This window comes from Ammospiza nelsoni, chromosome 3 (genome assembly GCF_027579445.1).
Source record: "Ammospiza nelsoni isolate bAmmNel1 chromosome 3, bAmmNel1.pri, whole genome shotgun sequence".
NCBI lineage: Eukaryota > Metazoa > Chordata > Aves > Passeriformes > Passerellidae > Ammospiza > Ammospiza nelsoni.
Window position 1 is genome coordinate 59,361,262 of NC_080635.1, and position 144,179 is coordinate 59,505,440.

Here is a 144,179-nt window from a genome sequence, read left to right on the forward strand (position 1 = left end):
GCCACAAAATGGCTGGAGCGCCTTCTTTCTGAGGTCTGAGAGAGCTGAGTTTGTTCAGCCTGGAGAAGAGTTCAGGGAAACCTAATTGTGGCTTTCCTGTACTTGAAGTCCTCCAAGAGACCTGGAGAGAGACTTTTTACAAGGGTGTGTAGTGATAGGACAAGGGGGAATGGTTTTGAACTGCAAAGTGGGTAGGTTTAGATTAGATATAAGGAAGAAATTATTTACAATAAGGGTGGTGAAATGCTGGCATAGGTTGCCCAGAACGGTGGTGGATGACCTAGCCCTGGAAGCATTCAAGACCAGGATGAACTGGGCTCTAATTACTGAGTAACCTAGTCTAGTTGAAGATGTCACTGCACATCTCAGGAGGGCTGGACTAGTTTACTTTTAAAGGATCCTTCCAATCCAAACTATTCTATGATTCTGCATTTGCAAGAATATCCTAAGAAGAAATACTCAGTATAAATGTCTGCTCTTTAATAGTTATATCTCTGTATATGAACACAGCACTTCTTTGCTACTGCTGCTAAAATATATTTTTTTATTTAAGACAAAAATAACCTAGATTAAAATGCTTGTTAGCACAATAAAAATAATAATTTTGAAGCTTTTTCTTTTTATTGCTGTCACATCTCAAAATGTGTCTTGCATATTTTGAAAAACTGTAAAAGCGGAAAATTAAAAATAAACACAAAGAAAATTGGAAGTCACTAGCAGCCCATTTCACCCCTCCTTCCTCCTTCAAGATTCATCCTGGACTGAGTTGTAATTGTGTTTTTCCTTTATTTAATATTTATGCAGAAAATGTTTGGTCTTTGGCAGTACAGTTGGAAGTCTGAAGAGATAATAAGGGTGGGAAGGAGTAAGCACATTGCATAATCCAGGCAGTATAAATGATAATCTGCCTTCCCACCTTTACTCATAAAAGCTGCTGGAACTCACTGTAGCTGCCAAGTTTGACCTTAGAAGGAAGGACTCCAAGACCCACAGGGAATTCCTCAGCAACAGCTTCAGCTGTTCCCAAGTCCTGCAGGCTGGATGGACCTTTATCTAAAGGAGGTAAGCAGGGACAAGGAGAGGATCTTTTCCCCTCCACAGGAGAACATCAGCCAGCAAACTGGGGAGGGGGTAGATAAATACACTCCTTGCTATCTGCACCATGTTTGCTCCCTTCCCACCCACCTCCTCTCCCCCCTCCTCTCTCCCCTCTCATAGACACAGATGTTCTCAATGCAGAGGAAACTGGAACCCCAAAATCGGGTCCTTCATATCTTGTCTCCAAGAACTTCTCTGCCACAGTATTACTGAAATAGGGAGATGCCTCATTGCCTAATATGCTGTTCTCCAACAGCTTTTCTTCAACTAGAAATAGAATAACTATTGTCTTGGAGATTAGCCACTGTGTTGTCAGGGAGAACTAGGCTAAAGAAGTTTGGGGGATCAGAAATGCTTATTAAAAAGTAGATTTGTACTGTCTTTGTAAGATGAGAAAAACAAATTGAGGCTTTCTTATTGTGTATCAGCCATAGTTTTGATGTCTTCAGCAAATCATTATTTAAAATAATCTGAGAACTACAAATAGAAAAGCGAAGTAGACCATTTGTCTCTGATTTGCATTGTTTCTGTTAGTTTACAAAGTAGTCTGTAAATTCCCAAGCAGGGACTGCAAGGCTTGAAGCTCTAGGGTAGGGGAGATGTCTGCAGCAGTGAGCCACTACTGTTCATCTGCCCCACAGCGGCATTCCTGGAAAAAGGGCAATCGGGCACCTGAGTGGCCACACAACAGAACAGGGCATCATTAATTTCAATTATCTCAGGTCCAAGGAGAAGTAAACAAAGCTGGGGGAGAAGAATGTATCCACAAGGAAAGTCAATTCAGCAGCTGTCCTGAAAATCAGCTCTGTCTGTTTGGGGCAGGGGGAGGCCATAGCCCACAGACTCATTTGCTAAGGCCAGGTATACTCACTCTCCTGCTAGCTGAGGGGGAGGAGAGGTTTGGAGTGTTTGGGGAGTTTTGGCTCAGTTGTAAAGGAGGCAGCTCTCATGTCTTAGAAGGGGTCATAAATCATCAAAGACCCTCAGACTCATTCCTGAGGCCTTCCACCAGAGGTCTGTTAACTGCTGGGGAGGAGGTGTTTGGGCATTCCTGCATACACCTGAACATATAATAATCCACTGAACTCCATGTTTCCTGGAGCCCCCACTGGGAGCAGGGTGAAGAGTGGCAACAGAATGCCACTGGATCCATGGGGGTGGGGTCTCTCTTCCTACTTAATCTGTTTCTCACTCTCTCTTCTCCTCTATTTCTCTGTCTCTCTCCACCTGATATTTACTGTTAAATAAAATCCGTACTATTGACTTTGGCACATGGTCTCACCTGCACTTTGGTTTGGGCAGAGGAATCTCTCTAATAAGCATAATCATATCTTAACATTGTGTCAATTCACCCAAACAGGAAGTAATTTTTTAAAAATAACAACACTGCATGACTTTTCCTGATCTTGCCTTTTGTACTGGCAACTTTTCCTCTGCTCCCCTGGCAGCCTGTACAGGCAGAACCAACTCTGCTTTAAGGCAGTGCTCACCCCACTGTGACGACTCTCTGCAAATAAGGTCAGTTAGGTTGGCTACATGATTGCTGTAGAAGTCAGTAGTTCTAGGCTGGGAACAAACATTTTATTCACTCAGTGTCAAAGGCATTCAGTGATGAAGCAATTTGACATCATCAATTCAGAAACTTCCATGAACTTCTCAACCAGTTATAGCCTTGATCTTATCACTCTCCTCCCAGTAAAGATAAAAATTCAGATCGTTTATTCTAGCAGATACTGGAGTGAGATTTTTTTGTTATTTAATCCCTGCAGTCCTAATTTTATGATGGAGCTGCACCTGAAAAAAGGCAAGTGTCCAGTGAGCCAAGCATTTCCTTGCAATACAACCCTCCTGTCATCTCCTCTCCCCACCCACAGTCCCAAATTTACTTCTGAACATTGCCAGGACCATAGAAGTTTGACTTTAAGTTTCTTTCCCCTTGGACATAAGATATCCATAAACACTCTAGTTAAACTTCAACTCCTCTGCATTTTAGGTAGAAATTATTTCTCAAAAAAAAAAAAAAGAAAAAGAAAATTATGAGGTTTATGATTCATCCATTTGCAAACACAGCTCTACCAGAAAAAAGAAAAAAAGGCTAAAGGGATATTTTGTAAGTTGTGCACATAGACTAGAAGAGTTCTGAAAACCCAGAAACGTTACAAAAAGACCACAAGACTAAATGAAAGTAAGAAAAATATTTGAGAGGAGAGGACAGGATGAGGAGGGGAGACAGAAAAGGATCTTTCTATAGCTTGTGCTACAGAGAAGGGCAGAAACAAATGTAACAACTGTAGGTCTGAGAAACTGGAGGTGACTGTGTACTGAATAACACTATGCAACATTGTTCTGGGCAATAAATGGTGGCTGACTGTACAGATGTCTCAAATTTTGGAAATGACTCTTCTATGAATAGTCTTCTGAAGCTGGCCTTCTCTACAGCCAGAAAAACCATCTTTGCTGTTGTTGTTTTATGGCTTTGGGAGGGGAAAAACAGAAGCTGTTCTGCATGTTGTATTTCATTTGAATCCTGAGAATTCAGTAGTTTGGTGGAGACATTTTGGCTATGACTCTAGGGAAGTGGTCAATTCCTTGAACTTTTATTGACTTGCCAGTTGTTTTCTTGTTTTCTGGGAGGGCTGCATTTGGATGCAAAAAGGGCTGAAGCACTACAGGACACGTTAGGAAGGGTTGCAAAAGGATTAAGAAGACCAAAGTAGTGGCATTACAGTAATATAAAGAAATTGAGATATAGAGCCATAATTCAGTTTGGCTATGCATGAATTGTTATGAGACAAATGTATGTCAGTCTCAAAATCTTAGACACTTTACAAGTCAGATATTTTATTAAATCATATTTAAAATTTCAAGAAGGCATAAATATTTTTGCCTTGGTAACATCCTTGAGGTTGCAAAGTCAGAGGGTGTTGTATTTTAATTACTTTTTGTTCGTCATTACTTTTATGTCTCATCTCTTCTGCCAGGAAGGTGCTGTTGAAATATGATATGTTCTCTATGAAAGTTTGTTCATTTGTGCTTTTCAACATGATTCCTTTGCACCAAAATCATATCTCCAATACTCCTGTTCCATTCTGTTGGGATGTTTCTAACAAGAACTCTGCCCCAAGCTGTGTTCTCTGCTTGTATGCAACAATTCCAATCCCCAAAGGAATGCAGGGACATGACTCTTCAAGACTGATATAATTTGAAAGGTGTGTACAAAATACCATGGCTGGTATGGAAGAGGTAGTAAAATCTTATGCTAATCTAACTTGCTGCTCTTTGATGCTAAGGACACCTTGAATATTTTCATCAGGCAACTGAACACCCTTTTCTCTTTTCTTTTCTTTTCTTTTCTTTTCTTTTCTTTTCTTTTCTTTTCTTTTCTTTTCTTTTCTTTTCTTTTCTTTTCTTTTCTTTTCTTTTCTTTTCTTTTCTTTTCTTTTCTTTTCTTTTCTTTTCTTTTCTTTTTCTTGACACAAATTTGAGGTGGTCTTCTGAAATTGTTTTGAGAGGGAGAAGGGAGGAGGTTCCTCAGCTGCCTGCTGTATCTTTCCTCATTAAGTTTTGCCATGTAGGTACACAGAGGATCCTTTGATGAGGTCCTTAACAAAATCAGACCAAAAGCTTTTAAGGAAGGCAAAAAGTACAACATTATCAAATGCTTTACCAGGAAAACATTTGTCTGATAAAACTTCCTTTATCTGACTGATGAAGAAAAAAAGACTTATGGGGATTGTAAATCAAAATGAGAAAGGAGAATGCAAATTGTTTAAAAATTGTTTAACCCAGTTCTAACACAAGCTCCTTTTAGGAGTTGCTTGTTTTGTTTTTTCTACTTATGCAAAATTTTCCATGGATACTCATTACAGGACACTTCCCACTGTGCTGAGTGGTGCCTAATGACCATTAGTCATTATGGTGCTAATAGTACTGATTTGCTTTTAATGGGTGCCAAGGTAACTTGAGTGTTTATTCTGTGAAAGATGCAGGATGGCACAGGACTGGGGCTAGTCTGGGCTGCTGCATGGGAGTCATCTTGGATGAGAACACGTATGTGACAACTGCACCTCTGAACTGTGCTGCTTCTGAGGTAGTGATGGGGAAATCATTATTTTAAAAATCCAACAAGCCAACAAGGCAAATCAACAAACCCAGAGTGTCAGCCTGAAACTCACGCAACAGCCTAGCAGTAGAGTCTGAGATGCTGTGGCATTCCTACTTATGTTGTCTTCTCCCTCAAAGAAGATCATATCAATCTGGACAAGCTCCACACTAATCACTCTATTGACAGCTTTATTTTCCACCAGATGTAAGAGCAAGGTTTGGTGACACACAGTGCAGGATCTGCCCAAGACCAGCAGATGTAACCTGGAAAACCCTAAAGACTTTTGTTTTAAATTATTAGTCCAGATGCAGGTTTTCTGGAAGAATAAACAGGTGACTGTGGATATCCCTTGAGCTAGCAGCGACATACTTCACAGAGAAAACCCTGACAAGAGGCTGTGAGCAGTAAACTAGTAATTTGCAGGGAAGTCTGGGTTTGGACTGAAACCTCACATCCTACCCAGGGATAACAAGAGTATGGTGCTAAAATAACACAGATGCTCCTGAAAATGCTGAGGAGTCAGACTCTGGTCTATACTTAGCACTATGAAATTGCAGTACAGCACCCACAAACTAAAATCCATCACACGTGGACCTTCTATTTAATTGAAAACTGAGATTTTGGCTATTGCAATGTCAAGCTTGTAAGAATAGAGAGAGATTAATGAAGCTAAACAAAAAACTAAACAATTTTGATTTAAAGTCTGTGAAATGGCACTACATACTGAAAATGACACATTGTGTATCTAGGTTGGAAAGAGGTCAACAACAGCATTGGTATCAAATGAACCTTCTGAGGTTGTGACCACAGATGGATGTGTACTGTGACTGCCTTCTCCAGCTTCTAGAGGGTCTGGGAAAGATGCTGAATTCACTTTTTCCTTGAGGAGCTCTAAAGCACTAAAACTGCTTGAGGAGTTTCTAAAGCAGAACCACTGTGGGTCCAGATATGTGACCTCCAGAGTGTTATGCTGCCAGGAGAAAATGTTGATCTCACTAGGGTGATGTTTTTCTCCTGCTGATTGAAGAAAAAGGGAAAAAAAAAAAAAAAAAAGAAGAAAAAGAAAAAAGCTTATTTTCCTGATAGAGTAGTGTATAAAAACATCACTTGTCTTCAAAATGGTGTATCATAAAGAAATCATGGACTGGGGAAGAACTTTCTATTTACAAGGTGCTTATAAATCAAGCAAGGACCCCAAACTGGTATCACCTGAAGAATGTGTTGACTACAGCTCCTTCCAGAAGTCCCCACAAATAGTCTGTGGTTATTGAGTTCAGCTGGTACAGCCACATGTCCAAAGGTTGCTTATATAAGTCTGAGTTTCAGGCTACACTCTCATGGGTATAGTAACAAACCTGTCATCACCAAAAACCGAAATCACATGTATTCATTCATTGGATTCGTATTGTGTGCTCCAAGCAAAGATTTGTTTAGTTATGTTTGGAATACTCCAACTTTGGTGAAGTGAGCCCTAATTTGAAAAAGTTGGTGCCTAGGAATGTCAGGCAGCTGCAAATCTTTACTGCAGTGCTCATATGGGAGCATCAGACAACTGCTTTTCTCCTGATGTTTAGAAGAAAAATCTGCAGTAGTCTGGAGTTCAACTTTCTCAAAAATTCTAGAAATCTGTCCATCATATCAACTGTTTTTTTGCAGGACTTGCATAGTGTCTTTGAAAAAATGTCAGTGATTTGTAAAATAATATGTATTGGTAACACTGTATCCTCAACATAGCTTTTTTTATAAAAGCCTAAGAACACAAATGTATAAACAATTCTGTTAAAGTAACTCTCAAATAACCAGACTGAGCATCAACCTGCCTTTTCAATGTGTGGATCCTGGCAGAGGGGACACAGCACAGCAATGCTCGTCTTCTTCCCTGGTGGCCGAGCCAGTTCTACTTTGTCTCGTTGTTTCACACTGGAAGTTCCTGCTCAGTAGATTTTGTATCAAAACTTAATACCAAGGGTCAGTCTCTTTCAGCATCACAGCCTTCAGGCTACTTTTTCTATCATATACTTGTGCCTTCATTTTTTTAACACTTGATCTTCTGGTTCTGCATTTTTTTATTCCTTCTCAAGGAATATCCCTGGATGTTATTGAACCAATGTCAATAGGTGATATTTTAGGGATTTTAATTTAATTGCTTTTTGTCATATTCCTTTCACTTTCATAATAAGAGTGCTTGTCATTCTAGGTTGTAAACTTGACAAAAACATCCATGACCATGACAAGCAACTCAAAAAATTCAGGAGAAATGTCCAGACACTTTCATGATGGCCATTTCCATGGCCATTGGATGGAAAATTCCATTTCCATGGCAATTTCCAAGATTTCTCTTGGAAATCTTACTTTAGACTCACTATCAAATCAGCAGGCAGGAATCTCATCCCTCAGCCTATGTACACTTTATATGCACACATTCATTTATAAGCTCCACATTTCAACAGAATTTTCTTTGCTTTAATACAAGCCGTCTTATGTGTGTGTAAGTGCCTGGGGGCGGGGATGGGAGTGTTTTATATGCAGGAACAAAATGTACTGCATCAGTTCAAAGTAAAAAAAGCTCATCAAAATGCTTAAAAGTTTTAGAGATGGGTAATTTTTTTTCCACCAAAAAACATCCTCCTTCTCAAAAGAAAGGTTACTTCTCCTGTTTGCTTTAGAAACTTACCACTGACTTCAGTGAAAACAGGTTTGGGTTCTATATTTTGCTGCGTCGAAAAATTCTGGAGACATTTTCCTTAGATGGAGTAACTGCGAGCTAATCTTAATTTGTGGGAAAGACAGATGTTTCTGTGGCTGTCCAGAAGATGCAGAGATTTGGCACCCTCTTACTGATACATTTTTGGGTTTTGTGTGCATTTATAGGCTTGACTGGCTAAGGAGGCTGTTTGCACAGGGGGTAGAGCATGGGGATGCTCTCCCTTTCTGCAGAGCAACACATGCCCCCAAAGGCCCCAAGTTCCTCCTCCTGCTCGCCTTCTGTTTTGTGTTTGTTCTGCTAATTTTAACATTATAAACAAGAGGGGGAAACTAAACCCAAAGGCCAATTATGCTCTCTGAATCCATCTGTCCAATTGGGAAAAAAAATGTAGAGACTGTTCATCTAGATTTAGAATACTGGACCCCTATTGAGCTTTGTGAAGGCTGCACAGGATGGATGCTCTTCATTTTCTTGCAAAAATCACACAGGCTGAAAACCTGTATCCACCAGCTGCTTTCTGAACTAGATCAAGACAGAAAACAAGGCAGTGAGAGGTAGGGGCCAGGAAGTGCCTTCCTCCCCTCCAAAAGCAGCCGTGTTGGCTCCCACACAGTCAAATAAATACATAAGGTGCGGAACAGCAGACATGGGCCTAAACTGCTGCTTCCAAGATCAGCCTAACAAAGCCTTCTAACAGGAGGAATGATAATGGATCAGAGTTAATTCTACCCAAAGGGAGAAGGAGAAAGGTGAAGAGAAAAAAAGAATTGCACTGATAAACATCATAATTGGAAGGCTAGACAGACACCTCTCAGGTCTGACACAGGAAAAAGGTGATCCTGCCCATGAGTCAGGGTTTGGCTTAGGTGGTCTCAGAAAGTTACTTGCTACCTGGGAAGTGCATTACTCAGATAAAAATTTTTAATGAGTTCTGGAAATATGAAATGCACTTAGCTTCCTGGTTTTACCTTAGTGAGAGTGCTCCCAGATATTGGTAAAAGCTGAGGAGCAAACAGCAATGATCGCAGATCCATAGAATGGTTTGGTTGGAGGGGACCTTAAAGATCATCTAGTTTCAACACCTCTGTCATGGCCAGGGACGCCTGCCACTAGATCAGTTTGCTTAAAGCCCCATCTAAACTGGCCTTGAACACTTCCAGGGATGGGACATCCACCATGTCTCTGAACAACCCGTTCCAGTGCTTCAACACGCTCACAATAAAGAATTTTTTTCCTAATATGTAAATATTAGATCTCTGTATCTAATATCTAATGCTAAAAAGCATTTAAATTGTCTATGTCCTGTGTGGCAGATGGATAGACAACTAGAATTGTAAATAACAAAGATATATATGAAGCATAAGCAACCATTTTAAAATGGTACTTTATCCTTAAAAGTACATATGTTAAAAGCTATTCCACCTCATAGAACATCAGCATCAGAGCAGATACACTCAGTGAAAAGTAAAAAACCTGAAATTAGGTTTAATTCAAATGAAAGGGAATTAATTCTTCCCCACACCTGAGGAGACCTATATAGAAATGCCATTGCTGAGGTATCCACTTGTGGGAGCTGCTATGAATCAGTGCCCAGGATTACACTGCACCTAAGTGCCTCCTCTTGCAGAGGTGCTCGTAAAAGAGGGGAAAAGACAGCAACCACAACCAAGGGAAATGAGAAATTCTTTGCTATGAAGGCTTCTGGCTTTTCCAACTGGTCTAATAAAACTCTTGCCCTCCAGTTTTCTCTCCCAGGAGAAGTAAGAAGTTTTTTATGAACCTGAGTCAAGGTATTTGGAAATTTGGCAACGTCTGCAGAAACCAGCCTGCTGATGAGGAAAAGAAAGCTAAATCAGTCTGCTTTTGCCCCAAGCAGAGGGCTGGATAAATAGTATTTTTCTAACAATGATTTTATTTTTGTCTCCTCAGGCAATTAATTTAAAACATCAACAGACATGAGTCCAAACTCATCATAAGAATAGCTGAAAGCAAACTAGTCTTTATTTGTACTAGTTTGAGATTAACAGACATTTTAAAATGCAGATTGTAGGTAGCACAGCAAAGATCCAAAACTATCCTAACCTGAGCCAAAGTCAGGCTGAATCAAGAAAGAAAGGTAGAAATGGTTCACCTCTGTACTCACTGGTCTCAAACTTTGCTTCCAGCTCTGGTGATTAATGTATATCCCTTCATAAGAAGAATTTGCATCTCCTCAGTATGTGTAACTGAAAGCAAAGCCAACTGTGTCTTCTTCTCTAGTGCTCCCTGCAAAAGAAAAGAAAAATTCAAAACAAGGACATAAAATGCATAGAATGAGAACTAAAAATTTCTAAAAACCTTCATACAATTACTCTGTTTACAGTGATCACTTAAATTGTAGGCATTTTCCACTTTAAAATGTAAAAACAATTTTCAGGTATTTGGGAAATGGAGCAGCAGAAGGCTAAGGTTGGAATAAAGCTTAAAAAACCAATTCACAATTCCTGCTACATTTACATGGCTATATTGCTATTCTCCCCAGCACATCTTTAATCAACATTAATAAAATAAGCATGGTGCTTTGTCCTTTCACCTTAGTTTAAGAGGTTAAGACAACAAACAAAATTTGAAGGTTTTTTTCTTTAAGATATATACTTTAAAACATGTTTGAGAGCAGCCAGGTTATCATGTGTGCCTGAGGAAATGTATGATGCTGACAGAGGCATGGGTGGAATGTGTCCACCTTGCTCTTCGTGAAGCACTGGACTTGGATCAAGACAGAAAAGTTTTCTAACCCCTTCTACCTGTGCTGGCAGTAAAGTTCCCTAGGAACCCATCCTGCTGGCTCAGCATTCCAAAGACAACATCCAGTTCAACCCAAAACCTTTCCTGCTCCAAGTTCCCTGTCCACATTGAACACAAACTGGATTGCCAGTGAAGCTGGTTTTATTCTGCATAGGCATTACCTCAATGTAAAAAGCTTCCAGCTGGATCTGCAAGATGCTTCTCTAACCCTTTTGCATTGCATTGATGTCAAAATCTGGGTTAATGGAGATCAATCCAATGATAAAAATTATTACATTAAAAAAGGTAAGTAAAAGGTGATTAATTTACATTTCATAGGTGAGAGCAGAATTCTTGTTGCCCTCTATTAGAAAGATGATGTAGCTACTGGCTATCTATTTTACAAAAATTTTTATAAGACTTTACATTCATTATTAGTATCAAATCAATGTTCAATATTCATGAATTTCCTGCATGGAGGCTAAATTTTGTAAGAGAAAAGCCAGCAGGAACTAAGCATGCCACATAGTACAGGGTACCTTAGAAATAGGCTGAAAACAAACCTTTTTTTGCCTTTGAGAAATCCTGCTGCCTGCAAATGGGACAGGACACACAGCTCTTGCTGGACTGGTCTCTAGCAAGAACACCTCAGTGCCAGGATCCACCAGTAGGGATAAACCAGGTGATAGTAACTACCCATGATCAGGCCAAATCTTCATAATTAATTGACTCATTAAGGAACAGTAGAGAAGCACACACTTGAAAAACAGGATGTCATCCAGAGGGATCTGGGCAAGTTTAAGTGTGCTCAAGGGAATCTCATGTGGTTTAACAATTCCAGGCACAGGATGCTGTATCTGGCTCGAGGCAGCACCGGGTATCAACAGAGTTTGGGGGATTGGAACAGACTGATGGGCTGCCCTGTCCAGAAGGACTTGGGGATGCTGGTGGGTGAGAGGCTGGACATGACCCAGCAATGTGCACTTACAGCCCAGAAATCCAGTTGTATCCTGGGCTGCAGCCAAAGCAGCGTGGCCAGCAGGGCCAGGGAGGGGATTCCTTCCTTCTATCTGAGACCCCACCTGGAGAGCTGCATCCAGCTCTGGGGTCCTCAGCACAAAAAGGACATCAGTCTGTTTGGGCAAGTCCAGAGCAGGCCACCAAGCTGATCCAAGAGAGGGAGAACCTCTTCTATGAGAAAAAAGCTGAGAGAACTGGGATTGTTCAGCCTAGAGAAGAGGCATCTTAGAGATAACCTAATTTTGGCCTTCCAGTATCTCAAGGGAGCCTTCAAGGAAGAAGAGGAGAGACCTCTTACAAGGATATGAAGTGACAGGACAAGGGAGAATGGCTTCAATCTGAAGGAATAGGTTTAGATTAAGTATTGGGGGAAAATTCTTCCCTGTGAGGGTGGTGAGGCACTGGAACAGATTGCCCAGAGAAGCTGTTGGATGCACCATCTTTGGATGTGTTCAAGGCCAGGCTGGATGGGGCTTTGAGCAACCTGGCCTAGTGGAAGGTGCCCCTGCCCATGGCAGGGGAGTTGGAACTAGCCAGTCTTTAACACAGACCATTCTATGATTCTGTGACTTTTTAATCAGTACTTCAGTATGTGAACCATGCCATGCAATGGTTTGAGGGAGCAATGGACAAGCTGATATTTAGTAATGGTAGTAAGAGTTTTTTAAAAAGAAAAACATTTTCTGAATCTCTCTGGGCTTGGTTAGGTGACTGCCTTCCTCCAGAAGAGGAGGTTCAGTTCAGAGAAGGTGGTAACCTGATGTCTCCCTGTGCTCCTGCCAGCAGCATCACTTATAGGCCAAGATCAGATTTAGAATGATTTAGACTGTGTTTTCTTCATATGTTTGGTCTCCTAATGGTGCAAAAAATTTCTGGTGAAGTTGCCAAAGTCTCTTAACGTGAGTTTTGGGAATTTTGCAGCCCTACCCACAAAGTGCCTCTTGTACTAGGAAAGTTTTATTGCATGAGCATTGTTCTTGGGATTATAAATAGCAGCAAGTTGAAAAAGGTTGGTTTTGTCACAGTATTTGTAGATCAAGTGTGCATCTCCGTAAAACTGTTTTGATGATTTATTTTAATGGAAAAATATTTTCTGGAAATTGGAAAGGAAGTGGACTGCTATTCCTGCACTTGTACTGGTGTGAACGTTGCCATCACAATGGGGTGAGCTGAGTGTGTGTAATGCCGGAAGACAGGATAGCATCGCCACCAGGTTTGGGTAGAAAGCCACAAGGATTTGGGAGGTATAGACTTCAGAGCAGCAGAGAAGCAGCAGACTGACCCTTGAGCTCTGCACAGACAAAATCATTCAGTCCCATAGGAGATTTCAAGAATTCAAGCATTGTTTCCATTCCAACTCTCAGCCTCCAAAATGCCAATTTTCTCTGCATAGGCAAAGTAAAGCTCAGGAACAATCTGGTGCTAGCTCCAGAGCCATGGAACAGGAATGCCCTGGCCACTGGCTCTGCCAGCACAGGACTCCCATGCTGGGCTGGGTGGAACTGCCCACCCTCCATGGCCACTGCAGCTCACCAGAAATAGCACAGCTGTTTCCTGTGAGTGTCATCACTTCTACCCGACCCACTACAGCAAAACTCTGGCTTGTCGTGCCTGACATACTGAAATGTGTCCAAGGCCCTAGATGGTCCTGATGCTTTGGCTTTTGGCAGAATGACTGGGAAGATCCCAGCCAACCACAAGTTTGTGTGTGTTGGAGTTTTCTTTCTGTGCCTGTGTGCTGTGAGAGGAGCAGGGGGCAGGACATGCAGGGGGCAGGGTCGTATGGGGGGTGTGCAGCTGTTCCTCGGACAGCATCTGCAGTGCACACCCATCTCCAGCCCTGCTTCCCTCATGGCATCTGCATCCAGGCTAGCTGGGAAACCCTATTTCTGTCCATTGTGCTGTGCAGCCCAGCATGCTGTGTAGGATAGTCCATCACCCCTCCCTGTACTACAACATCCCATGTTGTGTACGGGCTCCTAAAATGTCATCAGCACCACCCTTACCAAACTGAGAAGTGCTGGAGTACTTCAAGTACATTTTGCACTCTTTTGTACAAATGCTTATACAATGCATGCTCTGGGAAGCACTAGCTGGACTTCAGTACCACCGCTGTGCTTTAAAGGCAGCAATTTTAAAGGCAGTACTAGATGTGTAATTCAATCATTCTTTTGAAGAGTGAGTTTGTCATCTCCATGTGATTGAAACTTTATCTAGGACTTTCTGTCATCTAAGAACATAATGCACAGTCTTATTTGAAAATTAAGAAAAAAGCTGTATTTAAGAAACATTCTTCATTCCTTCATTGTCCTTGCCCTCAGACAAGATAAAGATAAATGTGCACTTTTGGAACTGTGCTAAGGATCCCTCCCTCCTTTAGCACACAATTTTACAAAGGCTGAGTGCCCCCAGTTAGGTGCCAAGGTCACACCTTTGGCCTTGGCAGGGACTATCACACACCTGCAATTTCTCCTTAAATTAATCCATATCCACTTGCAGGTGTTAACAATTTCGTAGAGGAGAATCTAAACACTCAGCATCTCACAATTTTCTGTTTTGTCAGTAATATGAGTATTTGAAGTTACTGCTGTAATTGCAAGAACGGTCACACTAATCTATTCCCTCTAAAGATTGCTTTCATTTCACCAGTATTTAATTTTTTTCCCCCTCTAATTTCTTATGATGCCTTAGGTAAAAGTGATTTTTGGTGCTTATCCTTTTATAAGCATTTTCTTTTCTAAAAGTTGTTTTGTAGTTTGATATATCCCTCACATTACAATGGGTGGCTGTATTCTAGAAACTCTAGTGAGACTTGTGCTTTTAAGGGTCAATATGACTTCTTGTGATCCTTAACTTTCCCGTTTTGGGTGCCACGTTTTGGTTTTTTTTGTTTCCGTCCAGATCTGCAGAGGGCTGGGGAGCATTCCCCCAAGAGCATCTTTCTGCTCGTTGCTCTCGCCGCCGCCGCGTTGGTGATGCTGTGAGCAAGGGGAGGGAGGCAGCTGCTGCTGCTGCGGGAGCGCCGGGTCCGCATGGCCGGGCGGCCCGAGTGGCGGAGCCGCCGGGGCCGGCTGCGGGGGTGTCAAGGGACGCCAGCGCGCTTTTGAGATGTGCTTTTGTAGCCGTCTCAGTGCAAACCACTCGGGGGGTCCCCGTTTTCCACTTAAAATGCAAAAAGAACTCTCCCGACGGGGGATCTCCTGCTTAGCTCCGTCCGTCCGCCGCACCGTGCGCTCCTCGCACTGAGTGAGGAGGCGGCCGAGAGTGGGGAAGCGCTCCTTTGCCTCCGGGCTTCCTCCCGTGAATTCTTCCAGCGGTGTTAGGGTTGCCGGGAGGCCGGGGAGGTCTCCCGTCCACCGCCTTCCCTCCGCTCCCCTGGTCAGGGGGGGCGTTTTGGGTCGCTAACGCGAACTCCGAGCATCTCGGCGAGAAGCCCCCGCGGCCGTGCCCGGCAGGTGCTCCCGGCGCGGCGGGGTCCGGCACGGCCCCGATGGGGGCGCGGGCAGCGCCGGGCCGGGCGGGGGCGAACAAAGCGCGGCCGAGGGCGTGCTGCCCCGACGGGGCCGGCGCGGAGCCGCCCGCAGCGGGGGCGGGGTGACCGGGGCACCCGGCCCCCCTTCCCCACACACACACACACACACACACACACACGCACAGACACACAGACAGACACACAGCCCCCGCACACGCACACCGCGCCCGGACACACGCCGAGACGCACGGGCGGCCGCTGGTGCGCGGCGAGAGGATGCGGCCGCTGCGCCCCTGGGCGCTGGTGCTGGGCGGGCTCCTGTGTGCCTGGGCCGGGGCCGGGGCCGGGGCAGCGGCGCGGAGCTACCCGCACAGCGCGGTGCTGGACGGCGCGGGCGCCTACCGCCTGCTCTGGGGCCGCCGCGGCAGCGCCCTCGCCCTCCGCCTGGAGGTGCGCACCCGCGGCTACGTGGGCTTCGGGCTCTCGGCCAGCGGCGGCATGGCCTCGGCCGACATCGTGGTGGGGGGCGTGGAGAGGGGCCAGCCCTACCTGCAGGTAAGGCCCTGCTCCTTCCCCTCGGCCGCCGAGACGGGTCCTCCTTGTCCGCCCACTTTCCCCGCGCTGTCCCTCGCTCGGGACGCCCTTCTTTCCCTGCCCCACGTTTCTTCTGCAGCCTTCTCGTCCTGCATCCCTGCACCTCTTTACTTCTTCCTTCCACCCTTCGGGTAATCCCTATTCTGCCTTCCTTTGCCCTGGAGGAGACAGTTCTTTTCGATCCTCTCCTTGCCAACCTTCCCTCTAAACTTCTACATAGATTTCGTTGGAGGTGTCAGGTTTCTTTGCTCTTTACGCAGAAGATGTAACAGCCCTATCCTCTCTCCTTTGGGCACTCTCTCCTGCCTGCCCGCTGAGCCCAAACCCGCGGAGGGGAGGGATGGGAGGGCAGAGTCTCTCCCGGGGAGGTGCGGCACCTTTCCCTTCACCTTGCCAACAGCTGCTGGAGCTTGGCCCTGCTGGTGCCGCCTGAGCTTGCTCTCTCTAATCCCACCGGCATGAGGGCAGCATCCCACCAGCTTCCAAGCCTGCTGACGTCCCCTTCTGCAGGGGCACAGCCGGTGCTGCTCCTGTTCTTGGTGTTCCTCCTCTCCTCCCCTGGAAGTGTTTTGAGCCAGATGTTGGAAAGGACTTGCAGAGTAACCACTGGGAGGACTCCTGGTACATGTCCTTGGTCTGGCAAAGCAGCCTCAGAGGTGCCCAACTCTACTGGCATAATTTCCTTGGGATATTTTTGTAGTAGTCTGGATATTGTCAGGGCTACGTCTGGGAACAGGAGTGTGGAACAGAGGCCTTGCTGGTGCTTAGAGCAAGTCATCCCCTCCAAGAGGCACTGGTGGAGCAGGAGCTATGAGAGGGGAGGGGACCCACACCTTTTGTCCCATCTCATCAATCTGAGATCCAGCCAGCAGGAGTTGCTCTGGGGTCAGGGGAGAAGGGACAGCTTGTCCCACGGATGACTGAAAGGGCAAGCGGGCCAGGAATGACATGTGGTCACCCCCAGATGCTTGAATAAGTCAGAGCTGCAGTTTAAGAGCAGAGTGGTTGTTAGAGTATGGTCTAGAAGTCATCTGTCTTTCCTTCATTATGCTAGAGCTAGTTGACCTTTGAAGCTCCTGCTTAAATTTTAAATCCATAAGAATATGGATTTTCTATTCACAATTCACCATAAGAAAACAAAATGCATAATATGATCTCCCTACTGTTTGTCAAGGTTTTATAAAATCAAAACTTTTCCAGAAGAATTGAGCTTTCAGTACAAATATTTTCCTTTAAAATGTCTTTTTCTTTCCTCCATTCATTTGCTGTATGAAGTTTAGGCAAATATTTGTCTTCCTTAAGTACAGACCAGTGATTTTCAGAATATTGCTTTCTCCATATTTCAAAATGAAGATAATTTTTCTTGAAGTATAAATAAAAGACTAATAACAGTACAAAAACCCAGTCTAGGCTACTCATTGAGCAGTGAGCTCTTCACTCACAGAATGAAAGGCTTTCTGAAAGGCTTTGCAATTCTCAGAAGACACACCTATTAACCATTAAAAGAAACCTCAGCTTTTTTCCTGGTTAGTTCATAGATCCTGTTAGGGTAAAGCAAGTATTTTAGAGAGGCATCCAAACCTAGTGTAAAGACATCCAGTGGTGGAGGATCCATCACTTCCGTTGCTAGTTTGTGGCAATAACGAGTCTCTGCTGTTCCTGATTGCCAGGATTAGTTTGTCTTGGTTTAGCTTTCAGCTATGCATTTTCTCTACTATATTAAAAACTCTACTCCCCCTGCATACCGCCTTCATAAAGTTATTTATATACTGCAATCGAGACAATCAAGTCGCTGCTCCATTTTCTTTTTTGTTAAATAAATAAGCTGAGCTCTTTAGCGTCACAGGACATTTCCCCCAGCACTCACAGCACTTTTGTGGCTCTTTTCAGCACCCTTCACAGGTTTTCAGTATCTTTAAAAATGGCCCCATGCTAACTCCATTCTTCCAGCAGGTTTTATCCACCAGCATTCTGTTACAAATAGAAAAGGACTGTAGCCAATGCCCACCAATAGAAACCTACTGATATTTTTCCTGAAACACTAATTTAGCACATAAATTGTTATGCTAAGAGCTGTGAGTTATTTTGTTGCACATTTGAGCAGGTAAGAAGAAATACTTTCGTCATGCTTGCTTGCCACGTGAGGCTTGCTCCATCCCCGTTCCTTCTTCAGTTCTAGGGAGCATGGTTTCTTTCTAAACAGAACTGAGGTTTTTTTAAAGTTGCTTGGTTAAAATTTTTCCATACTTGCACCAACAAGGAACGGCCAGAAACAAAGATGATCAACAAAATTTGTCCAGAGGCTTTTTCTGGTCAGGCAGCAGGGATTGCCAGAAAATGAACAAATTGTTCTAGGATGTTGTTCCAATAATATCCAATTCTTCACTTTACTGGACAAACAAATACAGTTAATATTTTAAAAATACATTCTGTGTTAAGTGTAGACCATCATAATTTAGATTATCACTACTGAAAAAGATTTTTTCATAGATAGCGCCCTTGAAAGTATGTGGTTTTATGCCTAGCTGAACTCCATGAAATATGTACACCCTATAATGAATGAACTTACTTTTCTTTTTGGTTTTAGAAATATGTTTTTATTCCATGACCATCTGTTGGAAAATGTGCATCGTGGTCTAAACTCTTAGAGGGGTCATTTTTTGGTTTCTTTGAAAGTTTTGAGATGCTTGTTAGTGGCCTGACATTCAGATGTTCTGAAACACCTTTATAGCCTTTCAAGTGGGCATTGAAATTGCTAGTCCCTTGGGTCAGTTTTGCCTTTTTTCCCCCCCAAATTCTCTCACCTTCTTTAAAAATAGAAAGTGTTCTCAGAGGTAAGAGTTCTCTTCTGGGAATAAACATGTAAATATAGTTAGACTACAGCTGCCAGTTAGGGTAAAAGCACATAATCCTGTCTGTGGAAGATCCATGTATTGGGGTAGAGGAAAACTGCCAGCTAGTTTTCAGAGAAAAGAAAAATATTGTTTCCTCTGGCATTTAGTCTTTATCCTCTCAGTGCAAGTAAATGCTATTACCACCATCAGCAGGCAGTGTTTGCCTTGAAAAAACTCAAAGTCCTGGATATCCTGGGTTGGATTTTACTTTCTCAATTTTCAGTGTATCCTGAACTTGGGTGCAATGAGCTGTTGGTTTTGGTTTGCTTTTCCATGTTGGAGCTGCATTTAATCTGAAAGGGTGTCTGACATAAGGAAAGGCTAAAACAATTTGGAAGCCTATGGCTTAGTTTTGTCTAAATATATCAAGATGGAAAGTGTTATGATGTCATGAAAGAAGAAGAAAAAGTTTTTTGAAGAGCATTGGAATGATCAGGGAATTATACATTTACAGTCCTAACATTTAAGAAGTTTGATACTTGAAATGGGAACCTTAACATACTTTGGGAGGACATAGAATGGATATGTGTACACATACATGCATGACTTAGTGCTTTGTCATGAGGGAGGCATCTCCATCAAGCAGAAGGAGAAAAAGGAGATCAGGCTGTTCTCACACACTACTGAGAGCCTGTGGTGTCAGAGCAGCAGATTGTATGGTGTTTGGCTGAGCATGTTTGAGAACAAGAAGATGCCAATGGGGGTCGGTATTGGAAAGCTGGGAGCTGTCTTTGTCTCTGTAGGGAGGAGCTGGACTTAGGAGAGTTCATTCTTAGCAAAATGTTACCTTGAAATATTTCCATGGTCATTTGCAGCATGTGTTACTCTTCATACAAGATCTTGGGGCAGCCTTAGATTTTATGTCTAGTTTTCTTAATTCTTTTTTTCTTTTCTTCTTTTTTTCCTTTTTTCCTTTTTTTTTTTTTTTTTTTTTTTTTTTTCCTTAATGCATCTCTTTTGTGCTTATGAATTGACACAGCATGCATTTTCTTGCTAGACCCATGCCTTTTCCTTGGTCTCCACCCCTGTCTGGAATTGTGCATCCCCACCCACAGCACGTAGCTTCTGAGAGCCCCATTTTGGGGAGAGTAATCCTCCTTGATGAATGCCTATTTTGTGCAAGTTATACAAGAGGGTTGCATTGTTAGAATCTTCTGTTGAACTTGCACAAAAATAGTCCCTACTCAGGGTGAATAGGGACTGTATGTCACTAAAAAGTACTTTATTATTCATTAGAGCCCTGCTTGTTAACTGTCACCCAAACTAAAGAATATCTGTTATCAAATGTATCCCATAGAGTTAGCTTAATTGCTCACAGGGAGGTACTTGGAAGAGATTTTAAAGGACAGAAAACAGTGAGCATTTTCAGTACTTAACGATATGCCGCTTTTAAGTGCACTCATGCCAACAGCAACAAAAGAAGTGTTTAGAAAACAACTTGAAAGGCAGCAAGAGAGAGATGCGAAGCGAGTGCCACACTGACATATCTCAGTCGGTGTTTTGTTGGAGGTATTTCATGCCTTTGGGCATCGGGGCAGAATCTCCAGATGACTAATGTCTCCCTCTTGGCTTCCGTGTGGGGCATAAAGAGACACTCCAGTGTACATCTCCACTGGCTGGGTGCTTTGTAGTTCCCTTTGAGAGGTACAATAGTTAGGACAAGGAAGCAACAGTAGGTGAACAAAAGATGAGAAGAATTCTGAAGCTTGTAATTTGCAGGCCTTCAGGGGACTGTTTTCAAGTGTTTGGTTGGGATTTTTTTTTCTTTTTTCTTTTTTTTTTTCTTTGCCATATTTTTTGTTCTCCTTTGGATTTTGGAAACACCAAGAAAATGAAATTTTCTCACATCTCCCCAAAAATATGGAATTTTAGCCACTGTGAGTGATGCAAAGACTTAAAATACTGGGGGGATGATTTAATTCCCAATATAAACAAGTACCACAGAAATAGGAAAGGGAGGAAGGGAGATTTTCTAAGGCAGATCCAGAAATTTTGGGAACAAATATCCCTAATTGTTGTGCTTGAAAATCCCCTAAGTGTTTTTAATCTTCCTCATAATTGAAGTAATTAAAATAATTAAACCCAGAAAACTTGTACCGAATAAATGTGGCTCCTATGTAAGGAATGTTCCTTGTGATAAACTGCAGTTCTAAGATTGTATCATGCAGTATCTCCTCATTACTGATTTTCTTCCCCTTAAAACACTTTGCTACATGTTTTGTCTAGTCTCTTTCTGTTAGGACAGCCTTTAATCTAGCTTTATATTTTCTGATATAGCTGGAATATAAACTCTTAAATTGGCATTTATTCTTGATGTAAAGACTTGTATAGGGCCTTGGGACTCCACCACAATGTCAAATTATCCATGTCAATATGCAATGTCATTGTAATGGGGTGACTTTATGATGTGGAATTGTATCCCCATTTGTCTTTTCAGCCCAGAAATAAGTTTTTGCACCTTTCAGACTAGATCTGAGAGTGAAGGGGGGGAGAAGGAGAAGTGGTGGATTGTCTGAGGTGACTGTATTCAAAAACATAGAGATGAGAGCTTCAGCATTCCTGCTCACAGACTGTGTTGCCTGCAGCATGAACAGCAGGAGAGAGCTCTCCTTTGGTTTGGTTAGGGTGGTTTCTTTTGAGCTAGCTGAGGCAGAGAAGTACCTTGGACTGTGGCTTTTCTTTTTCTTGGAACTGACTGGCTATGCTCTGGATCAAAAAATCCAGAACACCGGGAGCTCACACCTGTGGCTCACTGGGGCCTGGGACATGGCATTTTCCAGCACAGGAGGGACTGATAAGAGACTGAGCAAACCAAGCTACAGCCCATCACAAGGACTCCCTGAATTTGCCATCTCTTCAGGACAGCAAGAGGTTTTATTGTTTGATATTATTCAATTTTTATGCTTGTGAATACTTTGTTTGCTAAATAAATGTTTTTCTTCCACTTTTCTCCCAGGAAATCTTTTCCTGAAGCAGTTGGGGGAGGGGCAGCTGGAATCTGCTTTCTAGAGGAACCCCTTTGGAAGTTTCCTCCCAAATTTGCCCTAAACCAGGACAGTCATATTTCAACCTCTAGCCACTAGTGCCTCTCATACCTTCTTGTGCTAAGATAGACAGGTCTCCACACTTCAGTGTTTTCATTTGTGTGCAGAGAAAGTGATGTGTTTTACTTCTCGTGAATTTCACAAAAACAAAGGGATTCCACTGCCAGCTGTAAGCCACCCTGGGCACCATTTAACTGGATATAAGAAATATACACAAGTGTATTCAAGTGAATATACGCTTCTATAAGAAGTATAAGAAATGTAAGAAGATATTCTTCTATTCTCTCGTATAAGAAATATACAGAAGTGTATTCAAGTCTGAATGAGAAAAGGCATATTTCTAAGTAAATAATTGTGTTTCATGTATAAAAAAATACAAGCCCTCTTTTGTGAAGAAAATATATGAACGTACACACATATACAGGCATTATCTGTTTCTGTAAATACACAAATGGAAATGTGTGTCTTTGTGTATATGTTTAGGTCTGCATTTAAAGTACAGACACACACGCACAATCATTTGTTAGAGATAAAAACTTTCTGTCCTTGTCAGAGTTAGTAGTGCACCTGAAGTAAATAACCCACAACCTAGTGTATGTCAGCCAGTTTAACCTGAGTTGTACCAAGAATTGTGTACAGCTTCTCAAAACTGCCCATGTGAGCGAGATCCAGGCTTCCTAGCAAGGACTGAATCCCTTCTGATAATCTGTTGTGTAGGTAAAAATGTAAAACAAAAGAACCCAAACCCACACCCCCAACCTCCCAAAAACCCACCCACCCAAACAACCAGAAGCAAACAAAAAACCTCCTGAACAAAAGCCAATGCAACATGCTCCCACCCCCCCTAAACTAATAAATCAATTATAAACAGACTGCCCATGGGACAGTGGCTGTGAACTTACTGATCCCAGTTACTTTAGGAACGTACTGCAACTACTTGATTGCTGTTGCTGTACCCTTTTGTATGGTTATTTTTTCATTTGCAACCAATCTCAAGATTGGTTCAGTCAACTGGAATGCTCTCAAGGTGTTCTTGTACAGAACAGTGATGCTTTCAGGCTCCTGCCTCATGTTTGGCTGCTGTGAGTGGGCTCTGCTTTTCCCCAGCATAAGAACATAGTAAGATCTTTGCCTGAAACTCAAGCTGAAATTTATTTGAGGTTGCAAAACAGTTTGGTTTGCTTATTTGTAAACTCATACTCTGTTTGGTTCTTGCCAAATACAGTGTAAAACCAGCTTCTTTTAGGTGGTAACATCTAGCGTGTACTGGAACCTTGAGCAGCAGGATTCCATTTAAATTGAATGCAACAATAAAAAAAAAAGAGAAATGTTAACCACAGTTATTTTTTTTGGAAACCCAGAAAGGCATAACTTGGTGCTTATTTCAAACAAATGTTTGGTTCCATTCTTTTCATTACTGTAGCAGTTTATCCAGCCTATTTATACTAAGATAAATCCTCTCCTACACCAACTTTCATCTTTGTTACAGCTTCATGATCCTTTTTGCCAAGCTTCTCTTTGGTCCTGGTCATTGGCATCAGCTTGGTAATTTGGGGATTGTTCTAGGGTGACTTTATCATGCTTGTATCCCCAATTGTCTGTTCTGTTCATGCTGGATGTTAAGTTCTGCACCTTTCAAAGTAGATCTGAGAGTAAAGTGGGGAGAAGGAGTGGAATGTCTGAGGTGACTGTATTCAAAAGCAGAGATAAGAGCTTCAGCGTTCCTGCTCACTGTGGTGTCTGCAGCATGGAGAGAGCAGGAGAGAGCTCTCCTTTGCTTTTTAGTTAGTTTTTAGCTAGCTGAGGCAGAGAAGTTCCCTGGACTGTTTTCTTGGAACTGATCAGCCTGCTTTGGATCAAAAAATGCAGAAAAACACCGGGAGCTCACACCTGTGGCTCACTGGGGCCCAGGACATGGCATTTTCCAGCGCAGGAGGGATGGATAAGAGATTGAGTGAGCTGAGCTACGCCCCACGAAAAGGACTTCCTGAATTTGCCATCTCTTCAGAACAGCAAGAAGTTTTATTGTTTGATATTATTCAATTTTTATGCTTGTGAATACTTTGTTTGCTAAATAAACAGTTTTCTTCCACTTTTCTCCCAGGAAATCTTTTCCTGAACCAGCTGGGGGAGAGGCCACTTGAATCTGCTTTCTAGAGGAACCCCTTTGGAATTTTCATCCCAAATTTGCCCTAAACCAGGACAGTGATGTTTCAAATTCCATGGATTGGCTGCAGAACATCAGTGAGGACAAGTAGAAAGATGGCTTATTTTCCTGTCATTTCTCGTTCCTGACTTGTCCCTTTTTCCACTTTTGAGTGTTAGACTGGTGCTGGAGCAGCAGTGATGGCCCAGTTAGAGAAAGGCAGTGCACATAAATGGGGTGGCTGAGTTTCTCACAAGCTGAGCTCATGAGGCAATTGCTGGATGGGGCCACAATCTGAGAATTATTTTATGCTCCTTGAGGTTGAAAGGTGATATATATAATTTAGGACGGGAAACTGATATCATAAACAAAACAATCTTGTGCATTGTAAAGGTCTGGGGGGAGAGTCCCATAAACACCTGTTTCAGTGTGTGATGACAGCTGGTGGGGCTTTTGGGGTCAGGCTTCCCTCTGCAGCTGTGCTTGCATTCTCAAAGGAGAAACCAGCATCTTTTCACATCCTTAAGAAATTACTCTCCCTGACTGTTTGTGGAACAGAAATCAGAAACCATATATACCTCAAAGTATTTTTTTTAAGAAGGAGAGTGGCTAATAGTATCTGAAAAACAGTATAACATGATCTGCCGCACATCTGGAAAAGAGCATAAAATATCTTGTAATGTCAGGAAGATTTTTCATTTTCCATATCTTATTTCAACTTTTAGGTAATGTGAGGAAGGAGATACTTAATTATTTGATGGATTGCACAACTTAGTTCAGAGTTCAATATGCCATTTTATGCAATATCATCAAAGGGTGTACAACAAATTTAAACGTTTCACATGTAAACAATTTACATACCTAAATCCTGAAACAGACATCTTTGTTATCATGTAGCATGACCAATAACATTTGTGAAGCTTTTTAAACACTTAGTCTTTAAAGAACCAATAGAAAAATATAGTTACTTTATTCTTTTCTTTAACTAATTCCTAAAGTTCTGTAAAGCTGATGTGTAATTTGAAAACTTTATTAAACATATGATATATAATTTTTGTGTGGAGAACCTGGATACAAGTACAGAATCAGTATATAAAACCATATTGTGGGTTTTTCCACATACATGAGAGTGTTTTAGAAATCCAGTTTGCAGGACTTGACAATTCCTGTAGATCTGTTGGAACTTCATGAAATTCAGGGGACTTGTATCAGTATAATCTACCCTACAAAAGACACAGGTTTTCTGCCTAACTGTCTGGGGTAGCAAAACCAGCTCTGTGTAAAAAAAGATTGTACCATGTTAGAGCCTTTTTCTGCTTGTTGGGAAGGATAAACTGTTCCAGTACGAAGTCCATTTTAGAACTATCTGTGATAGATATCAAAGCTCTGCAATACTGTGGATTAAATCATCCCACGGCTTTACAGAATTAAATAAGTGAAACTTGTGAATTTGGATAAGCTCTGTGTTATAGTAGTCGGGACCTGGGAGAGTTTCAAATTAAATTTATATTCCTTTAGTTTAACTGAAACCCAAATGCCCAGTTTACCCTCTCTGGGTTCTGGTAGATCCATCCTCTGTACTGCCACATTTCAAAGGCCTTCAGAGCTATACAGCTTTCTCCTTTGACTAGATAAAAGAGTGGAGTGTAGGCAGTCCAAATGTGATGGTTTTAATTGCATTTGCACCAGGACTTTTGGCAGCAGGACTTTATTTTTATTGTTCTACTCTGAAATGAACCATAGAATATATATAGCAGTACAGACATATATCTACATAGATATATGTAACATTTTTTTACTTTTCCAGATGGCAGGTTTTTCCAAATTGTGGCTGAAAAAGATGTGGCATCGCAGATTGTCACTGTGTTGTCATTTTTGAAAACCTTTTGTTCATTCTGTTTTGTACATAAATGCATCTTAAAGGCTTTTAAGCTTTGATGAGTAAATTGAGCAAAGTCTACATCGTTTGACTTAAAATCTTCTGTGTGAACAGAGAGAGATTCATATGGTTCCTGGACAATGTGGCATTATTTTGTTTTAAAACTGGAACACAAACCATTTTCATGTGAGAGGTTGAGCAATCAAATTTTGAGTTGTTCAGGCTTTTTGTTTTTGCTGTTTTATGTTGTTGTTCTTTGTTTTATTTTGGGGGATTTTGTTGGTGGCATTTTTTGTGTGACATAATTTGATTTTATTTTTATGATGAACGTCTGGATAATTTTCAACAAAGGAAGTAAAAATAGCATTAGCTACATCGAGCCACCAAATAATTTCAGGTGAAATCACTGAAATCAGCAAGGTTCTGTTCATTTTTGACAGCAGGGTTGGGCACCCAGTGCCTGAGCAGGCAGCAGTGTGAGTTCCCAGTGCAGTTCTCATCCCATGGGGAGCAGCCTGGTCCTCTCTGGGGGCCTGGGATTTGGGGCCACCTTCCCCAAAGCATTCACCAGCCATAAAATGGGCCCCTCTTGGTGAGCCAGAACTGTGACCTGTCTGTGACTGTCATCCAGCTGGGTGAGATAATTACACTGACAATCACGTTATCAAGGCATATCTGAGCTTACTCCTTAATTACAGAACTTCTTTGCATTATTGTTGCATTCTTGCCTCAGGCTCATGGAAATCAGGACTTTATCAAAGGGGTTTTTTTCTGGTTAGACCTGTGTCCTCTAGACTTGTCATGAAATTGTGAAGTTTACCACAAAACATTTGAGTGTGCACATCTTTTCTTCACATTTCTCAGCTTTCCTTCACACTGGTTTCAGGCAGAGACTTTGAGTCTGTTCACATGAGCAAAAGTTGCTCTTGAATTTGTATTCCTCAATATTTCAAAGTGTGGGGGCATTCACTAAGAATGTGTTCCTCCAATTTAAGGTAACATTTAAGAAAAGATATCGCACTTCAATAAAAACTGATGTTCACAGGGTTACAATTCTTGTCCAGGCAAACGCTTACTAAAAGATGGAAATGGAGATTCCACAGAAGAGTGTTTTCAGAGCAGGAATTGTACTAATGCATAGGCAATACACTGCCTCTTCCCAAGTTCTGATGCATGGTAAAAGTAGAGGGTTTTGATCCCATAAAGTATCTATCTTCAAAGAACCATTGCAAAACAATGTTATTATTTCTGTCTGGAAAACAGCAAATCCAAGTTATTTCTCTAAACCAATACAACTCATCAGTTCACTTTCTTTCAGGTCCCAGGCCTGTGTTTTGCTCTTTTTAGTGATTATTTTTCCATTTGCCTATTCTCTCATGTATGTACTTAATCATTTGTATTTGTAAGAAGTGGTGACAGGAAAAGAAGAACTTCCTGGTGTCTTGCCCACACACAGATTTCTAGGGTGGAATTAAGTTTAAGATTACAGCTCCTAAATGACCCTTTAGTGAATTAATGAAGTTTCAGTTATTTTTTTACTGCTATCAAAATACTTGGACATAACCTTTTACTGTTTTTCAGATTGGTTACCTCAACCTTAATGAAAGAGGAAAGTTAGAAATGTCCAAAAGTGAACAGAGGTCCAAGCAGATAGAGAAATAAATGCCTGACCAGACAGTGCTGCATTATTTTGCAAAGACACCACACAATTAATGGTGTCTGCCAGTAGCCTGTTTGGCATGAGAAATACATTGCTTACTTAAAAGACTCTTCCCTACCCCAAAGCAAGCAGAAACAGCCTAAAACCCCAAGGAGGGTGACCAGAGGAGGTGCTTCTGAGGCAGTGGCCAGCCCTTCCTAGGTGGCCAGGGTGGGAGGAGAGGGAGGGACGGGTCCCAGCTGCAGGAATCCGGGGTGAGGAGGTTAATGACCTGACATTGCTGCCATGCTACTCCTTTGTGCTGGGCCTCTGCAGAACCCTGGATGGGAAGCATCTTTCTTACAAACAGCTCCCTTGCCTCTTCCAAAACCTCAACCTAATCCCAGCAGCTTTTGTATGAAATGAGCACTTTTCGTGCTAGTTAAGCCGTAGGGTTTCTGGTTCCAGTCAATGTTCATTCAAGAGGTTTGTTTTTTGTGGGAAAGAAAAAAACATAGGAAAAGTTGTGAAAAAAAGGAGTGACACTATTGTTGATGCAAATATTAAGTGAATTTCATTCTCTCTTTAATTTCTCCCGGAGCTCATGACATCCCAGTTATGATAAATAAAGCTTCTTGGTTGCTGGATCCAACCTTTATTTCTGCAGTTGCATACAGGCAGCATGTTGCTAAAATTACCTAAAGCATTCTTGAAGCTGTTTATCAGGAGGGTTGCTTTCTTGGAGATTTTGTATAAAAAATAGTTTAGTGCCACCTCAAATTTAATGTTTAATTCAAAACTGACACTGCAGAAATTTACATGATTTGAAAAAGGCTTCAGTACTGTACATCGAGTTTCCTTTTTAATATTATATTCTAATAATGGGCCACCTTTCTTTCATAACAGGATTATTTTACAGATGAAAATAGAGTACTAAAGAAGGACCCTCAACAGGATTACCATCTGGAATATGCCATGGAAAACAGTACACATACAATACTGGCTTTTAGCAGAGAGCTGCACACTTGTGACACAAATGACAAGAGCATAACGGTAAGAGTCTCTGACTCTATGTAGAGAGATGAAATAATTAACACAGGATAAATGTGTGTATGGTTATTAAGCTGGTAATTGAAATATCTTTTTAGTAAAAGGACAGAATTAGAGAAATTCACTTTCCTGTTTGCTCAGGTAAAATACTCGCGCTACTTTTTTTAAACTATTATGTTTAAATTTCAGCTTTCTTTGTTTTTGTACTTTAATACATTATGTTCTGTAATTTCTAACAAGTGTACACAAGATAGAAATAGATACTTCTGCGCCATCAAGTCCTATATGCCATTGTTACAACCATTCAAGGGAGGCCAAATTGGGAAATACTTTTAAGATTCTGCACTAACTTTTAATTGATCTAAAAAACAATTTTTTTAAAAAATTGGAGAATATATATTTAAAGGGTCTGTTTGCTTTATTTCTTTATTCAAAATTAAGAGTGAAAAAAACTATGGTAAAACTTCCCATGGTAAAATAATTGTCATGGTAAATTCTTCTGTTGCCCTAGGGATTGCTGCGCTATTTCCTAAACATAATCTTAAATTACATGAAGGTGATGACTTTGGTATTGGAAATGACAGAAAGGTTAGAGAGATTTGCAAGGCGGCTTTCTCTGCTTTGGCTTGTTTACTTCTTCTTTTAGAGGCATTACTATAGGAGTAAAACACTATATTAATTATCTGTGTTTTTACAATATATGCAATTATAGCAACATGAGAGGCTGAAAATGCAGGAAGCAAATGCCACCTGTATAAACCACCAGTTTCCCAGGCAGTCAGTGGGTCTCTGGTTTGCACACCTGCTCCAAATTCTCAGTATAATTTAGCATTTTGAGACACTTCAGGATTTATTATAGCACTTAGTCTCAAGGGTCATTCTTGTAATCTGAGAATCGTTTACAGAGAACTGATCTGTATAGTGGCTGTAGATTGATTTTTAATATGTAAATCTGTTCTGTAATTGAATGTTAATTTTCCATAACATCTAAGGACAACAATTCACTGAAGGTGTTCACATCTTCACAGACTTGAGCCTGGAAAATGTCTGGCGGGGAAACATTCTGGTTGCTGATCAAATAAGTAACATCTCTAGAGAAATGTTTGTAATGCATTTAGCTTGTTACTTCTTTATGAGTCTTTTCTGCCATTTGAAGATATGATTTCAGTTCACTACATTAGGGAAGGAGTCTTTCAGAGAACAATTTAATTTCTGTGTATTTCCAGTTAACCCACTGAGTATAAAACATTATTTATTTCAAAGGCCAAATTCTGTAGGTAGATGACTGCTCCTCTAGGATACATTGTCATTGCTTAAATACACCTGTGTCACAGCTATTGCAGGAATTATAGGAACTGTGTAAGGAAGATGTTGCTCCTATCCCTTGTGGACATTCTGCTTTGATTTTTCAGGAGAGCACAGTGCGGGTAATATGGGCCTACCACCACAAAGATATGGGAGAAGCAGGGCAAAATTACCACGGATCGAATCGTGGTACAAAGAGTCTGCGCCTGCTGAACCCGGAGAGAGAGGAAGTCTCGTCCGCCTCTTTGCCGTACTTTGACTTGACAAACAAAGACGTAAGTTACTCCTACATGATGTAGAAACCTCCATGCTGTGGGTTTCTGTGGAGAAGGGAATAAGGCAGTAGCCAAAGCCTTGACTCACACAACGAGTAGTGTGACTTTTATATGTAGATTAAACATAAGGAAGAAATTCTTCACTGTGAGGTTGATGAGGCTTTGGAACACCCTGCCCAGAGAAGCTGTGGATCCCTGGAAGTTTTCAAGGGATGGGGCTTTGAGCAGTCTGGTCTAGTGGAAGGTGTCCCTGCCTAAAGCAAGGGGATTGGAACTGGATCTGGACCGCTAAGGTCCCTTCCAACCCAAACCACTCTGTGATTCTATGATAATACTGTGTTTGTGCCCTTTTTATTAAGACAGGTGCCTGTGCCAGACAAGGACACAACATATTGGTGCCAAATGTTTAAGATTCCTGTACAACATGAAAAGCATCATGTGACAAAGGTGAGTGATTCAGACTCAGAAAATTTAGAGGAATTTAGAGTATAGTTACACTTCAAATCAGTTCTTGCACTTTTGAAGTTTTTTTCACTGCTTACTGGAGGGAAACAAGACCTCTTCCTGTATTCACAAATATGGATCAAGTGTTTGTGTATGTGAGCCCAGAAACTTGCTCAAGTGTGCCCTTCAAACTGCCTTGAACAGTGACAGAGCCTCTTTCTTGCTGTTCTTTTCTCCTTCATCCTCTCTCCCACAAGAAAATGAGGTTGAAAATTATTTGTGTCTGTAAATATTTCTGACAAGGACTAAGTAAAATTGTCTAAAAGCATGTTACATCAAGTTTTTACTTTTATATAGGAATTTAATGAATTTTTTTGAACAGATAGTAATTTTAAATTTAAAAAATAATTAAATGGTGGTGTTTGTTTAAATAAAGGGCCAGGTTCTTATTTGATTCCAGTCGTCTTTCTTGTGATGACCAGTGTGGAGCCAGGGTACATCACATAAGAACACACACCAGTGTTTTCAGCAGTTTAAAACCTAAATATTATTTCAAAAAGAGATGAACATTGCTGTTTATTTAAAAAATAATGAAAATGTGTAAATAAACATTCACACAAAGCTCACCAGGATCCTAGGTGACTTGAAAACTCATATGCATAAACATGTTTTCCTATAACACATTCTGTAACTTTTCTTTCTATTTTAAATTGAAAGCTTGAGTGCTGAGGGAAAGATGATTCTCACATTTCTCCCCAAAAGCAATATACTGAAGACCTAATGAAACAACAAATTCTTATTTTTCTAATATGCTGAGGATAGCTCAGTGAGATAGTTCTGGCCCTTATTTTATCTTTCTTTGAACCCACAGATCCATTGTGTAGAATTCTACTTCTTCTGTTTTGTTACAATTGTCATATTTCTTCAGTGCATTCAGTAAGACTGAAATTTTTAATTAATTCAGAGAACTTTAACATGTGATATCAATGTCTGTATGATAAATACTTTTAATTACTCTGAAATATTGCATGTTTCTACACTTTATCAGAATGAACAATTGCAAGGCCCAAATTTCTGCCTTCAGATACTTGAGCTTTAATCACATTTGTGACAGCTACTTTCACTGTATGAAATAGAGAATTTGTTGTGTTATAATATGTATGTCAAGATCCCTAGTTTTTCTGCTTTAAAGTAAGAGACCTTTAAGATGGTAGTATAGAAATCAAGCTTCTCATGTTAAATTTGGTGGAAGTTGTAGGTATTTGCTGCTTTGCTAAAAAAGTTCCCCGGAAGTATTAATTATTTATAATTTCTGATTTTATTTTCTAAATGCTTTGCATGACTGCACATACAGTTGCTCAGTCCTTAAAAAATAGTGTTTGGTTGAAGCTAAAACAAGATTTTAGCTCAGAAATACACTGGTTGATTTTTCAGGATAATTTTATATTCTTTGTTTTTACAATAATGGTTAAAAAATATTGAAGTTTTAGAAGTCATATTTTCAAATGAGCATCTATTTTATAAGGTTAAAAATTAGAGTAAAACCCTCAGTGATTTTTCCATCTTCACAAAAGCAAGAAAATTCGATTTTGTGGCTTAAAAATTTTTAGAGAGGGAAAAATGAATACAGAAAGAGAGTAGATTTAAGTAGGAACACTTCCATAGCCTTTCTTCTCTGGGGCACAACTTATATTTTCCTTTAAGTGGCACTTTCAGATGCCACATAGAGGGTTGTTGTGGAATTGTATCTATGTGCTCTTGCAAACTGATAAAACATTTCCTAAAGCCTGCTGATACACAAAGGATGGGGCTTATGGCTACTGGGGGAGATATTAGCTGTGCAAACAGAGCTTGAGTTCCACAAAGGGGAGGGCGGATGAGCTCTCTGCCCTGATCAAACTGTCCGGGTTAGTTAAATACTTACATGGATGTTGATGCTGGATTCCCTCTGTAGCACAGTTTTCACACAAACCTACGCATCTCATTTTTGCAGACAGAAAAAAAGAGGTGTAGACATGGTGCAAATTTGTCTGTGGCATAACTTAGCCTGCTTCAGCAGTGTACATGTGAGCTGGCTTTGGCCATTTCTGTGCTCCTGTATGGTTCTGTGGAGTGTTGGACTGCTCAGTTTGGCTCTTGCTGGACAATGTGTGCCATCAACAGTATGTACACTGGTGTGTAAATCTGGTGGTGACCTGGGATCTCAAGGAGGTGCATCAGCCACAATTGGAATTTTTTTTCCTATGTTCCACCATTCTCTTTCTTCTTGAAAATTGCTCTGAGCACTTTATAACCAAGTACTTCTTAAATATCAGTTTCATCTGGAAAGCATGATGTTTTACTGAAGGACACTGAAAAAAAATTAGACCTGTCATTAAAGGTAGAGGTCAAGACTTTTAATTGTCTCTGGTTAACAAATACCAGATTCTGAATTCAGATTCTGAATTTAAAGCGTTTTTAATGTCTATTAAAGATGCATTATTTAAAAAAATATTGTCTTTAAACCAGAATATATTTAAGGTATTTACAAATACGTTTTGTAAATACAATCTAATGGTGCCAAAGCTGGCTACCTGATAACACATGGGTCTTAGGGTTCACCTGCAGTAATGTTTTAGTTTCTTCTGTTTGCACAAGATGAAGAAATAACTAGTGCAAGAGATCTCAGAACTAATCAAAGATAAATTATGTAAGACCTTAGGTCTTTTCTTTCTCTTTAGATAATATTCATGTTACTTTCCAGGAATCACAGGTAATGGGAAACAGCATATTTTCATTGATCAAGCTGCTCTACGTGATATGTAAATTGTGCAACAGATAAGATTGTAATCTTCTGTTCATTTCAGAGGTAGAATAAGGACATGGACAAGTAATTTCTCCTTATTCTGCATTTACTAATGGAGAACAGATCTTCACTGGAATAAAGGGACAGACATTCAGGTTTAGAACTTCTCTGTTAAATCTTCTTTTGTGTCACATTTCTTGCAACATTCTCTTCAGGGAAGAGATTGTGTCTTCCTCCTACATGTCCCTACAATGCCTTCTGTTTCTAATGCCTCCAGGAACTTCTGGAGAGACAGCTCATAATGACATGACTGCTAAGAAATGAAACAGAATAGGACAGCTTCTCAATAACTGGGCATAATAGTCAGTTATGCTATAAATGACAATAGTGATACAGGAAACAACCAAAACCTGGCACTGAGCTGGTTTTGTGGCTCTAACGGTTTGCATCACTCCTCAGCTTTAAACTGCCTACCTGGCTGAATTGTTGCTCCTTAAAAATTTATTAAACTTCTATAGGATTTTCCCCCAGAGCATTTTCTATTAACAGAACTAATTGTAAGGGTAATAGGTAAATTTTGAAAATAATATATGCAGAACAGATGAAAGGGCTTGCTTGGAGGTAATAGCAGGAATTCAAATCAGATATTTGCAGGATGGCCCTGCAGTGGTCCCAGAGTGGTGGACTTTGGCTGCTCTTCACATGGAGAGCACTCGGCTGCCTGTCTGCAAACTCCTCCTGCAGCTCTATTCTAACATTATAACTGTGCATTGACCTGTTCTGCTGCTCTGAGCTTCAGGCAGTGCTGTGTGCCTCAGGCTCTCTACCCAGGGGATTTTCACTTTTCTAACATGCAGAAGTTAGCTAGGAGCTTTCTCAGAAGTAGGTTTCTTAGAAAAATGCATTCCACTTATTAGCCCAGACTTTCTGGCGATGGGTTTAAGACTATGTCTTGCTGGGATTATTTGCAGTTCTCTGTAAATGTCATTATTCCGACTGGTCTTGAATGTGCCCTTTAATCACATTCCTAAAGAAAATTCTCTGGTTTCGCCAACTGCACCTCAGGAAGAAACTCCACTCCAGCAGGACCTCTTAGAAGGAGGGAGAGCGGGATCCACTGGTAGAGCAGACATCCAGGCAGGTCCACACACCTACCTTTGCATGAAAATGTATTTCTGTCTCTCTGCTAAAGCCATGCTGAGGGCAGGTTCCTGGGTGTGAAGAGCCCACACAGGCAGAGACGCCACTGCACCAGGCTGGGAGCAGGGCTGACAGAGACAGAGGTGATCATCCCAGGGAGCACACCCTGAAAATGGGTCTCTGCAGTATCCTCCCCCTTGTAAATTACCTGGATTGTCGCTTTCTTTTTGCTCATTCAGTTGGGAAAAAAAAAGTTATTCAGTGACAGTCAACTGGATTTTCTGAAGTCTTGTCATTTTTGTACTGTTGAGATGTCCGATTTTCATGATTGTCACTGTGTATGGATATGTGTGTGCTGACACACATCTCTCTATTTTGACAAGTTTTAAGACTATTTGCTGATAGGTTTTTTCAGCCTATTTGCTGAATTTATTTTTTCCTTGCTGTGAGCAGGCATCATGAATGTATTTACCAGCAGCAAGAAAGTGAAAATTTGTTTCACATTCATGAGAAATACTTCCCAGTGTTTCAATGAACACAGCTCTTGCTTTGTATTCAAAGCTTGTTCTACAGATGCAGCTCTTTTTTATTACTATCTTTAGTTTAGGTTTCAATACTCCATGTCTTCTGTCACTTCAATTTAACTGTATTGCTTATTCAAATAACTGCATCTGCTAAGGATTCATGACTCTGTCTTTGCATTTACATTAAGTCTTCCATGTGCTTGATTGTTTTTTCTGCTGCAATTAAAAAACCTTAAGATACAATGTTTCTTCTACTGTCTACATTTTTTGTGAATCCTGTAGACCTGTGGTCTCCCTCTCCACCTGACAAAGTGTTTAATGCTGTGTGTAAACTGGAAATTTAGAGTATATACTGGTGAAAGACTGGTATGGATATCCTGCATGCCAGACATGCCAAAATCTATTTGTGTGAGACTTTTCAGCATAGCATGCCTGTGCTAGTTCCAACACTGTAAATTTCCCCGCTATGTTTTCTTAATTTCTTTCAAAAACACTGTGTTTTCCTCAGGAAAAGTAGTTCCTCAGGCTTCATTAGTAATAATCCCCTAGTCAAAACCATGTCAAATATTAAATTTTCCTCCAAGAGTAGGAAAAGAATTTTATGTAAAATAAACCCCAAAATTGGGTAGTACAGTCACTTGTATCTGCATGTCTTTTCTCTAAGAATAACTCATTTTTCCTTAGTTCTAAACTTTATAGGTTGTTTCAGAACTAGTATAGTCAGAGAAATACCAGCAGAAATGCTGTGATGTGGCTGTGTCCGAGAGCATAAAATATTTCTGATTCTGGAAGAGAACTTTTTACATGGGACATCTAGTAGAGGGCATTTGGCATTGGAAAGGAGGATAGTAGTTGCATTTTGTAAGCTCTTAGAATCTTTGGTTCTTATAAAAAGCAGTCCTTCCACATGCATTATTTGAACCTGCTTATGAGAATGGTGTGAGCAGGTTTAGCTCTGCTGAAATGGGGAAGAATCCCCACACTTGGAATTAAGCTGTTGGTCAAAATCCAATATTTCTTCAGTACAACGTATGGATACTCAAGCAACATATTAGAGACAGTAAATTTTCAGCCACAGAGAGGGGCTTCCTCTCATCTAACCTGACTTATCTATGGGCCTGAGCCAGCTGCTTAATTGACCTTACAGTGGCAAAACTCGCTGTTGGTATCATCCTAGAGGAGTTGTCAGAAATGTATGAGCTCAAGCATCCTGTGTATGGTTCAATCTCTCTCTCCACTGATGGATGAGGGAACCCAGACCACCAGCCTTTGTTAGATAAGTAACACCCAGATGAATGAATCAGGGGAGATATATCTGAACCAAAAAGGTCAGGGGAGAGAAGAGACTGTAATAAAAGCAAAAATTGCAAAATAATACTTTTTAAAAAAAAATTGCCTGTGGGAAAAATGATCTTCTCTCAACCACAGCCCTGTGTAATTTTTTTGGCACTAAGCCTATGATGTGACTAGTGAAACAGGCTAATCATAAAAGCAGGAAAAAACCTTAATTATTTAGCATTAGCTGAGAAGTGTTGCATTAGGCATATTTTTATATAGCACCAAAGTTTTCCATTGCTGATGTCCTTAGAAGAGGGAGCCTCTTTTCTATTAAAGAAAGGCCTGTATTAGAAATACCAGCAGCTGCCAGTTAATCTTCATGTTCTGTTTTGGGGCAAACTGATAAGGAAGTAAAAACTCTAAAAAACGTGTTGCCATGGGTAACTGTGCTTTTTGACAGTGGAATGCTTTAGTAATACCAAAGACCTCAGTGTGAAAATACAAAGGGACTCCAGTTTAAGAGACTGATTGATTGGAAGCCAGAAGGGCAGCTTGTAGCCTGCAGTACCTAAATGAGGGCACTGATTTTTAACTTGAGTGATAGCAGACAGTAACTGCTTGTTACTCTCTGGCCTGAACTTTTACATTTTGCTAAATGTGAAAACTCTAGCAAATTGCATCATGCAGCCTGACATAAACAAATGTTCTATATTTTCCCATGCATTCCCCAACAAAGCAATTTCAGCCCAAGTAAATTAGATTGGCAACCAGACAATCATCTTACGCTGCAGAGCTTGTAAGCTATCTGCCCTTTGATCTGCAGGGCTGGCTCTTTGGTGCAAGCCTGAATTGGCCCATTAGGCTTTCCAGTGCTAAGATTCATGTAACTGAACAGGCTGAAAATTAAAAGTTTCCCAAGCACTGTTGGAGGAAATAACAAAAATGCATTATTTTCTCATATTCTGCTAAATTATTTAATATGCAAAATTGCTTGAGGTATTATTCCATTCTGTGACCACAGATTAAATTATATATGACCACAGATTTTGCTGTCCTACCAAACTTTCTATTTCTTACATAAATTATTTTATGGTAGTCTTCTTTCATTTCACTTGTGTATCTTAACTAAAAGAATTATTAAATTATGCAGTTATTACTGCATTATTTATTCCATACTTGACATGCAAAAATAACCTACTTCTGTCATCAGCAAAGTTGAATGTCTAGTTAATTTAATCCATTTTCTTCGATTTTTGTTTTCTAAATAAAAGCAACATTGTCCATTATGGCAACGTATTGACCATGCCAGCAGGTGATAGGAAAATATGTGTGCTGTGTGACTTTTTGATTAAATAAAAGTCAGATGACAGCAGTCTTACTTTAAAATGTGACCAAAAGTAAGCATGAAAAGGAGGAAGTAAAAGTTTTTTGAAGACCTCTGAGTTTTACCTCCCAATTCTGAGAGAATTTGTGGGGTGATCTTCAGGAGACCATTGATATTGGTTAACCCTATTTTGTCTTGTGCCATGTCTTTATTTTTTTTTCCTTATTCTTAGCTTTATTTATGATTTTAAAGTAAACCTATGTCTAGGTGAGGCACTGAAAAGATAAGAAAATAGTCTGCAGCCAAACATCTAGCACTTCTTATCATAGCAGGCAACAAAACACCTCAGAGCAGCATTTGTCCTTAGATCAGCAGTTCCAAAGCATCTTTTGTGCAAATACCAGAATAGCAGGCTCATAGGTAGTAAAATCTCTCTTGATGGGACTTGTGTAGATGGATCACAAAACAAACCTAGCTTGGTTCTGCTTAGCATCTTGGCATTGTTTCTGAAGATCAGCCTTCTAATTCAGACAAATCACATTGTAGCAGCATCTTAAACAGATTTTCAATACAGCAAATTAAATTGCTCCAATGGTATTTAAATGGAGCAGAACTATCTATTCCCATCTAACTGAAGTATTTCTCTTCAGTACCAATCTTTTAATCTGCAACCCCAGCTACTGGTGGTAGTTTCAGAAAATGATATTATGACTCTCTCCCTCTTTGCTTTCACTTGCAGTGCGCAGTAGTCACAGCTATGAACAAAGCATAGATTCATAAACTCCACATTAATAACAGTGGAAAAATAGACAGACAGTGGTCAGAAAATGCCTCTCCACCATGTCCACATAGCAGACTGTATTGGGTTTGCATGGCTAATGTTCTGGTGGCAGGAGGGCTACAGGGGTGGCTTCTGTGAGGAGCCGCCAGAAGCTTGCCTGATGTGCAGCAGAGCCAGTCTCAGGTGGCTCCAGGATGGATGTTCCAGTGGCCAAGGCTGGGCCCATCAGAAATGGTGGGAATGCCTCTGCTGTAACAGATCTAAGAAGAAAAAAAAGAAGAATTATTGTGCAGATGTAATTGTGGCTAGTGAATAGCAGAGTGAGAAGAGGAACAGCTATTCTGACCCCAAGGTCACTGAGGAAAGAGGAGCTGCTGCAGGTACTGGAGCTGAGATTCTGCTGCAGCCCCTGGTGCAGACCATGGAGCTGTGCATCTGCAGCTGTGCTCCTGCAGCCCGTGGAGGATCACAGGGATGCAGATATCCACTTGCAGCCTGTGGAGGAGCCCATGCTGGAACAGGTTTCTTGGTGGGACCTGTCACCCTGTGGAGGACCTCTGTTGGAGCAGGATGTGCCTGATGGACTGCATCCTGTGGAATAGTGACCCACTTAGAGCAGTTTGCGGAGAGCTGTTGCCCATGAGATGGACTCACATTGGAGAAGCTCGTGGAGATCACGCATGATAGGGATCCCACACTCGAGCAGGAGGAAGACTCCTCTCCCTGAGAAGTGGGAGAAACAAGGTGTGTGGTGAACTGACCATAACCCCCTTTCTCCTTCTTCCTGTGCTGCTGTGACCTTTCTATTACTGTGTCTTAAGTTGCTGGGACTGAAACTGTATCTTTCTGTTTTATGAAGTGCCAATCACAGTTTTGGTTTCTAAAGAATTGCCATGGTATAATTTTATTGCAGACTTCTAAAAAGAATCATGTAATCTGAAAATAACCCTTGTTGTGTAACTTCTTGCATGTGTTGATGGGTGATGAAGTCCTGCAAAAGGGTATACCAGGATTTGACTGGGTGAGAAAATGTGGAAATAGTATTAAGGTGATCGTTACTTAACTACTTATTTGTAAGCTCTCTTATGTTTGTATATTAACCCTGAAGATACAAATTTTTAGAGGGTTATGAGCAATAGTTCCTGAGTGTTGCTCTGGAGGCTGTCCTGTCAAAATTGGGAGCCTTGTGCTTACTTTATCCCCTGCTTTCCCTTCAAACTGAAGGTGCCAGGATGTGCAAGTTGGTGGCTCCTCTGGGAGCTCAGTATCCGAGCACACAAGGTTTTTCTCACATATGGTCCTTTTTGGTAGCCCCTCACAGAAGTCAGAGTGTCACTTTCAGAAAACATGTTTCCTGGTAACGTACTTCTGCATGTGCAAAACAAGAAAGGGACACACTGTCAATTCTCATGTGTTCTGCCTTCAGGCAAAGCTGCGCACTCACTCATAAGCAGGAGGAGAAAAACTCTAATGTTATTTTAGCTGCATGATCGAGGGAATTGCTTTGCAGTTCTACAATAGAATCAAAACCTCTGCCATTTTGCCCTCAAAGAAATAGACATTGCTGTGCAAGAGTGGTGATGCCATGAACAAATGGGAGTACCTTCGCTGACTTTATTATTTATACTGTTCAAATTGTACGTTCCTCTTGAATAACTATAAACTCTTTATTGGTTACCCACTTTGGCCTTAGATATTTGGCCTGATACATATTTGGTTACATATTAATTTATGATGATACTGTTTTCATAAGGAAGTAATGATGCTCATGATTAATTGCCAATTAATTCTGCTTGAAGTGTGTCAACTATGCTGAGAGACTATGGTCATCCTTTAGACCACAACCACTGCCAGTGGCTCTGCTGCTTAGGAATACAGTGAGTGTACTGCCAGGATGCTTAACCAAAAGAAACATGTTTTTGCTTGACCTGAGCTTTTTATGAGATTTCTCCTCAGGGTTATACTTCTTAACTATTAGTAAATGCATTATCTTAAATCTTCAGGCGTACGTCAGGCAGAAACAATGTTTTATTGGTATTTCTTTGAGCTAAACTTCTTTTGGATTTAGTCTAAATTACTGTAAGTCTTTAAAGTCTGAAACTCTTTAGGAGTGGCAGAGTTCCAGGTAATTAATTAGGAATAAAAAATTAAGAATGAGCATGATAACAGAGAGAACAAGAAACCATCTCTAACTCACGTTTTTAAATGTTTGGGCTTATTATGTGTTTTGATTCCTCTTTCTTAATTAAAATATTTAAGTTGTTCTGCAGAAATTCTGGATAGACAGTGCAATTATTAGTAGGATTATATGGGGATAGAAAGATTTATGTAAATTTAGATATATAGCCTTCTCTCCAAGCTAAAAGCACAGCAACCCTTAGGTTTTACCTGAAAGTACATATTTTTTTCCAATAAAAATTCTAAAGCTTAAAACAGAGGTATGGTAATTACTTCTTAATGCTGTATAGAAATAAAACCTAAATAAGAGCCTTCATTGAACAACACAGTCACAGAGTAAACAAACCCTTTTTTTACGCCAAGAGCAGGAAATATCTGTGCTTTGAATTAGATTTTCCATTCACGTGGTAAAGATCTTTCCTCCTCAGTTTTGTTAGAATTCTTATTCTACATTTAAAAGAGGGCCCAAAACCAGGTAAACTCAACTGCCAACAATGCAGCTTCAGTCAATCAATCAATCAATCAATCAATCAATCAAATTACATTGTTATTTCAAATTAAAATTATTATTTGAATCTCACTTTAAGGGGGAAAAACCCTCCACACATATTAAGTACAAATCGCACAAATTTCAGTGCCTTAGATTGCATAGAGCTTTCAGTCTGGAAAACTTCCATCCTCCAAGGAAACCTTACCTAATCACATTATGAGATTAGGGCTGGGGATGGTTTCTGTTGCCTGGGCCTTTTTCTTGTCTACATCTCTGTATTTATTCAAATACAAAAATCAAGAGCTGTCACTAAATGCTCAGGTTAGATTTTTCTCCAGCTAGAAGGTACGAAAAATGTGTATGAGAATAATTTGGTTTAACATTTTTACCTTTGAAAGACAATTTAAGTTTAGCAGTTGTACCTCCCTGTTGTACCTCAGAAGTAATCATCCCTGATGACCATGAGGGAACCAGAAGCAGTGGCTTTGCTCTATTTCCTGCAATTAACTCACCAAAACATACACCTTTCTAAGTGGCACAGTATAAACTCAGAAGCCCTTGGAACAGAGAATGATTTAAATAGATTTGTTAGAGGTAGTGATTGAATTTAGGGTCTGGGTTGTACAGTGAGGAAAACAGAATGAGCACTAAACTGTGTTGTGTGCAAATGATCTCAGGAAAGATTACAGCAGCTAGTCCACACTAGACTGCAGCCAGCTGGGCACTGGAAATGTCTCTTTCAGCTCTAACTATTCTGTGGCATTAATTTAATGCCTTCTGACAGATGGGGTAGGGTGGAGGCATGGGGAGGGTGGTCCCTGCCTGACCCCAGAATGCCTTAACTCTGGGCTGAAAGTCTGCGCCGTAATTGTGTCCCAGATGTGGCTCTGGTGTAGGCAGGCTCTCCTGCTAACGTGAGATAGCTGTTCAGTTGTTGGTGCTAAAATCCTGCTCCACCCTGCAGTCAGGGACTTCAACATCTACCCCAGCCCAGAGGCGTGTTTCCAGCTCTTGTTTTAGCTCAGCACACCTCTGGGTTTTGTGCAAGAAGCAGTGTTAGGCAACAAACATCTTGTGGTTTTCTTTCAGAATATTTATAGGAAAATAAAGCCATATTACAGACAGGTTTTTTTCTGGAATACATATTTTTTTTTTTCTGAAAAAGACCTAACTTTATAAAGCCAAATATTTTAAGTATGTGCTCTGCTGAAGAAAATCTGAAACCCTAAGGGTGATGTTTGGATAAATATTTGATAATTTCACAATTACACTTTTAAAAACTCAGAAAAAATCTTGATGAGTTCTAACAAGAAGAAATCATGTCACCCTTTGAAAAAGTTTTCTAAGTCAGATAATTTTTTAATATATATGCTTGGTACACATTTTCAAAAGAAGTACAAAGACCAAAGTAATCAGTAAGCATGTAACAGTTCTTCCTGATGAGGAGTACAGGAAGCAGAGACCCTATGACTTGGTCTTTAGCGAAAATTTTCAAGTGAACTCAGCCAGTACTCAGTTTCACAGCCATCACTCTTTGCTCTGAGTTAATCAGAGACATGGCAAGTTCATATAAATGAATTAACCAACCACAGACTGGAAATTCTCCTAGATGTAGCAGTGCTAGCATAAAAATCAAATTTTTACTCTCCATTTTGAGACCCAAGAATTACATTTTCTTCCCTGTGTCACCACTGTCTACCTACATGAGGTGTTGTGTAAGGCCTTATTCAGAATCATTTACATGGCAATATATCATACCATCATGTCTTTAAAATGTAAGATTGATTTGGAATTACCTGTTTGAGCCAGAAAAAAAAATCATTTTCTCTGACATTTTAGTGTAGTAACATTGCTGCAAGCAGATCAGAAACCTGCTGCTATTTCCATATATAAAAATAAAGTCAGGTTTTTGTTTTCTGACATTTGGTGGGCTGTATTTTATAAATGGGGACACTAAGGTGAGACTATGGATATATTTGAATAACTTTCATCATTTGCACAAGCAGGCATAAAGACAAATCATGTTTATTACCATCAAAGAAATCAGAGCAAATAAAAAGGTAGGAAAACAGGAACAAGCAAGAAAGACTTTCGGATTTCTGGAGATGTTTTTAACTTGTAGGAAATTTAACTTCTTGGACCACTTGAACTGTTTGCATTTTCCTCCTGTTTAATACATCACACATTAGTATCTTGACCCTGCTTATCATCAGCTTGAGATGCAAAGCACTGTTATATTAACATTTTGGCTTCTTTTATAAGGAAAAAAACCCCTAAACATATGACAATGTTCAGACTGTGCATTAGATAAAGTGATAATAGGAAACAAAGAAGAGAGGAAGAAAAATTGAGGATGAGAAGATATAAACATTTTGTTTGTTCATGTGATGTCAGCCTGTTGAAATGAGGTGAACAGCACACATATCATCTCGCTTAACAGTAGAAAAACTAGATTTTTTTTTATTTTGTATTTTTTGAAAGTCAGCATTTTCACAAGTCCTAAGAGATTCAGGACCATGAAGGGAGCTCTCTAAAACCTCTCAGCCTGCCTGATGAGTACAAACCAATCACTATGACCATAACCCATACTTTTGGTTGCAGAAGACAGTACCTTCACTTACATTTGAATGTGATATATTTTAAATACCTCCTTCCTTGGGAGCCCTGATTTGAAGTGCTGGGGGTTTATGTACATACAGTACATAAACAATAGTACATCTATTATTTTTTACCTCTGTTAGTGGAAGTGTGGTTCATGTATGTCAGTTGCTCAGTTTGAAAGACTTTTTGGCCAAGCTTTCAAGAAGGGTGGAGAGAAAGAAGCAAAAAGCAAACGATCATGAATAATAAATCATGATCTTCTTCCTGCAGGTTTCATGAAAACCAGAGGAGGTTGAGCCTTGTTGCATGCACTTACATTTTTGCAATCCCAAACGCTTTGGGCAATTTGATGTAGAGTGGATGTAGGGCTTTTGTTCTCCATGCCTCTGGCAGTTAGGAAATGTCAAGCAGAAAATGCACTTTGCCTGCAGGGGAAGAAGTCACTGAGGTGCCCAGTGGTGCAGTATCTCTGCAGGCTTATTCACAACAGCAAAGAGATGAACCCTGACAGCTGGGTCTTCCCTGTGTGTCAGCAACAATGAAAATTCCACAGATGGTCCTCAAAGAATGAGGTAAATTGGGGAAGATAGGTAGTTATATGCATATTCCATTTTAGTATCTATATTCCATTTTTAGTCACCTTTCAGTTTCTTTCTTTACTTCTTTGGCTAACAAGAGATTGGTAGGAAGTGGCAAGGAAAGAGGAAGGAAATATATTTCAAAGTCACAGGTTTCTTCATAATTAATGGAAATGAAAGCTGGATTCCCATTTTCACTACATCCCATCTAAATTACTCAATTATTGCTTATCTTGTTGCTTGGCTCCAGGTGTCATTTTAGAGTGCCCTTGTAGTAAGAGAGCAAACAAGGCTGTGTATAATATTGATGTGTCCAAATAAAAATTAGCTGTTGACTTACATCTGCAGAGTTTACTGAATATTATGTACCATGCCTGTTTTTATCAATTTTTGTGTGTGTATTTCACTCCTTAAGTGGCCCTAGTGTGCCACTTCGAATTATTTTCTTTCCATAAGTATCCTGAAAGTATCACAAATTTACAAAACAGTCCTGGTGACTCTTCAGGGCTGGTCCAGTCATTGTGACTGGAGACCAGGAGAAGTAGAGCTCTGAAAATTGTGTTATCATTCATTGAGGCTATGAGTACTCTGGTAAACAAGCCACCTTGATCTCGAGACTTAATTATAGGTACCTACTTTAGCAACTGATTTTACATCTAGGACTACTTATGTGCAGTTCTGAATGCATTAATGATTTCCTGAATTTGGCCCCTTATTTGAGAAACTCAGTTGTTGTTCATCATTACTTGTAAGGCTGGCCAGAAAACAATATTTTGTTTATTTGAGAAAAAAAAAAAGAGGTTTAGAAATTTCTTTTTGGCTTGGAACAAAGTAATCTGTACAGATGTACTTTGTGGAAAGTCAGAGAGGAAGTATGAGGCAACCTAAATAACCAATCTATTCTATAAGTTAAAATGACCAATAGCTGAGCAAATAGGGCAGAACTCAGCTGGGATGTAGAATGGCATATTTAAATCCCTGCTCCCGTTAAACACTACAATAGAATATGGGATTTTTTTTTTTAATTTTCTTTTCTGCTAAAGTTATCCTAGTATGTAAATACAGTTAGTTATTTTTCAGATCAGAGAAGTGTCTAAGGGCTCTGGCCCTCTACCTTCTCTTGTTTCATTTAACAGTAATGCTGTGAGCCTTAAGGAGGAACCCATTAAAATACTTCCATGCATTTTGGAACAATGAGGGATTAATGAAATTTTCCTAAAATTTTTTAAAATAGAATTTTGACCTCTCTAATATTTTCTTTCTTTCTTATTTATATGCTATTTAAAAGGGGAAAAAGAAATTTCTCTTTAACCAGATTGTAGTAAAAATATGTGAAAAGCATGCCTTCACTGCCGCTCTTCATTATTTATTTCTGCATCTGAAGAATGTAAGTTTTCCTACAAGATGCATTGGAAAGATGTGTAAGGATTTGTTCTAGTTTTTTATTTTCTTTTCTTCACTACAGAAAGCTAAACAAAACTGCTTTTTGAAGTGCTGTAATTGTTTAGGTAACTGACACTAAAAACCAATGACAGGATGTGAGTTTCTAATTTTGGTGATGTCCCATTGTTTTGAGGGGAAGCTGGTTCTGAAGTAGTGATTGTAAGCACAGCAGGTGCTGGGATCTTGTAGCAGCAGGCAGAGCTATAACATGTTGGGACAAAAGTTCCTGTTTTTCTTGCTAGATAAAGGGATAACATTCCCACAACCATTTCTTGACTAACATATATACAGTATGCAGAGCTTCAAAAATCTAGAGATACCTTCTAGTATTTAATGTATAAGCTGCCATGTCCTGACTGTGGGTCTGCAGTACTTGGATAAATATGCAGGTGTGTGATGGAAAGAGGGAAGAAGCAACATCAAGCTGGAATGGATTTCTGAATCTTTGTCATTCAGTCGTATATATTGGGGAATACAGTCTTATTTCATGGAAAAACTGACTCATCTTCTTCAAAAATATCTTTTACTTCCACAGTGCAGTAATTCACAAGGGTGGTAATGCTAACTGAGCAGGGATTACTGAGAACAGTACAGATGATCCCCTATGGAGTATTTCAGCTTCCCTCCAGAATAAAACTTTGGTGCATCTGAATCAATTGGCATCCTTCCACTGATTTCTAAGTGCAGTGAAGTGGGTTGTGCTCTTCTTGGGTGGACATGCAGGTGCTCAGCAGCACCTGACCTCTCCAAGAGCCCAACTGCAATGAACTTTGCAGATTCATGTCAGCAAGGGTGGCCTTGGTGCACACAGGCTCTGGCTGCTTCCTCCTGCCCTTCCTCTTTTGTAATTAATCTAGTGGTTTGAACAAAATGCAGAGAGAGAAATCGTGTCGACAATATTTTAATAATGTAATAAACTGCTCCTGCTTACCCTGTTCCTGTCCTCCAGTAGCACATGGATGTGCCTGCAAAATGAAAGGGATGCAAATTTAGGATGCATATATATTCTTTTCCTGTTTTAAGTAACCTTCTCTTTCCTAATACTGAAATGCAATACTGCATGGCACCCTGCATCTTAAGAGTTGCATTGTCAAAGCTTTGTTTTCCTTGTGAAAATATTAATCTTTATCTTGTTGAACTTGAAGGTAGATATGATAAAATGGGACGAAATCTTTGAAAGGAAAAGCAAGGGAAAAACTCACTTTCATTTTAATACTGTCCTTTATATGCTGATATTTTGTGGAATATAGTCATTCTGAAATGCAAAATAATTATTTTCAGAAGTATTCATCTTTGCCCCAGGGACATCATCTCTGACAGAGATGATTTAACATCACCCATCCAAACAGGGAGTGAACACTTACATGGAAATTAAATAATTTTAGCCTATGCAGAAATTCTGTGGTGTAATTATACTGGGGGCACTGGAGCACCCCTGAGAGCCCTCCAGCTCATCCCTGCCATAAACAGGCTGGAGCACCCAACCTCTCAAGAATGACTTCATGTTAATAAAGTCTTTACAACTGAGAGGATTAAAAAAAAAATAATTCTAATTTCTTGTAAATGTCAAAAAAATTTCAAAGTCCATTTTGAACTGCTGAGTTATGTGGGGTATACCTCTAGGCTCACCCTTGATATACAGAATTTATGGGCAGCTGTAATTTGAAATAGTACAAAAGAGGCAGAAACAGGGATGAAAACCTCTGAGTAGTTCAGTCACCCAGCTGGTTCAGCAGAACACATTTTCAGCTGGTTTATATCCCCCCTCCTACTGGAATGTGGCTAAACAAGACTGGGCAGGGAGAAAAAAGTGACAGTGCAAGACTAGGATGGGAGAAGAGAGAACAAGTAAGATTGTAACAGAGGTTTTGTCCAGATGCTGAATGTTTCTCATGACCCTCATTGATGCATTTGGGCAAAATGAAAATTTTGGAAACTTCACTCCTTGAGTTTGTAGAGTGCTGGGCTTACATCTCAAGCTAAGTACAATCTAACATCGAGTCTCCTCTTTTAAAATGAAAGTACCATAGAATTTTTAGTCCTGTCTTCATACCTGCATTGAAATAGTCACATTGAGATATGTTTTCATTTTTTTTTCTCCTTTTAATTTTGCCATTGACAGGTTAAGCCATTGATCCAGAAAGGCCACGAGAACCTGGTGCACCACATCCTCCTGTACCAGTGCAGCAGCAATTTGAATGACAGTGTTCTGGACTATGGGCATGAGTGTTACCACCCCAACATGCCAGACTCTTTTCTTACATGTGAGACAGTCATTTTTGCCTGGGCCATTGGAGGAGAGGTAGGATGAATGTCTGTCTAGCATAGTTCATCGGTGGGGCTTTTTGAGGATGTGTATCATCAGGAAATGTCTTCCTAGTATATTAGTGATTACTTAATCTGTCTGTTCTTAATGGTATGGGATCACAGTCCCTAAATGCCTCAGCAGTAAGTCCTCAACCTCCTCTTGGCCTTTCAAGTATGCAGTGCAGTGATCATCCTGAGTGACAACCCAAAAGTAATGAAAAATAGTAGAGAGGGAGTTGATGCCTTAGGGGAGGAAGATAGCTTTGGAGCATGGAAATCTCTGGCTGTATCAGCTTGTCCCATCTGACATGGAAATACAGTGCCTCCAGCAATGACCAGTATCTGCTACCTGTGGATAATGACAGAAAGAAAAGCAGTGTCTGTAGGTGGCTTCATAAAACACACACAGGCACAACTCTCCAAATGAAGTTATACATTAATTTAATTAATTTTGTGCCTTACCAGGACCTGGTTTCAGTGTTGCCCCATTCAGGCATATCATTCTGAAGTTTCTTACCTGTCCAAAGAAACATTTCAGTGTAGGAGAGGTCCTGTGTCAGTGCAGGGCCAGCATAAGGACCACTTTACATATGGCAGTGAGGCATATCTACAGAAAACAGAGGCTGTGATGCCATGCTCACCCCAGGCTGTGTTTGCAGCTTATTTCATGTTAATTTAGGCTGCATTAAAGTTAGTGCTTTCAGCTGACATAACACAGCATGACTACCAAAAGAATCCTAGCTCTTTACACCCTTGATTCACTGTGTGCCCAAATGATGGTTTGGGCAGAGAGAGGGACTGGGGTGATGAAACTTTCTGGAACCTTCATTTGCCAGCCTGCAGTCCAAAACCATCTGCAAATGCTGCAGTGTGAAGAAGCAAGAGTTGTTACATGGACCCATCAAAAGAAGTTTAATCCACTAGGAGTGTTATCCCTGGTGTATGCTTTGTGCATTTTTGCCATCAGCTATGCTCTGACCTAGTATTTGTACTTTTAACTGTCTTAATCTAAGTGAAATTAAAAACTCATATAAATAAGTTATCATTTGACAAGCCCTATGGAGGTTCTTGCAAGGATGAAGCTGTTGTTAAATCTGTAGAGAGGAATCTGACAGATCTGGGTTACATTCAGGTTTGCCCAATTACCCATTTCACTAACTTTAGCTTTAGCTTACCCCTATGTAGAATGAAGATGATAATAAATTTTACTATGAACTACAATTAATCCAATAATGTCTATCAAGCATCAAAAAGTTGGAATCTCAAATTGCAAATTTCAGAAAGTTAGAATGTCAAATTGTGTATTAAAATATTAGCTATAAACTATAAAATGGTGCAGATTAATTCCAATTAAAGTGAATTTGGTAAATGAGTTCACTTAGGAGATACTGGTATTTTGGGTTGAATCAAGAGTGAGCTTTTGAAGTAAATCTCCCAGTTATCCCCACTTACAAAGCTTTGTTTATCATCATGAGTGGTTTGAGAATTTGCACAAGCCTCTCTGGGATGAAGTTAAAATAAATGTGCAGGGGTGAACCCAGCACCTTTAGCAATAAATGGAACCTGACCAGAGCTTGTCCAGAGGAGCATCGTTTGGGGGCAGTGGGTCCAGCGCAAGCTGTTTCACCATGCAGAGCTACTTCTTTATTGGCTTGCTAGTGGAAACATAGCCATAAAAATCACCTTTATTGTTCAAATAATTTTACTTAGAATAGAGTTATTTGTGCACAAAAAGCAAGTTAATTACATGCAACCTCAGTATTCCCTGGAAATTACTGCTTTTAGAAGCTGGGAACATTTGAAATGTTGATTCATCTCTTCATAAGGGTTTTATTGTCAGACTAAGTGCTTGATGATGCAATGTTTGTAAGTTTAAAATGGAATTTTCCTTTTCTGCTCAAACAATAAATACAGAATAAATAATTGTAAGATCACAGGATAATGCAGGTTGGAAAGGACCTCAGGAAGTCTCTAATTCAGCCTCCTACTCAAAGCAGGGTCAGAGGTGAAGTTAGACTAGTTTGCCCAGAGCCTTGTCCTCTGGGAAGCATTAGATCTACTATTTTATATTGACATAGTTATTAAGTTTATTAAGTACATAGTAGGTACATTTTATCACAATGCCATCTTCAGAAAGTTGTAAAAGAAGTGATATTTGTAAATTTTATCATTAATATGATGATACCATTGCAAGAAGGAGTCAATGTACCTGCAAAGAGAAATTGACTTTTAACTATGGCAAAAAATACCCTAACTCTGTATTGATTTCCATGTGTATTGGTTTCCAGGGCTTCACCTACCCTCCTCACGTTGGCTTATCCATCGGCACAGCAGCTGACCCTCTATTTGTCCTTATGGAGGTGCATTATGACAATCCATCAGAGACAGAAGGTTTGTAGCCCCACAGGCTTTAAAGCATGCCAGACTGGAAAATGTACTACACACAAGTGCTCATCCCTGCACTGCATGGCAAACAGAGCAAATAAAAAACTGAGGGTTATTTCTGCTCCTGATCAATAGTTCCTGGTTTACAGTGTTTTTCTCACTGCCCTTGAATTTTTTTTTTGCTGCATTTTTTTAGATGTACAACTACCTGAACAGTGGACAGTTTCTGAAGCAGAAGTATAGACTCAAGTGTCTTGACCATTCACCAGCAAAAACCAGCTTATCTTAAAATATAAGTTTTTAATTTGTAATAGTGTTTTAAAATTGTTCTTCCTGAATTTAATTTATATTTAGAAGAAGTAAAAGGGAGAAACAAAAAATCCTAGGAAAATCAGGGGAACTTTGAAGATGCCTCTGGGAAAGATACTTTTTTGTTCTGAAACAGAAGTTTATTAACTTACTGTACCCAGGAATATTGTGGTGGTTGCTACATATGAACTGAGTAAAATCCAATGCAGGATAGTATACTGGCCTTTCTTTACACCCTCATGAATAAAATAAAATAAAAATAAAATTTTAATTAAAATAAAATAAAATTTTAATTAAAATAAAATCTGCTATGTGGGCTATGGCACTCTGCCTTACTGTCATTTCCCATCTTCATATTTTAAATTATTTTTTTAATTTAGTGACAGACTCTGTGCTTTCAGGACGTGGGATACAATAAACTTAATTTGCATCCTTGATATTGTATGCATTTTCATCAAATGTTGCATGAAAACCCAAGAAATCACATGCTGAAAAACCGTGTCCCTTTGGTTTGTCCCTTTGATTTGGTTGTGTCCCTAAATCCATAACTTTGTTTTAATTGACAGTTCATGATAGTGTTGGTTTAGCTGAAGTGGCACATACAAAAAACTGGAAAACTGATAATGTTTTGTTTCCTTTTAAGCAATAGGAACAATTGTGCCTTGCTGGGACAGTCCCAAAAGACCTGGGAAAATTCAGACAGCGTAGGCAGAGCAGAGTGTTTGTAATCCAGGTCATAGTTTTCCTCCTCCCTGGCAAAATACACAGTGTAAGATTGTGCCAGGAGTGCAAGAGAGCAGACCTGGGTGCTCCATCTGCTTCAGGTGGGGACAAATGAGTTCTCCTGACAGAGCAGCAAACCTGCCACTGGGTCACCTTCCTTTGTGTGTTTTGGCACCTGCATTTTCACAGTTTGGTGAAAGGCTGCACTGTTTGCCTCACTTTGTGACCTGGGGTAATGTTTTCCTAAGTGACTCAGATTGGTAGTGACTTTTGGCTCCCAGTTAGGAGGAGTTGAAACATGTTTTAGTTTAATATGGATGGGTTTCACTGTTTCTGGTTTTGTAGTCCTTAACATTCACTTCTCATTTGAAAGGTGGCCTCTTTTGAGATTGTTTATCAGACACTCTGACATACCAGAGTTTTGCCATACAGCAGAGTGTCTGACATTTAGACATTAACAATGTCTAAAAATTTCTGAAGCAGAAATACCAAAAGGAAAAGGTCAAGTTGATGAGGTGGTACAAATTTCTCCAGGAAGGGAGTGAGTAGGGATTCCCAAATGCTAAAGTTGGGATGTTGTGGGACACAATGTATCACCTTAAATATGATTTGTATGTTGCAGAAGGTCTCAAGGCTGATTACAATTCTTAATTGGCTATGCACAGGTCATATCCTTAGTTCCTTAATATTTATATGCACTACTCCATCTTAGGTATTTTAGTGTGCAACAATCCCTGCTCTGTACCTCTGCCATTTGCTTATCTTAAAATAGACTGCTGATATCATATTGATGTAAAATTTGGCTCCAGGCACTGCTATGTATGCTTTGTTTTTCAGAAGACTAATATAGGTCATTAGGAAGCATCTTACCTTCTCTGAGATATTCAATATGCATTTTTCATTTTCAAAATTGAAATTGTTTCAGTTATTATTCAAAAATACAAAGAGATTAATAGATGAGCTAACAGAATTTAGTTCCTGTGCACAAACAGATTAATAATTTTTGTCAATATATTTACAAATAAAAATTACTAAAAGAAGACAAGTATTCTAAGCATTTAGATGAATAAGGCAACATAAATTATTAATAGATGCACAAACAAACACATATGGCTAAACATATGTGGGTGAACAAAATAGATTTGTATTATTTTGGCTCTTAAAAACACAGCCTCCAAACAGCAGGCTTTGGTTCTTTAAACCAATTTCTGAAATCAAGATAAGTTCTTGAGTCAGAGCAACATTAACATACTCTGTAATTCTCTTGTCTACTTCACTCAAGGTGGGGGTATTGTCTACAAGTCTGGGATTTAGTAAGGCAATTTTCATGTTTAATTGATGCTCTTTTAATTGGAGAGATTGTAAAAAGGATGTATTTTTCATCTCAGGTAGTCTGTAATGTAACAGGCAATCCAAAGCAAAGGGAAAAATATAATTAATGGTAGGACCCAAGATAAAGAAATAGATAAAATTCTCAACTAGAAGACAACATGTGGCTTGAAAATTTTGAAGAGAAAAAACCACTTCCTGCATATGGTTTCACTCATTTCCATGATACTGAGATTGATTCCTTGATTTTCATGTAGAAAACTTATGATATAGCATGAAAAACATGAAACAATATGGTTTGGGTTTTTTCCTCCTTTAAAAACCTGATTTTTAGCCATGGCTAAGTGTGTTCTTTTGTTGCAGGCTTGATAGATAACTCTGGTTTGAGGCTAATTTATACTCCAGTTTTAAGGAAATATGATGCTGGGGTTATTGAAGCTGGTCTTTGGGTCAGCCTTTTCCACAATATCCCACCAGGCATGCCTGAATTTGTGTCAGAGGGTCACTGCACACTGGAATGTCTGGAAGAGGTATGTCCCTTGCCTGAATCCACTGGTTTTCATTCATGGAAATAATTGGAAGAGTCACTTGAACCTCTTGGAAAATTTGATAGTTACAGTTAAAAGATGTGAGCAAAGGCATCTAGTGGTACATGTTGTCCTCCAAAATGTTGTCTTTTTGAACTGGGTACTTGGCATGCTCACTACTCAGGCTGCTTTATTTATTTGAATAATAATGGATGACACAGGGGTTGCAATGTTTTTGTTTTGTGTTCAATATGTAAGCATCCACTGCTTTCCATGGCAAAGCTATTAATAACTTTGGTATTAATAGCTTTCTGGGTATAGCTAGCTCAGAAAAAAAAGTTTAGACTAATTCAGATGTGGGCATGTGCAAAAGGCTTCTAACGATGAAATGAAAGCCTGAAAGGTGTTCTTACACCAGCCACAGAAACTGAAGACCTAAACAGGTTTTGCATTTATTAAGTTCTTGGTTTCATTAAGATAACTGAAATATCTCTGCAGGCAATGGAAGCACTGTCTAAAATCTGTGGTGACTGTATAATGGGAGATTCTCATATACTTTGTCTTCCATAGGGAAAGGTTGAATTAATAACATGGTTTACAATGAAGGCTAAATTAGATACAAAATTTAGTTTTGTTTTTGGTGGTGTTAAATGTTGTGTATTTTCCTGGCATTTTCAGCCTTACAACTCTTGAGTTATCCATTATCATGAGGCTTCTGACCCTAGGGCTGTTCTTGAAAGGTATTGTGATGACAGATTATTTCTACCTTGAGCTCTGATCAATAATTATAGCATATTCATATTCAACATAAAGTTTAGATCAGTAGATGTCAGCCAGAATGGGAGTGATGCCAGATTTGTGTCAATTTGGAAAAGTTAATTTGCAAATGTTTTTGACCTGGAAAAAAACTTTTAGATTTAGACTTATGGTATTTCCCTACCAGTTCACTTAAAGATGGAAAGTAGAGGATGTTACAACTACAACTAGCCTCTCAATTTGAAGTGCGTCTCTTGGCGTCATTCATAACTGCAGAGAAATTCATTTTCACAATAAACATCCACATTCATTAGTGTTGGCCATTAGCACCAAAATAATGTGCAGGTTTTAGTACTATTCCTTTGAAAGTCTTAAAACTCTTGAGAATTATTTGCAGTCCAGTTGATTTTCATTTTAACAAATGGGTGTGTTAGGAGTAAAAACATGTTTTGGTTATAAAAAATAATCACAGAAAAAACCATAGCCTTTTTTGTATAAACTCCGAATTTCACTTAATGTCTTGGTTTTGCTTCAGACTGCATTTTTCAGTAAACTGAGTGAATTCAAAATGCATTAATGAATGTATTTTCACTGTTTGTAGATGGAATTATATTACATTACTTTTCATTTGGGAACAGTGATGATGTTGGTTTCTCTTGGCCAGGCTCTGGGTGCTGAGAGACCTGCTGGGATTCAAGTGTTTGCAGTACTTCTCCATGCTCACCTTGCTGGCAGAGCTATCAGGATGCGCCACTTCCACAACGGCGAGGAGCAGAAGCTGCTTGCTTATGACGACGAGTTTGACTTCAACTTCCAGGAGTTTCAGTACCTGAATGAAGAAAGAACCATTTTGCCAGTATGACACTCTTAGTTCTTTTCCTGAAAGTGTTTAAGAGATCATGTGCCTATAATTTTCTCACCTTTAGGATTAAATTTGCCACACAATTTCTTAGCCTAGCATCATAGAATTCTTGGATGTTCTGTTGGATGTTTTCCACTTATCGCAGAGTCACTCATGCATTAAAGTTTCAGTGTCTCAGGAGTGTCCACATGAGTCACCACAGAACTGGCTTGGTTCACCAAATCAAGCTATTCCTTGGATATGTTTGATATCCATAATAATTGAACTTTACTATCACAAATGTTTGAACAAAGCAGATTAGAAAATCCCTTGTTTTGGGCTGTACCATCTTCACTCATCCAGAAAGATGAATAATGGAAATGCCTCTGTGTGGCTTTACAGAGCTGTGCGACCAAGTAGCATATCTTCATTATTTGCACACAGCAAGTATCCAGCCTTACAAACATGTTTAAAAATCAGCCAAGTCTTCTGTTTGTTTCACACTTTCTCTTGTTGGGAGCAAAACTCCATGCCCATGTTCCACCTGATGTTTCTCTAGTAAACAAAACCCTTTGAAAGAAGAAATCATACAACTCTATCTACTGTATTCCTGAAAATAATGCAATAGAACTTTTAGAAATATTCCAACTACAGTTATATTATAAACCAGTAACTATGCATAGGTATTGCATGAAAGGAGTCTGCATTTTTAGTGTGTCACTCATTTAAAAATTATTCACTCTTCTTTTGTTCCACCCAGTATCCATATTTAAGTTTTGGCATGATGACAGAAATTTTAGTGCTGCAAAGATCTCCTTGATGCTCCAGATCTGGCCAGGAGAGCAGCTTGTCCTGGTGCATGTGAAAAAGCATGTTTTTAAATTGACAGTTGCAAAGCGTCAAAAAATTGAATTTATTTACAATTGGAATCACTAAGGGAGATGGGTCTGAAAAGAACATTGAAATGACTGAACTTCAAGTATGATCAGGAGCCCCATGGTTTAAACTTCAGGGGCTTCTCTTTAAGCCCCTTTCTCTCTTATGTCTTGTCTCCCACACTGTGAGGCTTTGATATTTGTACTTTAAAGACAAGAAGCTGAAATGCTAACTTTATAGTTTAATTTCTACAGCAAAACCTGGATGTTCAAGTGCAGAATTTACTCTTTGAAGTCAAATTGCTCTTAGTTTAGGGGCTTCAAAGACAAAGTACCTCCTTCAGGAAAGAAGGTTGAAGGGTTTAGGAAGAGGGCTGGCAGAAGATGACAGGTTTGCAGAGAAAGCCTGTAACATTTTTAGGAAAATTCATGCAATTATAACAGAAGGCCTCTTAAAATTCAAGAACATAAGGGAATAGACAACAGAAAAACTATAAAGAGCATTTGATAGTAACAGCAAAACGACAAAAAAAAACCCCAGCTCAAGTAGAAGATGGAATTCTTTCTCTGAAGAGAACCATTTTTTATGCATTTCATTTTCATCTTATGCAAAATTACCAGTGCAGCTTTACATACATCATCTGGTATAATTCAGAGAACAGTTTAATCAATTAACTAATAATATGATTTTTCACGTAAATTCTTGTTATTCTTTCTTTCTATGATCTCTCCCAAGAGTGTAACCTTCTTTCAGTTTGTGGAGTCCATGTTATTTTTTTTCCTCACATAGTAGCACTCTCTTCTCCATTTGGAAGCAGCAGATCTAGTCTAAGAGAAGGAACAATTTTAGTGAATGTTATCCAGTCTGTAAGATACAAGAGCCAGAGACCTCATCGATGGGAACAGAGTATTCCCACTGGAATTAGTGACACTGTGCCAGCTCAAGCTACTTCAGAAACCTCTGTCTCCATTTACTGACATGAAGCTGATGCACCTTCTTCCAGCAGTCTGGAGTACAGATTGTGCTAGCCTTGATCTGGAGAAACAGCCTGTAGGAAAGGAGAAATTCTCAGCCTTTGAAGGGTGATCTGGTGTTTTTAAGGAAGTATAATGGTTGATAAGCAAAGATGATGATACAAAAAAAAAATCCACTTGATTATCACGGTGATTTTCAAATTTGTACTCGATTAGTTTCACAGGGAGTGAAACTATTACCAAACTGTAGATCAGTTTGTCAAGACACCAAAAAGTTAATTGTATGTGCTTGAGAAGGTAAGTATTCAGCCTTTCCCATACATATCTGTCAATGTAGTGAAGTCTTTGCCTGCCACTCCTCTACTCCCAGGCTTGGCAGAGATATAGTTGTTTTTGTGATGTGGAAAGCCTTCTTTTCCTCATTTGCCAGATATTTCTATTGAAGTTGGCAGTGTAAATTAGCCTGGGTAAAGTAGCACTGGATGAGTTTTGCAGCAAGTATCATTTGTTTACATTGTCTACTATATAATTTTCCAGAAAATTGGATGGTACCTGTGTACCTTCATTGCTATTTTAAAAGAAATCCAGACAACACTCTTATTAAGACTCTGTTTAAATCCATGGGGGATCCCTGAGGATCTGGATAATATGAATACTAAGTGCCAAGGCCTTAACATATGGCAATTACCTAATCCTTCACTCTTTCAAAAAGTCATATCCACTGCTCTGATATTTATTACTTAAGTGCTTGCTGTCATCTGTGGTTACCTGAAACTGGTGTTGATGAAGTTCAGAACTGTGAACTTCCTAAATTTTGTATTTCAGGGGGATAATTTAGTCACAGAATGCCACTACAGTACTGTGGACCGAATTCGTATGACATGGGTAAGCAATATTTTGGTGGATCAAAATAAGTACACAGATAAAACTGGGGACTAAAACCTTTTTCACAGAACACTGTTTTAAAAAAGTGAATTTACTTACTAATTCCTGTGTGCACATAACTATTTATTGTCTTTCCTTTCATAGATTCTTAGTCTTTAAGGTCATCTGAGCTATTGTGATCTTAGTCTGATCTTTTGCTTAAGGCATTCATATGCATAGTTTGTAAAAATAAGCACATCAGCTCATAAAAAATTCTTAGAAGTCAAATTTTTCTGGTATAAGGAGTGCTTTCTTCACAACATGTATTAACATACAAATTCTACATACTGTAATGAATTATTTTTATGAACTTGTTGCACATTTTTCCTTGGAGTTGTAATTGCCAGTTCTTTTGTATTGATTTTTAGATAAACTGTGATCAGGAGGTTTTCCAACTATTTAGTTTTGTGCCTAATACAGAATCCAGGCAGAATGAAGGTCCTTGGGTTGGGAAGAGGTGTTGGGAACCCACTCCTCCCTGCTGAGGGTGTCCAGCTCTGGTTTGGCACAGTCTCCCAGAAGCAGCTGGATAGGTTAACAGAGGCACTGGGCATTGCAATGCAGTCACTGGGTTTTGGAGGTGAAGTAAATTTGGTTGCTCAGACATGGGCTGGACTGTGCCAGTTGTCTAGGAACACACACAGTGATGCCAAACCCACTTTGTCTATGGGAGGGATACAGCTGCCTGTGCCAGGGTCTGATGCTGCTTCCTGGGGAGTGGCTGGATCCAGACCTCTGGGAAGTGAGACCTGAGGGCTGTCTGTTTTGCAGGGAAAAGTTGTTCCTGGCATCCAGAGAGAAAAGGGATACTTCTCCCTGAGTAATGGATTGCATGTAGGCGCATGCAGTAGTTATTTAATGAGAAGCAAAAGAGCAAGAATGAAGGCTTTTGAGTTTTTGTCCTGTTTTCCTGTATGGTGACCACACTAACTCTTGGCACATGTGTTTGTTTTCTTCATTCCTATTCCTGTGGTTCCATGAGACTTGTGGAACTGTTCCCACCCAGGATATAGGAACGTGCAGTTTATAATCTTGTCCATGTTTACCAGGATTAATTTTAAGTTGGTTGTTTGCCCCATGGTTCTCAATGGAAGATTGCTTAAGAGTCTGTTTCTTCTGTTAGCTAGAAATATTATATTCTAATAACTAATTTTATAATGCATGCTCATTTTTTCTTGAGTCAACATTATCTGTTAATAGAAATAATTCTTTTCCTTCCTGCTTTTTACTGGCATATGTACTTACAACCTAAGTTCATAGGTTGTAAGGAATATGAATCTTCCATCCCAGCCTCTGTTTTAATAGGCAAAGCTAAATTAATTTCTTATTAAACATATTTCTTATTAATAATATTTCTTATTAAACACATTAATTGTCCTACAAGATTTTTTTCCTTATTTGTTCCACTTTTCTGAAACGTGGCAAATCTAAGTACCTCGGGGGCAAGTGAAAGCAAACCTGAACTTCTCAGATAGTACAGTTCAATATAATATGAGCCTTATTTCATTCACAGGTGTTCTTTCTGATGTCTTTTAAATTAGAAGCTGTTGCTTGACCTTCCAGAGTATTTTGTAATTAATTATGTAATAGCCTCTTGCTACTTGATAACCTCATGTACGAGATAAACTTGTCAAATTTGGCCTTCTCATACACCTTTCATTGGCATCTGAATGCTAATCAGTGGTTTAATCTGTGGGATTCCAGTGCTACCCTGATTAACGAAAAATCCCATTTTCAGGGTGGTCTGAGCACCAGGAATGAAATGTGCCTGTCATACCTGCTCTATTACCCGAGAATCAACCTCACCCGCTGTGCGAGTATTCCTGATATAATGGAACAGCTCCAGTTCATCGGTGTTAAGGAAATCTATCGACCAGTCAGGTATGTAAAATCTTTATGAATATGTGCAGCACCTCTCTTTCTGTCTGTGGGATTCTTGGATCATTTTTATACAACTTTTCTTTCTTTCTGGTAGAAAGAAAAGAAATATAGTCATTGTGCCGCTTTTTTTGGTCAATATGTTGTGCTGCCATTTTTCCTGCCAAATTATTTTGCATCTTTTTTTCTTCTGATAGAAAAGTAGTTTCTTTTTTTAAGGAAATAATACTGTTTACATTGTTTTGTTTTGGGTTTTTTTACCACATACATCTGTAAAGAGGCTATATATCAATGTTTTAAATCTATCAATTTATTAAAACATGTCAATGTCTCATATAAAGAGAAGTAATCTTGAAAAAGAGTTTGTGAGCTGGTTATTGAATTTCCCTGGGTAGTTCTGTTGACAGGAATTCCGAGGAAAAAATATGTTCCTTATAGTGCTTAAGATTAAAGCATCTCAACAGGAGGTTGTAAACAGTGAGAAGAGTCAGAATTGGAATGTTCTCAATGAATGAAATGCAGAAAAATAATCAAACAATAAAAAGTTGAATGAACATTTTGTGGTGAAAGGTGAATTACATTTGTATTTTTAGTTGCACTAAACTACTGTAATAGTAAGATTTTAAGATCAAATGGATAGACTAATTGTGTGTCATTACAAATTTTAAAAGTTGTCTTTGCTTATACAGTTTATCTTAACAAACCATATAAAGCTATTATTGCAAAATAATTTGACATACAGGCTTAGTGGTCTTAGTTCTGAAATTTATGTTCAAGACGAGTTTGAAGGAAGTCACAGTGCAATCAATGTCTACATAATTTTCCACACTATTTCCATTTACAACCTCTTTTAATGTAGGGAGAACAGAGTTTCTAAATTAGTCCTATCTAAAAGAGTCTTTCTGAGCTTAGAAAGAAAATACTCTAACAAATGTATGCTCTCTTGAGTGTTCATTCATGATAACTGTACTTAAGCAAAAAAATGCACATTTGGCCTGGGGAAATAAATATGTTCTGAATAGAGTAAGTATGCAGACTGTCTGCCACAAATGGAATAGTAATTAGAAGAGGAGATTATTAATGCCTCTAGTATTTATGACCTAATCCACAATTCTTGTTTCATTAAACTCTGTCAGCCTAAGGATATGTGACCTGATCCTCATCTCTCTTGTGTCAGTTTAACACTAGAATTGCTTCACTGACTCTTCCAAAGTCTCTCTTGACATACAAATGCAAACTGGGAGTAGGATCAAAGCATTGTGGCTCCCTTTAAAACATTTTTCCTCTGTCTGGTGGCACAACAATAGTTTAAATCATGAGGAGCAGAGATAAAAGTGATTGGGCCATAATAGTGGCCTGAGTACCAAAATACTTGGTTAAAATCACAGTCTCTATGCCTAGATGTTGTGGAGCAAAACTCTGGCATAGGCAATTTCCCCAAAGCAAGTGGGAGACAGCCTAGTACAAGGTAACACAGATCTGTTTAAAGTATTCTGAAAAGATAACTCATGCTCCAATCACAGTATTAATTAGGTTACTTGATAAAGGTTTAGATACTTCTGTTCTTCCTCCAGCTGTATTGATTTTGTGTTTGATTCCTCTACCATGTTTTTTCCATTCTTCTCAGTAAAGTCAAACAAGGAGAAAGCAGAAACAATTGAAAAGGTTGTGGGGTTTGGATTTTTGGATTTTTTTTAAATTTTCCTATGTTACTTGTTTAGTTTTCTTTACTAAATGAAATCTCATTCCTTCCCTTTCCATATGGCTGGTGAGAAATGAGATTGTGCCCATTTGTTCATGGGAAGGATTCCCACACTTGGCCAGACAGATCTTCCAGAGCAGTGCAGCAGGTCTCTAAACCACCTCTGGCCAAAAGCGCCCTTGCAGCCAGCTTGCAGGAATATGCCAAAGGGAATGTCCACAACACCTGTTATTATCTGCTGCCCACCAGTGCAGAGCAACTCCTCAGTTCTGACCTGAGCTTGGCAGAACCATCTGGAAGCAGCTTTCTAATGGCAAAGGTTCCTTGGCAACCTGGCCTGCCAAACCTAGGAGTGGGTGTGGCTTTCTTTTGTTTTTGTTTTCTTCAGAAGTTACAGCAGATCTGTTTTCTATTGCTTGTGCATTGAGTTTGTGGATCAGAGAAGAGCAATGCAACTCTTGAAGTCTTTAATTTCTAAAAGCATCTGGTAGCAAGTACTAACCTGCTGACAGCCTTTCATAAGGTTGTCAAAATCAATGAAACTGCATCCGTTTTCAGTAGAAGAGAACTTAGTTGAAAAGAGAACTTAGTGAGCTAGGCATAATATACACAGTTGTAGTGTGTTTATTTTTCTGAGTAAGTTCCCCAAAAGTTTTCCTCATTCATTTTAGCTTGATAGTTTTTATCTATTTCTTTAAATTAATTGTTTCTTTTACTTTAGGACTTGGCCTTTCATTATCAAGAGTCCTAAACAATATAAAAACCTGTCTTTTATGGATGCAATGAACAAATTCAAATGGTCCAGATCAGAGGGTCTCTCCTATAATCAACTTGTGCTTAAACTACCTGTGAACGTGAGATGTTCAAAAACAGATAATGCAGAATGGTCGGTAAGTCTGTGTGCTGAAAAGGAGGCAACGATGACATGAAACTAATCTGATTTACTGTGTTTCAATGCATGTGAATAACTATCTGATTATATGTCTTCAGGATGTTTAAGCAGCTATATTTAATTTACATACAATAACAAATGATGAGAATGTTTTACCAGTACTTTCATCTAACTTGAGTTCTAGAAGCATTTAGAAAGAATAGAGAAGTTGGAGCTTTAATCAGCACTTGGGATCAGTAATAGGAGGATGGAGTCTTTCAGTGGGGCTGGGACTGATCAGAGAGCAGCCATGTGTGTCCAGGTGAAGTCACCATGCCAGGAAGCTGTCCTAGCTTGGCCACCTCCATGGTCAGGGACTTATGTTAGGGTCTTGCAACAGATGATTTGAAATCCCTAAATCAGGTTTCCTCTCTGAGACACCTTCTAAGGGAAGTTTACTGACTGCATAATGAAGACTTAAGAATATGCCTTCTTAACTTGGGCATCTAGACAACCTAAAGCTGTATGAATACTCTTGCAATAAGTCTTGCTTTTTTAGTGGTCCTAGAATTGTCTATAGTGTTGGGCCAGAAAAATAAAATTGGGTAGTCTGTTCCCTTTGTGCAACTTACTAAGATTTTATTTTCCATGGTTTTACTTGCCCTATTGTCTTGATGAAAAAACCTGTAAGAGAAAAAATAATTCTCCAATAAATTATTATTTATTCTAAATATCTATTGGTATTTTACCAGGACACTGCTGAGAAAAGTTGTCATCTTTAATGTTGATGTTCGTTTAAAAAGAATGGCTAGTGCATGTCATATCATCCCTAAAAGGGATGCTTTAAAATATGTATTCCTCTTTGAATTCCTTTACAGACTCCAAATTCTAGGCTTTCACTTTTTTGAGATTTTCTGTTCAGAATGAGAGGCAGTCTCACTGTACCAGCTTATTTCCTATTGTGATTTCAGTCCAGTGTAGCAGAGCTGCTGTGAGATACTACTGATGAAGTAATTCCTATTAAAGGACTTCGGCTTCATCCTCCTCACCTTAAAAGATAGTCCATGCTTCCTCATAGTGTGTCACACGGTCCTTTCAGGTGCTGAAGAAATTGCCCTTCCTACAGCAGCATTCTTGTGTTTTTCCAGCATAGGTCAGACTGTTCTGCCCATTGGATGACAAAGGAATACTGTGTGCTATAAGTAATCAAAGAGGTTCTGTCCCGTTGTAGACTTCCTGTGGAAAGTAGCTGTAGACAGAAAAAAACCAGTTGTAGACAATGCTGTGACTTTTCACCAGTTTTGGTTAAACTTCTTGACCTTTACAGCTGCTGGCTAGTAGCAATTGCATAGCCACCCTTTCACTGATTATTTGTCAGAGGACAAGTCAAGATGATGAAAAGCACAGAAATTTTATCAAGTGGGGATAGGCTGAGGTTTTTTTAATGGTATACTTTTAATGGAAAATACTGTTGCTCTTTATCTTACAGGATGAAGGAACAATACTTACAACTCAAAGAATGAACTCACTGGAACTGGGAGTTCTTAGATTTTCCTTAATCATAGTTTCCTTTTTCAAAATGACATGGGCATATTCTTGAAAGCTAAGATTAGGACTCTTTCCTTTCTCTTCCCTTATTAGTGATATTGCACTTAAATGACCATCCTCATCAAAATCAGAGACAGATTTAACCTGAATGTCCAAACAATCCCTCAGTTGTTACAAGACTGAAAAAAATTGAAGCAGAGGAACTGAGTTGAAAATACCTTTTTTTTTCTATAGAGTTGGTCTGTATTTCAGTTTTACTTTTGTGTTGTGTTAGCTAAGATTAAGTCAATATTCAGTTGGGGTTTCTTTCTAGGGTACAGAATAATAGCAACATAGATGAAGTTCCCAAAGCAAGCATATGCTGTACAGGTGGGCATTCAAACTTTCAAAAATGTGCCCAGGAGCATACTTTCTGCAGAGCTTATTTTCTTTAACATGTAGGGAGTAAATTTAGGAAAAGCAAGCTGGGTTGTGTACACAAATGTCTCCAATTTCATGTCAAAACTATAGCAAACACGTAGTTACGTCAAATCCCATAAAATTGCACTGAGTTCTATGGGAAGAATGAAAAATGCTCAGTACTTAGCAATATGACACTGCTGTATGTGACCTTGCTTGAGCAGGGACATGGAACCCAATGACCTCCAGAGATCCTTTCCAACCACAACCATTCTGTGGTTCTGTGGAACAAAACCTGTGTACACAGTTTTAGCTGTTTTGTACGTGCAAGTGTGAGTCTTGCACTCAGAAATTAACACATTCAAATATCATCCTATGTCCCCACAGCAGAGTGACACTGCCAGCTTTCGTTTTTATTTGACAGAAAGATGAAAACAACAACCAAACCTGCCAAACTACTCCACAAAGCAAAATAAGGTTATCCAAATCAAGCAACCAAAGTCTATCCTTGCTTGACTGGGGAGGATGCCAGTGTGTACTGCTGCTCTTGAGCTGAGAATGTTGGATATGGCTGATCGTTTGGCATGCAGTATATTCATACTTTTACTGAGCTTGATGTTTCCACAGTGAGAGTCACAGCCCAAGTACAAAACTATCAATAGACTATCAGGCAAGCTGCCAATTATCTTGAGAGCAAAAAGAGTTTTCTAATCTTATGTGACAAAACTCTGATAATTTTTTGCTATTTTAATTTCAGATCCAAGGCATGACAGCTTTACCTCCTGAGATAGAGCGACCATACAAGACAGAGCCAGTAATATGCAGTTCATCTTCCTGTTTAAGTTGCAGTTTATTCCTTACCCTGTTGTGTATTGTATACATCACAGCCAGTACCATAGGAAACACTGGGTCCTTTGTATAATAATTTTTATTCATCTGTGTTCTGTATGCCATGCAAGTTCTGATGTGTTTGCACTGTTGCTATTGTAGATTTATTTTTTTACTTATTAATGAACTAAATTTGCTGGATCAAAACAAAATGTGTACATCCTCTGGAAACTGTAGGGTTTTTGGTTTTCAATGTAAAATATGTATGAAATACAGTAGGTACACTGACACATTGCATATTGAAATATTTTCCTGTACCATTTTCTTATACTTTGTCCTGCCTCTTTCACATGGTGCGTTCAAAGTCATCTATGTATATGGGTAAAATTAATAAACTAAAAGCAACTTAGTTAACCACAATCAGCCTGGTCCGTGTTGTATTATTTTGCCTTGACTGTTGTTATCTGCAGGTAATGAAATCACTGCTATATGGACAGGACTTGCAAACATAAATTTGGGCATGTCTGGTTGACATGTGCCATAAAGCTATGGGAAGAAATCATTCTGTCTGGACATTTCTGGGAGCAGCACACTGCAAAACCATCTCAGCTCCTGAGATACGAGAACTAAGGGTGCTAAAGGGATGAAAAACACAGGCAGAACCCCAAATCTCCTCATCGTGAATCCTGCACAAATCTTTTGGCTTGGTTGGCATTTCTTTTTCCTGATCCCAGGTAGTTCAGGGCGTTCCTTGTGTCCTAAGATATTTGCACAGTGATTAAATCTTTGGCGAGAAGTAGGTACTCCTTTTCTAGATTTGATCTGGACAGCAGGAGCAATAAAGATTTATCTCACATTTAGGCTCTGCCATGCACAGGGAACTGATCCTGCCAGCAGCTATTGTTAGCACATGCTGAGCATTGCAATAGGCCGAACTGCTGATTAAGAGGTTGTTTTTCTGTCTCATATGTACAAAGTTTTATTTATATTCAGAAATTGGCAACTTTTCAACTCAGATGGTGTTGGGTAGAGAGTATTCCTGAAAGAGACAAAATTTATTGCTCCCCAGTGAAATTATGCCATGCAGTAGAAAAGGACTGAACATTTTAAAAAACCCATTCACTTTTGTAGCCCCACTTCAATTACAGTAAGCTATAATTTTTTCAGTATTTTATAAACACTTTTGGAGTGTGGCTGTAAAAATAAGCGAGTCTGGATGCTGAGAGTGCTTCCCTGATCTCTGCAACACCTGCTCTACAACTAACCTCTGTAGGCTTAGTTACACACAGGCTTTGTTATGTACATTTTATGACATTGAGCACTTCTGTGCAGTGTGGTGAGTCCAGAGCAGATCAAGAACCTGAGCTGAGATAAAATGCTTTTCTGCCCATTTTTTTTAAATTAACTCTTAATGACTGATATCAGCTCTCCATGCAGCTCCTCTTCTTAAGCAGGGCAGGCTGTTTTATGCAAAGAAATATCACATAAGAAGGAAGATGAGGAGAGGATGTGGCAGCTGTCTTCTCTGAATTTGAGAAGTAAAAAAGAAAGCATCACAGAGCTGGTAGGGCTCCTCTGCATGTAGCCAAAATTACAATGCATGTGACAGGAGAGAGACACTGAAGCAGCTCCATGTCTCAAGTAGAGATGAAAGATTTAATCAAGGGTAGGTTTATTTTCTAGGAGCTATAACAATCTCATTAGAGAACTTATGCATAAAGGGAGTTTAAGACGGACCATGAAGCTAAAAGATTACAAGGCCAGCTTTATCCTCCTGATGGTATATCTGTACTTGGCTTGGAAAAACTCCTACATGGGAAAATTCTTTATCATTGTTGGGCAGCTCTTTGCTCTAAATATACCTGGACTGTGATATATTCTGTTATTCTTCCCTTTGGTCCTGGATGAGCTAAGGAAGTAGTGTATGCCAAATAGCATGTGGGATTTTTGGGATTAAGCTCCTGAAGTTTCAACAAAGAAATGTAACTATGTAGGTGTCTTCTTCCTGCCAGAAGAACTATGTTCTTCTGTTTTGTAGTCCCAAATAGAACTAGTTGAAAAGAGTAGTCATGGTGAATTATAGGCAGAAAAGTCTTCTGACTGATTATTTTTACAGATCTGTTCTGTATGTAAAAAAAGTGAGGGGCATCCTCCATCTACTAAGATATCTTGAAGTCTAGGATGCATCCTATTCTAACAGGAGTCAGCAGGGACCTTGGCCTTTCTTATGCTCAAACCCATCCCTAATCTGGGCATGTTTTAACAGCTTTTCTTCAGGGAGCAAGGGGAAAAATAACAGGCAATGAAATTAGAAAAGAGCTTTTGTGTGGGATAGGGGAGCCCTTTCACATGCAGTGTTGTGTCTCATTTGCTACTGCTGGCATCCATCCTGGGTTGACTTGATTTGCAAAAAATATAAATCAGATCTAGGGTTAATTTCCATTCTGTCTCTTCTCTGATTGATGACTGCATCTTATCTACAGGGATTTCCTTTCTGTGGGCACCCATCCTAGGAACATGTGAACAGATGGGTGTTTGTTTTTGCTATCCAGTATGGCACAAGATGATGTAAAGCAAAGCCAGCTCAGAAAGGATGTGTGTGAGAGATAGCTGCCAGCATATCAGGTAGACATGTCATATACACTAAACACTCATTTCTGTTTAACCCACAAGTGTTTTATGATTTCTGGGGGAATGGAAAGGAAAATTTTGCATCTCAGGTAAATAAAAAGAGAAATTGGTGATAGAGTTCTGGGATATTTCCAAATAAAAGAATCCAAGACAGATGTGAACACATTTTTACAGAAACTTAGAACCAGAAAACAAATAAAAACCAGTCTGAAATTGTTGAAAATTCAAAGAAAGATAAAAGTGAGAAATGCCACGAGCTAACTCTATGTCACTGAAGAAAAACATGTAGCAAGCACACACCTAGTCACACTGCACAGGAAAAAGCTCTCAGATACAGCTCTCTGTGGTTTTCTTTCAATATTGAGCTCTGGTAAAGCATATGTTGTGTTTCTACCCAAAGCATTCAGTAGTTTAGTTATAGTTATGGTTATAGTTATAGTTATAGTTATAGTTATAGTTATAGCATATACAGTAAGTACTATTGTCAAGCAAACCATGGTGGTGAAGATGTATATACATTAGAAAATCTATGACTTGCAGATGATGAGCCCAAAAATGACTATGCACAATGCATTATTTTAACAATTATGTCATTCATGCTTTTCTTTGTATGAAAAAAATATTTTAAAGTTTCTAGTGAGAAGCCAGACACATAAATATTTTAGTGAGATAAAATATTTGATGGATTGCATTCTCCAATAGTTGCTGAAAATCCCATTCTGTTTTAATAATATTCCTCACAAAATGATCCAGTCGCCTATCACCTGCAGACTATCTATAGATGTACTATTTATAGTATTTTATCCCTTTTCGGTCTATTATTTATCCATTACAGATCTTCCATTTAAACATGTGGCTCTCCTCAAATATCCCTCTCATCTAAATTGACAACCATTTGGGATTTTGCCTGTGTGTAGTAAAAACAGGATGCAGGATGTCTGGGACAGGAACATTGGAGTTTACATAGCTATAATATTTGTCCCTGTAGAGGAGAATGTCATTCTCTGATTTCATTTCCCATCCTGGAGGCCCATCTATACAACCCCATGTCAGCCCATCCTTGGCTGCATAGCGTGACATCTAGGCTGGGTGCAAGTGTGGACCAGTGCAAGGGGGAGAGGCTGAATCCCAGCTGGTGGGATCACAACTGTATTGGGCTTAATTCCTTTCACTGGAGAGGTCTGGCTTGTTTAAAAGAGGCCTGTTTGGCCATATTATCCCAGATGCCATAGGGGCACAAATTTAATAAACAAAATCCAGCAGAAACACTGGCCTCATTCTCCTCTTTCCTCCCATCAAGCATGATGTGACTATTTTTAGACCAATCATTACTACTGGAATGTTTAAGAATTTTCATTCCTTCTGCCCTTTGCCTCTTACTTGGTACATCTGTGTCTTCCATAAGTGTGAGGGAGGGAGAGAGAGAGAGAGAGAGAGAGCGCAAACAACCTTTTAGCAGAGGGTAAAGCTCCTCTAGCCCCCTTCCTCCACCCCCAGAGAGGTCTCCCTAGGTCATGGGTGCCCTCACAAGCAGTTGGCATCCTCTCACCAGTCCCCTGCACTGGACACTGGGGGTGGGTACAGCCATGTGGTTTCCCTACTTCAGCCCCTGCAAAGTGCAGGTGGTGCAGGTGCAGTTCCCCATCAGGCCAACCTAAGGCCTGGTGCTAAGGAAACTCACCTAGGAAAACAATGTAAGCGTAATTTATGTTTGCACATCAAATCAAGCAAAGGAGACTATTCACCTAGATTGAATTTTTAGTTTTGTGGTGTTTCCAGTTTACAGGAAAATGGTAAGGTACCAGGCAAATATTGGGAAATTTAAGATGACTAGTCTTACAGTCTGTTTCTGGGCATACTAGAAAAATATTTACTTCAAGCAAATGTCTTTTTGCTCTGCATGCATACTCCTGTAAAAGGAAATCTGAGGCTTCACATCTGCTCTAGGACAACGCATTGCAGTTACACTACCAATGGCAACTAACACTGTGCTGTGGAAGTGAGCTCTGAGAGACAGAAAGCTCTGCTTGTGAAACATAAACAGATTGAGTAAATACTCCTGGAGACTCAGAGACTTATTGGGAAGGTAAACTGCCTTTTGTGAGGCTGCTCTCTCGTTTCCTATGGATGTCTCCCATGGGTTGCATATACATCACCTTGTAAATGCTGTTTCTTGCATCCTAGCAAGCAAGAAACCAGCTGGGAACTGAATGTGCTTCTGTCACTAGAGACGCCAGACCAGACTAGTTGTAGAGTTTACAACTCTCTTACAAAATTATGGCAAAGAAAAAAAAAAAGTATTGCTCTGTCTTTTAGTTTTAGAGGCTTGAGCAAGTCTTTCCTGAGCACATTGCCATTATTTAATCAGGATTTAAACTTCCCTCTTTGCAGTCATTTTTAAGAAACGTAACTGCATTTATTCACTAAAAATTTCCAATCTCTTGTGAGAAAACTTGGCAAAATCCAAGCTGCTAACTCCTTCCCCTGCTCTAACCTGTGAACTAGAGAATAAAAGGTTCTTAAAGCTTTTTAAAATAAAGGTTCTTAAAACTGTGAAACATTTTGCATTATGAAGAAATAAGAATAATATGACAATCTCAAATGCCTATGATCACAAATTCTCAGTACAAGAGAAAATACATTAAAAATGCCCACTTTGTTAAGGCAAATAGCATTTCTGTGGATCTCCTGTTGGTTTCCTGGAGAGTTTATGCTCTTAGGTCAAAAAGAGGATGTTGTGCAGTATATTTTCCTTTCTCACAGGTAGTCTTGAGATTGCATGATTAGTTTGTCTTTAGAAGATATCTTAAGGTGTTTAAGAGGATAAGGTTTGAAAACTTCTTAATAACCTGTGAAAACCTTGCAAAGCATTTCTGGGGAATACAGGAAACTTATATATAACAAATCTGCACTATTCTGTGCAAACCACAGAAGCTGCTCGAGTGTTGGCCATTATTTGTAGCATCATGTAATAAATCTGGGAGAAGCTATTCCCAGATTGTGCCTCTCTGGGAGACTCTAAGTGAAATACTGCACCTGGACACATTTTTAGACTTGACAGGTTGGATTTGCTGCTGATGTAAGGGGACACAAATCCATTATAGAGCTATATGGATCTACCCCCTCCTTCAGCAGCTGAGGAGTTAGTGATCTAAAGCTGGCAAGACAGAGAAAAGTAGGTCAGAAAATTGAGAAAGGCATCTCAGGAACCAGACCATGGGGAAAAAATTAAAGATAGATGTGTCCAACTGAACATACCTCCAAAGGTTAGTGCTTTTTAGCTAGGGTGTGGAAGAGCTGAGCTACAGAGAGAAGAGAGATGATCACTGAATATGAAATTTGTAGGTATTTTTGAAAAGCATGATGAATGGAAAGAGCAACTGAGTTCATAGCTAAGGTGTTGTACAGAGCTTAGGAGTCCCAAGTTCAGTAGTGTATTCATGCCATAACCAGAAATATGTCTCCAAACCCTTAAAGACAGGGTGATGATGGATAAATCAGTGAAAATGGATACCACAGGGAGACAGAGAACTGCCAGAATTGTACAGAGACTGTATTGGTGCTGGAGGGAAGAAATTATTAAAGAGATTTTTCTGGGAGGAGAATTAGGAAAAACAAAATTATGGAAGGCTGGAAAAGACAAGTAGACAAGAGTTTCAGATTATGAAATCTGTCCATCTTGTTGTTCTTCTCCTATATGAAGTTCTAGCAATTTTTTATCTGGGACAGGTAATCTTAGACTTGTCAAAAACTTTCCCCTTTGAGGGACATTCCTATCTTGGCTGAAGATAGTCTGGTAACCAGACAAGATCTTTCCCTTGTAAATAGAAAGATAAAACACACCTTTTCCAAGGACCACTTTTTTCTGTAACTATCTAACTGTGTTAAAGGCCTAGTATCTGTCTGCCAAAGTTGATTCTTAGAAACTGTTCTTTTCTGGGTTTTTTTATTTGTTTGGTTGGGGTTTTTTTAAACCAGACTGGGTTTTTAAAGAATGTTTCTCTATTTTTCTGTAAAAAATATTTGTACGACATTGCAACAGGTTAAACAGTTTTGAAATTGCAAGGTAAGGAAAAGATTTCATACTAGAAAAATATACATATTATATTCTCTAGTAAGTCTCAACCCCAACAGGGAGAGTAAAATAGATCCATCTATATAGCATTCTCTTCAAAGCTTAATGCTCAATTTTCAAATATTGCTGTTCTCCTTCCATTAGTAGTTGTTGGACTAAGGGTTATCTTAATTTCTTTTGATTTAGTTCCCAGCTGGTTTACCACTATAATTTCCTTTCTCTGGCTCTCCCATTATTCCTACTCTAACCCTGGCTAGAATTTTTCTATTCCTCAGCTACCTTAAAACATGTAACACAAGATCCCAGCTAATGACGGTCTTACTAAGAAAAGTTTTCACTTTTCTTTTGCCTTTTTTTTTTAAAGCCACAGATTTTACTCTGTCTGGCACAAAGACATTGTTATTGAATAGTTGAAGTATTTTCTCCTGCTCCTGCCTATAGAATGGGATAACAGCAGAGGAAGAATTTTAAAGCATTGACTTCTGGTATGGTAGCAGGTAATTGCCAGATTCCCCACAATATGCTGTGGTCTTATCCCCCTGCCCATCTGCCAGCCTTGAAGCAATGGACAGCTGAGATACCCAGGCAGGAAAAAGGGACTTGCCAAACTTAAGAGGATCTTCATGTCTTTTTTTGACCACATCTAGCTTAATTTGTAGAGGAGGGAGGGCTCTTTCCTACAAGCAGAAGGAATAAAATATTTCTTCCCCCCACCCCCCATTTTTCATGGTTTCCTCTTGGATTTTTCTTTAAAACCTGAAAAAGAGAGAACCAAACTGAAAAAATAACTGCTTATTGAATAGCACTCTCTGCTGCCCTCTGAGAGATCTGCACATGCTATCAGCTCTAAGCTTTTCGATGAGACACTTCTTACCCTGGAAGAAACAGAGAGCTCGTGTTAACCAGTCTTTTGTGCCGACCCTGAACCCTGCTGTTTGCCTTCCCAGGCAAGAGAGAGAGCTCAGTGGCAGTGAAGGAAAGGAGGGAAAGCCCAAAGTACACTCAGCCACTGGAACCCCATCCTCAGCCCCCATCTGGTTTAGTGCCTGCTCATGTAGTGCCAGGTGCAGAGGCAGAGGTCAGAGGGGAAGAGCTGAAATCACACACTATCAATGCACTTTACAGAAGTAGAAAACCCCCCAACAACTGCTAAGCATCTGCCTTCTTCAAAAAATAAGTCATTTTGCTAAGGTGTTGTCCAGGGAAAAAAGCCAGAACATTTTATGTGTCAACTGTTATATCTGTAATTTATACCAGTATAAAGTTATTTGCAGTGGCTGGCCTACTCCCAGAAAGAAAAGGGGAAAATTGGTACAAAAACAGAACCAGAAAGGCACCTACTTATGCCAAGTTAGATTTATAAAGCAGAATTATTTTTAAAGTGTTCAATCCCCTCCAGAGCTAAAGCAAAGCTGCTATGCAGACAAAATTTCATTGCCAAAGACACATCATTTATACTCACTTTCAATGTAAATAGCATTATCTGAGAGTGTCAGGTAACCCAAAAATGACAGGGGGAAAAAAGAAAAAGCAGAACGAATAAGGCAGAAGTAGAAAAGATTGAAAACTAAGGTCCTGCCATCTTGTGGTACCGAGGGAGAATTACTCGAGTTCTGCAGCCGTCCTGGTCTTGCTTTTCTGGCAGCCAGCAGTGCCTCAAACACCCATCACTATTTAAGAAAATGATAGGCTGTGGAGAGGGAGGGGTTAAAAGACTGTAACATTTCAGTTGTCACCTAATGGGAACTATTAAAATACTTTAATCGGTTTTATCTGCCTATTTTATTTGTCCATTTCACCTTCCCATTAGCACACAGGGTGCTTACTCTGCATTTAGAAATATCATAACTATTTTGGTTTGCTGAATCTGGCATCCCTAGAGGGGTGAAGCTGCTGCTGCTGCTGCTGCTGCATGTCCCCAGGTCCAGCCAGTGGCAAGACTGAGCATGCATCCCCACAGGCACACCTGCACAACCATGAGGCATGCATTAAATGCAAATACACAGACTGGCCCCAAAAAGCCGCACCAACAGTGATAGTTACACATGCACAGACAGCACAAACAGCTTAACCCTGTTCCCTCCCCCAGCAGCTCGTGATGAAGACTCATCAGTGGGAAATATTTGCATATATGCAATGGGATTCCCTCTGATAGCTGTCCCCTGGACAGACAAGCCCCCAGGTCCCACCCCCCTGCTTCATTTGCTGGTGTTCAAAGACACACAGAGACACCCCCTCTCAACTCCCAGGCAAGCCCCGTGTCCTGTTCAGCAGCTAAATCAGTGTGGTACTGTCTGATGGTTGCACACTGACACACAAACCCTCTCCCACTCTGGGTGCTGATACCTGGACATGTGACCCTGCTCCAGCTCCTGACACTTCTGCCCCCTTACCTACACACAGACAGAAGGAAATAATTCGAAATGGAGCTGAGTGGGAAGCCAGGACAGGATGTGCTGATGCAGTGCCGGCCATGGCCATACAAGCCCACAGACCAGCAGTCTCCCAGAAGAGCCCCACTTCTATGATGGATTATTAGGATTCCCCTCCAGCACCACACCTCTGTATTTCCTCTGTGCAAAGAGATGAGACACATAACAATGTACTTTTTCCTGTGCTGAATAAGCAGCTGGTGCATTGCTTAAAACCTGCTAGCCAGTTCTTAACATTATTCATATTTCCCTGTATTTATTCTCTACAACTGATAGGGCAAAATACAAACCACAGATGAAAAGAACCTGGAACATGTTCTTTTTTTTCCTTGCAATTTCATCCTTAAAAATAGCAAGAAAAGAAAATCAGACAGAAGTTGCTTGGTGTTGCCCATGGAAATGCCAGCTGCTTTTCCCAGGTGTTGACAATCCAGCAGCCAAATGCCCACAATTCAGTTCCTCCTGGACAAGGATACAGAAGGACCTACAATTTTTGGTCAGCCAGGGGCCATTCCAAGCATACAGTCCAAAGATCCCTGGTTCTTGCAGACAGCTGCACAGCACTTGCACAGGAGTGATAGGCAGAAGAGGAATGAGCCAACAACAGATTTATCAGACATCTGCTGGAAGAAGCCCAGTGAAGAGAAACTACAGGGCTTGCTAATTTAATTCCTATACATTAGAGTGTTCCCTAGGCCCACCTGTACTGAGTACCCCTCTCCTTTCAGCCTTTGTGCCAAGCCCAATCCCAGGTTTCAAATGAGAGGGATACTTCAGTGCCTTCAGGGAAAAGGGATCAGAACATTTTTACTGTGTGAAAAACAATGTATTTTTAACTAACCTCTTACTTGGAAACCAATGAATCATTTTGGCTGATTTTTTCCACAAACAAAGCAGCCTAAAGCAGACGCTAGACATGGAAAACTTCGTCCAAATGAAGCATTCAGAAACATTTTACGCTGCTGAAAATAGGACCTGAAAATTGGAAATGATGGGGAAACCTTGGTAGTAACTGATTCTGTTCAGTAGTTTTAGACTAATCCCACTGGAATGGTGAATAATTCAACAAAAATGTTTTTATTCTTTTGCACTGTTTTTCATCAATGCTGATATTTACCTATTTCTAACTCATCTTTTATGGACATATATAGCAGTAGCTGAGACAAATTAATGAACTTTTCAAAAGCAAATATAAAATATTACCACTCACTTTTATCATTCTGTTCTTCAACATCTTGATTATCTGGGGAAGAATTGGCAAGATTTTTCTGAACTGTGATTATTAGAAGTGAGAACTACAGAAAACTTGAAATTCAGTATTTTTGTTGAGTTTCTTGCCAGTTTATCCAGATTCTCCCACAACTGTTCATTTTTAATTCAATTGCAAATTTTAACAAATTCTGTGCTTTTGTAATGAAATATAAATCATCTGGAAAATGACATATCAAAATCACTTAGTTTGCCTCCCTTCCTCTTCTGCTCTATTCTCAAGTGACTTTTCAGTAGACCAGGGCATATGCCAACAATAGATTATCAATTTCTTTTTAAAAATAGTAGGGTAGGGAAGAGTTATTTGGAAAATATTACATATTGTTTCTACATATTGTTTCTTCTTGTGTTTTATTGTATCACCCCTTCCTTGGAAAGGTTCATTTTGCCCAAATAACAAAAAAAAAAAAGTAGAAAAGGAGACTTACTGAGGTTTGCACAATATGCCTAAATCCCTCTTCCCACTGACTGTCCTGAAGTGAGCATTCCCCAGCTCCCCTGCCAGCATGGGACAAGGGCCTCTGGCTGCCAGCCTTCTCCCACAAACCAAAGGCTGGATCACAAAAACAAAGCCAGCTTGTTGTTGCCTCCAGAGCTGAGACAGCAGGTCCGAAGGTAAGAGGGACCATTTTGTCCAGTTCTGTAGCTTTATTCAGCTCTTTCAGACTGGGTTTTGGACTCTTTTCTATTCATCTTCCTTTTCTGTTTTCAGCCCTGTGCACTGGTGGGTAGGTGACTGGACACGTGGCCTCCCTCCTCCTTGTGTGCCTCTTTCTGTGCTGCTGGCAGCCAGGGAAAAAACAAGTGGGCATTGCATCAAGAGTAAAATTGAGCTCATGACATCAGAGGATCAAAATCCCTATTCAGGGTGAAAAACAGGGGCAATGTGTAGCCTTGACTTCCACACAGAGCCCAGCTGAGAACTAGTTTAACCAGATACAATAAAACTAATAGAGATTTATGCTACAGCAGTCAGTGGTGAAAATACTCTTTTCTCCCTCCCGCAAAAGACCTCTGGTAGTATCTGGAGATCACCAATCAGCACCTATCAAAGTAACTCTCCTCTTGCAGGACTTTTTTAGTGGCACTTTAATAGTCCTGCTCAGCACATTAGAAAGAAAACTTCAAACCAGAAAATGCAAGACAAGTCATTTGGTGCAGTGGCAGAGTATTAGACAGCAGGCAGACCAAACCCCAGGCGGCAATCATTTTGCTCCCTGTTTGGCCCTCTGATTCTCTAGATTTTCTTTTTGTAAATGTGAATGACCCAGAGTCACTGCAGATGAGAAGCATCATTAGGGCAGGAAGGGGCTGCCAGAATGATCTATTCCTTCTATTCCCTGCAACAACTCTGCCAGGTACCCATATCAGTCACTGACACTCCTCTTTTCTGTAGCTATGGCTTCAGTGCAAGACATCCTTGCATCTTTAAGATAAAAGCAAAACTGACAAGGATGGCAAAAGTTATGTTCAAGGGAATTTGTTATGAATTAGTTTTGGGTGCTTACTAAACATTTATACATGAGCTCTCAGACCATGTATTTCCCAGGCAAATAATCACCATCTCTGAAGATAACTATGCCCTTTTAGCTGTAATATTTTCCCTTCTTTAAACTTAAATCCTTTCCTTTCTTTGGGCAACCCAAGAAATGTCATTTTCCATTGGAGACTGAATTAATTAAGCTTGTGCCTGTTAATTCATGCTTTCATCAGTCAACCTGGAAAAGTTTATTTCCTAGGAGTTGTAGAGGCTCACAGGGCTTGTTTTGGAGCCCTGTGTTTTAACTCTTCACACTTTCTGACTGCATCCTTCTCCAGAGCCCTGTGAAGATAGTCACCCTGCAAATCAATCACACAATGCACCTCATGAGTATGGAGCATGTCAGGAAAAGTAGCTGAGTAAGGGATGCTGGCTGCTGCTGATCCACTGTGTTTATCTAGAGTCATTTAACAAACATGACTGAGTCAAGATGGTGAGTCTACTGTCTGTGGCAGCTGGCCAGGAGTTCCTGGGCAAAGAGAGGAGCTCTGTGGCACAGGAAGGCAACAGGCAAATGTTTGCTGTTGATACACAACTGTTAAAACAACTTACGCAGATCGCAGTGGGCTGAACAATCAGCAAGGTTGATATGATGACCTGGGAGAGGGCTGGCATCCTGGTATGATATCTGGAAAAATGTTCAGTTTCTTTCTTCCTGTTTTCTTCAGGCTAGAGTTTGGAAAAAAACCCCAAAGCAGTCTGATGAGGAAAATATTTTCTCTGTACAGAGGCCATCCTCATAGCAGATATAAATCAATGGCAAATGCTTTCTTTCCTCTCTGTTTCTTTGTCTTTTTCTCTCTTTTCATATCACCTACAGTCTATTTTTCTCTATGTACACACACATACATACATGGTTGAAGAACCAACCATTCATTATCTACAAGATGCTGTTTCCCTCAGCACATATCACTGTGTGTTACTGGATGACTGTAAGCAGGACAGCAGCACACAGGTTGAGTTGCCAGCTGAGGCTCTGGGCTGGAAACTTAAAGATGGAGAAAAGAGAGGATTGGATATCTGAGAGTCTAACTAGCAGTCAGCCTGAATCACTCATTACCTCCTTGAAATTTCTTGGCCCTCTGCACCTGGAGGCAGACTAAGTCAAGATGTTCTCTCTGCATCTGAGTTTACCCAGATGGTCTGTCATCTTCAAGTTGGTTTACATCTATTTTAAATTAGAGTTTTAGCCACTCTCTTCATCTAAATTAGTTTCTCTTTTAATCACAAGTGTTGAAGAACAATTTATTTTAATGCATGTGAAATTGCACTTCATTTAACCTCACTTTAATTCATTTATGACCATGTAAATAGAAGACTGTAGACTGTAGAAGTCATAGAAGTTTTGAAAAGTACAATCTTAAATCAATACAAGAAACATTTATCTTATACTGTATTTCAGAGGCTATTTTAAGTGAATTTTGATCGTCTTCAAGACAGATGACCTGCTGCATCTGCAATTAACAATAGCAGCAAAAACAACAATTTAAAACAGTAAATCATCTCAAGGTTTTGGCTTCCAGAAGTTTCACAAGACAGTTTCAGATGATCTTTCTACTGATTGTTTAATGAAATGAGTAACTGATCATTTATCAATTTCATTTCTTTGAAGGGAATTTTGATGCTCTGGACTTCTGACAGACACCCAAACTGGGTGCTCAAAAGCATTGGCAAGGGGAACCTAAAATAATTTTTGAAAAATTCCTCATACCTTCCTATATATTCAGAAGCAATAATTCTGATTCAGCCTCATGATGACTACTGACTCATGCAACCTTTAAAAATCAGCCTACAGACTCTAAATATAATTTCTTATTCAAATCTATTGCACTGTTCATGATTTCTGAATCTCTATCCTTCTCTCACTCCACCTATCTAAGGAGTGACACATATTTTTAGGACGCTGTTGGTGATTATTTCAATACAGAGGGGTGTAACTGCTGGGATGAGCCACAGCTGTGTACTTAGATTTGGTGTCTCTGCAGGTCTAAAAGGATTTTAATGCCAAGAGAGCTGTGTCAACTTCTCACAACAGAAGATGCCATCCATTGCGTTCTGCAAACATCTGTGCTCAGCATATCCAGAAGTACTGAGAAAGTAGCTGGGAAGCAAAGTGCCAGAATTTGCCAATAATAGGCAAAAGTTTTTAAGGTGGTAAAGTTGAGAGTGAACACTGAAGGACTGCAGCAGACAATCAGGTTACCTCTATAGTCAGAGGGAAAAGGGTATCCAAAACGTTACTCAAATCTCTGATAATGTTGAATGTTTTCATAAGCTTACTACTTCCCTTAATCACTAAGAGACCTAAGGAGCCAGTTCCTGACTCATCCTTATATTAATGGGCATTAATCCAAACTTTAGTTTTGATACCTCATAGAAGATTTCATCTCATCATGCCATTTCTCTCATCAAGGTGCAACATGGGGTTCTTTTTATTCTCTAATCTGCAGGGTCCTAGAGACATAAGAGATCAGTAGGAGTTTCATTAATTCCTTCTTTGGGCTTTCGGCACAATCAGGGGAATAGAGACCCAGGTTCTAGTCCTCAGTGACATCAATGCCTCTCAGCATGCCTGCATAAACACCAACAGTCTTCAATTTCTCCTAAATATAGCCTCAGGGGATTTCGCACGTGCATTATGAAGTTAGCACAATTGGTCTTTCAGTGCCTTACTCTACCTCTCCTGAGGCCCATGGCATACAAGTGAGAAAGGGTGGTTTGTTCCTGGGCAGTTCTGGGTAATAGAAAGGTCTAGTAAGAGCATGGTAATATCATGGGTGGGAGATTGCATGCTAGAGCAGCTTGTGAATTTGCCCAGATTTGTGCTGTGGGTACCACAACTGCAGGGAAAAATCAAAATGGCTTAAGAATAGGACTGAAACAGAGAGAGTGATCTGGTGAACTACGGCAGACCATCAAAAACTTCATCATTCATTCATGTCTGGTTCAGAAAAGGTAAGAGGAATTTGGTTGGTAGAAAACAAAATCACAAATCATAGCTCCTCTGTCATGTTGTGTCATAACACAAAAAGAGATTTGTAGGAATCCCTAGGCAATAATTTAAGAACAAAAATTGAATTTTTTTTTTTGTAGTCAGTTTATATAAGTCATGACATACATTTTAAAGAGTCGAAAGCACATGTGGGTTAAAATGAAATTTCCTTTCGGGAAGGGAAAAGGAATCTTGTGAACTGCAAAAGAAAGGCTTACAGACACTCAGGAAAGGAGATAGGATCAAATGAAATGCAATTGAAAAAACCCAGAAAATGGGCAATTTTAGTGTCTTCCAGAAATAGTCTGTGAGGAAATGAGCTGCATTGCAAAGGACCAAAACATGCCAAAACTAAGCTCACAGATGTTGCAAAAGCAGGGGAAATAGTCAAGGAGGAAGACACAACTTGAAGGGGAAGATATGAGTGATGTGGCATTGGTTTTTAAAAAAAAAAAAAAAAAAAATTTTCCAAGTCACATCCATCAAAAAGCAGGCCATATGCCACCAAGTGCAGGCACATGCAGCAAAGCTTGCCAAAATTGATTCCTGCAGAAGGCCAAAACAGAAAAGAAGGACTTCCAAACATGCTGGAATGGAGATACCATCAAAGGAATTGCAAATGGAGGAGAAAAAAAAAAAAGTGGAAATTTGGGACATTTAGTGACTCTAAGAAAATGGACCAGGGTTGTATCAGGAGCAGTGGAAAGGACCAAAAGATGCAAAAACTAAGCTCGCAGATGTTGCAAAAGCAGGGGAAAAGGCCAAGGAGGAAGACACAACTTGGAGAGGGAGATATGAAGGACATGGCATGGATAGTGTAATAACAAAAAAAAAGAGGGGAAAAAATCTCTCCCAAAGTCAAAGGCATCGAAAGGCATGGCATGCCATCAAGTGCAGGGACATGCACCAAAGATTCCTCTATTGGTGCCCATTGAAATCGCAAGATTCCTTTTCCCTTCCCAAAATGAAATTAAACTTCCTTTCGGGAAGGGAAAAGGAATCTTGCGAACTGCAAAAGAAAGGCTTACAAACACTCAGGAAAGGAGATAGGATCAAATGAAATGCAATTGAAAAAACCCAGAAAATGGGCAATTTTAGTGTCTTCCAGAAATGGTCTGTGAGGAAATGAGCTGCATTGCAAAGGACCAAAACATGCCAAGACTAAGCTCACAGATGTTGCAAAAGCAGGGGAAATAGTCAAGGAGGAAGACACAACTTGAAGGGGAAGATATGAGTGATGTGGCATTGGTTTTTAAAAAAAAAAAAAATTTTCCAAGTCACATCCATCAAAAAGCAGGCCATATGCCATCAAGTGCAGGCACATGCAGCAAAGCTTGCCAAAATTGATTCCTGCAGAAGGCCAAAACAGAAAAGAAGGACTTCCAAACATGCTGGAATGGAGATACCATCAAAGGAATTGCAAATGGAGGAGAAAAAAAAAAAAGTGGAAATTTGGGACATTTAGTGACTCTAAGAAAATGGACCAGGGTTGTATCAGGAGCAGTGGAAAGGACCAAAAGATGCAAAAACTAAGCTCGCAGATGTTGCAAAAGCAGGGGAAAAGGCCAAGGAGGAAGACACAACTCTGAGAGGGAGATATGAAGGACATGGCATGGATAGTGTAATAACAAAAAAAAAGAGGGGAAAAAATCTCTCCCAAAGTCAAAGGCATCGAAAGGCATGGCATGCCATCAAGTGCAGGGACATGCACCAAAGATTCCTCTATTGGTGCCCATTGAAATCGCAAGATTCCTTTTCCCTTCCCAAAAGGAAATGAAATTTCCTTTCGGGAAGGGAAAAGGAATCTTGCGAACTGCAAAAGAAAGGCTTACAAACACTCAGGAAAGGAGATAGGATCAAATGAAATGCAATTGAAAAAACCCAGAAAATGGGCAATTTTAGTGTCTTCCAGAAATGGTCTGTGAGGAAATGAGCTGCATTGCAAAGGACCAAAACATGCCAAAACTAAGCTCACAGATGTTGCAAAAGCAGGGGAAATAGTCAAGGAGGAAGACACAACTTGAAGGGGAAGATATGAGTGATGTGGCATTGGTTTTAAAAAAAAAAAAAAAAAAAATTTTCCAAGTCACATCCATCAAAAAGCAGGCCATATGCCATCAAGTGCAGGCACATGCAGCAAAGCTTGCCAAAATTGATTCCTGCAGAAGGCCAAAACAGAAAAGAAGGACTTCCAAACATGCTGGAATGGAGATACCATCAAAGGAATTGCAAATGGAGGAGAAAAAAAAAAAGTGGAAATTTGGGACATTTAGTGACTCTAAGAAAATGGACCAGGGTTGTATCAGGAGCAGTGGAAAGGACCAAAAGATGCAAAAACTAAGCTCGCAGATGTTGCAAAAGCAGGGGAAAAGGCCAAGGAGGAAGACACAACTCTGAGAGGGAGATATGAAGGACACGGCATGGATAGTGTAATAACAAAAAAAAAGAGGGAAAAAAAATCTCTCCCAAAGTCAAAGGCATCGAAAGGCATGGCATGCCATCAAGTGCAGGGACATGCACCAAAGATTCCTCTATTGGTGCCCATTGAAATCGCAAGATTCCTTTTCCCTTCCCGAAAGGAAATGAAATTTCCTTTCGGGAAGGGAAAAGGAATCTTGCGAACTGCAAAAGAAAGGCTTACAAACACTCAGGAAAGGAGATAGGATCAAATGAAATGCAATTGAAAAAACCCAGAAAATGGGCAATTTTAGTGTCTTCCAGAAATGGTCTGTGAGGAAATGAGCTGCATTGCAAAGGACCAAAACATGCCAAATCTAAGCTCACAGATGTTGCAAAAGCAGGGGAAATAGTCAAGGAGGAAGACACAACTTGAAGGGGAAGATATGAGTGATGTGGCATTGGTTTTTAAAAAAAAAAAAAAAAAAAAATTTTCCAAGTCACATCCATCAAAAAGCAGGCCATATGCCATCAAGTGCAGGCACATGCAGCAAAGCTTGCCAAAATTGATTCCTGCAGAAGGCCAAAACAGAAAAGAAGGACTTCCAAACATGCTGGAATGGAGATACCATCAAAGGAATTGCAGATGGAGGAGAAAAAAAAAAAAAGTGGAAATTTGGGACATTTAGTGACTCTAAGAAAATGGACCAGGGTTGTATCAGGAGCAGTGGAAAGGACCAAAAGATGCAAAAACTAAGCTCGCAGATGTTGCAAAAGCAGGGGAAAAGGCCAAGGAGGAAGACACAACTCTGAGAGGGAGATATGAAGGACACGGCATGGATAGTGTAATAACAAAAAAAAAGAGGGAAAAAAAATCTCTCCCAAAGTCAAAGGCATCGAAAGGCATGGCATGCCATCAAGTGCAGGGACATGCACCAAAGATTCCTCTATTGGTGCCCATTGAAATCGCAAGATTCCTTTTCCCTTCCCGAAAGGAAATGAAATTTCCTTTCGGGAAGGGAAAAGGAATCTTGCGAACTGCAAAAGAAAGGCTTACAAACACTCAGGAAAGGAGATAGGATCAAATGAAATGCAATTGAAAAAACCCAGAAAATGGGCAATTTTAGTGTCTTCCAGAAATGGTCTGTGAGGAAATGAGCTGCATTGCAAAGGACCAAAACATGCCAAAACTAAGCTCACAGATGTTGCAAAAGCAGGGGAAATAGTCAAGGAGGAAGACACAACTTGAAGGGGAAGATATGAGTGATGTGGCATTGGTTTTTAAAAAAAAAAAAAAAAAAAAAAATTTCCAAGTCACATCCATCAAAAAGCAGGCCATATGCCATCAAGTGCAGGCACATGCAGCAAAGCTTGCCAAAATTGATTCCTGCAGAAGGCCAAAACAGAAAAGAAGGACTTCCAAACATGCTGGAATGGAGATACCATCAAAGGAATTGCAAATGGAGGAGAAAAAAAAAAAAAGTGGAAATTTGGGACATTTAGTGACTCTAAGAAAATGGACCAGGGTTGTATCAGGAGCAGTGGAAAGGACCAAAAGATGCAAAAACTAAGCTCGCAGATGTTGCAAAAGCAGGGGAAAAGGCCAAGGAGGAAGACACAACTCTGAGAGGGAGATATGAAGGACACGGCATGGATAGTGTAATAACAAAAAAAAAGAGGGAAAAAAAATCTCTCCCAAAGTCAAAGGCATCGAAAGGCATGGCATGCCATCAAGTGCAGGGACATGCACCAAAGATTCCTCTATTGGTGCCCATTGAAATCGCAAGATTCCTTTTCCCTTCCCGAAAGGAAATGAAATTTCCTTTCGGGAAGGGAAAAGGAATCTTGCGAACTGCAAAAGAAAGGCTTACAAACACTCAGGAAAGGAGATAGGATCAAATGAAATGCAATTGAAAAAACCCAGAAAATGGGCAATTTTAGTGTCTTCCAGAAATGGTCTGTGAGGAAATGAGCTGCATTGCAAAGGACCAAAACATGCCAAATCTAAGCTCACAGATGTTGCAAAAGCAGGGGAAATAGTCAAGGAGGAAGACACAACTTGAAGGGGAAGATATGAGTGATGTGGCATTGGTTTTTAAAAAAAAAAAAAAAAAAAAATTTTCCAAGTCACATCCATCAAAAAGCAGGCCATATGCCATCAAGTGCAGGCACATGCAGCAAAGCTTGCCAAAATTGATTCCTGCAGAAGGCCAAAACAGAAAAGAAGGACTTCCAAACATGCTGGAATGGAGATACCATCAAAGGAATTGCAGATGGAGGAGAAAAAAAAAAAAAGTGGAAATTTGGGACATTTAGTGACTCTAAGAAAATGGACCAGGGTTGTATCAGGAGCAGTGGAAAGGACCAAAAGATGCAAAAACTAAGCTCGCAGATGTTGCAAAAGCAGGGGAAAAGGCCAAGGAGGAAGACACAACTCTGAGAGGGAGATATGAAGGACACGGCATGGATAGTGTAATAACAAAAAAAAAGAGGGAAAAAAAATCTCTCCCAAAGTCAAAGGCATCGAAAGGCATGGCATGCCATCAAGTGCAGGGACATGCACCAAAGATTCCTCTATTGGTGCCCATTGAAATCGCAAGATTCCTTTTCCCTTCCCGAAAGGAAATGAAATTTCCTTTCGGGAAGGGAAAAGGAATCTTGCGAACTGCAAAAGAAAGGCTTACAAACACTCAGGAAAGGAGATAGGATCAAATGAAATGCAATTGAAAAAACCCAGAAAATGGGCAATTTTAGTGTCTTCCAGAAATGGTCTGTGAGGAAATGAGCTGCATTGCAAAGGACCAAAACATGCCAAATCTAAGCTCACAGATGTTGCAAAAGCAGGGGAAATAGTCAAGGAGGAAGACACAACTTGAAGGGGAAGATATGAGTGATGTGGCATTGGTTTTTAAAAAAAAAAAAAAAAAAAAATTTTCCAAGTCACATCCATCAAAAAGCAGGCCATATGCCATCAAGTGCAGGCACATGCAGCAAAGCTTGCCAAAATTGATTCCTGCAGAAGGCCAAAACAGAAAAGAAGGACTTCCAAACATGCTGGAATGGAGATACCATCAAAGGAATTGCAGATGGAGGAGAAAAAAAAAAAAAGTGGAAATTTGGGACATTTAGTGACTCTAAGAAAATGGACCAGGGTTGTATCAGGAGCAGTGGAAAGGACCAAAAGATGCAAAAACTAAGCTCGCAGATGTTGCAAAAGCAGGGGAAAAGGCCAAGGAGGAAGACACAACTCTGAGAGGGAGATATGAAGGACACGGCATGGATAGTGTAATAACAAAAAAAAAGAGGGAAAAAAAATCTCTCCCAAAGTCAAAGGCATCGAAAGGCATGGCATGCCATCAAGTGCAGGGACATGCACCAAAGATTCCTCTATTGGTGCCCATTGAAATCGCAAGATTCCTTTTCCCTTCCCAAAAGGAAATGAAATTTCCTTTCGGGAAGGGAAAAGGAATCTTGCGAACTGCAAAAGAAAGGCTTACAAACACTCAGGAAAGGAGATAGGATCAAATGAAATGCAATTGAAAAAACCCAGAAAATGGGCAATTTTAGTGTCTTCCAGAAATGGTCTGTGAGGAAATGAGCTGCATTGCAAAGGACCAAAACATGCCAAAACTAAGCTCACAGATGTTGCAAAAGCAGGGGAAATAGTCAAGGAGGAAGACACAACTTGAAGGGGAAGATATGAGTGATGTGGCATTGGTTTTTAAAAAAAAAAAAAAAAAAAAAAATTTCCAAGTCACATCCATCAAAAAGCAGGCCATATGCCATCAAGTGCAGGCACATGCAGCAAAGCTTGCCAAAATTGATTCCTGCAGAAGGCCAAAACAGAAAAGAAGGACTTCCAAACATGCTGGAATGGAGATACCATCAAAGGAATTGCAAATGGAGGAGAAAAAAAAAAAAAGTGGAAATTTGGGACATTTAGTGACTCTAAGAAAATGGACCAGGGTTGTATCAGGAGCAGTGGAAAGGACCAAAAGATGCAAAAACTAAGCTCGCAGATGTTGCAAAAGCAGGGGAAAAGGCCAAGGAGGAAGACACAACTCTGAGAGGGAGATATGAAGGACACGGCATGGATAGTGTAATAACAAAAAAAAAGAGGGAAAAAAAATCTCTCCCAAAGTCAAAGGCATCGAAAGGCATGGCATGCCATCAAGTGCAGGGACATGCACCAAAGATTCCTCTATTGGTGCCCATTGAAATCGCAAGATTCCTTTTCCCTTCCCGAAAGGAAATGAAATTTCCTTTCGGGAAGGGAAAAGGAATCTTGCGAACTGCAAAAGAAAGGCTTACAAACACTCAGGAAAGGAGATAGGATCAAATGAAATGCAATTGAAAAAACCCAGAAAATGGGCAATTTTAGTGTCTTCCAGAAATGGTCTGTGAGGAAATGAGCTGCATTGCAAAGGACCAAAACATGCCAAATCTAAGCTCACAGATGTTGCAAAAGCAGGGGAAATAGTCAAGGAGGAAGACACAACTTGAAGGGGAAGATATGAGTGATGTGGCATTGGTTTTTAAAAAAAAAAAAAAAAAAAAATTTTCCAAGTCACATCCATCAAAAAGCAGGCCATATGCCATCAAGTGCAGGCACATGCAGCAAAGCTTGCCAAAATTGATTCCTGCAGAAGGCCAAAACAGAAAAGAAGGACTTCCAAACATGCTGGAATGGAGATACCATCAAAGGAATTGCAGATGGAGGAGAAAAAAAAAAAAAGTGGAAATTTGGGACATTTAGTGACTCTAAGAAAATGGACCAGGGTTGTATCAGGAGCAGTGGAAAGGACCAAAAGATGCAAAAACTAAGCTCGCAGATGTTGCAAAAGCAGGGGAAAAGGCCAAGGAGGAAGACACAACTCTGAGAGGGAGATATGAAGGACACGGCATGGATAGTGTAATAACAAAAAAAAAGAGGGAAAAAAAATCTCTCCCAAAGTCAAAGGCATCGAAAGGCATGGCATGCCATCAAGTGCAGGGACATGCACCAAAGATTCCTCTATTGGTGCCCATTGAAATCGCAAGATTCCTTTTCCCTTCCCGAAAGGAAATGAAATTTCCTTTCGGGAAGGGAAAAGGAATCTTGCGAACTGCAAAAGAAAGGCTTACAAACACTCAGGAAAGGAGATAGGATCAAATGAAATGCAATTGAAAAAACCCAGAAAATGGGCAATTTTAGTGTCTTCCAGAAATGGTCTGTGAGGAAATGAGCTGCATTGCAAAGGACCAAAACATGCCAAAACTAAGCTCACAGATGTTGCAAAAGCAGGGGAAATAGTCAAGGAGGAAGACACAACTTGAAGGGGAAGATATGAGTGATGTGGCATTGGTTTTTAAAAAAAAAAAAAAAAAAAAAAATTTCCAAGTCACATCCATCAAAAAGCAGGCCATATGCCATCAAGTGCAGGCACATGCAGCAAAGCTTGCCAAAATTGATTCCTGCAGAAGGCCAAAACAGAAAAGAAGGACTTCCAAACATGCTGGAATGGAGATACCATCAAAGGAATTGCAAATGGAGGAGAAAAAAAAAAAAAGTGGAAATTTGGGACATTTAGTGACTCTAAGAAAATGGACCAGGGTTGTATCAGGAGCAGTGGAAAGGACCAAAAGATGCAAAAACTAAGCTCGCAGATGTTGCAAAAGCAGGGGAAAAGGCCAAGGAGGAAGACACAACTCTGAGAGGGAGATATGAAGGACACGGCATGGATAGTGTAATAACAAAAAAAAAGAGGGAAAAAAAATCTCTCCCAAAGTCAAAGGCATCGAAAGGCATGGCATGCCATCAAGTGCAGGGACATGCACCAAAGATTCCTCTATTGGTGCCCATTGAAATCGCAAGATTCCTTTTCCCTTCCCGAAAGGAAATGAAATTTCCTTTCGGGAAGGGAAAAGGAATCTTGCGAACTGCAAAAGAAAGGCTTACAAACACTCAGGAAAGGAGATAGGATCAAATGAAATGCAATTGAAAAAACCCAGAAAATGGGCAATTTTAGTGTCTTCCAGAAATGGTCTGTGAGGAAATGAGCTGCATTGCAAAGGACCAAAACATGCCAAATCTAAGCTCACAGATGTTGCAAAAGCAGGGGAAATAGTCAAGGAGGAAGACACAACTTGAAGGGGAAGATATGAGTGATGTGGCATTGGTTTTTAAAAAAAAAAAAAAAAAAAAATTTTCCAAGTCACATCCATCAAAAAGCAGGCCATATGCCATCAAGTGCAGGCACATGCAGCAAAGCTTGCCAAAATTGATTCCTGCAGAAGGCCAAAACAGAAAAGAAGGACTTCCAAACATGCTGGAATGGAGATACCATCAAAGGAATTGCAGATGGAGGAGAAAAAAAAAAAAAGTGGAAATTTGGGACATTTAGTGACTCTAAGAAAATGGACCAGGGTTGTATCAGGAGCAGTGGAAAGGACCAAAAGATGCAAAAACTAAGCTCGCAGATGTTGCAAAAGCAGGGGAAAAGGCCAAGGAGTAAGACACAACTCTGAGAGGGAGATATGAAGGACACGGCATGGATAGTGTAATAACAAAAAAAAAGAGGGAAAAAAAATCTCTCCCAAAGTCAAAGGCATCGAAAGGCATGGCATGCCATCAAGTGCAGGGACATGCACCAAAGATTCCTCTATTGGTGCCCATTGAAATCGCAAGATTCCTTTTCCCTTCCCGAAAGGAAATGAAATTTCCTTTCGGGAAGGGAAAAGGAATCTTGCGAACTGCAAAAGAAAGGCTTACAAACACTCAGGAAAGGAGATAGGATCAAATGAAATGCAATTGAAAAAACCCAGAAAATGGGCAATTTTAGTGTCTTCCAGAAATGGTCTGTGAGGAAATGAGCTGCATTGCAAAGGACCAAAACATGCCAAATCTAAGCTCACAGATGTTGCAAAAGCAGGGGAAATAGTCAAGGAGGAAGACACAACTTGAAGGGGAAGATATGAGTGATGTGGCATTGGTTTTTAAAAAAAAAAAAAAAAAAAAAATTTTCCAAGTCACATCCATCAAAAAGCAGGCCATATGCAATCAAGTGCAGGCACATGCAGCAAAGCTTGCCAAAATTGATTCCTGCAGAAGGCCAAAACAGAAAAGAAGGACTTCCAAACATGCTGGAATGGAGATACCATCAAAGGAATTGCAGATGGAGGAGAAAAAAAAAAAAAGTGGAAATTTGGGACATTTAGTGACTCTAAGAAAATGGACCAGGGTTGTATCAGGAGCAGTGGAAAGGACCAAAAGATGCAAAAACTAAGCTCGCAGATGTTGCAAAAGCAGGGGAAAAGGCCAAGGAGGAAGACACAACTCTGAGAGGGAGATATGAAGGACACGGCATGGATAGTGTAATAACAAAAAAAAAGAGGGAAAAAAAATCTCTCCCAAAGTCAAAGGCATCGAAAGGCATGGCATGCCATCAAGTGCAGGGACATGCACCAAAGATTCCTCTATTGGTGCCCATTGAAATCGCAAGATTCCTTTTCCCTTCCCAAAAGGAAATGAAATTTCCTTTCGGGAAGGGAAAAGGAATCTTGCGAACTGCAAAAGAAAGGCTTACAAACACTCAGGAAAGGAGATAGGATCAAATGAAATGCAATTGAAAAAACCCAGAAAATGGGCAATTTTAGTGTCTTCCAGAAATGGTCTGTGAGGAAATGAGCTGCATTGCAAAGGACCAAAACATGCCAAAACTAAGCTCACAGATGTTGCAAAAGCAGGGGAAATAGTCAAGGAGGAAGACACAACTTGAAGGGGAAGATATGAGTGATGTGGCATTGGTTTTAAAAAAAAAAAAAAAAAAAAAATTTTCCAAGTCACATCCATCTAAAAGCAGGCCATATGCCATCAAGTGCAGGCACATGCAGCAAAGCTTGCCAAAATTGATTCCTGCAGAAGGCCAAAACAGAAAAGAAGGACTTCCAAACATGCTGGAATGGATATACCATCAAAGGAATTGCAAATGGAGGAGAAAAAAAAAAAAAGTGGAAATTTGGGACATTTAGTGACTCTAAGAAAATGGACCAGGGTTGTATCAGGAGCAGTGGAAAGGACCAAAAGATGCAAAAACTAAGCTCGCAGATGTTGCAAAAGCAGGGGAAAAGGCCAAGGAGGAAGACACAACTTGGAGAGGGAGATATGAAGGACACGGCATGGATAGTGTAATAACAAAAAAAAAGAGGGAAAAAAAATCTCTCCCAAAGTCAAAGGCATCGAAAGGCATGGCATGCCATCAAGTGCAGGGACATGCACCAAAGATTCCTCTATTGGTGCCCATTGAAATCGCAAGATTCCTTTTCCCTTCCCGAAAGGAAATTTCATTTCCTTTCGGGAAGGGAAAAGGAATCTTGCGAACTGCAAAAGAAAGGCTTACAAACACTCAGGAAAGGAGATAGGATCAAATGAAATGCAATTGAAAAAACCCAGAAAATGGGCAATTTTAGTGTCTTCCAGAAATGGTCTGTGAGGAAATGAGCTGCATTGCAAAGGACCAAAACATGCCAAAACTAAGCTCACAGATGTTGCAAAAGCAGGGGAAATAGTCAAGGAGGAAGACACAACTTGAAGGGGAAGATATGAGTGATGTGGCATTGGTTTTTAAAAAAAAAAAAAAAAAAAAAATTTTCCAAGTCACATCCATCAAAAAGCAGGCCATATGCCATAAGTGCAGGCACATGCAGCAAAGCTTGCCAAAATTGATTCCTGCAGAAGGCCAAAACAGAAAAGAAGGACTTCCAAACATGCTGGAATGGAGATACCATCAAAGGAATTGCAAATGGAGGAGAAAAAAAAAAAAGTGGAAATTTGGGACATTTAGTGACTCTAAGAAAATGGACCAGGGTTGTATCAGGAGCAGTGGAAAGGACCAAAAGATGCAAAAACTAAGCTCGCAGATGTTGCAAAAGCAGGGGAAAAGGCCAAGGAGGAAGACACAACTCTGAGAGGGAGATATGAAGGACACGGCATGGATAGTGTAATAACAAAAAAAAAGAGGGAAAAAAAATCTCTCCCAAAGTCAAAGGCATCAAAAGGCATGGCATGCCATCAAGTGCAGGGACATGCACCAAAGATTCCTCTATTGGTGCCCATTGAAATCGCAAGATTCCTTTTCCCTTCCCGAAAGGAAATGAAATTTCCTTTCGGGAAGGGAAAAGGAATCTTGCGAACTGCAAAAGAAAGGCTTACAAACACTCAGGAAAGGAGATAGGATCAAATGAAATGCAATTGAAAAAACCCAGAAAATGGGCAATTTTAGTGTCTTCCAGAAATGGTCTGTGAGGAAATGAGCTGCATTGCAAAGGACCAAAACATGCCAAATCTAAGCTCACAGATGTTGCAAAAGCAGGGGAAATAGTCAAGGAGGAAGACACAACTTGAAGGGGAAGATATGAGTGATGTGGCATTGGTTTTTAAAAAAAAAAAAAAAAAAAAATTTCCAAGTCACATCCATCAAAAAGCAGGCCATATGCCATCAAGTGCAGGCACATGCAGCAAAGCTTGCCAAAATTGATTCCTGCAGAAGGCCAAAACAGAAAAGAAGGACTTCCAAACATGCTGGAATGGAGATACCATCAAAGGAATTGCAAATGGAGGAGAAAAAAAAAAAAGTGGAAATTTGGGACATTTAGTGACTCTAAGAAAATGGACCAGGGTTGTATCAGGAGCAGTGGAAAGGACCAAAAGATGCAAAAACTAAGCTCGCAGATGTTGCAAAAGCAGGGGAAAAGGCCAAGGAGGAAGACACAACTTGGAGAGGGAGATATGTAGGACATGGCATGGATAGTGTAATAACAAAAAAAAAGAGGGGAAAAAATCTCTCCCAAAGTCAAAGGCATCGAAAGGCATGGCATGCCATCAAGTGCAGGGACATGCACCAAAGATTCCTCTATTGGTGCCCATTGAAATCGCAAGATTCCTTTTCCCTTCCCAAAAGGAAATGAAATTTCCTTTCGGGAAGGGAAAAGGAATCTTGCGAACTGCAAAAGAAAGGCTTACAAACACTCAGGAAAGGAGATAGGATCAAATGAAATGCAATTGAAAAAACCCAGAAAATGGGCAATTTTAGTGTCTTCCAGAAATGGTCTGTGAGGAAATGAGCTGCATTGCAAAGGACCAAAACATGCCAAAACTAAGCTCACAGATGTTGCAAAAGCAGGGGAAATAGTCAAGGAGGAAGACACAACTTGAAGGGGAAGATATGAGTGATGTGGCATTGGTTTTTAAAAAAAAAAAAAAAAAAAAATTTCCAAGTCACATCCATCTAAAAGCAGGCCATATGCCATCAAGTGCAGGCACATGCAGCAAAGCTTGCCAAAATTGATTCCTGCAGAAGGCCAAAACAGAAAAGAAGGACTTCCAAACATGCTGGAATGGAGATACCATCAAAGGAATTGCAAATGGAGGAGAAAAAAAAAAAAGTGGAAATTTGGGACATTTAGTGACTCTAAGAAAATGGACCAGGGTTGTATCAGGAGCAGTGGAAAGGACCAAAAGATGCAAAAACTAAGCTCGCAGATGTTGCAAAAGCAGGGGAAAAGGCCAAGGAGGAAGACACAACTTGGAGAGGGAGATATGAAGGACATGGCATGGATAGTGTAATAACAAAAAAAAAGAGGGGAAAAAATCTCTCCCAAAGTCAAAGGCATCGAAAGGCATGGCATGCCATCAAGTGCAGGGACATGCACCAAAGATTCCTCTATTGGTGCCCATTGAAATCGCAAGATTCCTTTTCCCTTCCCAAAAGGAAATGAAATTTCCTTTCGGGAAGGGAAAAGGAATCTTGCGAACTGCAAAAGAAAGGCTTACAAACACTCAGGAAAGGAGATAGGATCAAATGAAATGCAATTGAAAAAACCCAGAAAATGGGCAATTTTAGTGTCTTCCAGAAATGGTCTGTGAGGAAATGAGCTGCATTGCAAAGGACCAAAACATGCCAAATCTAAGCTCACAGATGTTGCAAAAGCAGGGGAAATAGTCAAGGAGGAAGACACAACTTGAAGGGGAAGATATGAGTGATGTGGCATTGGTTTTAAAAAAAAAAAAAAAAAAAAAATTTCCAAGTCACATCCATCTAAAAGCAGGCCATATGCCATCAAGTGCAGGCACATGCAGCAAAGCTTGCCAAAATTGATTCCTGCAGAAGGCCAAAACAGAAAAGAAGGACTTCCAAACATGCTGGAATGGAGATACCATCAAAGGAATTGCAAATGGAGGAGAAAAAAAAAAAAGTGGAAATTTGGGACATTTAGTGACTCTAAGAAAATGGACCAGGGTTGTATCAGGAGCAGTGGAAAGGACCAAAAGATGCAAAAACTAAGCTCGCAGATGTTGCAAAAGCAGGGGAAAAGGCCAAGGAGGAAGACACAACTCTGAGAGGGAGATATGAAGGACACGGCATGGATAGTGTAATAACAAAAAAAAAGAGGGGAAAAAATCTCTCCCAAAGTCAAAGGCATCGAAAGGCATGGCATGCCATCAAGTGCAGGGACATGCACCAAAGATTCCTCTATTGGTGCCCATTGAAATCGCAAGATTCCTTTTCCCTTCCCGAAAGGAAATTTCATTTCCTTTCGGGAAGGGAAAAGGAATCTTGCGAACAGCAAAAGAAAGGCTTACAAACACTCAGGAAAGGAGATAGGATCAAATGAAATGCAATTGAAAAAACCCAGAAAATGGGCAATTTTAGTGTCTTCCAGAAATGGTCTGTGAGGAAATGAGCTGCATTGCAAAGGACCAAAACATGCCAAAACTAAGCTCACAGATGTTGCAAAAGCAGGGGAAATAGTCAAGGAGGAAGACACAACTTGAAGGGGAAGATATGAGTGATGTGGCATTGGTTTTTAAAAAAAAAAAAAAAAAAAATTTTCCAAGTCACATCCATCAAAAAGCAGGCCATATGCCATCAAGTGCAGGCACATGCAGCAAAGCTTGCCAAAATTGATTCCTGCAGAAGGCCAAAACAGAAAAGAAGGACTTCCAAACATGCTGGAATGGAGATACCATCAAAGGAATTGCAGATGGAGGAGAAAAAAAAAAAAAGTGGAAATTTGGGACATTTAGTGACTCTAAGAAAATGGACCAGGGTTGTATCAGGAGCAGTGGAAAGGACCAAAAGATGCAAAAACTAAGCTCGCAGATGTTGCAAAAGCAGGGGAAAAGGCCAAGGAGGAAGACACAACTCTGAGAGGGAGATATGAAGGACACGGCATGGATAGTGTAATAACAAAAAAAAAGAGGGAAAAAAAATCTCTCCCAAAGTCAAAGGCATCGAAAGGCATGGCATGCCATCAAGTGCAGGGACATGCACCAAAGATTCCTCTATTGGTGCCCATTGAAATCGCAAGATTCCTTTTCCCTTCCCGAAAGGAAATGAAATTTCCTTTCGGGAAGGGAAAAGGAATCTTGCGAACTGCAAAAGAAAGGCTTACAAACACTCAGGAAAGGAGATAGGATCAAATGAAATGCAATTGAAAAAACCCAGAAAATGGGCAATTTTAGTGTCTTCCAGAAATGGTCTGTGAGGAAATGAGCTGCATTGCAAAGGACCAAAACATGCCAAATCTAAGCTCACAGATGTTGCAAAAGCAGGGGAAATAGTCAAGGAGGAAGACACAACTTGAAGGGGAAGATATGAGTGATGTGGCATTGGTTTTTAAAAAAAAAAAAAAAAAAAAATTTTCCAAGTCACATCCATCAAAAAGCAGGCCATATGCAATCAAGTGCAGGCACATGCAGCAAAGCTTGCCAAAATTGATTCCTGCAGAAGGCCAAAACAGAAAAGAAGGACTTCCAAACATGCTGGAATGGAGATACCATCAAAGGAATTGCAGATGGAGGAGAAAAAAAAAAAAAGTGGAAATTTGGGACATTTAGTGACTCTAAGAAAATGGACCAGGGTTGTATCAGGAGCAGTGGAAAGGACCAAAAGATGCAAAAACTAAGCTCGCAGATGTTGCAAAAGCAGGGGAAAAGGCCAAGGAGGAAGACACAACTCTGAGAGGGAGATATGAAGGACACGGCATGGATAGTGTAATAACAAAAAAAAAGAGGGAAAAAAAATCTCTCCCAAAGTCAAAGGCATCGAAAGGCATGGCATGCCATCAAGTGCAGGGACATGCACCAAAGATTCCTCTATTGGTGCCCATTGAAATCGCAAGATTCCTTTTCCCTTCCCAAAAGGAAATGAAATTTCCTTTCGGGAAGGGAAAAGGAATCTTGCGAACTGCAAAAGAAAGGCTTACAAACACTCAGGAAAGGAGATAGGATCAAATGAAATGCAATTGAAAAAACCCAGAAAATGGGCAATTTTAGTGTCTTCCAGAAATGGTCTGTGAGGAAATGAGCTGCATTGCAAAGGACCAAAACATGCCAAAACTAAGCTCACAGATGTTGCAAAAGCAGGGGAAATAGTCAAGGAGGAAGACACAACTTGAAGGGGAAGATATGAGTGATGTGGCATTGGTTTTAAAAAAAAAAAAAAAAAAAAATTTTCCAAGTCACATCCATCTAAAAGCAGGCCATATGCCATCAAGTGCAGGCACATGCAGCAAAGCTTGCCAAAATTGATTCCTGCAGAAGGCCAAAACAGAAAAGAAGGACTTCCAAACATGCTGGAATGGAGATACCATCAAAGGAATTGCAAATGGAGGAGAAAAAAAAAAAAAGTGGAAATTTGGGACATTTAGTGACTCTAAGAAAATGGACCAGGGTTGTATCAGGAGCAGTGGAAAGGACCAAAAGATGCAAAAACTAAGCTCGCAGATGTTGCAAAAGCAGGGGAAAAGGCCAAGGAGGAAGACACAACTTGGAGAGGGAGATATGAAGGACACGGCATGGATAGTGTAATAACAAAAAAAAAGAGGGAAAAAAAATCTCTCCCAAAGTCAAAGGCATCGAAAGGCATGGCATGCCATCAAGTGCAGGGACATGCACCAAAGATTCCTCTATTGGTGCCCATTGAAATCGCAAGATTCCTTTTCCCTTCCCGAAAGGAAATTTCATTTCCTTTCGGGAAGGGAAAAGGAATCTTGCGAACTGCAAAAGAAAGGCTTACAAACACTCAGGAAAGGAGATAGGATCAAATGAAATGCAATTGAAAAAACCCAGAAAATGGGCAATTTTAGTGTCTTCCAGAAATGGTCTGTGAGGAAATGAGCTGCATTGCAAAGGACCAAAACATGCCAAAACTAAGCTCACAGATGTTGCAAAAGCAGGGGAAATAGTCAAGGAGGAAGACACAACTTGAAGGGGAAGATATGAGTGATGTGGCATTGGTTTTTAAAAAAAAAAAAAAAAAAAAATTTTCCAAGTCACATCCATCAAAAAGCAGGCCATATGCCATAAGTGCAGGCACATGCAGCAAAGCTTGCCAAAATTGATTCCTGCAGAAGGCCAAAACAGAAAAGAAGGACTTCCAAACATGCTGGAATGGAGATACCATCAAAGGAATTGCAAATGGAGGAGAAAAAAAAAAAAGTGGAAATTTGGGACATTTAGTGACTCTAAGAAAATGGACCAGGGTTGTATCAGGAGCAGTGGAAAGGACCAAAAGATGCAAAAACTAAGCTCGCAGATGTTGCAAAAGCAGGGGAAAAGGCCAAGGAGGAAGACACAACTTGGAGAGGGAGATATGAAGGACATGGCATGGATAGTGTAATAACAAAAAAAAAGAGGGGAAAAAATCTCTCCCAAAGTCAAAGGCATCGAAAGGCATGGCATGCCATCAAGTGCAGGGACATGCAGCAAAGATTCCTCTATTGGTGCCCATTGAAATCGCAAGATTCCTTTTCCCTTCCCGAAAGGAAATGAAATTTCCTTTCGGGAAGGGAAAAGGAATCTTGCGAACTGCAAAAGAAAGGCTTACAAACACTCAGGAAAGGAGATAGGATCAAATGAAATGCAATTGAAAAAACCCAGAAAATGGGCAATTCTAGTGTCTTCCAGAAATGGTCTGTGAGGAAATGAGCTGCATTGCAAAGGACCAAAACATGCCAAAACTAAGCTCACAGATGTTGCAAAAGCAGGGGAAATAGTCAAGGAGGAAGACACAACTTGAAGGGGAAGATATGAGTGATGTGGCATTGGTTTTTAAAAAAAAAAAAAAAAAAAATTTTCCAAGTCACATCCATCAAAAAGCAGGCCATATGCCATCAAGTGCAGGCACATGCAGCAAAGCTTGCCAAAATTGATTCCTGCAGAAGGCCAAAACAGAAAAGAAGGACTTCCAAACATGCTGGAATGGAGATACCATCAAAGGAATTGCAAATGGAGGAGAAAAAAAAAAAAGTGGAAATTTGGGACATTTAGTGACTCTAAGAAAATGGACCGGGATTGTATCAGGAGCAGTGGAAAGGACCAAAAGATGCAAAAACTAAGCTCGCAGATGTTGCAAAAGCAGGGGAAAAGGCCAAGGAGGAAGACACAACTCTGAGAGGGAGATATGAAGGACACGGCATGGATAGTGTAATAACAGAAAAAAAGAGGGAAAAAAAATCTCTCCCAAAGTCAAAGGCATCGAAAGGCATGGCATGCCATCAAGTGCAGGGACATGCACCAAAGATTCCTCTATTGGTGCCCATTGAAATCGCAAGATTCCTTTTCCCTTCCCGAAAGGAAATGAAATTTCCTTTCGGGAAGGGAAAAGGAATCTTGCGAACTGCAAAAGAAAGGCTTACAAACACTCAGGAAAGGAGATAGGATCAAATGAAATGCAATTGAAAAAACCCAGAAAATGGGCAATTTTAGTGTCTTCCAGAAATGGTCTGTGAGGAAATGAGCTGCATTGCAAAGGACCAAAACATGCCAAAACTAAGCTCACAGATGTTGCAAAAGCAGGGGAAATAGTCAAGGAGGAAGACACAACTTGAAGGGGAAGATATGAGTGATGTGGCATTGGTTTTTAAAAAAAAAAAAAAAATTTTCCAAGTCACATCCATCAAAAAGCAGGCCATATGCCATCAAGTGCAGGCACATGCAGCAAAGCTTGCCAAAATTGATTCCTGCAGAAGGCCAAAACAGAAAAGAAGGACTTCCAAACATGCTGGAATGGAGATACCATCAAAGGAATTGCAAATGGAGGAGAAAAAAAAAAAAGTGGAAATTTGGGACATTTAGTGACTCTAAGAAAATGGACCGGGATTGTATCAGGAGCAGTGGAAAGGACCAAAAGATGCAAAAACTAAGCTCGCAGATGTTGCAAAAGCAGGGGAAAAGGCCAAGGAGTAAGACACAACTCTGAGAGGGAGATATGAAGGACACGGCATGGATAGTGTAATAACAAAAAAAAAGAGGGAAAAAAAATCTCTCCCAAAGTCAAAGGCATCGAAAGGCATGGCATGCCATCAAGTGCAGGGACATGCACCAAAGATTCCTCTATTGGTGCCCATTGAAATCGCAAGATTCCTTTTCCCTTCCCGAAAGGAAATTTCATTTCCTTTCGGGAAGGGAAAAGGAATCTTGCGAACTGCAAAAGAAAGGCTTACAAACACTCAGGAAAGGAGATAGGATCAAATGAAATGCAATTGAAAAAACCCAGAAAATGGGCAATTTTAGTGTCTTCCAGAAATGGTCTGTGAGGAAATGAGCTGCATTGCAAAGGACCAAAACATGCCAAAACTAAGCTCACAGTGGTTGCAAAAGCAGGGGAAATAGTCAAGGAGGAAGACACAACTTGAAGGGGAAGATATGAGTGATGTGGCATTGGTTTTTTAAAAAAAAAAAAAAAAAAAAATTTCCAAGTCACATCCATCAAAAAGCAGGCCATATGCCATCAAGTGCAGGCACATGCAGCAAAGCTTGCCAAAATTGATTCCTGCAGAAGGCCAAAACAGAAAAGAAGGACTTCCAAACATGCTGGAATGGAGATACCATCAAAGGAATTGCAAATGGAGGAGAAAAAAAAAATAAGTGGAAATTTGGGACATTTAGTGACTCTAAGAAAATGGACCAGGGTTGTATCAGGAGCAGTGGAAAGGACCAAAAGATGCAAAAACTAAGCTCGCAGATGTTGCAAAAGCAGGGGAAAAGGCCAAGGAGTAAGACACAACTCTGAGAGGGAGATATGAAGGACACGGCATGGATAGTGTAATAACAAAAAAAAAGAGGGAAAAAAAATCTCTCCCAAAGTCAAAGGCATCGAAAGGCATGGCATGCCATCAAGTGCAGGGACATGCACCAAAGATTCCTCTATTGGTGCCCATTGAAATCGCAAGATTCCTTTTCCCTTCCCGAAAGGAAATTTCATTTCCTTTCGGGAAGGGAAAAGGAATCTTGCGAACTGCAAAAGAAAGGCTTACAAACACTCAGGAAAGGAGATAGGATCAAATGAAATGCAATTGAAAAAACCCAGAAAATGGGCAATTTTAGTGTCTTCCAGAAATGGTCTGTGAGGAAATGAGCTGCATTGCAAAGGACCAAAACATGCCAAAACTAAGCTCACAGTGGTTGCAAAAGCAGGGGAAATAGTCAAGGAGGAAGACACAACTTGAAGGGGAAGATATGAGTGATGTGGCATTGGTTTTTTAAAAAAAAAAAAAAAAAAAAATTTCCAAGTCACATCCATCAAAAAGCAGGCCATATGCCATCAAGTGCAGGCACATGCAGCAAAGCTTGCCAAAATTGATTCCTGCAGAAGGCCAAAACAGAAAAGAAGGACTTCCAAACATGCTGGAATGGAGATACCATCAAAGGAATTGCAAATGGAGGAGAAAAAAAAAATAAGTGGAAATTTGGGACATTTAGTGACTCTAAGAAAATGGACCAGGGTTGTATCAGGAGCAGTGGAAAGGACCAAAAGATGCAAAAATTAAGCTCGCAGATGTTGCAAAAGCAGGGGAAAAGGCCAAGGAGGAAGACACAACTTGGAGAGGGAGATATGTAGGACATGGCATGGATAGTGCAATAACAAAAAAAAAGAGGGGAAAAAATCTCTCCCAAAGTCAAAGGCATCGAAAGGCATGGCATGCCATCAAGTGCAGGGACATGCACCAAAGATTCCTCTATTGGTGCCCATTGAAATCGCAAGATTCCTTTTCCCTTCCCAAAAGGAAATTTCATTTCCTTTCGGGAAGGGAAAAGGAATCTTGCGAACTGCAAAAGAAAGGCTTACAAACACTCAGGAAAGGAGATAGGATCAAATGAAATGCAATTGAAAAAACCCAGAAAATGGGCAATTTTAGTGTCTTCCAGAAATGGTCTGTGAGGAAATGAGCTGCATTGCAAAGGACCAAAACATGCCAAAACTAAGCTCACAGTGGTTGCAAAAGCAGGGGAAATAGTCAAGGAGGAAGACACAACTTGAAGGGGAAGATATGAGTGATGTGGCATTGGTTTTTAAAAAAAAAAAAAAAAAAAATTTTTCCAAGTCACATCCATCTAAAAGCAGGCCATATGCCATCAAGTGCAGGCACATGCAGCAAAGCTTGCCAAAATTGATTCCTGCAGAAGGCCAAAACAGAAAAGAAGGACTTCCAAACATGCTGGAATGGAGATACCATCAAAGGAATTGCAAATGGAGGAGAAAAAAAAAAAAGTGGAAATTTGGGACATTTAGTGACTCTAAGAAAATGGACCAGGGTTGTATCAGGAGCAGTGGAAAGGACCAAAAGATGCAAAAACTAAGCTTGCAGATGTTGCAAAAGCAGGGGAAAAGGCCAAGGAGGAAGACACAACTCTGAGAGGGAGATATGAAGGACATGGCATGGATAGTGTAATAACAAAAAAAAAGAGGGGAAAAAATCTCTCCCAAAGTCAAAGGCATCGAAAGGCATGGCATGCCATCAAGTGCAGGGACATGCACCAAAGATTCCTCTATTGGTGCCCATTGAAATCGCAAGATTCCTTTTCCCTTCCCGAAAGGAAATTTCATTTCCTTTCGGGAAGGGAAAAGGAATCTTGCGAACTGCAAAAGAAAGGCTTACAAACACTCAGGAAAGGAGATAGGATCAAATGAAATGCAATTGAAAAAACCCAGAAAATGGGCAATTTTAGTGTCTTCCAGAAATGGTCTGTGAGGAAATGAGCTGCATTGCAAAGGACCAAAACATGCCAAAACTAAGCTCACAGATGTTGCAAAAGCAGGGGAAATAGTCAAGGAGGAAGACACAACTTGAAGGGGAAGATATGAGTGATGTGGCATTGGTTTTTTAAAAAAAAAAAAAAATTTTCCAAGTCACATCCATCAAAAAGCAGGCCATATGCCATCAAGTGCAGGCACATGCAGCAAAGCTTGCCAAAATTGATTCCTGCAGAAGGCCAAAACAGAAAAGAAGGACTTCCAAACATGCTGGAATGGAGATACCATCAAAGGAATTGCAAATGGAGGAGAAAAAAAAAAAAGTGGAAATTTGGGACATTTAGTGACTCTAAGAAAATGGACCAGGGTTGTATCAGGAGCAGTGGAAAGGACCAAAAGATGCAAAAACTAAGCTCGCAGATGTTGCAAAAGCAGGGGAAAAGGCCAAGGAGGAAGACACAACTTGGAGAGGGAGATATGAAGGTCACGGCATGGATAGTGTAATAACAAAAAAAAAGAGGGAAAAAAAATCTCTCCCAAAGTCAAAGGCATCGAAAGGCATGGCATGCCATCAAGTGCAGGGACATGCACCAAAGATTCCTCTATTGGTGCCCATTGAAATCGCAAGATTCCTTTTCCCTTCCCGAAAGGAAATTTCATTTCCTTTCGGGAAGGGAAAAGGAATCTTGCGAACTGCAAAAGAAAGGCTTACAAACACTCAGGAAAGGAGATAGGATCAAATGAAATGCAATTGAAAAAACCCAGAAAATGGGCAATTTTAGTGTCTTCCAGAAATGGTCTGTGAGGAAATGAGCTGCATTGCAAAGGACCAAAACATGCCAAAACTAAGCTCACAGATGTTGCAAAAGCAGGGGAAATAGTCAAGGAGGAAGACACAACTTGAAGGGGAAGATATGAGTGATGTGGCATTGGTTTTTTAAAAAAAAAAAAAAATTTTCCAAGTCACATCCATCAAAAAGCAGGCCATATGCCATCAAGTGCAGGCACATGCAGCAAAGCTTGCCAAAATTGATTCCTGCAGAAGGCCAAAACAGAAAAGAAGGACTTCCAAACATGCTGGAATGGAGATACCATCAAAGGAATTGCAAATGGAGGAGAAAAAAAAAAAAGTGGAAATTTGGGACATTTAGTGACTCTAAGAAAATGGACCAGGGTTGTATCAGGAGCAGTGGAAAGGACCAAAAGATGCAAAAACTAAGCTCGCAGATGTTGCAAAAGCAGGGGAAAAGGCCAAGGAGGAAGACACAACTCTGAGAGGGAGATATGAAGGACATGGCATGGATAGTGTAATAACAAAAAAAAAGAGGGGAAAAAATCTCTCCCAAAGTCAAAGGCATCGAAAGGCATGGCATGCCATCAAGTGCAGGGACATGCACCAAAGATTCCTCTATTGGTGCCCATTGAAATCGCAAGATTCCTTTTCCCTTCCCGAAAGGAAATGAAATTTCCTTTCGGGAAGGGAAAAGGAATCTTGTGAACTGCAAAAGAAAGGCTTACAAACACTCAGGAAAGGAGATAGGATCAAATGAAATGCAATTGAAAAAACCCAGAAAATGGGCAATTTTAGTGTCTTCCAGAAATGGTCTGTGAGGAAATGAGCTGCATTGCAAAGGACCAAAACATGCCAAAACTAAGCTCACAGATGTTGCAAAAGCGGGGGAAATAGTCAAGGAGGAAGACACAACTTGAAGGGGAAGATATGAGTGATGTGGCATTGGTTTTTAAAAAAAAAAAAAAAATTTTCCAAGTCACATCCATCAAAAAGCAGGCCATATGCCATCAAGTGCAGGCACATGCAGCAAAGCTTGCCAAAATTGATTCCTGCAGAAGGCCAAAACAGAAAAGAAGGACTTCCAAACATGCTGGAATGGAGATACCATCAAAGGAATTGCAAATGGAGGAGAAAAAAAAAAAAGTGGAAATTTGGGACATTTAGTGACTCTAAGAAAATGGACCAGGGTTGTATCAGGAGCAGTGGAAAGGACCAAAAGATGCAAAAACTAAGCTCGCAGATGTTGCAAAAGCAGGGGGAAAGGCCAAGGAGGAAGACACAACTCGGAGAGGGAGATATGAAGGACATGGCATGGATAGTGTAATAACAAAAAAAAAGAGGGGAAAAAATCTCTCCCAAAGTCAAAGGCATCGAAAGGCATGGCATGCCATCAAGTGCAGGGACATGCACCAAAGATTCCTCTATTGGTGCCCATTGAAATCGCAAGATTCCTTTTCCCTTCCCGAAAGGAAATTTCATTTCCTTTCGGGAAGGGAAAAGGAATCTTGCGAACTGCAAAAGAAAGGCTTACAAACACTCAGGAAAGGAGATAGGATCAAATGAAATGCAATTGAAAAAACCCAGAAAATGGGCAATTTTAGTGTCTTCCAGAAATGGTCTGTGAGGAAATGAGCTGCATTGCAAAGGACCAAAACATGCCAAAACTAAGCTCACAGATGTTGCAAAAGCAGGGGAAATAGTCAAGGAGGAAGACACAACTTGAAGGGGAAGATATGAGTGATGTGGCATTGGTTTTTAAAAAAAAAAAAAAAAAAAAAATTTCCAAGTCACATCCATCTAAAAGCAGGCCATATGCCATCAAGTGCAGGCACATGCAGCAAAGCTTGCCAAAATTGATTCCTGCAGAAGGCCAAAACAGAAAAGAAGGACTTCCAAACATGCTGGAATGGAGATACCATCAAAGGAATTGCAAATGGAGGAGAAAAAAAAAAAAGTGGAAATTTGGGACATTTAGTGACTCTAAGAAAATGGACCAGGGTTGTATCAGGAGCAGTGGAAAGGACCAAAAGATGCAAAAACTAAGCTCGCAGATGTTGCAAAAGCAGGGGAAAAGGCCAAGGAGGAAGACACAACTCTGAGAGGGAGATATGAAGGACATGGCATGGATAGTGTAATAACAAAAAAAAAGAGGGGAAAAAATCTCTCCCAAAGTCAAAGGCATCGAAAGGCATGGCATGCCATCAAGTGCAGGGACATGCACCAAAGATTCCTCTATTGGTGCCCATTGAAATCGCAAGATTCCTTTTCCCTTCCCGAAAGGAAATTTCATTTCCTTTTGGGAAGGGAAAAGGAATCTTGCGAACTGCAAAAGAAAGGCTTACAAACACTCAGGAAAGGAGATAGGATCAAATGAAATGCAATTGAAAAAACCCAGAAAATGGGCAATTTTAGTGTCTTCCAGAAATGGTCTGTGAGGAAATGAGCTGCATTGCAAAGGACCAAAACATGCCAAAACTAAGCTCACAGATGTTGCAAAAGCAGGGGAAATAGTCAAGGAGGAAGACACAACTTGAAGGGGAAGATATGAGTGATGTGGCATTGGTTTTTAAAAAAAAAAAAAAAATTTTCCAAGTCACATCCATCAAAAAGCAGGCCATATGCCATCAAGTGCAGGCACATGCAGCAAAGCTTGCCAAAATTGATTCCTGCAGAAGGCCAAAACAGAAAAGAAGGACTTCCAAACATGCTGGAATGGAGATACCATCAAAGGAATTGCAAATGGAGGAGAAAAAAAAAAAGTGGAAATTTGGGACATTTAGTGACTCTAAGAAAATGGACCGGGATTGTATCAGGAGCAGTGGAAAGGACCAAAAGATGCAAAAACTAAGCTCGCAGATGTTGCAAAAGCAGGGGAAAAGGCCAAGGAGGAAGACACAACTCTGAGAGGGAGATATGAAGGACACGGCATGGATAGTGTAATAACAAAAAAAAAGAGGGAAAAAAAATCTCTCCCAAAGTCAAAGGCATCGAAAGGCATGGCATGCCATCAAGTGCAGGGACATGCACCAAAGATTCCTCTATTGGTGCCCATTGAAATCGCAAGATTCCTTTTCCCTTCCCGAAAGGAAATGAAATTTCCTTTCGGGAAGGGAAAAGGAATCTTGCGAACTGCAAAAGAAAGGCTTACAAACACTCAGGAAAGGAGATAGGATCAAATGAAATGCAATTGAAAAAACCCAGAAAATGGGCAATTTTAGTGTCTTCCAGAAATGGTCTGTGAGGAAATGAGCTGCATTGCAAAGGACCAAAACATGCCAAAACTAAGCTCACAGATGTTGCAAAAGCAGGGGAAATAGTCAAGGAGGAAGACACAACTTGAAGGGGAAGATATGAGTGATGTGGCATTGGTTTTAAAAAAAAAAAAAAAAAAAAAATTTCCAAGTCACATCCATCTAAAAGCAGGCCATATGCCATCAAGTGCAGGCACATGCAGCAAAGCTTGCCAAAATTGATTCCTGCAGAAGGCCAAAACAGAAAAGAAGGACTTCCAAACATGCTGGAATGGAGATACCATCAAAGGAATTGCAAATGGAGGAGAAAAAAAAAAAAGTGGAAATTTGGGACATTTAGTGACTCTAAGAAAATGGACCAGGGTTGTATCAGGAGCAGTGGAAAGGACCAAAAGATGCAAAAACTAAGCTCGCAGATGTTGCAAAAGCAGGGGAAAAGGCCAAGGAGGAAGACACAACTCTGAGAGGGAGATATGAAGGACACGGCATGGATAGTGTAATAACAAAAAAAAAGAGGGGAAAAAATCTCTCCCAAAGTCAAAGGCATCGAAAGGCATGGCATGCCATCAAGTGCAGGGACATGCACCAAAGATTCCTCTATTGGTGCCCATTGAAATCGCAAGATTCCTTTTCCCTTCCCGAAAGGAAATTTCATTTCCTTTCGGGAAGGGAAAAGGAATCTTGCGAACTGCAAAAGAAAGGCTTACAAACACTCAGGAAAGGAGATAGGATCAAATGAAATGCAATTGAAAAAACCCAGAAAATGGGCAATTTTAGTGTCTTCCAGAAATGGTCTGTGAGGAAATGAGCTGCATTGCAAAGGACCAAAACATGCCAAAACTAAGCTCACAGATGTTGCAAAAGCAGGGGAAATAGTCAAGGAGGAAGACACAACTTGAAGGGGAAGATATGAGTGATGTGGCATTGGTTTTTAAAAAAAAAAAAAAAATTTTCCAAGTCACATCCATCAAAAAGCAGGCCATATGCCATCAAGTGCAGGCACATGCAGCAAAGCTTGCCAAAATTGATTCCTGCAGAAGGCCAAAACAGAAAAGAAGGACTTCCAAACATGCTGGAATGGAGATACCATCAAAGGAATTGCAAATGGAGGAGAAAAAAAAAAAAGTGGAAATTTGGGACATTTAGTGACTCTAAGAAAATGGACCGGGATTGTATCAGGAGCAGTGGAAAGGACCAAAAGATGCAAAAACTAAGCTCGCAGATGTTGCAAAAGCAGGGGAAAAGGCCAAGGAGGAAGACACAACTCTGAGAGGGAGATATGAAGGACACGGCATGGATAGTGTAATAACAAAAAAAAAGAGGGAAAAAAAATCTCTCCCAAAGTCAAAGGCATCGAAAGGCATGGCATGCCATCAAGTGCAGGGACATGCACCAAAGATTCCTCTATTGGTGCCCATTGAAATCGCAAGATTCCTTTTCCCTTCCCGAAAGGAAATTTCATTTCCTTTCGGGAAGGGAAAAGGAATCTTGCGAACTGCAAAAGAAAGGCTTACAAACACTCAGGAAAGGAGATAGGATCAAATGAAATGCAATTGAAAAAACCCAGAAAATGGGCAATTTTAGTGTCTTCCAGAAATGGTCTGTGAGGAAATGAGCTGCATTGCAAAGGACCAAAACATGCCAAAACTAAGCTCACAGATGTTGCAAAAGCAGGGGAAATAGTCAAGGAGGAAGACACAACTTGAAGGGGAAGATATGAGTGATGTGGCATTGGTTTTAAAAAAAAAAAAAAAAAAAAAATTTCCAAGTCACATCCATCTAAAAGCAGGCCATATGCCATCAAGTGCAGGCACATGCAGCAAAGCTTGCCAAAATTGATTCCTGCAGAAGGCCAAAACAGAAAAGAAGGACTTCCAAACATGCTGGAATGGAGATACCATCAAAGGAATTGCAAATGGAGGAGAAAAAAAAAAAAGTGGAAATTTGGGACATTTAGTGACTCTAAGAAAATGGACCAGGGTTGTATCAGGAGCAGTGGAAAGGACCAAAAGATGCAAAAACTAAGCTCGCAGATGTTGCAAAAGCAGGGGAAAAGGCCAAGGAGGAAGACACAACTCTGAGAGGGAGATATGAAGGACACGGCATGGATAGTGTAATAACAAAAAAAAAGAGGGGAAAAAATCTCTCCCAAAGTCAAAGGCATCGAAAGGCATGGCATGCCATCAAGTGCAGGGACATGCACCAAAGATTCCTCTATTGGTGCCCATTGAAATCGCAAGATTCCTTTTCCCTTCCCGAAAGGAAATTTCATTTCCTTTTGGGAAGGGAAAAGGAATCTTGCGAACTGCAAAAGAAAGGCTTACAAACACTCAGGAAAGGAGATAGGATCAAATGAAATGCAATTGAAAAAACCCAGAAAATGGGCAATTTTAGTGTCTTCCAGAAATGGTCTGTGAGGAAATGAGCTGCATTGCAAAGGACCAAAACATGCCAAAACTAAGCTCACAGATGTTGCAAAAGCAGGGGAAATAGTCAAGGAGGAAGACACAACTTGAAGGGGAAGATATGAGTGATGTGGCATTGGTTTTTAAAAAAAAAAAAAAAAAAAAATTTCCAAGTCACATCCATCAAAAAGCAGGCCATATGCCATCAAGTGCAGGCACATGCAGCAAAGCTTGCCAAAATTGATTCCTGCAGAAGGCCAAAACAGAAAAGAAGGACTTCCAAACATGCTGGAATGGAGATACCATCAAAGGAATTGCAAATGGAGGAGAAAAAAAAAAAAGTGGAAATTTGGGACATTTAGTGACTCTAAGAAAATGGACCAGGGTTGTATCAGGAGCAGTGGAAAGGACCAAAAGATGCAAAAACTAAGCTCGCAGATGTTGCAAAAGCAGGGGAAAAGGCCAAGGAGGAAGACACAACTTGGAGAGGGAGATATGAAGGACATGGCATGGATAGTGTAATAACAAAAAAAAAGAGGGGAAAAAATCTCTCCCAAAGTCAAAGGCATCGAAAGGCATGGCATGCCATCAAGTGCAGGGACATGCAGCAAAGATTCCTCTATTGGTGCCCATTGAAATCGCAAGATTCCTTTTCCCTTCCCGAAAGGAAATGAAATTTCCTTTCGGGAAGGGAAAAGGAATCTTGCGAACTGCAAAAGAAAGGCTTACAAACACTCAGGAAAGGAGATAGGATCAAATGAAATGCAATTGAAAAAACCCAGAAAATGGGCAATTTTAGTGTCTTCCAGAAATGGTCTGTGAGGAAATGAGCTGCATTGCAAAGGACCAAAACATGCCAAAACTAAGCTCACAGATGTTGCAAAAGCAGGGGAAATAGTCAAGGAGGAAGACACAACTTGAAGGGGAAGATATGAGTGATGTGGCATTGGTTTTTAAAAAAAAAAAAAAAAAAAATTTTCCAAGTCACATCCATCAAAAAGCAGGCCATATGCCATCAAGTGCAGGCACATGCAGCAAAGCTTGCCAAAATTGATTCCTGCAGAAGGCCAAAACAGAAAAGAAGGACTTCCAAACATGCTGGAATGGAGATACCATCAAAGGAATTGCAAATGGAGGAGAAAAAAAAAAAGTGGAAATTTGGGACATTTAGTGACTCTAAGAAAATGGACCGGGATTGTATCAGGAGCAGTGGAAAGGACCAAAAGATGCAAAAACTAAGCTCGCAGATGTTGCAAAAGCAGGGGAAAAGGCCAAGGAGGAAGACACAACTCTGAGAGGGAGATATGAAGGACACGGCATGGATAGTGTAATAACAAAAAAAAAGAGGGAAAAAAAATCTCTCCCAAAGTCAAAGGCATCGAAAGGCATGGCATGCCATCAAGTGCAGGGACATGCACCAAAGATTCCTCTATTGGTGCCCATTGAAATCGCAAGATTCCTTTTCCCTTCCCAAAAGGAAATGAAATTTCCTTTCGGGAAGGGAAAAGGAATCTTGCGAACTGCAAAAGAAAGGCTTACAAACACTCAGGAAAGGAGATAGGATCAAATGAAATGCAATTGAAAAAACCCAGAAAATGGGCAATTTTAGTGTCTTCCAGAAATGGTCTGTGAGGAAATGAGCTGCATTGCAAAGGACCAAAACATGCCAAAACTAAGCTCACAGATGTTGCAAAAGCAGGGGAAATAGTCAAGGAGGAAGACACAACTTGAAGGGGAAGATATGAGTGATGTGGCATTGGTTTTTAAAAAAAAAAAAAAAAAAAAATTTCCAAGTCACATCCATCAAAAAGCAGGCCATATGCCATCAAGTGCAGGCACATGCAGCAAAGCTTGCCAAAATTGATTCCTGCAGAAGGCCAAAACAGAAAAGAAGGACTTCCAAACATGCTGGAATGGAGATACCATCAAAGGAATTGCAAATGGAGGAGAAAAAAAAAAAAGTGGAAATTTGGGACATTTAGTGACTCTAAGAAAATGGACCAGGGTTGTATCAGGAGCAGTGGAAAGGACCAAAAGATGCAAAAACTAAGCTCGCAGATGTTGCAAAAGCAGGGGAAAAGGCCAAGGAGGAAGACACAACTTGGAGAGGGAGATATGAAGGACATGGCATGGATAGTGTAATAACAAAAAAAAAGAGGGGAAAAAATCTCTCCCAAAGTCAAAGGCATCGAAAGGCATGGCATGCCATCAAGTGCAGGGACATGCACCAAAGATTCCTCTATTGGTGCCCATTGAAATCGCAAGATTCCTTTTCCCTTCCCGAAAGGAAATTTCATTTCCTTTCGGGAAGGGAAAAGGAATCTTGCGAACTGCAAAAGAAAGGCTTACAAACACTCAGGAAAGGAGATAGGATCAAATGAAATGCAATTGAAAAAACCCAGAAAATGGGCAATTTTAGTGTCTTCCAGAAATGGTCTGTGAGGAAATGAGCTGCATTGCAAAGGACCAAAACATGCCAAAACTAAGCTCACAGATGTTGCAAAAGCAGGGGAAATAGTCAAGGAGGAAGACACAACTTGAAGGGGAAGATATGAGTGATGTGGCATTGGTTTTTAAAAAAAAAAAAAAAAAAAAAATTTCCAAGTCACATCCATCTAAAAGCAGGCCATATGCCATCAAGTGCAGGCACATGCAGCAAAGCTTGCCAAAATTGATTCCTGCAGAAGGCCAAAACAGAAAAGAAGGACTTCCAAACATGCTGGAATGGAGATACCATCAAAGGAATTGCAAATGGAGGAGAAAAAAAAAAAGTGGAAATTTGGGACATTTAGTGACTCTAAGAAAATGGACCGGGATTGTATCAGGAGCAGTGGAAAGGACCAAAAGATGCAAAAACTAAGCTCGCAGATGTTGCAAAAGCAGGGGAAAAGGCCAAGGAGTAAGACAAAACTCTGAGAGGGAGATATGAAGGACACGGCATGGATAGTGTAATAACAAAAAAAAAGAGGGAAAAAAAATCTCTCCCAAAGTCAAAGGCATCGAAAGGCATGGCATGCCATCAAGTGCAGGGACATGCACCAAAGATTCCTCTATTGGTGCCCATTGAAATCGCAAGATTCCTTTTCCCTTCCCGAAAGGAAATTTCATTTCCTTTCGGGAAGGGAAAAGGAATCTTGCGAACTGCAAAAGAAAGGCTTACAAACACTCAGGAAAGGAGATAGGATCAAATGAAATGCAATTGAAAAAACCCAGAAAATGGGCAATTTTAGTGTCTTCCAGAAATGGTCTGTGAGGAAATGAGCTGCATTGCAAAGGACCAAAACATGCCAAAACTAAGCTCACAGATGTTGCAAAAGCAGGGGAAATAGTCAAGGAGGAAGACACAACTTGAAGGGGAAGATATGAGTGATGTGGCATTGGTTTTTTAAAAAAAAAAAAAAAAAAAATTTCCAAGTCACATCCATCAAAAAGCAGGCCATATGCCATCAAGTGCAGGCACATGCAGCAAAGCTTGCCAAAATTGATTCCTGCAGAAGGCCAAAACAGAAAAGAAGGACTTCCAAACATGCTGGAATGGAGATACCATCAAAGGAATTGCAAATGGAGGAGAAAAAAAAAATAAGTGGAAATTTGGGACATTTAGTGACTCTAAGAAAATGGACCAGGGTTGTATCAGGAGCAGTGGAAAGGACCAAAAGATGCAAAAATTAAGCTCGCAGATGTTGCAAAAGCAGGGGAAAAGGCCAAGGAGGAAGACACAACTTGGAGAGGGAGATATGTAGGACATGGCATGGATAGTGCAATAACAAAAAAAAAGAGGGGAAAAAATCTCTCCCAAAGTCAAAGGCATCGAAAGGCATGGCATGCCATCAAGTGCAGGGACATGCACCAAAGATTCCTCTATTGGTGCCCATTGAAATCGCAAGATTCCTTTTCCCTTCCCAAAAGGAAATTTCATTTCCTTTCGGGAAGGGAAAAGGAATCTTGCGAACTGCAAAAGAAAGGCTTACAAACACTCAGGAAAGGAGATAGGATCAAATGAAATGCAATTGAAAAAACCCAGAAAATGGGCAATTTTAGTGTCTTCCAGAAATGGTCTGTGAGGAAATGAGCTGCATTGCAAAGGACCAAAACATGCCAAAACTAAGCTCACAGATGTTGCAAAAGCAGGGGAAATAGTCAAGGAGGAAGACACAACTTGAAGGGGAAGATATGAGTGATGTGGCATTGGTTTTTAAAAAAAAAAAAAAAAAAAATTTTTCCAAGTCACATCCATCAAAAAGCAGGCCATATGCCATCAAGTGCAGGCACATGCAGCAAAGCTTGCCAAAATTGATTCCTGCAGAAGGCCAAAACAGAAAAGAAGGACTTCCAAACATGCTGGAATGGAGATACCATCAAAGGAATTGCAAATGGAGGAGAAAAAAAAAAAAGTGGAAATTTGGGACATTTAGTGACTCTAAGAAAATGGACCAGGGTTGTATCAGGAGCAGTGGAAAGGACCAAAAGATGCAAAAACTAAGCTTGCAGATGTTGCAAAAGCAGGGGAAAAGGCCAAGGAGGAAGACACAACTCTGAGAGGGAGATATGAAGGACATGGCATGGATAGTGTAATAACAAAAAAAAAGAGGGGAAAAAATCTCTCCCAAAGTCAAAGGCATCGAAAGGCATGGCATGCCATCAAGTGCAGGGACATGCACCAAAGATTCCTCTATTGGTGCCCATTGAAATCGCAAGATTCCTTTTCCCTTCCCGAAGGGAAATGAAATTTCCTTTCGGGAAGGGAAAAGGAATCTTGCGAACTGCAAAAGAAAGGCTTACAAACACTCAGGAAAGGAGATAGGATCAAATGAAATGCAATTGAAAAAACCCAGAAAATGGGCAATTTTAGTGTCTTCCAGAAATGGTCTGTGAGGAAATGAGCTGCATTGCAAAGGACCAAAACATGCCAAAACTAAGCTCACAGATGTTGCAAAAGCAGGAGAAATAGTCAAGGAGGAAGACACAACTTGAAGGGGAAGATATGAGTGATGTGGCATTGGTTTTTAAAAAAAAAAAAAAAAAAAATTTTTCCAAGTCACATCCATCAAAAAGCAGGCCATATGCCATCAAGTGCAGGCACATGCAGCAAAGCTTGCCAAAATTGATTCCTGCAGAAGGCCAAAACAGAAAAGAAGGACTTCCAAACATGCTGGAATGGAGATACCATCAAAGGAATTGCAAATGGAGGAGAAAAAAAAAAAAGTGGAAATTTGGGACATTTAGTGACTCTAAGAAAATGGACCAGGGTTGTATCAGGAGCAGTGGAAAGGACCAAAAGATGCAAAAACTAAGCTCGCAGATGTTGCAAAAGCAGGGGAAAAGGCCAAGGAGGAAGACACAACTTGGAGAGGGAGATATGAAGGACATGGCATGGATAGTGTAATAACAAAAAAAAAGAGGGGAAAAAATCTCTCCCAAAGTCAAAGGCATCGAAAGGCATGGCATGCCATCAAGTGCAGGGACATGCACCAAAGATTCCTCTATTGGTGCCCATTGAAATCGCAAGATTCCTTTTCCCTTCCCAAAAGGAAATGAAATTTCCTTTCGGGAAGGGAAAAGGAATCTTGCGAACTGCAAAAGAAAGGCTTACAAACACTCAGGAAAGGAGATAGGATCAAATGAAATGCAATTGAAAAAACCCAGAAAATGGGCAATTTTAGTGTCTTCCAGAAATGGTCTGTGAGGAAATGAGCTGCATTGCAAAGGACCAAAACATGCCAAAACTAAGCTCACAGATGTTGCAAAAGCAGGGGAAATAGTCAAGGAGGAAGACACAACTTGAAGGGGAAGATATGAGTGATGTGGCATTGGTTTTTTAAAAAAAAAAAAAAATTTTCCAAGTCACATCCATCAAAAAGCAGGCCATATGCCATCAAGTGCAGGCACATGCAGCAAAGCTTGCCAAAATTGATTCCTGCAGAAGGCCAAAACAGAAAAGAAGGACTTCCAAACATGCTGGAATGGAGATACCATCAAAGGAATTGCAAATGGAGGAGAAAAAATAAAAAGTGGAAATTTGGGACATTTAGTGACTCTAAGAAAATGGACCAGGGTTGTATCAGGAGCAGTGGAAAGGACCAAAAGATGCAAAAACTAAGCTCGCAGATGTTGCAAAAGCAGGGGAAAAGGCCAAGGAGGAAGACACAACTTGGAGAGGGAGATATGAAGGTCACGGCATGGATAGTGTAATAACAAAAAAAAAGAGGGAAAAAAAATCTCTCCCAAAGTCAAAGGCATCGAAAGGCATGGCATGCCATCAAGTGCAGGGACATGCACCAAAGATTCCTCTATTGGTGCCCATTGAAATCGCAAGATTCCTTTTCCCTTCCCGAAAGGAAATTTCATTTCCTTTCGGGAAGGGAAAAGGAATCTTGCGAACTGCAAAAGAAAGGCTTACAAACACTCAGGAAAGGAGATAGGATCAAATGAAATGCAATTGAAAAAACCCAGAAAATGGGCAATTTTAGTGTCTTCCAGAAATGGTCTGTGAGGAAATGAGCTGCATTGCAAAGGACCAAAACATGCCAAAACTAAGCTCACAGATGTTGCAAAAGCAGGGGAAATAGTCAAGGAGGAAGACACAACTTGAAGGGGAAGATATGAGTGATGTGGCATTGGTTTTTTAAAAAAAAAAAAAAATTTTCCAAGTCACATCCATCAAAAAGCAGGCCATATGCCATCAAGTGCAGGCACATGCAGCAAAGCTTGCCAAAATTGATTCCTGCAGAAGGCCAAAACAGAAAAGAAGGACTTCCAAACATGCTGGAATGGAGATACCATCAAAGGAATTGCAAATGGAGGAGAAAAAAAAAAAAGTGGAAATTTGGGACATTTAGTGACTCTAAGAAAATGGACCAGGGTTGTATCAGGAGCAGTGGAAAGGACCAAAAGATGCAAAAACTAAGCTCGCAGATGTTGCAAAAGCAGGGGAAAAGGCCAAGGAGGAAGACACAACTCTGAGAGGGAGATATGAAGGACATGGCATGGATAGTGTAATAACAAAAAAAAAGAGGGGAAAAAATCTCTCCCAAAGTCAAAGGCATCGAAAGGCATGGCATGCCATCAAGTGCAGGGACATGCACCAAAGATTCCTCTATTGGTGCCCATTGAAATCGCAAGATTCCTTTTCCCTTCCCGAAAGGAAATGAAATTTCCTTTCGGGAAGGGAAAAGGAATCTTGTGAACTGCAAAAGAAAGGCTTACAAACACTCAGGAAAGGAGATAGGATCAAATGAAATGCAATTGAAAAAACCCAGAAAATGGGCAATTTTAGTGTCTTCCAGAAATGGTCTGTGAGGAAATGAGCTGCATTGCAAAGGACCAAAACATGCCAAAACTAAGCTCACAGATGTTGCAAAAGCAGGGGAAATAGTCAAGGAGGAAGACACAACTTGAAGGGGAAGATATGAGTGATGTGGCATTGGTTTTTAAAAAAAAAAAAAAAAAAAAATTTTCCAAGTCACATCCATCAAAAAGCAGGCCATATGCCATCAAGTGCAGGCACATGCAGCAAAGCTTGCCAAAATTGATTCCTGCAGAAGGCCAAAACAGAAAAGAAGGACTTCCAAACATGCTGGAATGGAGATACCATCAAAGGAATTGCAAATGGAGGAGAAAAAAAAAAAAGTGGAAATTTGGGACATTTAGTGACTCTAAGAAAATGGACCAGGGTTGTATCAGGAGCAGTGGAAAGGACCAAAAGATGCAAAAACTAAGCTCGCAGATGTTGCAAAAGCAGGGGAAAAGGCCAAGGAGGAAGACACAACTTGGAGAGGGAGATATGAAGGACATGGCATGGATAGTGTAATAACAAAAAAAAAGAGGGGAAAAAATCTCTCCCAAAGTCAAAGGCATTGAAAGGCATGGCATGCCATCAAGTGCAGGGACATGCACCAAAGATTCCTCTATTGGTGCCCATTGAAATCGCAAGATTCCTTTCCCTTTCCCAAAAGGAAATGAAATTTCCTTTCGGGAAGGGAAAAGGAATCTTGCGAACTGCAAAAGAAAGGCTTACAAACACTCAGGAAAGGAGATAGGATCAAATGAAATGCAATTGAAAAAACCCAGAAAATGGGCAATTTTAGTGTCTTCCAGAAATGGTCTGTGAGGAAATGAGCTGCATTGCAAAGGACCAAAACATGCCAAAACTAAGCTCACAGATGTTGCAAAAGCGGGGGAAATAGTCAAGGAGGAAGACACAACTTGAAGGGGAAGATATGAGTGATGTGGCATTGGTTTTTAAAAAAAAAAAAAAAATTTTCCAAGTCACATCCATCAAAAAGCAGGCCATATGCCATCAAGTGCAGGCACATGCAGCAAAGCTTGCCAAAATTGATTCCTGCAGAAGGCCAAAACAGAAAAGAAGGACTTCCAAACATGCTGGAATGGAGATACCATCAAAGGAATTGCAAATGGAGGAGAAAAAAAAAAAAGTGGAAATTTGGGACATTTAGTGACTCTAAGAAAATGGACCAGGGTTGTATCAGGAGCAGTGGAAAGGACCAAAAGATGCAAAAACTAAGCTCGCAGATGTTGCAAAAGCAGGGGGAAAGGCCAAGGAGGAAGACACAACTTGGAGAGGGAGATATGAAGGACATGGCATGGATAGTGTAATAACAAAAAAAAAGAGGGGAAAAAATCTCTCCCAAAGTCAAAGGCATCGAAAGGCATGGCATGCCATCAAGTGCAGGGACATGCACCAAAGATTCCTCTATTGGTGCCCATTGAAATCGCAAGATTCCTTTTCCCTTCCCGAAAGGAAATTTCATTTCCTTTCGGGAAGGGAAAAGGAATCTTGCGAACTGCAAAAGAAAGGCTTACAAACACTCAGGAAAGGAGATAGGATCAAATGAAATGCAATTGAAAAAACCCAGAAAATGGGCAATTTTAGTGTCTTCCAGAAATGGTCTGTGAGGAAATGAGCTGCATTGCAAAGGACCAAAACATGCCAAAACTAAGCTCACAGATGTTGCAAAAGCAGGGGAAATAGTCAAGGAGGAAGACACAACTTGAAGGGGAAGATATGAGTGATGTGGCATTGGTTTTTAAAAAAAAAAAAAAAAAAAAAATTTCCAAGTCACATCCATCTAAAAGCAGGCCATATGCCATCAAGTGCAGGCACATGCAGCAAAGCTTGCCAAAATTGATTCCTGCAGAAGGCCAAAACAGAAAAGAAGGACTTCCAAACATGCTGGAATGGAGATACCATCAAAGGAATTGCAAATGGAGGAGAAAAAAAAAAAAGTGGAAATTTGGGACATTTAGTGACTCTAAGAAAATGGACCAGGGTTGTATCAGGAGCAGTGGAAAGGACCAAAAGATGCAAAAACTAAGCTCGCAGATGTTGCAAAAGCAGGGGAAAAGGCCAAGGAGGAAGACACAACTCTGAGAGGGAGATATGAAGGACATGGCATGGATAGTGTAATAACAAAAAAAAAGAGGGGAAAAAATCTCTCCCAAAGTCAAAGGCATCGAAAGGCATGGCATGCCATCAAGTGCAGGGACATGCACCAAAGATTCCTCTATTGGTGCCCATTGAAATCGCAAGATTCCTTTTCCCTTCCCGAAAGGAAATTTCATTTCCTTTTGGGAAGGGAAAAGGAATCTTGCGAACTGCAAAAGAAAGGCTTACAAACACTCAGGAAAGGAGATAGGATCAAATGAAATGCAATTGAAAAAACCCAGAAAATGGGCAATTTTAGTGTCTTCCAGAAATGGTCTGTGAGGAAATGAGCTGCATTGCAAAGGACCAAAACATGCCAAAACTAAGCTCACAGATGTTGCAAAAGCAGGGGAAATAGTCAAGGAGGAAGACACAACTTGAAGGGGAAGATATGAGTGATGTGGCATTGGTTTTTAAAAAAAAAAAAAAAAAAAATTTTTCCAAGTCACATCCATCAAAAAGCAGGCCATATGCCATCAAGTGCAGGCACATGCAGCAAAGCTTGCCAAAATTGATTCCTGCAGAAGGCCAAAACAGAAAAGAAGGACTTCCAAACATGCTGGAATGGAGATACCATCAAAGGAATTGCAAATGGAGGAGAAAAAAAAAAAAGTGGAAATTTGGGACATTTAGTGACTCTAAGAAAATGGACCAGGGTTGTATCAGGAGCAGTGGAAAGGACCAAAAGATGCAAAAACTAAGCTCGCAGATGTTGCAAAAGCAGGGGAAAAGGCCAAGGAGGAAGACACAACTCTGAGAGGGAGATATGAAGGACATGGCATGGATAGTGTAATAACAAAAAAAAAGAGGGGAAAAAATCTCTCCCAAAGTCAAAGGCATCGAAAGGCATGGCATGCCATCAAGTGCAGGGACATGCACCAAAGATTCCTCTATTGGTGCCCATTGAAATCGCAAGATTCCTTTTCCCTTCCCGAAGGGAAATGAAATTTCCTTTCGGGAAGGGAAAAGGAATCTTGCGAACTGCAAAAGAAAGGCTTACAAACACTCAGGAAAGGAGATAGGATCAAATGAAATGCAATTGAAAAAACCCAGAAAATGGGCAATTTTAGTGTCTTCCAGAAATGGTCTGTGAGGAAATGAGCTGCATTGCAAAGGACCAAAACATGCCAAAACTAAGCTCACAGATGTTGCAAAAGCAGGAGAAATAGTCAAGGAGGAAGACACAACTTGAAGGGGAAGATATGAGTGATGTGGCATTGGTTTTTAAAAAAAAAAAAAAAAAAAATTTTTCCAAGTCACATCCATCAAAAAGCAGGCCATATGCCATCAAGTGCAGGCACATGCAGCAAAGCTTGCCAAAATTGATTCCTGCAGAAGGCCAAAACAGAAAAGAAGGACTTCCAAACATGCTGGAATGGAGATACCATCAAAGGAATTGCAAATGGAGGAGAAAAAAAAAAAAGTGGAAATTTGGGACATTTAGTGACTCTAAGAAAATGGACCAGGGTTGTATCAGGAGCAGTGGAAAGGACCAAAAGATGCAAAAACTAAGCTCGCAGATGTTGCAAAAGCAGGGGAAAAGGCCAAGGAGGAAGACACAACTTGGAGAGGGAGATATGAAGGACATGGCATGGATAGTGTAATAACAAAAAAAAAGAGGGGAAAAAATCTCTCCCAAAGTCAAAGGCATCGAAAGGCATGGCATGCCATCAAGTGCAGGGACATGCACCAAAGATTCCTCTATTGGTGCCCATTGAAATCGCAAGATTCCTTTTCCCTTCCCAAAAGGAAATGAAATTTCCTTTCGGGAAGGGAAAAGGAATCTTGCGAACTGCAAAAGAAAGGCTTACAAACACTCAGGAAAGGAGATAGGATCAAATGAAATGCAATTGAAAAAACCCAGAAAATGGGCAATTTTAGTGTCTTCCAGAAATGGTCTGTGAGGAAATGAGCTGCATTGCAAAGGACCAAAACATGCCAAAACTAAGCTCACAGATGTTGCAAAAGCAGGGGAAATAGTCAAGGAGGAAGACACAACTTGAAGGGGAAGATATGAGTGATGTGGCATTGGTTTTTTAAAAAAAAAAAAAAATTTTCCAAGTCACATCCATCAAAAAGCAGGCCATATGCCATCAAGTGCAGGCACATGCAGCAAAGCTTGCCAAAATTGATTCCTGCAGAAGGCCAAAACAGAAAAGAAGGACTTCCAAACATGCTGGAATGGAGATACCATCAAAGGAATTGCAAATGGAGGAGAAAAAATAAAAAGTGGAAATTTGGGACATTTAGTGACTCTAAGAAAATGGACCAGGGTTGTATCAGGAGCAGTGGAAAGGACCAAAAGATGCAAAAACTAAGCTCGCAGATGTTGCAAAAGCAGGGGAAAAGGCCAAGGAGGAAGACACAACTTGGAGAGGGAGATATGAAGGTCACGGCATGGATAGTGTAATAACAAAAAAAAAGAGGGAAAAAAAATCTCTCCCAAAGTCAAAGGCATCGAAAGGCATGGCATGCCATCAAGTGCAGGGACATGCACCAAAGATTCCTCTATTGGTGCCCATTGAAATCGCAAGATTCCTTTTCCCTTCCCGAAAGGAAATTTCATTTCCTTTCGGGAAGGGAAAAGGAATCTTGCGAACTGCAAAAGAAAGGCTTACAAACACTCAGGAAAGGAGATAGGATCAAATGAAATGCAATTGAAAAAACCCAGAAAATGGGCAATTTTAGTGTCTTCCAGAAATGGTCTGTGAGGAAATGAGCTGCATTGCAAAGGACCAAAACATGCCAAAACTAAGCTCACAGATGTTGCAAAAGCAGGGGAAATAGTCAAGGAGGAAGACACAACTTGAAGGGGAAGATATGAGTGATGTGGCATTGGTTTTTTAAAAAAAAAAAAAAATTTTCCAAGTCACATCCATCAAAAAGCAGGCCATATGCCATCAAGTGCAGGCACATGCAGCAAAGCTTGCCAAAATTGATTCCTGCAGAAGGCCAAAACAGAAAAGAAGGACTTCCAAACATGCTGGAATGGAGATACCATCAAAGGAATTGCAAATGGAGGAGAAAAAAAAAAAAGTGGAAATTTGGGACATTTAGTGACTCTAAGAAAATGGACCAGGGTTGTATCAGGAGCAGTGGAAAGGACCAAAAGATGCAAAAACTAAGCTCGCAGATGTTGCAAAAGCAGGGGAAAAGGCCAAGGAGGAAGACACAACTCTGAGAGGGAGATATGAAGGACATGGCATGGATAGTGTAATAACAAAAAAAAAGAGGGGAAAAAATCTCTCCCAAAGTCAAAGGCATCGAAAGGCATGGCATGCCATCAAGTGCAGGGACATGCACCAAAGATTCCTCTATTGGTGCCCATTGAAATCGCAAGATTCCTTTTCCCTTCCCGAAAGGAAATGAAATTTCCTTTCGGGAAGGGAAAAGGAATCTTGTGAACTGCAAAAGAAAGGCTTACAAACACTCAGGAAAGGAGATAGGATCAAATGAAATGCAATTGAAAAAACCCAGAAAATGGGCAATTTTAGTGTCTTCCAGAAATGGTCTGTGAGGAAATGAGCTGCATTGCAAAGGACCAAAACATGCCAAAACTAAGCTCACAGATGTTGCAAAAGCAGGGGAAATAGTCAAGGAGGAAGACACAACTTGAAGGGGAAGATATGAGTGATGTGGCATTGGTTTTTAAAAAAAAAAAAAAAAAAAAAATTTTCCAAGTCACATCCATCAAAAAGCAGGCCATATGCCATCAAGTGCAGGCACATGCAGCAAAGCTTGCCAAAATTGATTCCTGCAGAAGGCCAAAACAGAAAAGAAGGACTTCCAAACATGCTGGAATGGAGATACCATCAAAGGAATTGCAAATGGAGGAGAAAAAAAAAAAAGTGGAAATTTGGGACATTTAGTGACTCTAAGAAAATGGACCAGGGTTGTATCAGGAGCAGTGGAAAGGACCAAAAGATGCAAAAACTAAGCTCGCAGATGTTGCAAAAGCAGGGGAAAAGGCCAAGGAGGAAGACACAACTTGGAGAGGGAGATATGAAGGACATGGCATGGATAGTGTAATAACAAAAAAAAAGAGGGGAAAAAATCTCTCCCAAAGTCAAAGGCATTGAAAGGCATGGCATGCCATCAAGTGCAGGGACATGCACCAAAGATTCCTCTATTGGTGCCCATTGAAATCGCAAGATTCCTTTCCCTTTCCCAAAAGGAAATGAAATTTCCTTTCGGGAAGGGAAAAGGAATCTTGCGAACTGCAAAAGAAAGGCTTACAAACACTCAGGAAAGGAGATAGGATCAAATGAAATGCAATTGAAAAAACCCAGAAAATGGGCAATTTTAGTGTCTTCCAGAAATGGTCTGTGAGGAAATGAGCTGCATTGCAAAGGACCAAAACATGCCAAAACTAAGCTCACAGATGTTGCAAAAGCGGGGGAAATAGTCAAGGAGGAAGACACAACTTGAAGGGGAAGATATGAGTGATGTGGCATTGGTTTTTAAAAAAAAAAAAAAAATTTTCCAAGTCACATCCATCAAAAAGCAGGCCATATGCCATCAAGTGCAGGCACATGCAGCAAAGCTTGCCAAAATTGATTCCTGCAGAAGGCCAAAACAGAAAAGAAGGACTTCCAAACATGCTGGAATGGAGATACCATCAAAGGAATTGCAAATGGAGGAGAAAAAAAAAAAAGTGGAAATTTGGGACATTTAGTGACTCTAAGAAAATGGACCAGGGTTGTATCAGGAGCAGTGGAAAGGACCAAAAGATGCAAAAACTAAGCTCGCAGATGTTGCAAAAGCAGGGGGAAAGGCCAAGGAGGAAGACACAACTTGGAGAGGGAGATATGAAGGACATGGCATGGATAGTGTAATAACAAAAAAAAAGAGGGGAAAAAATCTCTCCCAAAGTCAAAGGCATCGAAAGGCATGGCATGCCATCAAGTGCAGGGACATGCACCAAAGATTCCTCTATTGGTGCCCATTGAAATCGCAAGATTCCTTTTCCCTTCCCGAAAGGAAATTTCATTTCCTTTCGGGAAGGGAAAAGGAATCTTGCGAACTGCAAAAGAAAGGCTTACAAACACTCAGGAAAGGAGATAGGATCAAATGAAATGCAATTGAAAAAACCCAGAAAATGGGCAATTTTAGTGTCTTCCAGAAATGGTCTGTGAGGAAATGAGCTGCATTGCAAAGGACCAAAACATGCCAAAACTAAGCTCACAGATGTTGCAAAAGCAGGGGAAATAGTCAAGGAGGAAGACACAACTTGAAGGGGAAGATATGAGTGATGTGGCATTGGTTTTTAAAAAAAAAAAAAAAATTTTCCAAGTCACATCCATCAAAAAGCAGGCCATATGCCATCAAGTGCAGGCACATGCAGCAAAGCTTGCCAAAATTGATTCCTGCAGAAGGCCAAAACAGAAAAGAAGGACTTCCAAACATGCTGGAATGGAGATACCATCAAAGGAATTGCAAATGGAGGAGAAAAAAAAAAAAGTGGAAATTTGAGACATTTAGTGACTCTAAGAAAATGGACCGGGATTGTATCAGGAGCAGTGGAAAGGACCAAAAGATGCAAAAACTAAGCTCGCAGATGTTGCAAAAGCAGGGGAAAAGGCCAAGGAGGAAGACACAACTCTGAGAGGGAGATATGAAGGACACGGCATGGATAGTGTAATAACAAAAAAAAAGAGGGAAAAAAAATCTCTCCCAAAGTCAAAGGCATCGAAAGGCATGGCATGCCATCAAGTGCAGGGACATGCACCAAAGATTCCTCTATTGGTGCCCATTGAAATCGCAAGATTCCTTTTCCCTTCCCGAAAGGAAATTTCATTTCCTTTCGGGAAGGGAAAAGGAATCTTGCGAACTGCAAAAGAAAGGCTTACAAACACTCAGGAAAGGAGATAGGATCAAATGAAATGCAATTGAAAAAACCCAGAAAATGGGCAATTTTAGTGTCTTCCAGAAATGGTCTGTGAGGAAATGAGCTGCATTGCAAAGGACCAAAACATGCCAAAACTAAGCTCACAGATGTTGCAAAAGCAGGGGAAATAGTCAAGGAGGAAGACACAACTTGAAGGGGAAGATATGAGTGATGTGGCATTGGTTTTTTAAAAAAAAAAAAAAAAAAAATTTTCCAAGTCACATCCATCAAAAAGCAGGCCATATGCCATCAAGTGCAGGCACATGCAGCAAAGCTTGCCAAAATTGATTCCTGCAGAAGGCCAAAACAGAAAAGAAGGACTTCCAAACATGCTGGAATGGAGATACCATCAAAGGAATTGCAAATGGAGGAGAAAAAAAAAAAAAGTGGAAATTTGGGACATTTAGTGACTCTAAGAAAATGGACCAGGGTTGTATCAGGAGCAGTGGAAAGGACCAAAAGATGCAAAAACTAAGCTCGCAGATGTTGCAAAAGCAGGGGAAAAGGCCAAGGAGGAAGACACAACTTGGAGAGGGAGATATGAAGGACATGGCATGGATAGTGTAATAACAAAAAAAAAGAGGGGAAAAAATCTCTCCCAAAGTCAAAGGCATCGAAAGGCATGGCATGCCATCAAGTGCAGGGACATGCACCAAAGATTCCTCTATTGGTGCCCATTGAAATCGCAAGATTCCTTTTCCCTTCCCGAAAGGAAATTTCATTTCCTTTCGGGAAGGGAAAAGGAATCTTGCGAACTGCAAAAGAAAGACTTACAAACACTCAGGAAAGGAGATAGGATCAAATGAAATGCAATTGAAAAAACCCAGAAAATGGGCAATTTTAGTGTCTTCCACAAATGGTCTGTGAGGAAATGAGCTGCATTGCAAAGGACCAAAACATGCCAAAACTAAGCTCACAGATGTTGCAAAAGCAGGGGAAATAGTCAAGGAGGAAGACACAACTTGAAGGGGAAGATATGAGTGATGTGGCATTGGTTTTTAAAAAAAAAAAAAAAAAAAAATTTTCCAAGTCACATCCATCAAAAAGCAGGCCATATGCCATCAAGTGCAGGCACATGCAGCAAAGCTTGCCAAAATTGATTCCTGCAGAAGGCCAAAACAGAAAAGAAGGACTTCCAAACATGCTGGAATGGAGATACCATCAAAGGAATTGCAAATGGAGGAGAAAAAAAAAATAAGTGGAAATTTGGGACATTTAGTGACTCTAAGAAAATGGACCAGGGTTGTATCAGGAGCAGTGGAAAGGACCAAAAGATGCAAAAATTAAGCTCGCAGATGTTGCAAAAGCAGGGGAAAAGGCCAAGGAGGAAGACACAACTTGGAGAGGGAGATATGAAGGACATGGCATGGATAGTGTAATAACAAAAAAAAAGAGGGGAAAAAATCTCTCCCAAAGTCAAAGGCATCGAAAGGCATGGCATGCCATCAAGTGCAGGGACATGCACCAAAGATTCCTCTATTGGTGCCCATTGAAATCGCAAGATTCCTTTTCCCTTCCCAAAAGGAAATTTCATTTCCTTTCGGGAAGGGAAAAGGAATCTTGCGAACTGCAAAAGAAAGGCTTACAAACACTCAGGAAAGGAGATAGGATCAAATGAAATGCAATTGAAAAAACCCAGAAAATGGGCAATTTTAGTGTCTTCCAGAAATGGTCTGTGAGGAAATGAGCTGCATTGCAAAGGACCAAAACATGCCAAAACTAAGCTCACAGATGTTGCAAAAGCAGGGGAAATAGTCAAGGAGGAAGACACAACTTGAAGGGGAAGATATGAGTGATGTGGCATTGGTTTTTAAAAAAAAAAAAAAAAAAAATTTTTCCAAGTCACATCCATCAAAAAGCAGGCCATATGCCATCAAGTGCAGGCACATGCAGCAAAGCTTGCCAAAATTGATTCCTGCAGAAGGCCAAAACAGAAAAGAAGGACTTCCAAACATGCTGGAATGGAGATACCATCAAAGGAATTGCAAATGGAGGAGAAAAAAAAAAAAGTGGAAATTTGGGACATTTAGTGACTCTAAGAAAATGGACCAGGGTTGTATCAGGAGCAGTGGAAAGGACCAAAAGATGCAAAAACTAAGCTCGCAGATGTTGCAAAAGCAGGGGAAAAGGCCAAGGAGGAAGACACAACTTGGAGAGGGAGATATGAAGGACACGGCATGGATAGTGTAATAACAAAAAAAAAGAGGGAAAAAAAATCTCTCCCAAAGTCAAAGGCATCGAAAGGCATGGCATGCCATCAAGTGCAGGGACATGCACCAAAGATTCCTCTATTGGTGCCCATTGAAATCGCAAGATTCCTTTTCCCTTCCCGAAAGGAAATGAAATTTCCTTTCGGGAAGGGAAAAGGAATCTTGCGAACTGCAAAAGAAAGGCTTACAAACACTCAGGAAAGGAGATAGGATCAAATGAAATGCAATTGAAAAAACCCAGAAAATGGGCAATTTTAGTGTCTTCCAGAAATGGTCTGTGAGGAAATGAGCTGCATTGCAAAGGACCAAAACATGCCAAAACTAAGCTCACAGATGTTGCAAAAGCAGGAGAAATAGTCAAGGAGGAAGACACAACTTGAAGGGGAAGATATGAGTGATGTGGCATTGGTTTTTAAAAAAAAAAAAAAAAAAATTTTTCCAAGTCACATCCATCAAAAAGCAGGCCATATGCCATCAAGTGCAGGCACATGCAGCAAAGCTTGCCAAAATTGATTCCTGCAGAAGGCCAAAACAGAAAAGAAGGACTTCCAAACATGCTGGAATGGAGATACCATCAAAGGAATTGCAAATGGAGGAGAAAAAAAAAAAAGTGGAAATTTGGGACATTTAGTGACTCTAAGAAAATGGACCAGGGTTGTATCAGGAGCAGTGGAAAGGACCAAAAGATGCAAAAACTAAGCTCGCAGATGTTGCAAAAGCAGGGGAAAAGGCCAAGGAGGAAGACACAACTTGGAGAGGGAGATATGAAGGACATGGCATGGATAGTGTAATAACAAAAAAAAAGAGGGGAAAAAATCTCTCCCAAAGTCAAAGGCATCGAAAGGCATGGCATGCCATCAAGTGCAGGGACATGCACCAAAGATTCCTCTATTGGTGCCCATTGAAATCGCAAGATTCCTTTTCCCTTCCCGAAAGGAAATTTCATTTCCTTTCGGGAAGGGAAAAGGAATCTTGCGAACTGCAAAAGAAAGGCTTACAAACACTCAGGAAAGGAGATAGGATCAAATGAAATGCAATTGAAAAAACCCAGAAAATGGGCAATTTTAGTGTCTTCCAGAAATGGTCTGTGAGGAAATGAGCTGCATTGCAAAGGACCAAAACATGCCAAAACTAAGCTCACAGATGTTGCAAAAGCAGGGGAAATAGTCAAGGAGGAAGACACAACTTGAAGGGGAAGATATGAGTGATGTGGCATTGGTTTTTTAAAAAAAAAAAAAAATTTTCCAAGTCACATCCATCAAAAAGCAGGCCATATGCCATCAAGTGCAGGCACATGCAGCAAAGCTTGCCAAAATTGATTCCTGCAGAAGGCCAAAACAGAAAAGAAGGACTTCCAAACATGCTGGAATGGAGATACCATCAAAGGAATTGCAAATGGAGGAGAAAAAAAAAAAAGTGGAAATTTGGGACATTTAGTGACTCTAAGAAAATGGACCAGGGTTGTATCAGGAGCAGTGGAAAGGACCAAAAGATGCAAAAACTAAGCTCGCAGATGTTGCAAAAGCAGGGGAAAAGGCCAAGGAGGAAGACACAACTCTGAGAGGGAGATATGAAGGACATGGCATGGATAGTGTAATAACAAAAAAAAAGAGGGGAAAAAATCTCTCCCAAAGTCAAAGGCATCGAAAGGCATGGCATGCCATCAAGTGCAGGGACATGCACCAAAGATTCCTCTATTGGTGCCCATTGAAATCGCAAGATTCCTTTTCCCTTCCCGAAAGGAAATGAAATTTCCTTTCGGGAAGGGAAAAGGAATCTTGTGAACTGCAAAAGAAAGGCTTACAAACACTCAGGAAAGGAGATAGGATCAAATGAAATGCAATTGAAAAAACCCAGAAAATGGGCAATTTTAGTGTCTTCCAGAAATGGTCTGTGAGGAAATGAGCTGCATTGCAAAGGACCAAAACATGCCAAAACTAAGCTCACAGATGTTGCAAAAGCAGGGGAAATAGTCAAGGAGGAAGACACAACTTGAAGGGGAAGATATGAGTGATGTGGCATTGGTTTTTTAAAAAAAAAAAAAAAAAAAATTTTCCAAGTCACATCCATCAAAAAGCAGGCCATATGCCATCAAGTGCAGGCACATGCAGCAAAGCTTGCCAAAATTGATTCCTGCAGAAGGCCAAAACAGAAAAGAAGGACTTCCAAACATGCTGGAATGGAGATACCATCAAAGGAATTGCAAATGGAGGAGAAAAAAAAAAAAGTGGAAATTTGGGACATTTAGTGACTCTAAGAAAATGGACCAGGGTTGTATCAGGAGCAGTGGAAAGGACCAAAAGATGCAAAAATTAAGCTCGCAGATGTTGCAAAAGCAGGGGAAAAGGCCAAGGAGGAAGACACAACTTGGAGAGGGAGATATGAAGGACATGGCATGGATAGTGTAATAACAAAAAAAAAGAGGGGAAAAAATCTCTCCCAAAGTCAAAGGCATCGAAAGGCATGGCATGCCATCAAGTGCAGGGACATGCACCAAAGATTCCTCTATTGGTGCCCATTGAAATCGCAAGATTCCTTTTCCCTTCCCAAAAGGAAATTTCATTTCCTTTCGGGAAGGGAAAAGGAATCTTGCGAACTGCAAAAGAAAGGCTTACAAACACTCAGGAAAGGAGATAGGATCAAATGAAATGCAATTGAAAAAACCCAGAAAATGGGCAATTTTAGTGTCTTCCAGAAATGGTCTGTGAGGAAATGAGCTGCATTGCAAAGGACCAAAACATGCCAAAACTAAGCTCACAGATGTTGCAAAAGCAGGGGAAATAGTCAAGGAGGAAGACACAACTTGAAGGGGAAGATATGAGTGATGTGGCATTGGTTTTTAAAAAAAAAAAAAAAAAAAATTTTTCCAAGTCACATCCATCAAAAAGCAGGCCATATGCCATCAAGTGCAGGCACATGCAGCAAAGCTTGCCAAAATTGATTCCTGCAGAAGGCCAAAACAGAAAAGAAGGACTTCCAAACATGCTGGAATGGAGATACCATCAAAGGAATTGCAAATGGAGGAGAAAAAAAAAAAAGTGGAAATTTGGGACATTTAGTGACTCTAAGAAAATGGACCAGGGTTGTATCAGGAGCAGTGGAAAGGACCAAAAGATGCAAAAACTAAGCTCGCAGATGTTGCAAAAGCAGGGGAAAAGGCCAAGGAGGAAGACACAACTTGGAGAGGGAGATATGAAGGACACGGCATGGATAGTGTAATAACAAAAAAAAAGAGGGAAAAAAAATCTCTCCCAAAGTCAAAGGCATCGAAAGGCATGGCATGCCATCAAGTGCAGGGACATGCACCAAAGATTCCTCTATTGGTGCCCATTGAAATCGCAAGATTCCTTTTCCCTTCCCGAAAGGAAATGAAATTTCCTTTCGGGAAGGGAAAAGGAATCTTGCGAACTGCAAAAGAAAGGCTTACAAACACTCAGGAAAGGAGATAGGATCAAATGAAATGCAATTGAAAAAACCCAGAAAATGGGCAATTTTAGTGTCTTCCAGAAATGGTCTGTGAGGAAATGAGCTGCATTGCAAAGGACCAAAACATGCCAAAACTAAGCTCACAGATGTTGCAAAAGCAGGAGAAATAGTCAAGGAGGAAGACACAACTTGAAGGGGAAGATATGAGTGATGTGGCATTGGTTTTTAAAAAAAAAAAAAAAAAAAATTTTTCCAAGTCACATCCATCAAAAAGCAGGCCATATGCCATCAAGTGCAGGCACATGCAGCAAAGCTTGCCAAAATTGATTCCTGCAGAAGGCCAAAACAGAAAAGAAGGACTTCCAAACATGCTGGAATGGAGATACCATCAAAGGAATTGCAAATGGAGGAGAAAAAAAAAAAAGTGGAAATTTGGGACATTTAGTGACTCTAAGAAAATGGACCAGGGTTGTATCAGGAGCAGTGGAAAGGACCAAAAGATGCAAAAACTAAGCTCGCAGATGTTGCAAAAGCAGGGGAAAAGGCCAAGGAGGAAGACACAACTTGGAGAGGGAGATATGAAGGACATGGCATGGATAGTGTAATAACAAAAAAAAAGAGGGGAAAAAATCTCTCCCAAAGTCAAAGGCATCGAAAGGCATGGCATGCCATCAAGTGCAGGGACATGCACCAAAGATTCCTCTATTGGTGCCCATTGAAATCGCAAGATTCCTTTTCCCTTCCCGAAAGGAAATTTCATTTCCTTTCGGGAAGGGAAAAGGAATCTTGCGAACTGCAAAAGAAAGGCTTACAAACACTCAGGAAAGGAGATAGGATCAAATGAAATGCAATTGAAAAAACCCAGAAAATGGGCAATTTTAGTGTCTTCCAGAAATGGTCTGTGAGGAAATGAGCTGCATTGCAAAGGACCAAAACATGCCAAAACTAAGCTCACAGATGTTGCAAAAGCAGGGGAAATAGTCAAGGAGGAAGACACAACTTGAAGGGGAAGATATGAGTGATGTGGCATTGGTTTTTTAAAAAAAAAAAAAAATTTTCCAAGTCACATCCATCAAAAAGCAGGCCATATGCCATCAAGTGCAGGCACATGCAGCAAAGCTTGCCAAAATTGATTCCTGCAGAAGGCCAAAACAGAAAAGAAGGACTTCCAAACATGCTGGAATGGAGATACCATCAAAGGAATTGCAAATGGAGGAGAAAAAAAAAAAAGTGGAAATTTGGGACATTTAGTGACTCTAAGAAAATGGACCAGGGTTGTATCAGGAGCAGTGGAAAGGACCAAAAGATGCAAAAACTAAGCTCGCAGATGTTGCAAAAGCAGGGGAAAAGGCCAAGGAGGAAGACACAACTCTGAGAGGGAGATATGAAGGACATGGCATGGATAGTGTAATAACAAAAAAAAAGAGGGGAAAAAATCTCTCCCAAAGTCAAAGGCATCGAAAGGCATGGCATGCCATCAAGTGCAGGGACATGCACCAAAGATTCCTCTATTGGTGCCCATTGAAATCGCAAGATTCCTTTTCCCTTCCCGAAAGGAAATGAAATTTCCTTTCGGGAAGGGAAAAGGAATCTTGTGAACTGCAAAAGAAAGGCTTACAAACACTCAGGAAAGGAGATAGGATCAAATGAAATGCAATTGAAAAAACCCAGAAAATGGGCAATTTTAGTGTCTTCCAGAAATGGTCTGTGAGGAAATGAGCTGCATTGCAAAGGACCAAAACATGCCAAAACTAAGCTCACAGATGTTGCAAAAGCAGGGGAAATAGTCAAGGAGGAAGACACAACTTGAAGGGGAAGATATGAGTGATGTGGCATTGGTTTTTTAAAAAAAAAAAAAAAAAAAATTTTCCAAGTCACATCCATCAAAAAGCAGGCCATATGCCATCAAGTGCAGGCACATGCAGCAAAGCTTGCCAAAATTGATTCCTGCAGAAGGCCAAAACAGAAAAGAAGGACTTCCAAACATGCTGGAATGGAGATACCATCAAAGGAATTGCAAATGGAGGAGAAAAAAAAAAAAGTGGAAATTTGGGACATTTAGTGACTCTAAGAAAATGGACCAGGGTTGTATCAGGAGCAGTGGAAAGGACCAAAAGATGCAAAAACTAAGCTCGCAGATGTTGCAAAAGCAGGGGGAAAGGCCAAGGAGGAAGACAAAACTTGGAGAGGGAGATATGAAGGACACGGCATGGATAGTGTAATAACAAAAAAAAAGAGGGGAAAAAATCTCTCCCAAAGTCAAAGGCATTGAAAGGCATGGCATGCCATCAAGTGCAGGGACATGCACCAAAGATTCCTCTATTGGTGCCCATTGAAATCGCAAGATTCCTTTCCCCTTCCCAAAAGGAAATGAAATTTCCTTTCGGGAAGGGAAAAGGAATCTTGCGAACTGCAAAAGAAAGGCTTACAAACACTCAGGAAAGGAGATAGGATCAAATGAAATGCAATTGAAAAAACCCAGAAAATGGGCAATTTTAGTGTCTTCCAGAAATGGTCTGTGAGGAAATGAGCTGCATTGCAAAGGACCAAAACATGCCAAAACTAAGCTCACAGATGTTGCAAAAGCGGGGGAAATAGTCAAGGAGGAAGACACAACTTGAAGGGGAAGATATGAGTGATGTGGCATTGGTTTTTAAAAAAAAAAAAAAATTTTCCAAGTCACATCCATCAAAAAGCAGGCCATATGCCATCAAGTGCAGGCACATGCAGCAAAGCTTGCCAAAATTGATTCCTGCAGAAGGCCAAAACAGAAAAGAAGGACTTCCAAACATGCTGGAATGGAGATACCATCAAAGGAATTGCAAATGGAGGAGAAAAAAAAAAAAGTGGAAATTTGGGACATTTAGTGACTCTAAGAAAATGGACCAGGGTTGTATCAGGAGCAGTGGAAAGGACCAAAAGATGCAAAAACTAAGCTCGCAGATGTTGCAAAAGCAGGGGGAAAGGCCAAGGAGGAAGACACAACTTGGAGAGGGAGATATGAAGGACATGGCATGGATAGTGTAATAACAAAAAAAAAGAGGGGAAAAAATCTCTCCCAAAGTCAAAGGCATCGAAAGGCATGGCATGCCATCAAGTGCAGGGACATGCACCAAAGATTCCTCTATTGGTGCCCATTGAAATCGCAAGATTCCTTTTCCCTTCCCGAAAGGAAATGAAATTTCCTTTCGGGAAGGGAAAAGGAATCTTGCAAACTGCAAAAGAAAGGCTTACAAACACTCAGGAAAGGAGATAGGATCAAATGAAATGCAATTGAAAAAACCCAGAAAATGGGCAATTCTAGTGTCTTCCAGAAATGGTCTGTGAGGAAATGAGCTGCATTGCAAAGGACCAAAACATGCCAAAACTAAGCTCACAGATGTTGCAAAAGCAGGGGAAATAGTCAAGGAGGAAGACACAACTTGAAGGGGAAGATATGAGTGATGTGGCATTGGTTTTTAAAAAAAAAAAAAAAAAAAAATTTCCAAGTCACATCCATCTAAAAGCAGGCCATATGCCATCAAGTGCAGGCACATGCAGCAAAGCTTGCCAAAATTGATTCCTGCAGAAGGCCAAAACAGAAAAGAAGGACTTCCAAACATGCTGGAATGGAGATACCATCAAAGGAATTGCAAATGGAGGAGAAAAAAAAAAAAGTGGAAATTTGGGACATTTAGTGACTCTAAGAAAATGGACCAGGGTTGTATCAGGAGCAGTGGAAAGGACCAAAAGATGCAAAAACTAAGCTCGCAGATGTTGCAAAAGCAGGGGAAAAGGCCAAGGAGGAAGACACAACTCTGAGAGGGAGATATGAAGGACATGGCATGGATAGTGTAATAACAAAAAAAAAGAGGGGAAAAAATCTCTCCCAAAGTCAAAGGCATCGAAAGGCATGGCATGCCATCAAGTGCAGGGATATGCACCAAAGATTCCTCTATTGGTGCCCATTGAAATCGCAAGATTCCTTTTCCCTTCCCAAAAGGAAATGAAATTTCCTTTCGGGAAGGGAAAAGGAATCTTGTGAACTGCAAAAGAAAGGCTTACAAACACTCAGGAAAGGAGATAGGATCAAATGAAATGCAATTGAAAAAACCCAGAAAATGGGCAATTCTAGTGTCTTCCAGAAATGGTCTGTGAGGAAATGAGCTGCATTGCAAAGGACCAAAACATGCCAAAACTAAGCTCACAGATGTTGCAAAAGCAGGGGAAATAGTCAAGGAGGAAGACACAACTTGAAGGGGAAGATATGAGTGATGTGGCATTGGTTTTTAAAAAAAAAAAAATAAAAATTTTCCAAGTCACATCCATCAAAAAGCAGGCCATATGCCATCAAGTGCAGGCACATGCAGCAAAGCTTGCCAAAATTGATTCCTGCAGAAGGCCAAAACAGAAAAGAAGGACTTCCAAACATGCTGGAATGGAGATACCATCAAAGGAATTGCAAATGGAGGAGAAAAAAAAAAAAGTGGAAATTTGGGACATTTAGTGACTCTAAGAAAATGGACCAGGGTTGTATCAGGAGCAGTGGAAAGGACCAAAAGATGCAAAAACTAAGCTCGCAGATGTTGCAAAAGCAGGGGAAAAGGCCAAGGAGGAAGACACAACTCTGAGAGGGAGATATGAAGGACACGGCATGGATAGTGTAATAACAAAAAAAAAGAGGGGAAAAAAATCTCTCCCAAAGTCAAAGGCATCGAAAGGCATGGCATGCCATCAAGTGCAGGGACATGCACCAAAGATTCCTCTATTGGTGCCCATTGAAATCGCAAGATTCCTTTTCCCTTCCCGAAAGGAAATGAAATTTCCTTTCGGGAAGGGAAAAGGAATCTTGTGAACTGCAAAAGAAAGGCTTACAAACACTCAGGAAAGGAGATAGGATCAAATGAAATGCAATTGAAAAAACCCAGAAAATGGGCAATTTTAGTGTCTTCCAGAAATGGTCTGTGAGGAAATGAGCTGCATTGCAAAGGACCAAAACATGCCAAAACTAAGCTCACAGATGTTGCAAAAGCAGGGGAAATAGTCAAGGAGGAAGACACAACTTGAAGGGGAAGATATGAGTGATGTGGCATTGGTTTTTAAAAAAAAAAAAAAAAAAAAAATTTCCAAGTCACATCCATCTAAAAGCAGGCCATATGCCATCAAGTGCAGGCACATGCAGCAAAGCTTGCCAAAATTGATTCCTGCAGAAGGCCAAAACAGAAAAGAAGGACTTCCAAACATGCTGGAATGGAGATACCATCAAAGGAATTGCAAATGGAGGAGAAAAAAAAAAAAGTGGAAATTTGGGACATTTAGTGACTCTAAGAAAATGGACCAGGGTTGTATCAGGAGCAGTGGAAAGGACCAAAAGATGCAAAAACTAAGCTCGCAGATGTTGCAAAAGCAGGGGAAAAGGCCAAGGAGGAAGACACAACTCTGAGAGGGAGATATGAAGGACATGGCATGGATAGTGTAATAACAAAAAAAAAGAGGGGAAAAAATCTCTCCCAAAGTCAAAGGCATCGAAAGGCATGGCATGCCATCAAGTGCAGGGATATGCACCAAAGATTCCTCTATTGGTGCCCATTGAAATCGCAAGATTCCTTTTCCCTTCCCAAAAGGAAATGAAATTTCCTTTCGGGAAGGGAAAAGGAATCTTGTGAACTGCAAAAGAAAGGCTTACAAACACTCAGGAAAGGAGATAGGATCAAATGAAATGCAATTGAAAAAACCCAGAAAATGGGCAATTCTAGTGTCTTCCAGAAATGGTCTGTGAGGAAATGAGCTGCATTGCAAAGGACCAAAACATGCCAAAACTAAGCTCACAGATGTTGCAAAAGCAGGGGAAATAGTCAAGGAGGAAGACACAACTTGAAGGGGAAGATATGAGTGATGTGGCATTGGTTTTTAAAAAAAAAAAAATAAAAATTTTCCAAGTCACATCCATCAAAAAGCAGGCCATATGCCATCAAGTGCAGGCACATGCAGCAAAGCTTGCCAAAATTGATTCCTGCAGAAGGCCAAAACAGAAAAGAAGGACTTCCAAACATGCTGGAATGGAGATACCATCAAAGGAATTGCAAATGGAGGAGAAAAAAAAAAAAGTGGAAATTTGGGACATTTAGTGACTCTAAGAAAATGGACCAGGGTTGTATCAGGAGCAGTGGAAAGGACCAAAAGATGCAAAAACTAAGCTCGCAGATGTTGCAAAAGCAGGGGAAAAGGCCAAGGAGGAAGACACAACTCTGAGAGGGAGATATGAAGGACACGGCATGGATAGTGTAATAACAAAAAAAAAGAGGGGAAAAAAATCTCTCCCAAAGTCAAAGGCATCGAAAGGCATGGCATGCCATCAAGTGCAGGGACATGCACCAAAGATTCCTCTATTGGTGCCCATTGAAATCGCAAGATTCCTTTTCCCTTCCCGAAAGGAAATGAAATTTCCTTTCGGGAAGGGAAAAGGAATCTTGTGAACTGCAAAAGAAAGGCTTACAAACACTCAGGAAAGGAGATAGGATCAAATGAAATGCAATTGAAAAAACCCAGAAAATGGGCAATTTTAGTGTCTTCCAGAAATGGTCTGTGAGGAAATGAGCTGCATTGCAAAGGACCAAAACATGCCAAAACTAAGCTCACAGATGTTGCAAAAGCAGGGGAAATAGTCAAGGAGGAAGACACAACTTGAAGGGGAAGATATGAGTGATGTGGCATTGGTTTTTAAAAAAAAAAAAAAAAAATTTTCCAAGTCACATCCATCAAAAAGCAGGCCATATGCCATCAAGTGCAGGCACATGCAGCAAAGCTTGCCAAAATTGATTCCTGCAGAAGGCCAAAACAGAAAAGAAGGACTTCCAAACATGCTGGAATGGAGATACCATCAAAGGAATTGCAAATGGAGGAGAAAAAAAAAAAAGTGGAAATTTGGGACATTTAGTGACTCTAAGAAAATGGACCAGGGTTGTATCAGGAGCAGTGGAAAGGACCAAAAGATGCAAAAACTAAGCTCGCAGATGTTGCAAAAGCAGGGGAAAAGGCCAAGGAGGAAGACACAGCTTGGAGAGGGAGATATGAAGGACATGGCATGGATAGTGTAATAACAAAAAAAAAGAGGGGAAAAAATCTCTCCCAAAGTCAAAGGCATCGAAAGGCATGGCATGCCATCAAGTGCAGGGACATGCACCAAAGATTCCTCTATTGGTGCCCATTGAAATCGCAAGATTCCTTTTCCCTTCCCGAAAGGAAATGAAATTTCCTTTCGGGAAGGGAAAAGGAATCTTGCGAACTGCAAAAGAAAGGCTTACAAACACTCAGGAAAGGAGATAGGATCAAATGAAATGCAATTGAAAAAACCCAGAAAATGGGCAATTCTAGTGTCTTCCAGAAATGGTCTGTGAGGAAATGAGCTGCATTGCAAAGGACCAAAACATGCCAAAACTAAGCTCACAGATGTTGCAAAAGCAGGGGAAATAGTCAAGGAGGAAGACACAACTTGAAGGGGAAGATATGAGTGATGTGGCATTGGTTTTTAAAAAAAAAAAAAAAAAAAAATTTCCAAGTCACATCCATCTAAAAGCAGGCCATATGCCATCAAGTGCAGGCACATGCAGCAAAGCTTGCCAAAATTGATTCCTGCAGAAGGCCAAAACAGAAAAGAAGGACTTCCAAACATGCTGGAATGGAGATACCATCAAAGGAATTGCAAATGGAGGAGAAAAAAAAAAAAGTGGAAATTTGGGACATTTAGTGACTCTAAGAAAATGGACCAGGGTTGTATCAGGAGCAGTGGAAAGGACCAAAAGATGCAAAAACTAAGCTCGCAGATGTTGCAAAAGCAGGGGAAAAGGCCAAGGAGGAAGACACAACTCTGAGAGGGAGATATGAAGGACATGGCATGGATAGTGTAATAACAAAAAAAAAGAGGGGAAAAAATCTCTCCCAAAGTCAAAGGCATCGAAAGGCATGGCATGCCATCAAGTGCAGGGATATGCACCAAAGATTCCTCTATTGGTGCCCATTGAAATCGCAAGATTCCTTTTCCCTTCCCAAAAGGAAATGAAATTTCCTTTCGGGAAGGGAAAAGGAATCTTGTGAACTGCAAAAGAAAGGCTTACAAACACTCAGGAAAGGAGATAGGATCAAATGAAATGCAATTGAAAAAACCCAGAAAATGGGCAATTCTAGTGTCTTCCAGAAATGGTCTGTGAGGAAATGAGCTGCATTGCAAAGGACCAAAACATGCCAAAACTAAGCTCACAGATGTTGCAAAAGCAGGGGAAATAGTCAAGGAGGAAGACACAACTTGAAGGGGAAGATATGAGTGATGTGGCATTGGTTTTTAAAAAAAAAAAAATAAAAATTTTCCAAGTCACATCCATCAAAAAGCAGGCCATATGCCATCAAGTGCAGGCACATGCAGCAAAGCTTGCCAAAATTGATTCCTGCAGAAGGCCAAAACAGAAAAGAAGGACTTCCAAACATGCTGGAATGGAGATACCATCAAAGGAATTGCAAATGGAGGAGAAAAAAAAAAAAGTGGAAATTTGGGACATTTAGTGACTCTAAGAAAATGGACCAGGGTTGTATCAGGAGCAGTGGAAAGGACCAAAAGATGCAAAAACTAAGCTCGCAGATGTTGCAAAAGCAGGGGAAAAGGCCAAGGAGGAAGACACAACTCTGAGAGGGAGATATGAAGGACACGGCATGGATAGTGTAATAACAAAAAAAAAGAGGGGAAAAAAATCTCTCCCAAAGTCAAAGGCATCGAAAGGCATGGCATGCCATCAAGTGCAGGGACATGCACCAAAGATTCCTCTATTGGTGCCCATTGAAATCGCAAGATTCCTTTTCCCTTCCCGAAAGGAAATGAAATTTCCTTTCGGGAAGGGAAAAGGAATCTTGTGAACTGCAAAAGAAAGGCTTACAAACACTCAGGAAAGGAGATAGGATCAAATGAAATGCAATTGAAAAAACCCAGAAAATGGGCAATTTTAGTGTCTTCCAGAAATGGTCTGTGAGGAAATGAGCTGCATTGCAAAGGACCAAAACATGCCAAAACTAAGCTCACAGATGTTGCAAAAGCAGGGGAAATAGTCAAGGAGGAAGACACAACTTGAAGGGGAAGATATGAGTGATGTGGCATTGGTTTTTAAAAAAAAAAAAAAAAAAATTTTCCAAGTCACATCCATCAAAAAGCAGGCCATATGCCATCAAGTGCAGGCACATGCAGCAAAGCTTGCCAAAATTGATTCCTGCAGAAGGCCAAAACAGAAAAGAAGGACTTCCAAACATGCTGGAATGGAGATACCATCAAAGGAATTGCAAATGGAGGAGAAAAAAAAAAAAGTGGAAATTTGGGACATTTAGTGACTCTAAGAAAATGGACCAGGGTTGTATCAGGAGCAGTGGAAAGGACCAAAAGATGCAAAAACTAAGCTCGCAGATGTTGCAAAAGCAGGGGAAAAGGCCAAGGAGGAAGACACAGCTTGGAGAGGGAGATATGAAGGACATGGCATGGATAGTGTAATAACAAAAAAAAAGAGGGGAAAAAATCTCTCCCAAAGTCAAAGGCATCGAAAGGCATGGCATGCCATCAAGTGCAGGGACATGCACCAAAGATTCCTCTATTGGTGCCCATTGAAATCGCAAGATTCCTTTTCCCTTCCCAAAAGGAAATGAAATTTCCTTTCGGGAAGGGAAAAGGAATCTTGCGAACTGCAAAAGAAAGGCTTACAAACACTCAGGAAAGGAGATAGGATCAAATGAAATGCAATTGAAAAAACCCAGAAAATGGGCAATTCTAGTGTCTTCCAGAAATGGTCTGTGAGGAAATGAGCTGCATTGCAAAGGACCAAAACATGCCAAAACTAAGCTCACAGATGTTGCAAAAGCAGGGGAAATAGTCAAGGAGGAAGACACAACTTGAAGGGGAAGATATGAGTGATGTGGCATTGGTTTTTAAAAAAAAAAAAAATTTCCAAGTCACATCCATCAAAAAGCAGGCCATATGCCATCAAGTGCAGGCACATGCAGCAAAGCTTGCCAAAATTGATTCCTGCAGAAGGCCAAAACAGAAAAGAAGGACTTCCAAACATGCTGGAATGGAGATACCATCAAAGGAATTGCAAATGGAGGAGAAAAAAAAAAAAGTGGAAATTTGGGACATTTAGTGACTCTAAGAAAATGGACCAGGGTTGTATCAGGAGCAGTGGAAAGGACCAAAAGATGCAAAAACTAAGCTCGCAGATGTTGCAAAAGCAGGGGAAAAGGCCAAGGAGGAAGACACAACTTGGAGAGGGAGATATGAAGGACATGGCATGGATAGTGTAATAACAAAAAAAAAAGAGGGGAAAAAATCTCTCCCAAAGTCAAAGGCATCGAAAGGCATGGCATGCCATCAAGTGCAGGGACATGCACCAAAGATTCCTCTATTGGTGCCCATTGAAATCGCAAGATTCCTTTTCCCTTCCCGAAAGGAAATGAAATTTCCTTTCGGGAAGGGAAAAGGAATCTTGCGAACTGCAAAAGAAAGGCTTACAAACACTCAGGAAAGGAGATAGGATCAAATGAAATGCAATTGAAAAAACCCAGAAAATGGGCAATTTTAGTGTCTTCCAGAAATGGTCTGTGAGGAAATGAGCTGCATTGCAAAGGACCAAAACATGCCAAAACTAAGCTCACAGATGTTGCAAAAGCAGGGGAAATAGTCAAGGAGGAAGACACAACTTGAAGGGGAAGATATGAGTGATGTGGCATTGGTTTTTAAAAAAAAAAAAAATTTCCAAGTCACATCCATCAAAAAGCAGGCCATATGCCATCAAGTGCAGGCACATGCAGCAAAGCTTGCCAAAATTGATTCCTGCAGAAGGCCAAAACAGAAAAGAAGGACTTCCAAACATGCTGGAATGGAGATACCATCAAAGGAATTGCAAATGGAGGAGAAAAAAAAAAAAGTGGAAATTTGGGACATTTAGTGACTCTAAGAAAATGGACCAGGGTTGTATCAGGAGCAGTGGAAAGGACCAAAAGATGCAAAAACTAAGCTCGCAGATGTTGCAAAAGCAGGGGAAAAGGCCAAGGAGGAAGACACAACTCTGAGAGGGAGATATGAAGGACATGGCATGGATAGTGTAATAACAAAAAAAAAGAGGGGAAAAAATCTCTCCCAAAGTCAAAGGCATCGAAAGGCATGGCATGCCATCAAGTGCAGGGACATGCACCAAAGATTCCTCTATTGGTGCCCATTGAAATCGCAAGATTCCTTTTCCCTTCCCGAAAGGAAATGAAATTTCCTTTCGGGAAGGGAAAAGGAATCTTGTGAACTGCAAAAGAAAGGCTTACAAACACTCAGGAAAGGAGATAGGATCAAATGAAATGCAATTGAAAAAACCCAGAAAATGGGCAATTTTAGTGTCTTCCAGAAATGGTCTGTGAGGAAATGAGCTGCATTGCAAAGGACCAAAACATGCCAAAACTAAGCTCACAGATGTTGCAAAAGCAGGGGAAATAGTCAAGGAGGAAGACACAACTTGAAGGGGAAGATATGAGTGATGTGGCATTGGTTTTTTAAAAAAAAAAAAAAAAAAATTTTCCAAGTCACATCCATCAAAAAGCAGGCCATATGCCATCAAGTGCAGGCACATGCAGCAAAGCTTGCCAAAATTGATTCCTGCAGAAGGCCAAAACAGAAAAGAAGGACTTCCAAACATGCTGGAATGGAGATACCATCAAAGGAATTGCAAATGGAGGAGAAAAAAAAAAAAGTGGAAATTTGGGACATTTAGTGACTCTAAGAAAATGGACCAGGGTTGTATCAGGAGCAGTGGAAAGGACCAAAAGATGCAAAAACTAAGCTCGCAGATGTTGCAAAAGCAGGGGGAAAGGCCAAGGAGGAAGACAAAACTTGGAGAGGGAGATATGAAGGACACGGCATGGATAGTGTAATAACAAAAAAAAAGAGGGGAAAAAATCTCTCCCAAAGTCAAAGGCATTGAAAGGCATGGCATGCCATCAAGTGCAGGGACATGCACCAAAGATTCCTCTATTGGTGCCCATTGAAATCGCAAGATTCCTTTCCCCTTCCCAAAAGGAAATGAAATTTCCTTTCGGGAAGGGAAAAGGAATCTTGCGAACTGCAAAAGAAAGGCTTACAAACACTCAGGAAAGGAGATAGGATCAAATGAAATGCAATTGAAAAAACCCAGAAAATGGGCAATTTTAGTGTCTTCCAGAAATGGTCTGTGAGGAAATGAGCTGCATTGCAAAGGACCAAAACATGCCAAAACTAAGCTCACAGATGTTGCAAAAGCGGGGGAAATAGTCAAGGAGGAAGACACAACTTGAAGGGGAAGATATGAGTGATGTGGCATTGGTTTTTAAAAAAAAAAAAAAATTTTCCAAGTCACATCCATCAAAAAGCAGGCCATATGCCATCAAGTGCAGGCACATGCAGCAAAGCTTGCCAAAATTGATTCCTGCAGAAGGCCAAAACAGAAAAGAAGGACTTCCAAACATGCTGGAATGGAGATACCATCAAAGGAATTGCAAATGGAGGAGAAAAAAAAAAAAGTGGAAATTTGGGACATTTAGTGACTCTAAGAAAATGGACCAGGGTTGTATCAGGAGCAGTGGAAAGGACCAAAAGATGCAAAAACTAAGCTCGCAGATGTTGCAAAAGCAGGGGGAAAGGCCAAGGAGGAAGACACAACTTGGAGAGGGAGATATGAAGGACATGGCATGGATAGTGTAATAACAAAAAAAAAGAGGGGAAAAAATCTCTCCCAAAGTCAAAGGCATCGAAAGGCATGGCATGCCATCAAGTGCAGGGACATGCACCAAAGATTCCTCTATTGGTGCCCATTGAAATCGCAAGATTCCTTTTCCCTTCCCGAAAGGAAATGAAATTTCCTTTCGGGAAGGGAAAAGGAATCTTGCAAACTGCAAAAGAAAGGCTTACAAACACTCAGGAAAGGAGATAGGATCAAATGAAATGCAATTGAAAAAACCCAGAAAATGGGCAATTCTAGTGTCTTCCAGAAATGGTCTGTGAGGAAATGAGCTGCATTGCAAAGGACCAAAACATGCCAAAACTAAGCTCACAGATGTTGCAAAAGCAGGGGAAATAGTCAAGGAGGAAGACACAACTTGAAGGGGAAGATATGAGTGATGTGGCATTGGTTTTTAAAAAAAAAAAAAAAAAAAAATTTCCAAGTCACATCCATCTAAAAGCAGGCCATATGCCATCAAGTGCAGGCACATGCAGCAAAGCTTGCCAAAATTGATTCCTGCAGAAGGCCAAAACAGAAAAGAAGGACTTCCAAACATGCTGGAATGGAGATACCATCAAAGGAATTGCAAATGGAGGAGAAAAAAAAAAAAGTGGAAATTTGGGACATTTAGTGACTCTAAGAAAATGGACCAGGGTTGTATCAGGAGCAGTGGAAAGGACCAAAAGATGCAAAAACTAAGCTCGCAGATGTTGCAAAAGCAGGGGAAAAGGCCAAGGAGGAAGACACAACTCTGAGAGGGAGATATGAAGGACATGGCATGGATAGTGTAATAACAAAAAAAAAGAGGGGAAAAAATCTCTCCCAAAGTCAAAGGCATCGAAAGGCATGGCATGCCATCAAGTGCAGGGATATGCACCAAAGATTCCTCTATTGGTGCCCATTGAAATCGCAAGATTCCTTTTCCCTTCCCAAAAGGAAATGAAATTTCCTTTCGGGAAGGGAAAAGGAATCTTGTGAACTGCAAAAGAAAGGCTTACAAACACTCAGGAAAGGAGATAGGATCAAATGAAATGCAATTGAAAAAACCCAGAAAATGGGCAATTCTAGTGTCTTCCAGAAATGGTCTGTGAGGAAATGAGCTGCATTGCAAAGGACCAAAACATGCCAAAACTAAGCTCACAGATGTTGCAAAAGCAGGGGAAATAGTCAAGGAGGAAGACACAACTTGAAGGGGAAGATATGAGTGATGTGGCATTGGTTTTTAAAAAAAAAAAAATAAAAATTTTCCAAGTCACATCCATCAAAAAGCAGGCCATATGCCATCAAGTGCAGGCACATGCAGCAAAGCTTGCCAAAATTGATTCCTGCAGAAGGCCAAAACAGAAAAGAAGGACTTCCAAACATGCTGGAATGGATATACCATCAAAGGAATTGCAAATGGAGGAGAAAAAAAAAAAAGTGGAAATTTGGGACATTTAGTGACTCTAAGAAAATGGACCAGGGTTGTATCAGGAGCAGTGGAAAGGACCAAAAGATGCAAAAACTAAGCTCGCAGATGTTGCAAAAGCAGGGGAAAAGGCCAAGGAGGAAGACACAACTCTGAGAGGGAGATATGAAGGACACGGCATGGATAGTGTAATAACAAAAAAAAAGAGGGGAAAAAAATCTCTCCCAAAGTCAAAGGCATCGAAAGGCATGGCATGCCATCAAGTGCAGGGACATGCACCAAAGATTCCTCTATTGGTGCCCATTGAAATCGCAAGATTCCTTTTCCCTTCCCAAAAGGAAATGAAATTTCCTTTCGGGAAGGGAAAAGGAATCTTGCGAACTGCAAAAGAAAGGCTTACAAACACTCAGGAAAGGAGATAGGATCAAATGAAATGCAATTGAAAAAACCCAGAAAATGGGCAATTCTAGTGTCTTCCAGAAATGGTCTGTGAGGAAATGAGCTGCATTGCAAAGGACCAAAACATGCCAAAACTAAGCTCACAGATGTTGCAAAAGCAGGGGAAATAGTCAAGGAGGAAGACACAACTTGAAGGGGAAGATATGAGTGATGTGGCATTGGTTTTTAAAAAAAAAAAAAAAAAAATTTTCCAAGTCACATCCATCAAAAAGCAGGCCATATGCCATCAAGTGCAGGCACATGCAGCAAAGCTTGCCAAAATTGATTCCTGCAGAAGGCCAAAACAGAAAAGAAGGACTTCCAAACATGCTGGAATGGAGATACCATCAAAGGAATTGCAAATGGAGGAGAAAAAAAAAAAAGTGGAAATTTGGGACATTTAGTGACTCTAAGAAAATGGACCAGGGTTGTATCAGGAGCAGTGGAAAGGACCAAAAGATGCAAAAACTAAGCTCGCAGATGTTGCAAAAGCAGGGGAAAAGGCCAAGGAGGAAGACACAGCTTGGAGAGGGAGATATGAAGGACATGGCATGGATAGTGTAATAACAAAAAAAAAGAGGGGAAAAAATCTCTCCCAAAGTCAAAGGCATCGAAAGGCATGGCATGCCATCAAGTGCAGGGACATGCACCAAAGATTCCTCTATTGGTGCCCATTGAAATCGCAAGATTCCTTTTCCCTTCCCAAAAGGAAATGAAATTTCCTTTCGGGAAGGGAAAAGGAATCTTGCGAACTGCAAAAGAAAGGCTTACAAACACTCAGGAAAGGAGATAGGATCAAATGAAATGCAATTGAAAAAACCCAGAAAATGGGCAATTCTAGTGTCTTCCAGAAATGGTCTGTGAGGAAATGAGCTGCATTGCAAAGGACCAAAACATGCCAAAACTAAGCTCACAGATGTTGCAAAAGCAGGGGAAATAGTCAAGGAGGAAGACACAACTTGAAGGGGAAGATATGAGTGATGTGGCATTGGTTTTTAAAAAAAAAAAAAATTTCCAAGTCACATCCATCAAAAAGCAGGCCATATGCCATCAAGTGCAGGCACATGCAGCAAAGCTTGCCAAA

At 40.3% G+C, this 144,179-nt stretch overlaps 1 protein-coding gene across 2 annotated transcripts; it reads left to right on the plus strand.

Annotated features, from left to right (window-relative positions):
* Window positions 1–953: 953 nt before the first annotated feature.
* On the plus strand, window positions 954–65,144 carry MOXD1 (monooxygenase DBH like 1). Of its 2 annotated transcripts, none has more exons than XM_059468931.1 (12): window positions 954–1,062; window positions 28,268–28,414; window positions 29,824–29,991; window positions 30,355–30,438; window positions 47,680–47,859; window positions 50,153–50,255; window positions 52,974–53,140; window positions 54,558–54,749; window positions 57,410–57,469; window positions 59,247–59,389; window positions 61,810–61,978; window positions 64,664–65,144. In XM_059468931.1, the coding sequence occupies exons 1-12, from the start codon at window positions 1,042–1,044 to the stop codon at window positions 64,826–64,828; spliced, it is 1,599 nt and encodes a 532-aa protein (XP_059324914.1). In that variant the 5' UTR covers window positions 954–1,041; the 3' UTR covers window positions 64,829–65,144. The 2 variants fall into 2 exon arrangements, with proteins under 2 accessions (XP_059324914.1, XP_059324913.1); XM_059468930.1 differs by lacking the exon at window positions 954–1,062 and adding an exon at window positions 15,442–15,720.
* The last annotated feature ends 79,035 nt before the right edge of the window (window positions 65,145–144,179 follow it).

What these genes read in the sequence shown, in the direction of transcription:
- MOXD1 (XM_059468930.1), top strand. Translation starts at nt 15,442, where the DNA reads ATGCGGCCGCTGCGCCCCTGGGCGCTGGTGCTGGGCGGGCTCCTGTGT. An exon ending in GGGGCCAGCCCTACCTGCAG is followed by an intron (nt 15,721 to 28,267) that starts GTAAGGCCCTGC and finishes CTTTCATAACAG; the next exon opens with GATTATTTTACAGATGAAAA. An exon ending in CAGATAATGCAGAATGGTCG is followed by an intron (nt 61,979 to 64,663) that starts GTAAGTCTGTGT and finishes TTTTAATTTCAG; the next exon opens with ATCCAAGGCATGACAGCTTT.